The following is a 144,179-nucleotide window of genomic DNA, read 5'->3' as shown; positions in this document are numbered from 1 at the left end:
CAAGGGCTGGCCCGCCAGAGCGGTTAGGTGACACACGGAGAAACCTCCACCACAGCTGCCCCATTCCTTGAATCTGGGCCACAAGAAGGAGATCAACAGCACACTTACCACAGACAGTGCCAGCGCTCCAGTCTCCCAGGGCCACGCCTGCCTCAGCACAGGCTGCGGCATAGGCCCCCAGGTCATTGCAGAGCTGCTCCGTGCTGCCACCCGTGGCACACTGGTCATAGACACAGCTCTCAAAGTACGTCTCGGGTGGCAGGACTGCCCGGCATGGCTGGAACGGGCCACCGGGTTGAGTGAGGATTGCACACTGCTTGTTAGCTGCCTCCTCCTCGGAGGGGGAGCAGGACGCGGGCGGGCTGATGGCTGGGTCACACCTGCAAAGCAGACAGCCAGCCCTGAGCTCACAGTGGACCCCAGCCACACCGTTTCCTGACCTCCTCCCCAGCCAAAACCTCAGCCTCTGGAGTCCAGATCCCTCGCTAAGACAAGGCACCCACGGCTGTCACCTGCACCTGCAGGGGTGGGCAACACGGCCCACAGTCACCATTGCCCTCCGTGGCATCAGGCGGACAGAAACAAATAGGCCGAGGCAGCTGCGATAGCAGCAGCTTGGGAAAAGGATCATGCCAAGGCCCCGGCCCGCTCCCTCTGGGGTCAGGAACAGTGAGATGCGGCGTGTGGACTGGGATGGCAGGGCCCTGCACAGAGGTCACCGAGGACCCCAGAGCAGAGCGCCTACGGGGAGAGAGCAACGTGCACCCTGAGCGCATGGAGCGGGGGCCTGGACGCTGGCACAAGCAAGCCAGCCTTGAGGCAAAAGGGGAACGGCCGCCCGTCTGGCACCCACTTGCAGACAGGACATGCCACTGGTGGGTGGAGCAGAGAGGTGAGACGCAAGGACCGTATGTCTGCTGCTGCCGAGCCTCTACGTGCTCTCACACGCGTTCCCACAACGGCCTGCCTCCTCTCCCTTGCCCCATGCCTGCCATTACCAACCCTCCCTCCTTGTGCCCCTCGCAGCTCCCCTCCCCCACGCTCCCTTTTCTCCATCGTCTACGCGACGGAACAAGGACTCACGGCCACTCATCGTCCGGCACCATCCAGCTGGCTCCAAAGGCACTGAAGTCGGGCACGACAACCCCGTCGGGTCGCATGAAGTCGTCCTGCGGGCTCCCAGTGTACGTCCCACACAGCCCACACAGCTTGCCCTTGTGCTTCTCGGACACCTTCACTAGGAGCTCATGGTCCCCATTGAACTGCAGCTGCAGGCCCAGCTTGGTAGAAACCCGCACGTAGGAGCCACTCAGGGAAATGGTCACTCCGGGGGCAGGAGAAGCAGGCAGGGAGGCCAGAGCACCGTTGACCTGAATGAGGGGGAGAGAGGGAGGCAGAAGCATAAAGAGATGCCCTCCACTGAGAGGTCACTGCTCTTCACTGCGATGGTGCCAGGGCCCAGTGAGTCGGAAGCGCTGATGGCACGAGCAACCCTGCCCAGGCCTACGAGAACAGCAGCGACTCTGCGCACGGCGCACCAAAAGCTCGGGAAAACAAGCCAAAAATATGTTGCTGCGCGAGCAGCCATAGCTGGCCCGCTCAGCGCCCCGCCGTGCTCTTCTGTGAGCACGCCGGCAGGCTCAGGGACCGTCAAGCTCTTCTTGCGGACAGAGTGGTACTTAGTGGTGCCTAGGGCACCTGCTGTTCCCAGGTGTAAAACTGAGGGGCTTACGTAGACGGCCTTGTTCTCGCGCAGTGCAATGTGGAGGCCTTCCATGGACAGTGCCACAGAGTTCAGAGCCGTCCAGCTCCGGCTGCCGCGATGTTTGTTGCGGGTGGTGACACTGAACCCAACGGAAGAGTTGTCACAGCCCGTCACCACCGTGTAGTTGCAGGAGCCCTGGAAGTGGTGAAGCTTCCCATCGAAGGTGCTGTAATGCGGGTCGCCGTAGATGTGGCAGAGAGCAGTGCTGGCTGGGTAACAGCCCCTAAGGCCGTTCTGGATCTTGCAGACCTCGTCCTCACCACAGGACAACGCAGAGCAAACCATCTGGCCGTTGGCTTCACAGCGGCACTGGCGAGTGCAGTTCTCGCTCACAGAGTGCTCGCCTTCCTGCAGGCAGAGAAACACCGAGCGTCAGCGTATCAGGCAGGGAAGTAGAGGCAAGGGAGTGCCCTGGGAGGGGTGCAAGCCAGGGCAGGGGTTTCACTCACGCTGTAGTAGTTGCCCTCAAAGAAGCAGCCACAGCGGGCCTCAGGCACACAGGTGTCTCCGCTGAGGAGGAAGCCAGAGGTACATGCACAGCCCTCCACGCAGGGCTTGGAGCAGTTCTGCGGGGCTTGCCGGTCAACACAGGTGGCAGGACAGCCGGTCATGCAAGGGTCATAGTAGCTGTTGGCGGGGCACAGCAGGGCTGCAATGGGAAGGGGACAATTAGGACCAGCAAGCCTTCAAGGAAGGACGGCCTTCTGGGCAGGGGACGACCAAAGACTTGCTTTGGCCAGAGGTTCTGGGCACGGGGAGCGGCACGTTTCCCTCCTGGCAACTGCAAGGCAGGTACTCACGGCAGAAGGTGGCGTTCCTCCAGGGAAGAAGAGTCACGCCGGCTGCCTGGCATGCGTCAGCGTAGGCCTCCAGAGCAGCACACAGGACCTCCTGGCCACCACTCAGGGCACACAGGTCATAGAAGCAGGTCTCAAAGTAGCTCTGGGGGTCGATCACGCCGTGGCACCTCTCAAAAGAGCCAGGCCTGGCGGTCAGCGTGCCACAGAACTGGTCCGATCGGTAGAGCTTCTCCTCTTCCGCACTGCAGGGTGGGGAGGGGACGGGGACACCGCAAGAGGAGTCGTTGTCTGGGACCTGCCAGCTCTCCCCCAGCGCATTGGAGTCTGCGGCTTGCTGCCCGTTGGGCATCATGTAATCATCCTCTCTCCGGTTGTTGAAGTTCCCGCACATGCCACAGGTCAGGTTGAAGTAGGTGGTGGGCACCTTCACCTCCACCGAGTGGTCAGTGTCGTAGGACACTCTGAGGCTGAAGTCTGTCTCCAGGACGATGTAGCGGCCGCTCCTGCTCACCGTGACGGCACCTCCCGCTGCGCTCACCGGCAAGGTCCGGCGCAAATTGTTCACCTAGGGCAGACACACCGCGATGGGCCCTGGACTTGTCCCTGGCCTCCCTGGGGTCTCCCGCCCCAGGGAAACCAGCTGCCAGGCCGGGCACGGCAAAACGGTGCCCACGGTGCCCTCACGCCCAGGCGCCCCTGTGGCTTGCAGAGCCATGTCTGTGTTCTGCACTCTGCAGGGGCCTCTGTTCAACACGGGCCACGCTCCCCGTTTGCGTCTTCCTCCTCCAACCCCTCCGGAAAGGAAAAGCAAAGCAACGCAACCCGGTGCCTTCAGGGGAACCCACCCGGGCCTGGGACAATGGAGATGTCTGCTACACGCCAGGCCCTGCCAAGGAAAGCCAGCCCTGCCTTGCAGCCGCGCCACGCTCGTGCCAGCCCCGCTGCCTACCAGCACTTGGCTCTTCTCCTTCTTGACAATGGCAACGCGCTCTCCGTACACCTCAACCAGGACTTCGCGCACGTAGGACACTCTGGTGTTCCCGCGATGCTCGTTCTTGGCCTCAACATTGAAGTAGGGCAGGGAAGTGGTGCTGGAGCACACTTTGGCCAGGGTGTAGGTGCAGCTGCCCATGAAGCTGTGCGTCACCTTGTCAAAAGTGTTGTAGTGAGGGTCACTGTGGACGTGGCAGATGCCGTAGGAGTGTTTGAGGCACTCAGGTTTCCCATCCTGCACCCCGCAGTACTGGCCCGCAGGGCACGAGGCATTGGAGCACTGGACTTTGCTTCCCCGCGCGGGACACGTGCACTTTGAGGAGCAGGTGCTGTCCGTCCAGAACTCCGAGCCCACGGGGTAGTGCTGCCCCTTGTGCCAGCACCCGCACTGCTGGCTGGGCACGCATCGGTCGTTGTAGAGCAGGTACCCGCTGTCGCACACGCAGCCCTCCACGCACGGCAGGCTGCAGGTAGCAGGAGCCATTGGGTCAACACAGGTGGCAGGGCAGGCTGCAGCACAGGGCTCGTAGTGACTGTTGGCCGGACAGGTGACAGCTGCCGAGACAGAAGACATGGCCATTACTTGGAGAACATAACACTTCTTTGTGCTGTATCTTCCCCTTTGAAAAATTAAGAGTCTATATTGTCTCTGCGGTCTGCTTGGCTCCACGGGTATTCTAAGTCACACCTGATCACACGAAACAGAGAATGCTGCCTCTACTGCTGCCAACTACCTGTAAATCCCCACGGCACGTAATAAAAATACTTCTTATTCCCCACCCCACTCTTTAATTCCTATTCTGTGTTTTCCTGAGAGTAACGATCCGTGGTACCGTGTGTGGACTTACGGCAGAAGGTTGCGTTCCTCCACACAGGTATCTTGACACCAAGCGACTGGCAGGCATCCGCGTAGGACTGCAAGCTCTTGCACAGGGCCTCGCGGTCCAGCCCCAGCTCACACAGGTCATAAAGGCAGGTGTCAAAGTAACCGCTGGGGCTCAGCACAGCGTGGCACATCTGAAACGGGCTGCTGGTGTCAGTGAGGAGCCCGCAGAAGTGGCTGCTGGCAATGACTTGCTTGTCCGTCTCATTGCAGGCTGGGGTGGGGAGTGGCCCGGCTGAGCAGCTGTGGAAAGACAGGGAGAAGGGCCCCTGGGTCATCTGCGGGCTTCTCCTGGTGCCTCCCCCTCCCGTTGCCCAACATGTCCCCGGACCTGCTGGGAGGCCACACACACCTGCTGTCGTTGGACACCTGCCAGCTGTTGCCCAGGCTGGTGGAGTCTGGCTCCAGCGTCCCTGCCGGGTTCTGGAAGTCATCTGCTGCCATCCCGTTGTAGTTCCCACACATGCCACAAACCTTCTGCCCAAAGGTGCTCGGAAGCGTCACCTCCACCCGATGGTTCCCATCAAACTTCACTCTCAAGCCAAAGTCTGTCGTGACCACAGCGTAGAACCCGCTGGACGAGACCTGCACGCCCGCGGATGGGGTGCAGGGCAGGACCTCTGCCACTCCGTTGACCTGGAAGGACAGGAGCCAAGACAGGGTTGGAGCAACCCATTCGGCGCAGCTCGCTCCTCTCGCACAGCCCCACCGCCTCTCCCCCTTGTGCTTACCGTCACCACTCCACCCTTCCCCAGCCTTATCCGCTGGCCAGCCACATCGACATCCACGTATCGGACATAGGACACGCGAGTGTTGCCTCCCCTGTGCTCATTGGCCGCTTCCACGTTGAAGTAGGGCAGTGAGCTGTTGCTCTTGCACAGCTTGGAGAGGGTGTAGGTGCAGGTGCCCATGAAGTGGTGTAGCTGCTTGTCAAACGTGTGGTAGTGAGGGTCCCCTTCCACCACACAGGTCCCTGACAGGGGAACAAACAGAGGAAACGTTCAGTTAAGCACCTCCTGCTGCCTCTTCTCCCCAGCCCACCTTGCGCACACAACATCAGCCCCATGACTGGTCTCTCTACTCACCTGAGCCTTGCACGGGTGCTGGCGTAGTTTCCTCTTCTGAAGGTGTGGTGATGACGGTGCCTGGTTTTGTTGGAGTCACATCGCCTATGAAAGAGGCAATGGTACAAGCAAATCAATCCTCCTTGACCAACTCTTGTTCAAGACAGAAACTACACTGACTGCCACAAGAAGCATAACGTTTCTCAAGCTGCCCTTCCCCAAGCCAAGCCTTGTACCTGCACAGGATCCTTTTTCAATAGACAGATCATCCAATGCTACGTCACTCCGGAAATCTTCACCTATCATGCCCTCCAGGACAATCTATTGGAAGGGATAGTTCCCAGCATTAGTTCCAGCCACATCTGTGAAGTGCCACTACAGAGCATGGTTCATCTCAGGTGGCACTGAGAGCCTCTGTCCTTACCTGCATGTTTCCTGCACTGTGCACTGTGACCTCTGCCAGGTTCCACCTGTCCCCTTTGTTTCCAGCATCTTTCCATTCCAGTGTTGATGTTCCATTGTGAACTACATACACGTGCAGCGCCATTGCTTCAGCCACTCCATACATGTGATACCAGAAGCGGAAGCAGTGCGGTCCTTCTGAACTGCACACTGGACTGACCAAGGAGGCTACATCACCTTGCCCTTGCTTACTTCCTTGCAGGTAGATATAATAGCCCTCTGGAAACAGCAGAGTGTCAATTTTTCACATTAATGGGCCAGGACAAGACAAAGTTACGTCATTTACTCATCGCGTACAGTACAACATTTCTTCACCTAGCACCTGCATTAAACTTCCAGTCCCCAAATGGATTTCCAGCATTGGTCTCCTACTTAGGGAAAGGAAAGCCTCCTAAAGAAAAGGCCGAGTGCTACAGTGATCCAGTCTCAGCCTGGATATACCTTTGCTGAAGCCTCTTTACGGGAACTTATGCTAACAGGCCACATGTCCTCATCAGTGTCTTGCACTGTTCATCCACCCCACAACAGATTCCCGACTGCTGTAGAAGGCTCTGGACTGAGCCTAGGAAACATGTGGCCTGGATTTGCTGTTAAAAGACGGTCCTTGCCCGCTTCCAAGAGAAGCACAGCCAGATACTGTTTGCTGTTCCTACCTCCAGTGGTGTGGTCAGAGGAAGGGCCGGTATTTGGTGTGGGTGTTGGCCCCTTGTGCCTTATCCAGTCAAAGTTATCACTCGTTGCCTGTTTCCATTCACAGAAGTCAACATCAAATGTGCAGGACATATTGCAGGCTGTTGGTGCAGCTGTATATGGTGCAGAAAAAAAACAGAGTTTCCACAATGAGTTCTGGAATCTTCCCTCTGTTGTGACAATGCCCTTCTAGGTCTCATGCACCCGTGTTCATGAAAAATTTGAGGATGTTATAATACAATGAGTAGAAGTGACGAGTACTGAAAACTGACTATAAAATATGACAATTTAAGTGTCTGAGAATGTGTGTTATTTTACAAGTCCTTCCTCAATTGTCATCACAATGCACAAATACCCTATATTTTTACACTGTGCCACAGTCATAACTCTTGGTCATTGCAAATTGCTCAAAGCTGTCCCATTTGGCACAGTAGTATTCAGCTGGCTCTCAAAGTCCTGCTTAGGTAGAAACCTAGACATCATAATGAGAATGGGTCCCTGACAGGGGAACAAACAGAGGAAACGTTCAGTTAAGCACCTCCTGCTGCCTCTTCTCCCCAGCCCACCTTGCGCACACAACATCAGCCCCATGACTGGTCTACTGCTTTTGCCAAGAGACAGAGTTAGTGGAGATCTAATGTCAAGGCAGGATTATTCTTTCCAGGTACCCGGTTCAAACCTCCTCAAACACCTACATGTGAGAAGCACAGGCACCCCACCCAAACGCTGAGAAAGGGAATAGCACTCAGTGTGTGTCTCAATGTGTCGGGAGAGTGACACAGAGCAAACAACAGCCCTCCAATGCAAATGCACCATGTGCACCCACTATGGGTTTTGAAGATGACTCAAAACGCTGCCAAGAATAGCAGTACCTGTGGGCGTCCCAGGTGATGGTGTTGCTGGTGGGTGTGGTGGCTGTGTGATGGTGCCCGGCAATGGGGTCGAGGGTGTAGAAGGGAGCGGACCTATGGAGAGACAGAGGTACAAGAGGTCAGTGTCAACATGGGAGTTTTGTTTCAGGCAGCTGGCCCACCCTTCCCAAACACCCCAACACCGTGAGCAGAGAGGCCCAGGGCAGGGGTCGCACAGTGACTCCTCAGCAAAAACTCCAGCACTCAAGTGCTCTCCAAACAGCATGGCTGGGTGATAGAAGGAGACACGTGGCTCCTGCACTACAGACACTCCATCCCTTGGCCATGAGACTCGAAGAAAGCTAACCGAACACTTGCCCCACGCAGCAGAAGATGGGAACGGGACACAGCAGTACCTGAGCTTGGCGTGGGTCTTGGTGGTGATGGCGTGCGTGGAGGCTGCGTTGTAGTGCCTGGCGAGGGGATCGTGGGCTTTGGTGTCGATGGACCTAGCACAAGAGAGAGTTAGCGGAGATCCCTGTCACAAGGAGTCTCTTCACCCAAGGGCTGGCCCGCCAGAGCGGTTAGGTGACACACGGAGAAACCTCCACCACAGCTGCCCCATTCCTTGAATCTGGGCCACAAGAAGGAGATCAACAGCACACTTACCACAGACAGTGCCAGCGCTCCAGTCTCCCAGGGCCACGCCTGCCTCAGCACAGGCTGCGGCATAGGCCCCCAGGTCATTGCAGAGCTGCTCCGTGCTGCCACCCGTGGCACACTGGTCATAGACACAGCTCTCAAAGTACGTCTCGGGTGGCAGGACTGCCCGGCATGGCTGGAACGGGCCACCGGGTTGAGTGAGGATTGCACACTGCTTGTTAGCTGCCTCCTCCTCGGAGGGGGAGCAGGACGCGGGCGGGCTGATGGCTGGGTCACACCTGCAAAGCAGACAGCCAGCCCTGAGCTCACAGTGGACCCCAGCCACACCGTTTCCTGACCTCCTCCCCAGCCAAAACCTCAGCCTCTGGAGTCCAGATCCCTCGCTAAGACAAGGCACCCACGGCTGTCACCTGCACCTGCAGGGGTGGGCAACACGGCCCACAGTCACCATTGCCCTCCGTGGCATCAGGCGGACAGAAACAAATAGGCCGAGGCAGCTGCGATAGCAGCAGCTTGGGAAAAGGATCATGCCAAGGCCCCGGCCCGCTCCCTCTGGGGTCAGGAACAGTGAGATGCGGCGTGTGGACTGGGATGGCAGGGCCCTGCACAGAGGTCACCGAGGACCCCAGAGCAGAGCGCCTACGGGGAGAGAGCAACGTGCACCCTGAGCGCATGGAGCGGGGGCCTGGACGCTGGCACAAGCAAGCCAGCCTTGAGGCAAAAGGGGAACGGCCGCCCGTCTGGCACCCACTTGCAGACAGGACATGCCACTGGTGGGTGGAGCAGAGAGGTGAGACGCAAGGACCGTATGTCTGCTGCTGCCGAGCCTCTACGTGCTCTCACACGCGTTCCCACAACGGCCTGCCTCCTCTCCCTTGCCCCATGCCTGCCATTACCAACCCTCCCTCCTTGTGCCCCTCGCAGCTCCCCTCCCCCACGCTCCCTTTTCTCCATCGTCTACGCGACGGAACAAGGACTCACGGCCACTCATCGTCCGGCACCATCCAGCTGGCTCCAAAGGCACTGAAGTCGGGCACGACAACCCCGTCGGGTCGCATGAAGTCGTCCTGCGGGCTCCCAGTGTACGTCCCACACAGCCCACACAGCTTGCCCTTGTGCTTCTCGGACACCTTCACTAGGAGCTCATGGTCCCCATTGAACTGCAGCTGCAGGCCCAGCTTGGTAGAAACCCGCACGTAGGAGCCACTCAGGGAAATGGTCACTCCGGGGGCAGGAGAAGCAGGCAGGGAGGCCAGAGCACCGTTGACCTGAATGAGGGGGAGAGAGGGAGACAGAAGCATAAAGAGATGCCCTCCACTGAGAGGTCACTGCTCTTCACTGCGATGGTGCCAGGGCCCAGTGAGTCGGAAGCGCTGATGGCACGAGCAACCCTGCCCAGGCCTACGAGAGCAGCAGCGACTCTGCGCACGGCGCACCAAAAGCTCGGGAAAACAAGCCAAAAATATGTTGCTGCGCGAGCAGCCATAGCTGGCCCGCTCAGCGCCCCGCCGTGCTCTTCTGTGAGCACGCCGGCAGGCTCAGGGACCGTCAAGCTCTTCTTGCGGACAGAGTGGTACTTAGTGGTGCCTAGGGCACCTGCTGTTCCCAGGTGTAAAACTGAGGGGCTTACGTAGACGGCCTTGTTCTCGCGCAGTGCAATGTGGAGGCCTTCCATGGACAGTGCCACAGAGTTCAGAGCCGTCCAGCTCCGGCTGCCGCGATGTTTGTTGCGGGTGGTGACACTGAACCCAACGGAAGAGTTGTCACAGCCCGTCACCACCGTGTAGTTGCAGGAGCCCTGGAAGTGGTGAAGCTTCCCATCGAAGGTGCTGTAATGCGGGTCGCCGTAGATGTGGCAGAGAGCAGTGCTGGCTGGGTAACAGCCCCTAAGGCCGTTCTGGATCTTGCAGACCTCGTCCTCACCACAGGACAACGCAGAGCAAACCATCTGGCCGTTGGCTTCACAGCGGCACTGGCGAGTGCAGTTCTCGCTCACAGAGTGCTCGCCTTCCTGCAGGCAGAGAAACACCGAGCGTCAGCGTATCAGGCAGGGAAGTAGAGGCAAGGGAGTGCCCTGGGAGGGGTGCAAGCCAGGGCAGGGGTTTCACTCACGCTGTAGTAGTTGCCCTCAAAGAAGCAGCCACAGCGGGCCTCAGGCACACAGGTGTCTCCGCTGAGGAGGAAGCCAGAGGTACATGCACAGCCCTCCACGCAGGGCTTGGAGCAGTTCTGCGGGGCTTGCCGGTCAACACAGGTGGCAGGACAGCCGGTCATGCAAGGGTCATAGTAGCTGTTGGCGGGGCACAGCAGGGCTGCAATGGGAAGGGGACAATTAGGACCAGCAAGCCTTCAAGGAAGGACGGCCTTCTGGGCAGGGGACGACCAAAGACTTGCTTTGGCCAGAGGTTCTGGGCACGGGGAGCGGCACGTTTCCCTCCTGGCAACTGCAAGGCAGGTACTCACGGCAGAAGGTGGCGTTCCTCCAGGGAAGAAGAGTCACGCCGGCTGCCTGGCATGCGTCAGCGTAGGCCTCCAGAGCAGCACACAGGACCTCCTGGCCACCACTCAGGGCACACAGGTCATAGAAGCAGGTCTCAAAGTAGCTCTGGGGGTCGATCACGCCGTGGCACCTCTCAAAAGAGCCAGGCCTGGCGGTCAGCGTGCCACAGAACTGGTCCGATCGGTAGAGCTTCTCCTCTTCCGCACTGCAGGGTGGGGAGGGGACGGGGACACCGCAAGAGGAGTCGTTGTCTGGGACCTGCCAGCTCTCCCCCAGCGCATTGGAGTCTGCGGCTTGCTGCCCGTTGGGCATCATGTAATCATCCTCTCTCCGGTTGTTGAAGTTCCCGCACATGCCACAGGTCAGGTTGAAGTAGGTGGTGGGCACCTTCACCTCCACCGAGTGGTCAGTGTCGTAGGACACTCTGAGGCTGAAGTCTGTCTCCAGGACGATGTAGCGGCCGCTCCTGCTCACCGTGACGGCACCTCCCGCTGCGCTCACCGGCAAGGTCCGGCGCAAATTGTTCACCTAGGGCAGACACACCGCGATGGGCCCTGGACTTGTCCCTGGCCTCCCTGGGGTCTCCCGCCCCAGGGAAACCAGCTGCCAGGCCGGGCACGGCAAAACGGTGCCCACGGTGCCCTCACGCCCAGGCGCCCCTGTGGCTTGCAGAGCCATGTCTGTGTTCTGCACTCTGCAGGGGCCTCTGTTCAACACGGGCCACGCTCCCCGTTTGCGTCTTCCTCCTCCAACCCCTCCGGAAAGGAAAAGCAAAGCAACGCAACCCGGTGCCTTCAGGGGAACCCACCCGGGCCTGGGACAATGGAGATGTCTGCTACACGCCAGGCCCTGCCAAGGAAAGCCAGCCCTGCCTTGCAGCCGCGCCACGCTCGTGCCAGCCCCGCTGCCTACCAGCACTTGGCTCTTCTCCTTCTTGACAATGGCAACGCGCTCTCCGTACACCTCAACCAGGACTTCGCGCACGTAGGACACTCTGGTGTTCCCGCGATGCTCGTTCTTGGCCTCAACATTGAAGTAGGGCAGGGAAGTGGTGCTGGAGCACACTTTGGCCAGGGTGTAGGTGCAGCTGCCCATGAAGCTGTGCGTCACCTTGTCAAAAGTGTTGTAGTGAGGGTCACTGTGGACGTGGCAGATGCCGTAGGAGTGTTTGAGGCACTCAGGTTTCCCATCCTGCACCCCGCAGTACTGGCCCGCAGGGCACGAGGCATTGGAGCACTGGACTTTGCTTCCCCGCGCGGGACACGTGCACTTTGAGGAGCAGGTGCTGTCCGTCCAGAACTCCGAGCCCACGGGGTAGTGCTGCCCCTTGTGCCAGCACCCGCACTGCTGGCTGGGCACGCATCGGTCGTTGTAGAGCAGGTACCCGCTGTCGCACACGCAGCCCTCCACGCACGGCAGGCTGCAGGTAGCAGGAGCCATTGGGTCAACACAGGTGGCAGGGCAGGCTGCAGCACAGGGCTCGTAGTGACTGTTGGCCGGACAGGTGACAGCTGCCGAGACAGAAGACATGGCCATTACTTGGAGAACATAACACTTCTTTGTGCTGTATCTTCCCCTTTGAAAAATTAAGAGTCTATATTGTCTCTGCGGTCTGCTTGGCTCCACGGGTATTCTAAGTCACACCTGATCACACGAAACAGAGAATGCTGCCTCTACTGCTGCCAACTACCTGTAAATCCCCACGGCACGTAATAAAAATACTTCTTATTCCCCACCCCACTCTTTAATTCCTATTCTGTGTTTTCCTGAGAGTAACGATCCGTGGTACCGTGTGTGGACTTACGGCAGAAGGTTGCGTTCCTCCACACAGGTATCTTGACACCAAGCGACTGGCAGGCATCCGCGTAGGACTGCAAGCTCTTGCACAGGGCCTCGCGGTCCAGCCCCAGCTCACACAGGTCATAAAGGCAGGTGTCAAAGTAACCGCTGGGGCTCAGCACAGCGTGGCACATCTGAAACGGGCTGCTGGTGTCAGTGAGGAGCCCGCAGAAGTGGCTGCTGGCAATGACTTGCTTGTCCGTCTCATTGCAGGCTGGGGTGGGGAGTGGCCCGGCTGAGCAGCTGTGGAAAGACAGGGAGAAGGGCCCCTGGGTCATCTGCGGGCTTCTCCTGGTGCCTCCCCCTCCCGTTGCCCAACATGTCCCCGGACCTGCTGGGAGGCCACACACACCTGCTGTCGTTGGACACCTGCCAGCTGTTGCCCAGGCTGGTGGAGTCTGGCTCCAGCGTCCCTGCCGGGTTCTGGAAGTCATCTGCTGCCATCCCGTTGTAGTTCCCACACATGCCACAAACCTTCTGCCCAAAGGTGCTCGGAAGCGTCACCTCCACCCGATGGTTCCCATCAAACTTCACTCTCAAGCCAAAGTCTGTCGTGACCACAGCGTAGAACCCGCTGGACGAGACCTGCACGCCCGCGGATGGGGTGCAGGGCAGGACCTCTGCCACTCCGTTGACCTGGAAGGACAGGAGCCAAGACAGGGTTGGAGCAACCCATTCGGCGCAGCTCGCTCCTCTCGCACAGCCCCACCGCCTCTCCCCCTTGTGCTTACCGTCACCACTCCACCCTTCCCCAGCCTTATCCGCTGGCCAGCCACATCGACATCCACGTATCGGACATAGGACACGCGAGTGTTGCCTCCCCTGTGCTCATTGGCCGCTTCCACGTTGAAGTAGGGCAGTGAGCTGTTGCTCTTGCACAGCTTGGAGAGGGTGTAGGTGCAGGTGCCCATGAAGTGGTGTAGCTGCTTGTCAAACGTGTGGTAGTGAGGGTCCCCTTCCACCACACAGGTCCCTGACAGGGGAACAAACAGAGGAAACGTTCAGTTAAGCACCTCCTGCTGCCTCTTCTCCCCAGCCCACCTTGCGCACACAACATCAGCCCCATGACTGGTCTCTCTACTCACCTGAGCCTTGCACGGGTGCTGGCGTAGTTTCCTCTTCTGAAGGTGTGGTGATGACGGTGCCTGGTTTTGTTGGAGTCACATCGCCTATGAAAGAGGCAATGGTACAAGCAAATCAATCCTCCTTGACCAACTCTTGTTCAAGACAGAAACTACACTGACTGCCACAAGAAGCATAACGTTTCTCAAGCTGCCCTTCCCCAAGCCAAGCCTTGTACCTGCACAGGATCCTTTTTCAATAGACAGATCATCCAATGCTACGTCACTCCGGAAATCTTCACCTATCATGCCCTCCAGGACAATCTATTGGAAGGGATAGTTCCCAGCATTAGTTCCAGCCACATCTGTGAAGTGCCACTACAGAGCATGGTTCATCTCAGGTGGCACTGAGAGCCTCTGTCCTTACCTGCATGTTTCCTGCACTGTGCACTGTGACCTCTGCCAGGTTCCACCTGTCCCCTTTGTTTCCAGCATCTTTCCATTCCAGTGTTGATGTTCCATTGTGAACTACATACACGTGCAGCGCCATTGCTTCAGCCACTCCATACATGTGATACCAGAAGCGGAAGCAGTGCGGTCCTTCTGAACTGCACACTGGACTGACCAAGGAGGCTACATCACCTTGCCCTTGCTTACTTCCTTGCAGGTAGATATAATAGCCCTCTGGAAACAGCAGAGTGTCAATTTTTCACATTAATGGGCCAGGACAAGACAAAGTTACGTCATTTACTCATCGCGTACAGTACAACATTTCTTCACCTAGCACCTGCATTAAACTTCCAGTCCCCAAATGGATTTCCAGCATTGGTCTCCTACTTAGGGAAAGGAAAGCCTCCTAAAGAAAAGGCCGAGTGCTACAGTGATCCAGTCTCAGCCTGGATATACCTTTGCTGAAGCCTCTTTACGGGAACTTATGCTAACAGGCCACATGTCCTCATCAGTGTCTTGCACTGTTCATCCACCCCACAACAGATTCCCGACTGCTGTAGAAGGCTCTGGACTGAGCCTAGGAAACATGTGGCCTGGATTTGCTGTTAAAAGACGGTCCTTGCCCGCTTCCAAGAGAAGCACAGCCAGATACTGTTTGCTGTTCCTACCTCCAGTGGTGTGGTCAGAGGAAGGGCCGGTATTTGGTGTGGGTGTTGGCCCCTTGTGCCTTATCCAGTCAAAGTTATCACTCGTTGCCTGTTTCCATTCACAGAAGTCAACATCAAATGTGCAGGACATATTGCAGGCTGTTGGTGCAGCTGTATATGGTGCAGAAAAAAAACAGAGTTTCCACAATGAGTTCTGGAATCTTCCCTCTGTTGTGACAATGCCCTTCTAGGTCTCATGCACCCGTGTTCATGAAAAATTTGAGGATGTTATAATACAATGAGTAGAAGTGACGAGTACTGAAAACTGACTATAAAATATGACAATTTAAGTGTCTGAGAATGTGTGTTATTTTACAAGTCCTTCCTCAATTGTCATCACAATGCACAAATACCCTATATTTTTACACTGTGCCACAGTCATAACTCTTGGTCATTGCAAATTGCTCAAAGCTGTCCCATTTGGCACAGTAGTATTCAGCTGGCTCTCAAAGTCCTGCTTAGGTAGAAACCTAGACATCATAATGAGAATGGGTCCCTGACAGGGGAACAAACAGAGGAAACGTTCAGTTAAGCACCTCCTGCTGCCTCTTCTCCCCAGCCCACCTTGCGCACACAACATCAGCCCCATGACTGGTCTACTGCTTTTGCCAAGAGACAGAGTTAGTGGAGATCTAATGTCAAGGCAGGATTATTCTTTCCAGGTACCCGGTTCAAACCTCCTCAAACACCTACATGTGAGAAGCACAGGCACCCCACCCAAACGCTGAGAAAGGGAATAGCACTCAGTGTGTGTCTCAATGTGTCGGGAGAGTGACACAGAGCAAACAACAGCCCTCCAATGCAAATGCACCATGTGCACCCACTATGGGTTTTGAAGATGACTCAAAACGCTGCCAAGAATAGCAGTACCTGTGGGCGTCCCAGGTGATGGTGTTGCTGGTGGGTGTGGTGGCTGTGTGATGGTGCCCGGCAATGGGGTCGAGGGTGTAGAAGGGAGCGGACCTATGGAGAGACAGAGGTACAAGAGGTCAGTGTCAACATGGGAGTTTTGTTTCAGGCAGCTGGCCCACCCTTCCCAAACACCCCAACACCGTGAGCAGAGAGGCCCAGGGCAGGGGTCGCACAGTGACTCCTCAGCAAAAACTCCAGCACTCAAGTGCTCTCCAAACAGCATGGCTGGGTGATAGAAGGAGACACGTGGCTCCTGCACTACAGACACTCCATCCCTTGGCCATGAGACTCGAAGAAAGCTAACCGAACACTTGCCCCACGCAGCAGAAGATGGGAACGGGACACAGCAGTACCTGAGCTTGGCGTGGGTCTTGGTGGTGATGGCGTGCGTGGAGGCTGCGTTGTAGTGCCTGGCGAGGGGATCGTGGGCTTTGGTGTCGATGGACCTAGCACAAGAGAGAGTTAGCGGAGATCCCTGTCACAAGGAGTCTCTTCACCCAAGGGCTGGCCCGCCAGAGCGGTTAGGTGACACACGGAGAAACCTCCACCACAGCTGCCCCATTCCTTGAATCTGGGCCACAAGAAGGAGATCAACAGCACACTTACCACAGACAGTGCCAGCGCTCCAGTCTCCCAGGGCCACGCCTGCCTCAGCACAGGCTGCGGCATAGGCCCCCAGGTCATTGCAGAGCTGCTCCGTGCTGCCACCCGTGGCACACTGGTCATAGACACAGCTCTCAAAGTACGTCTTGGGTGGCAGGACTGCCCGGCATGGCTGGAACGGGCCACCGGGTTGAGTGAGGATTGCACACTGCTTGTTAGCTGCCTCCTCCTCGGAGGGGGAGCAGGACGCGGGCGGGCTGATGGCTGGGTCACACCTGCAAAGCAGACAGCCAGCCCTGAGCTCACAGTGGACCCCAGCCACACCGTTTCCTGACCTCCTCCCCAGCCAAAACCTCAGCCTCTGGAGTCCAGATCCCTCGCTAAGACAAGGCACCCACGGCTGTCACCTGCACCTGCAGGGGTGGGCAACACGGCCCACAGTCACCATTGCCCTCCGTGGCATCAGGCGGACAGAAACAAATAGGCCGAGGCAGCTGCGATAGCAGCAGCTTGGGAAAAGGATCATGCCAAGGCCCCGGCCCGCTCCCTCTGGGGTCAGGAACAGTGAGATGCGGCGTGTGGACTGGGATGGCAGGGCCCTGCACAGAGGTCACCGAGGACCCCAGAGCAGAGCGCCTACGGGGAGAGAGCAACGTGCACCCTGAGCGCATGGAGCGGGGGCCTGGACGCTGGCACAAGCAAGCCAGCCTTGAGGCAAAAGGGGAACGGCCGCCCGTCTGGCACCCACTTGCAGACAGGACATGCCACTGGTGGGTGGAGCAGAGAGGTGAGACGCAAGGACCGTATGTCTGCTGCTGCCGAGCCTCTACGTGCTCTCACACGCGTTCCCACAACGGCCTGCCTCCTCTCCCTTGCCCCATGCCTGCCATTACCAACCCTCCCTCCTTGTGCCCCTCGCAGCTCCCCTCCCCCACGCTCCCTTTTCTCCATCGTCTACGCGACGGAACAAGGACTCACGGCCACTCATCGTCCGGCACCATCCAGCTGGCTCCAAAGGCACTGAAGTCGGGCACGACAACCCCGTCGGGTCGCATGAAGTCGTCCTGCGGGCTCCCAGTGTACGTCCCACACAGCCCACACAGCTTGCCCTTGTGCTTCTCGGACACCTTCACTAGGAGCTCATGGTCCCCATTGAACTGCAGCTGCAGGCCCAGCTTGGTAGAAACCCGCACGTAGGAGCCACTCAGGGAAATGGTCACTCCGGGGGCAGGAGAAGCAGGCAGGGAGGCCAGAGCACCGTTGACCTGAATGAGGGGGAGAGAGGGAGACAGAAGCATAAAGAGATGCCCTCCACTGAGAGGTCACTGCTCTTCACTGCGATGGTGCCAGGGCCCAGTGAGTCGGAAGCGCTGATGGCACGAGCAACCCTGCCCAGGCCTACGAGAACAGCAGCGACTCTGCGCACGGCGCACCAAAAGCTCGGGAAAACAAGCCAAAAATATGTTGCTGCGCGAGCAGCCATAGCTGGCCCGCTCAGCGCCCCGCCGTGCTCTTCTGTGAGCACGCCGGCAGGCTCAGGGACCGTCAAGCTCTTCTTGCGGACAGAGTGGTACTTAGTGGTGCCTAGGGCACCTGCTGTTCCCAGGTGTAAAACTGAGGGGCTTACGTAGACGGCCTTGTTCTCGCGCAGTGCAATGTGGAGGCCTTCCATGGACAGTGCCACAGAGTTCAGAGCCGTCCAGCTCCGGCTGCCGCGATGTTTGTTGCGGGTGGTGACACTGAACCCAACGGAAGAGTTGTCACAGCCCGTCACCACCGTGTAGTTGCAGGAGCCCTGGAAGTGGTGAAGCTTCCCATCGAAGGTGCTGTAATGCGGGTCGCCGTAGATGTGGCAGAGAGCAGTGCTGGCTGGGTAACAGCCCCTAAGGCCGTTCTGGATCTTGCAGACCTCGTCCTCACCACAGGACAACGCAGAGCAAACCATCTGGCCGTTGGCTTCACAGCGGCACTGGCGAGTGCAGTTCTCGCTCACAGAGTGCTCGCCTTCCTGCAGGCAGAGAAACACCGAGCGTCAGCGTATCAGGCAGGGAAGTAGAGGCAAGGGAGTGCCCTGGGAGGGGTGCAAGCCAGGGCAGGGGTTTCACTCACGCTGTAGTAGTTGCCCTCAAAGAAGCAGCCACAGCGGGCCTCAGGCACACAGGTGTCTCCGCTGAGGAGGAAGCCAGAGGTACATGCACAGCCCTCCACGCAGGGCTTGGAGCAGTTCTGCGGGGCTTGCCGGTCAACACAGGTGGCAGGACAGCCGGTCATGCAAGGGTCATAGTAGCTGTTGGCGGGGCACAGCAGGGCTGCAATGGGAAGGGGACAATTAGGACCAGCAAGCCTTCAAGGAAGGACGGCCTTCTGGGCAGGGGACGACCAAAGACTTGCTTTGGCCAGAGGTTCTGGGCACGGGGAGCGGCACGTTTCCCTCCTGGCAACTGCAAGGCAGGTACTCACGGCAGAAGGTGGCGTTCCTCCAGGGAAGAAGAGTCACGCCGGCTGCCTGGCATGCGTCAGCGTAGGCCTCCAGAGCAGCACACAGGACCTCCTGGCCACCACTCAGGGCACACAGGTCATAGAAGCAGGTCTCAAAGTAGCTCTGGGGGTCGATCACGCCGTGGCACCTCTCAAAAGAGCCAGGCCTGGCGGTCAGCGTGCCACAGAACTGGTCCGATCGGTAGAGCTTCTCCTCTTCCGCACTGCAGGGTGGGGAGGGGACGGGGACACCGCAAGAGGAGTCGTTGTCTGGGACCTGCCAGCTCTCCCCCAGCGCATTGGAGTCTGCGGCTTGCTGCCCGTTGGGCATCATGTAATCGTCCTCTCTCCGGTTGTTGAAGTTCCCGCACATGCCACAGGTCAGGTTGAAGTAGGTGGTGGGCACCTTCACCTCCACCGAGTGGTCAGTGTCGTAGGACACTCTGAGGCTGAAGTCTGTCTCCAGGACGATGTAGCGGCCGCTCCTGCTCACCGTGACGGCACCTCCCGCTGCGCTCACCGGCAAGGTCCGGCGCAAATTGTTCACCTAGGGCAGACACACCGCGATGGGCCCTGGACTTGTCCCTGGCCTCCCTGGGGTCTCCCGCCCCAGGGAAACCAGCTGCCAGGCCGGGCACGGCAAAACGGTGCCCACGGTGCCCTCACGCCCAGGCGCCCCTGTGGCTTGCAGAGCCATGTCTGTGTTCTGCACTCTGCAGGGGCCTCTGTTCAACACGGGCCACGCTCCCCGTTTGCGTCTTCCTCCTCCAACCCCTCCGGAAAGGAAAAGCAAAGCAACGCAACCCGGTGCCTTCAGGGGAACCCACCCGGGCCTGGGACAATGGAGATGTCTGCTACACGCCAGGCCCTGCCAAGGAAAGCCAGCCCTGCCTTGCAGCCGCGCCACGCTCGTGCCAGCCCCGCTGCCTACCAGCACTTGGCTCTTCTCCTTCTTGACAATGGCAACGCGCTCTCCGTACACCTCAACCAGGACTTCGCGCACGTAGGACACTCTGGTGTTCCCGCGATGCTCGTTCTTGGCCTCAACATTGAAGTAGGGCAGGGAAGTGGTGCTGGAGCACACTTTGGCCAGGGTGTAGGTGCAGCTGCCCATGAAGCTGTGCGTCACCTTGTCAAAAGTGTTGTAGTGAGGGTCACTGTGGACGTGGCAGATGCCGTAGGAGTGTTTGAGGCACTCAGGTTTCCCATCCTGCACCCCGCAGTACTGGCCCGCAGGGCACGAGGCATTGGAGCACTGGACTTTGCTTCCCCGCGCGGGACACGTGCACTTTGAGGAGCAGGTGCTGTCCGTCCAGAACTCCGAGCCCACGGGGTAGTGCTGCCCCTTGTGCCAGCACCCGCACTGCTGGCTGGGCACGCATCGGTCGTTGTAGAGCAGGTACCCGCTGTCGCACACGCAGCCCTCCACGCACGGCAGGCTGCAGGTAGCAGGAGCCATTGGGTCAACACAGGTGGCAGGGCAGGCTGCAGCACAGGGCTCGTAGTGACTGTTGGCAGAGCAGTCTAGTGCTGTGTAAGAAAACATACAGCTATTTATTAATCTTTTTTAACTACCGTGGCATCATTTTTTGTTTAATATCATATTTTGTTATGTTTTGAAATATTTGGGGACTCCTTGGAGGTCTGAGGCAGTTTGATGCATGTCTTTGCTGTCTTATCACCCTTTAATTTCTTTTGTGGTTTGGGATATTTAAAATTTCACTCATGGAGAGAATTTCCTCGGAGACCTCTTATTCCTGAAGATGATTGCTTTGAATTCTTGCATTGGGTTGAGGATATCGGTGTCATGTTAGTTATTTGTCCTAGACATGTGTCATATTTAGCCAATAGTCCTGATATTTAATTCTAATAATATTGTAGCTTCTTAATTCATATTTTTTCACTTCACCAAGGTTTTTAATATTTGTTAAATTATCAGGTTGTACAAGTGCTCTGTCCTGGTTTTAGATCTTGTTATATACACAACATGTATATACTCAAGCTAATTAGTGGCTTTAAACACTGACATTTTCACGTGAGAAGATGCCAGAACTGAAGTTTCCTGAACAATCTTTTTTCAGCTTATATATATTTATGTGATGCGATTCAGTTTTTAGTGACATATTTTCTCACTCTATTTTTAGCTTGCTTTTCTAAGGAGACAGGGATCACACAATTACTTCGTACCTTTCTCTGCTCATCCTCCCACTTACTAAATTTGACCTAGCTGACTTATTGGAAATAAGTTGGTGAGGCTGGCAGAGGATAAAAACATATTCAGGTCCATTAAATGAAAGAGGCACAAGGGAAAGAGGAGACATCCTGCAAGGTCCTTCAGCAGAAAGAACAGCTACAGAGAGGGTTCACTCCTGCTTGGAAACCATAGAATCTATGTGAGAGAACACCTCAGTAATGTCCCCAGCAGAGAAAATGCTCCACCTAGAGACTGCAGTCAAATGTGCAAGAAAAGTCAGAAAGAAATCAGGCTTCGGTAGTTCCAATATTTACAGACAAGTCTCTTTCTTTAGTCTCCCCATCTCCTTCAGCGCAGAAGGCACACAGGGCACTGGATCACTATTTCATGTTCCTTGCATTGCTTCTGGTGGGAACAGATCTGTTCAGCACTTTCAGACAGTATTTAAATGCTGTTCTAAAGGTAACATTTTTTTTTTCTATAATATATGCCTGAATGCTTGAGAAATATTCTTTATTTAGTCTTTACCAACATTCACAGAAGAAAGGTCCTTATTCCCATTTAATATCCAGCACAGACTTCTGTCTATTACTTCAATACTTGACACCTTTCATCTTGTGCCTCTGTGTTTCTGTCTCTTCCCCACCCTCACTACCTTCTCCACTTCCATTAGCGTAGTTACAATCTCCATTGCACAGGCTTCTTACTTCAGTCATGGTCTTTAATTCCAGGCTGCCTACCTGTGTTGCCTCCTTTCCCATCTGAAACCATGAATCACTATGCCTGTACAGGACAGTCTGATGGTTTCCTCCACATCCATAGGGACGAATGGCCGCCACTCTCTCCTCTTTTATATATGTGGGAGTTTGTGCCCCTGATAGTGCTCCAGTACTCTCCTTCTCCCTTTATCCCAGATCTCCTGCTTAGCTTGTCAAATGTGTTCCTCCTTCATCCTGCTCTCTTTGCACTGCTACAAACTATGAGTTTCAGATATCGTCTCTGTTCAGTCTCAGGTTTATTCTGAACAAAAATATAGGGACACTAAAGGAATTCAAAGGAAAAGCCTTCAATTCTATTTTAAGATGGACTAGACAATATTTTCTCCTTTCATCCGAAGCAGCTTAACTATTTTCACTATCTTCCCAAAGGAATCAAGCTGAGGCCTATATGTAACTCTGAAATCTTTAGCCCAATCAGTCAAGATTCACAATGTTGTATGAATTCAAAACAGTGTCTTGTAATGCTCTGTCTTCAGGAAGTCCTAATTATATCCTCCTGACAAGTGGTAATTTCCAGTAATCTTTGATACATACGGCAGAAAGTTGCATTTCTCCACGGTGTCAGCTGGACTCCTGCAGATTGGCACACATCTGCGTAAGCCTGCAAGTTTTGACAGAGGGCTGCGTTGTTCAAATGAAGTTCACAGAGATCATACTGGCAGGCTTCAGAATAACTTTGTGGATCAACTACTGAGTGGCAATTCTGGAATGGACCATTTGGATCTGTGATCAGACCACAGTATTCATTGCTTTGGATTATATGTTTTTCATCAGCAGTGCAGTTTGGAGTATGGCCATCATCTGGCAAGCACCTAGTGTGGAAAAAAAAAAAGATGTGGAAAAATTCACCAATGAACTTTGGATGCACTAGCACCTAAGATGCTTTTCAAATCACATCTAACAAAACTACAGGACTGTCCCCAGGCTAAGCACGACATATTTTAAAGATCTAAATTTCAAACACTTAGGATAGAAATTCAGATTTTAATATGATCTCAACCTTATAACTTTTGAGAGGCCTGGAAGACACAAATGTTTATTTTGGCTTTCTTTTAAGTCAAGCTTTGTACATGGAAGATACCTAGGAAGGGCAACCAAAAAGTAAAAGTGTTTGAAGTTAAACCTCTACTATCATTAAATAATATATTGTGAAATTATAAAATAAATAGTAAAGTATCTCAGAAGAGTTCAAACATGATCTTCAAGTATTACCACTAATATAACAATAACTGAAATCTTTGAGGGCATCTGCAGTGTTTTAGTCAAATTTTCCCTTTCTAAGCACAGTTAAATTTGCTGTGAAACTTTACCCAGATAGAAAAAGTAAGTACACTGACAAGAATATGTTTTATCCCATGTGCCTGACATTTTTGGCCCACATACAACAGTTGGTTAAAATACTGGTCATTGCATAACCAAGAGCTAAGGCCTAACATCCCAGTTGGAGTCCTACCTGGAGTCATTGTAAACCTGCCAACTGTTGCCAAGGCTGGCCGAGTTTGTTTCCATCTCTCCATCTGGGTTAAGAAAGTCATCTGCTTTGTGCCCATTATAATTTCCACATATTCCACAGACTTTAGACATATAGGTACTGGGAAGAGTGATTTCTGCTCTGTGATTTCCATCAAACTTGACATTCAGCCCAAAGTTGGTAGTAACCACCACATACTGCCCACTGAAGGAAATACTGACACTCTGTGCTAAGGTCAAAGGGAGCACCTGGCTGACACCATCAACCTGCAGACAGAGAGAAGGACAATCATAATCACTTTAAAAGAAGTATTTTTAACGGTGACCCTCTTAGATCACATCCCTATATTGAGCATAGGACTTGCACAGTAAGCTCTAAGAACTCACATTGTCTTAAGTATTATTTAACATGAATGTTGTATATGGGCACATAATCTAGGTCCTTGAGGCCATAATAAAGTAGCTGCATAGCTTCCAAGTGCGGTCAAAGTGAGCTTGGTGAATCAGACCCAGCTGGCAAAAGTCCAAGACTTAGCATGGTCTGTCAGCAGTAACTGCTTACAGACCTATTTTTATTTTGGATCAAATAAGATTAAAAAAATGTAGTTAGAATGGATAGTCGGAAATTTTTCAGGATTGGACAAATCTTGAAAAAGCCTCTTTTTGTTTCTTTCTCTTTTAATTTTCACATTTGAAATGCCAGACAATAGAAAGTAAGTGTCCAAGGAAAATATTCAATTTATTTAAAATTTACTAAAATTAGTATCTACTTTGAGCATTTGTTCTTATTACATATGTAAGAAAGTTTGGCTTACTTAGAAACATATATATAATAAAAGCAGTAAATACAGGGGAAAGGTATAAAAGAGCAGCTGTTGGACAAATGTGGATATATGAGTTCACTATGTTTCTAAGATCAGATGGGGTCTCAGTGTACATTTAAACCTTTATCTTCTGCCACATAAATCACTGTACTATTTTCTTATCAGAAGGCTGGCAATGAAGTAAGGTGACCTATTCATTTATTGGGGGTTTGAATCAAACATGCCTGCTGTCTTGGCCCTTTCTGGAAAGGAGACATAAGGAAGACTTAAAATACAATAGCTGGCCAAGTGATGCAATCAGTGTGAGGACTCTCTCATCTGGCCCTGCTTTATGGCAGATGCCAGGTGTTAAGTGAAGTTAGTGGTGATGTGGAATAATGAGAAATCAGGGATGAGCATGCAGCTTTACAGGCTAGCAGACAGGATGGGGAAATAACCACCAGCATGGACTCAGTTAATGCAGGGCCTTTTTGTTCCCTGATGCAGACCAAGCTTGAGCATGGGGAGCAAGCTAGAAAGGTAGGCTAGCCCACCAGCCCCACCTGGAGTGTCAGCTCTAATCCCACCTTTTAGCAACACAACAAAAAATTTTAGCCTATGTTTTCAGTCCTGAAATTCCAATGTTTAAGAACTCCACACTACTCCTACTCCTAAATATCTGACTGCCCTCTAAATATTCCTGTATGAATGCTGGAAATTTGTAGTCATTGTACAACAATGTCTTCATTCACACTATGAGTTACTGATGATAGATAGTGGGCTCAACCTTACCTTAACAACTCTGTTTTTACCCAGATTGATCCTGTAGCCATACACGTCGACATCCACGTATCGGACATAGGACACGCGAGTGTTGCCTCCCCTGTGCTCATTGGCCGCTTCCACGTTGAAATAGGGCAGCGAGCTGTTGCTCTCGCACAGCTTGGAGAGGGTGTAGGTACAGGTGCCCATGAAGTCATGACGCTGCTTGTCGAATGTGTAATAGTGAGGATCCCCGTGTATACTGCAAATTGCTTCTGGAGACAGGAAAAAGGAGTATGTTCTCATTAACATATGGATACATCCAGAAAAGCCACCTTATTGTGCAGTGGGAAAACAAATCATCCTCACTTTATAGATTACATATGGAAGAACTGAAACAGAAAAGGCAGATTTATAAGGCATAAGGCAATGCCATAGAGAGATACTCAAAGAAATTAACTGAAGTAAATAAGTAGCCCTGGTAGTAGAAAATGTAGGTGCCCTTCTACAGCCCATTGACTAGCATATGTAACTGGCTAAAATTACCTGTCAATGGAGGTGGTGTAGATTCTGTTGGTGTAGGTGTTGGTGGTACAGGGGTAGGGACACCTTCTGTTAGTAGAAAAGACAAGGCAATACAATGAGTTATTACATGGTGAACACTGCTTACACACCAACATACATGAATTTCCACTTATTCTTCACCAGCATAAAGTTAGAAGTTTTTCATTGAATCAGGTGGAACTGCCTGTATTTAAAAATGAAGATGTGTGGGTCTTTTGAGTGATTAGGAAAGCTCAAGTGATTGTTAGCTTGGTGACAATGACTGAGCTTGTGCCGGCATGCTTCTCTGGAGCTGGAAGTGTATTTACAAGTGGATATGTGACTCCCTCTGGTGTGTATGTTAAGGCATGAAGATCATACTGTCTGCAAGTGTTCGCAGGTCTGGGAGTGAGTAGCCTGCCAGCACATGCCGTATAGCAGAAACAAATAACTCTCAGGGCACCGGTGGTTTCTACTTAGAGAGTTTTGTTGTTTCTTCAAAATGATATTTATTTCTTAGGAATGTGACAGCTATAAGAGCTTTCTACTGACACACACAACAAACAGTCATGTTGTGGAGTCTTCTCTCCTGCCTGCTTCTGCTTGCTAACAAACATTAGCATCTTCTCCACTTATTCTTTATCCATCACAAAGATATCTTCTAAAAGAAGTGGTCCTCTTGGTGTACTTGTATGTGTGAGCTAGCAACACCAGGGTGAGTATTCTCTTGATGTCATGTTCAATCACCTGGTGACATGCAAATGAGTGATGGATCTGTATCTCTGGAAGTACAACAGATTGACTAAAACCTTCAGAGCATGCACACATTCACTCCTGCCCCTTTGCAGAACAAAGAACAACTCTCCTCATTCAGGTACTCTCCTATTGCACCCTTGTGAGCCCTCCACTGTGCACCGAGTGTGTGATAACAGTCAGTGTACAAGGAGATAACCAAGCGATGAATTGATTCATGGAGAACACTTTCCAACCTACTTACAGATGCACTATAGGTATATAATCATCCAAATGAATCCACAAGTTAAGGCAGATGGTCTTCTGTATTACTGACACTGCTAATGGCATTATTTATAGGGATTAAGTTGTAATATAGAAAGCAAGTCATACAAGGACAAGTTAGAGATTTTTGAATAATGATGCAGTAACTACATACTATGATGGTACTACTTTTGTGCCAGCCAAGTGATTCAAACTCAGCTGGATGTGGGGGTTTTGCAAGATAGTTATGATTATAATCTAGAAGAAGCCAATACACTTCACATAACTTGAAGTCTAGTGTATACTGATAAATCTCTGCACAAAATGATCCCATTCACTTCATGAGCTCTAACTTCAAAGGTATTTTGTAACAACCTGCCTGCAAAATGGGATCAGCTCCATGCACTGGTTTCTTATATGTCCATTTCTTCACATCCAGCTCCCTACTCCAATGTAAATGCAGTTTTTGCATACCTAGCCCAGAATTGCTCTTTTTGCTCTTTCAACATTGGTGAAAAATTAAAGGAATCCTGATAATGGCTGTATTCCCACAATGGGTACTTCCCAACAAGCTTTAAGTTAACTTTGCTGTAGAGCTGAGGAAAAAAACAGAAGAAAACCTCTTCCTAAGATTATTGTCCTTTGAGATCTAAGGTGAAGAAGTTTTGCAAATGAAAATATGAATATCAAACATTATAACCTAAAGACTGCTTGCTAAAGGTGCCTTGGAAGCTAATTTTTCATGTGACAAATGGACATATATTTAGGTTTTCATGAGTTTGATTAAAACATCTATTCAATCAAACATTCTTGTAGAAACAAAAAGGTTGGGAGGACTTTGACTTTTACCAGACCTAATAATCCACTAAACTTTCATCATATTAGTAGCCATACAGTTAAACAGAGAGAAGAGCACTTTTCTCTTGTCTCTTGGAGTTACGTTAGTGCACCATCCAGTGGTTGAATTATGTGCTAATATGCCTGCAATAAATGAAGAACTGACTCTCCCTAGCGCTCAAAAAAAAAGGGCCCTAAATATTTTTCACAGAATTTTAAACAAAATTATATGTTCTCAGGGTGTGGACCTGAATGGAAATCTTTGTCCTGGCTAGGGTAAATGTGAAACATTTTATTGTCATTATATGAGTAGTATTTCACAGAGAGCAAGGCCTATTAAGACCTAATGACCTTTCTATATAGTTTTCAGCAAGTTTCTTGTTCAATTCACATTTTGTAAGTATTGCATGCTTGTCAGTAAAGATGGGATGAAACTGTAAATCACTTCCAGATCCTAGTCATCCACAGTTTGTGCCAGTCTTGGCTGAGGGTCAGGGATCAAGCTCAAATTGCTGATTCATAGTCAGAGCTGGTAGTGCAACTCAGCTTTATTGACTCACTGTTCTTTCTTTTTGAGTCATATGGCAGTGGTGTGTATTTTCTGAACTTGTGTGAACTGAAATTTGCTGTAAAATGCTGGTTAGAACATTTAATCTGGAATCCAAGACCAATGTGCATAGCCTTGGCTGGGTTTAGAGATGCACTTCAGACTTAAAGTGAAGGTAAAGTTTGCTGAACCTTGTGAAAATGGTCACATTTGCAAAGGAGGGGATAGCTTATTCTGAACATTTGAGGTGGTGATGAAAGATTTAGGAAGAAACTACAACAAAACAGGTAACACTCAAATGAAGTGAACTGTAAAGCTTTTGCATTTCTCTTTCGTGGCTTGAAGCTGTGAGAAGCTTCTATATTGTATAAGAATTTAATAATGGTCAACAGCTTAAACAGAGATGAGGAAGGAGTATACACTAAGGTGCAAACACAGACTTACCACAGGATCCGTCCCTTACTCTCACATTGTCCAGTGCTGTATCCCCGTACTCTGTCAGTCCTCGGACAGCCTCAAAAATTACCTAGGCAGGACACAAAGTGAATCAGAGTGCATCAGAGTTGTTTAGGCAAATTTCCTTAGCATGTTCTCAAAATATTCTTTCTGGTCTATCTCTAAAGGCATCAAGTAAGCTGTGGCTGTAACACTTTTCCTCGCTTCCCTCAGAAGCCTAAAATATATATTCTGTAATAAGGTAAGGAGTTCAAGAAACATTGTCCTCTATTTTGCTGACTGATAAATGATTTATGAGAATTAGTTGTCTGCATTCTACAGAGGAGTCCAATGTAGGCAGCATCCCAAAGTTCAAACCTTAACTCACAGCAGACAAACTTTCATTTAATTAAGGCACCTAAAGTCCTTGACTTCATGATAAAATGGAGGAAAGGAAGGAAAAATAGAGAAAACTAAATATAATTTATCCCCTAACTAACAACACCAGTAAATCTCAGGGGGTTATTTGTTCTCTTAGTTCATTGGCACAAAGCCTGAGGCTGTTATATTTACAAAGTATAAACGAAGCAAATCTTGGTTATACTTTCTAGCTTACATGCACAACCTTTTGCAGCCTGCAAGGGGAGGACAAATGCTGACACTGTACAAAGAAATCTATTCTGAAGATGTATTACCTTCATCTTTCTCTGTGTTGGAGAAGTATGAGTGATGGCACCATATGTCCACAAGGAACTCTGGTTTCCCTTCCGACTCCACACCACAGACACCCCTGTGCTGTCTTGGATAAGCACTCTCAGCTCATTCATGTCTTCTGACCCAAACATATAGTACCAGAAGTCTATGCATATTTTTTCAGAAGCTACAATATCTGGGCTCTCAAGCCTGTTAGTGTCGAATGGGATCAGATTACTTGCTTCTTGGTAGATGAAATAGCCTTCTGCAGAGTGGGGAAAAAAAAAAAAAGGTTGAATCTTTGTAACTTGTTAGGTGTAATTTAAAACTGAAGTACAGCCTAACCCTGGAAGAAATCAAGGGCATCATTAGCAGTGCAAAGAAGCAAAGTAGAGGGTGTTTGGACTTTACATTGCAATGGTTAGCACCATGTAGTTATCCAAACTAGAATGTGAGCTGGAGAGCAAAGCAAATATATCCCATCTCACATGAACAGTTATTTTGGGATCACAAAGAAAGATGTAGGCCTCTTTCAAGAGACAGCACCTTCAGACACAGTGCCCCACTGATCCATGTTCAGTTTCCTCTTTCCTCAAAGGAAATGAAATCTGCTATATACCTTTTCTTGTGGGATATATTTTTTCCTAAAGATTTTGGTCTCAAGGTGAGCAAATCCCTAGTATTTGTTTTTGTCTCAAAATAGAAGGGATATAAAACAATGCAGATATTTCCATCAAAATATTTAGGTCTGACATTACAAAAAGGAAGGAAACTTTTCAAAATTCAGAAACTCACAGTTTCTTTTGGGACTTGAAAGGCTTTAGTCTGAATTGGTTCAATATGAGATCACATTTTGCTTTATTAGGGCTGAAGTTTTTTGGTTCCCATAGGCTAAGATCAAAGCTACATTTCTCAGTGCAGTTAAAGTCAAGTCTCTCCCATCTGACGATGGAAAGGAATCAAAAAGAAATCAATGACCATTTCTATATGGTAAAGTATGGCTCCACTCATAGCATCTAACATTCAGTCATATGTTTTAGTTGGCAAGAAAATGTAAGTCACATTTAAAGCTATATGGTCTGTGTCAGTTCAAAAGCAAAACATTATTATTTGTGTGAATCCAAATTTAAAATGTTTCATTTCTTCTTTCAACAGGCAATTTTAATTGTTATTACCTAAATACTAAAAAGGCAGAAAATTATTTAGCAGAAATCCCAACTAATACTGTTCTAATCCGCTTACTGAGTCTGACAGTAGCTGACCTTTCAGTCTCGGGATAATTACAGAAAGCAATATGACTGCAGACTGATCCCTCATAAATGGATCTGCTAGTGCAAGGATAGTGGTTCAAACAGATAGAGATGGAGCCATACTAAGCACTCATTTGATGATATGACCACGTTAGACCCCAGTTTTTCAATCACATGTAGCTGAGGACAAGCTTTTTAAAGATATTCTTTAATTTCAGACTTGATCTTGTAACACTTTGCTAGCGTGAACGTTATCTAGTGTCAGTACAGTGATCATTACATTTATTGCCACTAAGTGATACCAGTGTAATTTGGCCACAAGACCTCTCTTGAATAATGATCTGTTGCACATCACTGCATTCTCTATGAGGCCTTAACCATCACATAATTAGCTTTCTTCTAATTCCATGCATTGATAAATTTTTCCAACCCATGATGGGGCAACCCAGTTTAATTTACTCGTAACTAACATGGTGAAAAGTCAAAAAGACAGGTGTCAGCGTGAAACGAAACTGACACATTTCAAAGGGCTTCATGAATCTCTTTTCTCTTTCAAAGAAAGACAAATAAAGGTAGTCAAGCTGTCTTCAAAAGGAAATCAACAATGCCACAACCGACCACTTACTTCCATCAGGATAGTCTCCGCCAGGACCCGTTCCAGTAGTTGGAGTGTCATGCTTAGTTCGTATCCACACTCCGCCGTTGACATTGTAAGGTTGGGTCCAGTCACAAAATGGTCTTGAGTTGTTGTTAAAATCACATCTGGTGAGGTAAGCTGAAATACAACACATTAAATTAAGAAAGAGGAGCTAGTATGTTCAAAATCTGCCTTGGATATTAACAGCACTAATGACATGCAATTACCTGTTTCAGGTTCCCATGTTCTCAGGCCACCAGTTGGTCTTTGCTTGATCCTGCCAACAAAAACAACACAGTGAAGCCCTTGTGGAATTAGTGACTCAAAAACTGTTTGAGAAAGAATGTTGGGACCTCAACACATATCTTTGGGTGTTTCACTGAATAGACTGAGATTTTCATCCATGTCTGACTCATTCTCATCCCATATGTACTTAATCCTTCATGATAAAGCTCTGAGGGTAAGTCAAAGGTGGGATATGTTCACTTCATGTAATGCGGAAGGATCCTCTGCTCTGTATTCCACTGAACTGAACGTAGACCAGCTCTCCTAGGTACAGGGAGCTATGGAAGGCATGGATGGATGCCACTCAACTCAGACAATACCAGGATAATAGCGAAGACTTGCTATTAACTTGCTCAAGGCATTGCCATCCATTGCAAAGCAAAGTGTGTAAATGCCAGTAAACTAGTATACCATGCAACTCTGTTATTTGTTGGAAGGCTATATATTTCCTTTAATCTCAGCAAATCTCTCATGACACAAAACTGTCATCTCATTCAGTGATTCTAATTTACCCTAAAAATGCTGCAGAACAAAAGCAGTTACAAATGTGTAGTCCTTGAAGTGCTATGATGTCCTGCAGAGACGAGTTGACACAAGGCCCAGATCCCACTGCAGATCACAGCATAAATGGCTCTGCTCTTTGGGTGTTTTGCATAGGGAAGGGATTTCCAGGACTGCAAAGCTACCACAGTAGTTCTTGACATACTCTGATGGTGGTCCACAGTTTCAGGAGGCAGGGTTCAGTTCCAACCTCTATGGTGCCCCCTCCTTAATTATCCTTATTAGTACTTGACACAGCATAGAAAATCTGTCCTTAAGTGAATGCATTGCAGTGAATGTCCCCACTGTCCCTCAAAATCGCAATGACATTCAGAGAAACTAGGGAGATTGGGAGCAAATATCACACAATCAATTAATCAATGAAATGTAGCAAGCAACTGGAAAACATACTGAGCTAAAGCTAAGGAGGAAAGAGAATATGTGAAGACAGATAAAGTAAGAAAATTTTCTTTGCTGTTCCTCCTGGATTTCTTCTTCCATGAGAAAGGGAAAGCTGTGACAAGCTGCCACTTGGTCTCTGTTGGGTGCTATCTTTAAACTGTTACACATCAGGCAAGTACTAGGGCAAAGGCTACTGTAGGCATATTCAGAGTCAAAAGTGGTTTATAACTACTGTGGTTATTTGTCAAGACCTCTCCTCTTCAGATGTGCCATTAGAAATCCACATTACAGGTTTCTCTCACAGACAGGAACCAGTGCAGAATTAGGCAACAATAAAATTATTTCTTCTTATTAAAAATTACATGGTTCCACTGTACAACATTCCACATTTAAAAAGTGAAGAAACATTCTACATTTAAAAAGTGAAGGAAGGATATTTATCATTAACAGCTAAGCTTCCTGAATTAAGCTACATTCAGTACCGGGCTACTTACCCTGTGGTATTCAGCACTGAAATACAGAATAAAATTAAAGTGTATTGTAAGTGCCAGAGGGTCCCCATGCTAGAAGACAGAGTTAAGTCTTCTGTGTGGTACAGTTTGCATAGTAATCCACCAGCTGCACTCAACAAGGAGGAAATGAGGACAACCTACAGTGAAACAGAAGAATATATTGACCAGAGGGTGGAGGCGATTATAAAAATCTGTCCAATCATATATCAGTTATGTTCCCTGGGTTATCTGCCTCGAGAAAAGCACATATGAACCAAAAGATCATATTCTATGTCACTTGCTTTGACACACTTAGTTGTTTGCTGGAGAAATTGATTTGATTTTGGCAATTTTTGTTGCTGCTGGTGTATATTAAAAAAAGTCTGCAATTTTAAAGGTATTTTTTCTCACATTGATAGCAAGACAACTTTCTTCATTTTAAAACTCCTGCCCAGCTTTCACTGCTAGTATAAGTGAGATTTCTCATATTGACTGAATTTTCTCCCTTTCTGAAATTAGCATTCAGCAGAGCAAATAACAAGCTTTCAATTTACTCACAACAGTCACGTTGTCGTGGTCATAATTCAGGAACTTGCTGAAATATTATTGCTACTATATTGCCCCTGCTTAAAAATAAAAGAATCATTTTCGGGGCTGCAATAAAGTCTCTGTTGGTTGCTGGCACAGAAAAAGCAGGCGGATCATTCCCACTGCCACTTGGGCCTTTGCTGTTCTGTTCTTTTGCAGCATTCCTTGCATTGGGGTCTGCAAAGAAATGGCTCAAAGGCAGCCAAATTCCCTACTTCACCTGGATTTCATGAGTGATGAGAACAAAGGATTATCAGGAAGCGTACAGTGTTTCCTTGCATTGCCTGGAAACCCCAGACCATGGCTCTTTTTCTGTCTAAAAGGAGGATGTGTCTGGGAGTGGGGATTTCTGGAAAAGTGGCCTCTTAGTTACAACCACTTTCCCTTTGTGATTATATTCCAATCATTAAGGTCATTAAGGCTTCATAATTTAAGTCTGGGATTTCTTCAACTCCCTTTCCCCCTGCTTAGCACAAAATATTTTCACTTGCCATTAACAAGTAACTGAGGACGCTGCTTACAGAAACAAGAGAAATAAGGAAGGATCAAGGGAGTCTAAGCAGAAACACAAACCTATTTCAGATTAGATGTTAAGTGATGTTTTGACAATGAGCCTGGGGCTGCATTCTGCCACAAGCTCATGCCCCACATAAGCCCTTCCAAAGCCAGAGGGTGGATGTTCACTTGGCTGGTAATCATCCCTCTCCAATGAAAACCCTTTCCTGGGAAAATGTGTCTATTTTTGCCAATCAGTAAACTGGGAAGAGGATTTCTGTGATTTAGAGCCAAAAGAGACTCATTCCCTTCACAAAACTATTGACTACACTTTTCCAGTTCAGTTGAGGAGAGATCAGTGTGAGGGGGAGAATAGAAGTGACCTTCAGATAAAAGTTGCATTGAGCACACTGCATTTCCAGCAGGGCTGCTGAGATGCTGGTGCAGCAAGCAGTAATCTGAGCAATAGCTGTCCTTAGCACTGTAATGGGTAGGAAGGGGCCCTCCATGTACGCACATGCTTTCCTTGTGCAGACAATTTAGGGATTCCTCATGAATCTGATGGTGCTCTGTATGATTCTGACAAGAGGATGTGAGTCCATCTTGGAAAGAAAGCAACCCTCTGGTAAATCCATCCATCCATATGATGCACTGCCTTTGACCCCTCCTCACCCACGGCAAATACGAGGCACTGCAGCACCATGAACATCCCTGTCAATAGAACATGGCATGCTTTCCACCCATGCTGTATGACATTTTCTGCCACTCTGTCACTCCTGTTTAAGGCCAGCTCAGGTGAACTGGAGTACCGATTAGGGCTTTTCAGTGAGGGGCAAATATTAATAACCTCTTTTACCTATAGGAAGGATGACAAGGAAATGACTTGCCATTTGATTCCAGTGGGATGTGACAGTATCCTGCATTCCTGACAGTCAAAAGGATCACCTTGCAGGCCTACTATTTCTCTTCTCCATCTGCATGCTTTGTATCTCTGAAAGGCACCTGGGAGACACTGCCATTTGTATAAAAATACTGGTCTGGACTGCACAGCAACCTGAGGAAGAAGAACAGCAGTTCTTCCTTTCTAATACAATGAAGGTAAAATTCTTTCCAAGAAAGGGCATTTGCAGACAATCTTACAAACAAGTTATGTTTTACTTCTGCCTTAAACCAAGGATGCAAGTGATGCACACATGGCAGCTAATCCCTATGACTGGCTTCCTAGTGCTCTGCACTGCTGTGTTTCTTTTTGAAGTCAGACACCAGATTTTGCCCCACCTGCAGCCAGCATTAGAAATTCTCACCTGCTGCCTGTTGACAAGGCACACTGGGGCTACTTATGGCAACTAATTGCCTTTAGGTGACACAAACAGATTTCCCACATAAAATCTGCAGAAGATGCCAATAGTAGGGCTTGTCAATGAACAGTGTGACATGCAACATCCTCAAAAGGACAGAGATAATACTGCATACAACTTCATTTCTGGCCAGTGGTCAGAAAGAGGGTCTTAAAGAGACTCTCTTAATTTTTTGCAGGATGAAGTTGTCTTTCCCAGGAGACAGAATCAGCCTGATACCCCTGCAAAGGGACAGCGCAATGAAGACACAACCAAAAAAATTGTCCCAACAAGACAAATCAAACAGTAAAAGAAGCAAACTCAGCAGCTCATCCATTCTAGTGAGTGCTGTCTAGTGAAGCTTTTGCTACACAGTTATTCTAACACATGTAATTGTCCTCAAGTATCTAAATCTGGTTACTCCATTTTCTTGAATCCAAGTGTTCTCTGATGAATAGCAATTGCACTTCACTGTGTTGCTAATGCTCAGTCTGTGGTGTTGTAATCAGTAGGAAGCTTGGCAAGCTTAAAGAATGGGGAAAATTATACAAAACCTCTTTCTCCTAAGCCGTAGGTTTGGGGCTAGTTGAGCCTCATAGTGACACTACAGGAGACTGCTACGCTGCTGCCTAGCACAAAGCAGAGAGGTCACTGGCTGATATGAAATGCTAATGTCTTGTTGGGATGCACTTGCAGTACATGTGTATCCCAGGGCCTATTCCGTCTGAGGCTATATCTAGAAGAAATTTTAATTGGATTAACTAAATGGCTGTTCTTAAATGGCAGAATTCTGTGCAGATTCTCTTAATCTGGAATACATCAGGTTCAGTAAATTTTCACATAAAAACTAAACATCTTTATCTGCTTTTCAGACAATATGAATGTATCTCATTGGGCTTTGCACAGATTTAACTGCATTGGGGTTTTGCATCAATTTGAGTTAAATTGATACAATTTGTGTGAGTAAAAGGATCCCTCTGTTGTTTCTATTCAGGTAATAAAGTCCTAACAAATGACTGAGTCACTTTTTGCAGCATATAATACCTCTGTCACTGTTTCTGGAACTCCCAGTGCCCTCTGGGCTCCACTCTGCCTTTACTGATGTTGCGTATGAGAAGGCACTGCCAGGTCTCTGGTTCCTTCAGAGATCTGTCTATGCTGGACTCTCGTTGGAGCTACCTCCAAGTCACTGCTGTGGTAAACCTTCAATAAGGAGTTATAAAATGAACAATCAGCACCCATAAATACATAATCAGATAAATGTAGATTATACGGAAGTGCAACTAGTCCCACCTTTGCTCTGTTGGGTAATATGCTTTGATAGGCTGAGGAGGAAGTGCACAAAAAAAATCTCTGTTGCTAGAAAATAAACAGATGTTTCTTTGATGAGTAAAGTGTACTTGTGTTCTGTTGAGCACAAGCTGAGGTTGTTTTTCTAACTGCTGGCTCTCCAAACTGAAGCTTAGATTTGAAATTCAAGCTGTCTTTTTCCTCGTCTGAGAGTTGTAATGATTTTGAAAACAGAATGTAGCATCCTTATTAGAGTGCAGGTGCCAGATTAAAATTTCATTCTCTTTCTTACGCTTTGAACAGTGTAGAGCTAACAGAAATAAAAAGATAGCAGCTTTTCAGTCAGTATTCTCAGTTGTCAATTGCCTATGGACAAAATTCCTGCGTGCAAATGGTACTCATACTGTGACCTAAAAGAAATGCGTTTTCAAGGTAATGTTCATGAGTTTATTAGGTGGTTACAAATATGTACTATATGGATAATGTATTACTAAAATTGTAACTATTAAGGCCTTTCTTATCTTTGAGTTGAAATACACTCACACTGCATTTCATTTCCAGCATACCAAGATAAAAAAACATAACGTTACCCCTAATTAGTGTAATAAGGAGTTTTTGCTGTCATTCCAATGGATATTTGAATAAAGAAAAGACTGTCATAGGTAAAACTACTTTATTCTTAATTTGGGGGTGCTACACTGGCAATTGTGAGATTAGTAAACCAGTTCGTAAAAGCCCAGAAATTTTTCCAATTCTGTCTATTAATAATAGATGAGATATAAAAGACAACTTTGAATATGTATTTTGGGAGCAGATCTCTGGCAGGAGGAAACTGCTGATATTTATCTCTCTAACTGCCTTCTTTATATAGGGCTATTTTTTTTATTCAGTAATAATCTAATCAGCCACTTCTGGCTTACTGGAGTTCAGCAATTTCATATCTGCACCTTGATGTGTTTTATGTTTATTTGCTTGGATCCAAAATACACAACAAACCTGTGGTTTACCAAGACCGTTCTCTAAGAGTAGTTTCTTTCAGAGGCAGAGTAGTGCTTTCTATTTCCGTCAAGGGGTTTGTAAAGCTAAGCTACCTACAGAGATAAAGAATTTAGACTACTGAAAGGTCTGATTCTGCTTTTGCACGGTTTCAGTTCCAATATTCTACTGCAAAAGTTGGTGGTGCTGGTCCTAGTTCATTCTAGCGTAAACGAATGGGACTCCTGGCTCATTCTCTATAATATAACTGGTATTACAGATGCAGCTGTGTCTAAAATCAGAAATCTCTGGCTTGGCTTAATGAATGCTGAAGTTCGTTTGAGTCTTCAGCTCACAATTTCAGCTCCTTTGACGTTGATGAAGCCTGCATTGTCCCTCCTATCCTCAGCACTCTGATATTAGCAAGCCTTTCACTTACTTGAACCACTTTTTAAACAGCTGTTTTTGCCTGGTTGATTTTTTCTACAGATCCCAAACGAATTGGTGCAGTTCTTTGTCTTCCAACCCAATTACTCATGTCCTAAGTAATCCTACAAACCTCTTACCTCTTCCTGGTCATTTCAGGAAGGGTGACTTCTCCCATCTATTACCTCCTGGATAAGGCTGCTTCCTCTCAAGGTATAGTCCTAAGGTGTAGTTACTTCTTACGGCAAGAGAGCCTTCTGGATATCCAATGGCTCCTGCAATGAAGCCATTAAACCTTGTTATTACAGTTGCTTCACAAAAATTCCTAGTACAATTTCCTTTTTATGTAAATATATAGAGCTATACAATTATAAATTACTTAAAAATGAAGAAACTTGTCCACATCTATTCATATGGCCTTTACTGATCTAAATCCTACACTTCCCATGACTACTTGAACTATGTACTGTTCTCCATTACCTAGATCACAGACACCTCCCTACAAGACCAACCTACAAGAAACCCCACTGAAGTGTGACTGAGTTGAGCTAAAAAAAGTCTCAGCCTGGCAGCTCCTGCCACTTTTACAAGTGGAGAGAGACAGGAAAGTTAACCTGTTGCTCAGTCTGTCCCCAGATCACAAACTAAATCCACTCCAGACCCTAGCAAGGTATGAAGCTTGTGAAATGCATTGCTATTAGTGCTTTGTTCTACAAGCTCTACATCTGAAATTAACTGAACTGAAATGGAGATCACTTGTGTCATTGATGGGTTCAGAGTAAGTGATCAGAATTCTGCTGTTTGCTTTAGAGTGAACTGGATTTATGAAAGGGTACTTGAGTTTTGAGCTATGCAGGTAAACAAGGCTTACGTCTCAGGAGGTAAGTGGGGTTCCTTATCAGCAAAGTGTTTAGGACTCTAGATGACACCTGGGTGTGCCTGCATACTTATATATACATAAAAATTAGTGTGAACAAAGTTAGGAAAGACAGCTGACCACAGGAGATTTTTTTTTTTTTTTTTTTTTTTTTTTTAAATGTATGATTGCCCTAAGAGCCTCCAGGTCACCATCAGGTCATGTTTTCAGGTTTTCAAAGTAGAATGCTTGTCTCCCTTGTTTGTTTTTAAGCAAAACATCATCTGTGAGTCAAAAATATCCACTTAACTCCACAAGTGTAAGTTTATGAAAACAACTTCTTAAGACTAGGATCAAAATGGGAGAATTAGCAATGATAGAGAAATATCTGAGTAAAGCTGGGAAACAGAAGCAGAGGCAATTCCCTTCACACTGTTAATGTAAGTATAGGGCTTCCAAGAGAGGCAAACCTATAAATCTTCCTTGTATTTCTGAGTAAGCCTTTTAAAGATGAAGCGTGTGACACCCCAAGTCCTCGCAAATTCTCTTTATTCCAGGCCTGCTATACAAGGAGTAGAGCAGAGGATAATCTGTGAGAAAAACTTTATTAAAAAAACCCTAAATAAAATTAAGTATACTAATCAGTTAAGATTTTACTATGGAAAATAGCTTTCATTTTATCCAACAGTCCTTCTATTGCCTTGTGTTAACATACAAATGCAGAAGAGGAATAAAATGAAGAAAATAATACAATAATATACTTAGAAAAATGTTTTAAGCAACCATAGGCTGTAAAGCATTGCTCTAAGCTCTCTTTGCATGCCGACATCTAAAAGCAGGTTTCCAGACTGCTGTGCTCAAAGGACCAGGTGCAATAAATTACTCTAGTTGCATTCACTCAGTGAAGCCACATGGGTTTGCTCCTTATTTCTGAACATTTTCCCTAGGCTCAGGTTTCAGAGCTGCTGGTTTGTTCCCATTTCCCAGGGTGGAAGAGTATGAGATGACAGGATGTGCCAGAGGTTACAGAGTGAAAATGAAACGCAGCTTTCGCTTTATCTCGAACGTCTGTTCTGTGGAATGATGAGCTCTTATACCTTGGTTTCCCACAGCCCATGTGAGTCAGCCTTTTTCTGGCCCAGGGGGTATTTAATTTTTCACAGAAAATGAGCAGGTCCAAAGAAGAAAAATGTGAGTGAAATTACCTGGTTAGCTCAGCAACTAGAGCACTCACCTGATTTCTAAAACACCAAAGTGAAACAGTGGCAGTGATGGAGGCTATGGGTACACGAGCAGATGAGCAGCCCTTAAGACATGAAGGTGGTCGAATTGCATCGTGTCAGGCATCTAGGAAAGAAAAAACTGTGCATTGGAACGTGCAGTGAAGGGTGAGGGTTCTCCCTGGAAGGCAAGTAGCTGAGACACTGCCAAACTTCACCTGGCTTTTGTAAATGCAAACGTGCTTTTGGTGAGATGATGGTAAATCACTTTTGGGAGTCGCCATGGTGAACCCCTGGGACAGCTGGGCTTGTTAGAGATACTCCCCTGCGCCTGTCAGCCGGCTGAGACGTGTGCCAGAAATGTGGGTAACAGAAGCTGGGGGTAGGTAGCGAGTTAAGTTTTGGTACTTAAAACCTGTACTAAAAAGCAAGACAATTGTGTTGAGCATAACCTCAGGGCCCTGAGTTCACTAAGAGATCCTACCGGCCCTGACCAGCCTCACCTGGGGCCTCGCCCCACAAACTCTGCCCATGGGCCCAGCAGCCCCATTTCAGTTCAGCGTGGGGCTGCTCTCTGGCCTTGCCATAGCCCTGCCCGGCTGTGGGCCGACATCCTGGCCTGCCTCCATAGCCCCAGCTGTCCCAGGTTGTGTCTGACCCGGGTTCCCCTCGCTGGGCATCATCCTGCCCCATGCGTAGGCTCACGCCCCAGCCTGGGGGGTCAGGAACTGCCCTGGGATGGTCGCAGCTGGTTCCAGCTGGCTCAGGAGCTGGTGCATGAGGGCCCCATGCTGCAGTTGGTCGGGGGGCTGGTGGTGCGGTGCCCCTGCTGATGGGGAAGAGGAAGAGAGTGGTACACAGATGGAAGCCATGGCAGGCAGGACCCCAATGCCTCACACCGCCTGTCTCCTCACAGGAGGAGATTCTCCAGGTTGAGATTGTTTTACCTGTTATACGGTCCCCTGTGGGGCTTATGCAATCAGGGGGTTGTGCGGTAATGCCACAGTAATCTTTCATTTGTGCTGGAGTTGCTCTTCAATTTTGTTTCTGGAGTCTGGACTGATTTTGGTCTGTGGGGAAGTCAGTTGTTGAGCAAGCACCATGGCAGTGATTTCTTCCTTGAGTCCAAACTCCATCTTCACCATGCCTGGTGTTTAAAAGAGTGAACTTTGATAGGCACTGTGACAGCATGGCCCAGCATGTAGTGGGCTGCAGTCTGGTATCTGCTCCTGTCTGTTTGACCCACTGAATTAGCTCTTCATTGCAAGCCGCTTCATCTTGACATTTGTTCAAAGTTGTCAACTGCTTTGATATCTGCAGATAAAATGAGTAAAACAAGAAAAGAATTACCGTTTCAGTTATCCTGTTAGATTTTAATGTCAGTATTAGGTTTGGGTAGGCCTGAAAAGCATGGGTAGTTTTGAAAGGTTAAGTGAAGCAGCCAGCTATCATGACCTTTGCCTTTGGATTAATTTCCCGAGATTGGGTAAGATTGCATCCAATCTTTTGCCTTTCAGACGTGGTTCAATGAGGTGTTTAAGAACACTTTCTGGCAGGCCTGTGTTTTGCCCTGTTGATCTCAGTGAGCCTAGCCAAGGCCTCAAGTGCTTTTGAGCTTTCCTGGACATTTTGCAGACTCCAGCCCTGAGATGCTATGAAACTGAGGATAAACCTCCTTAATGTTTGGTAAACATTTTTGTTTCCACATTCCTGCCTATCTTCAGGCACAGTCCTCTCTTCCCTCCAAACTTCAGGGCTGAATTTCACAAATAACTTTCTCTCATTAATAGACTGAAGCAAAATCCATGGAGTCAAATGGCCTGCACCATAACTGCGGACAGTAATGGAGGAAAGACAATAATTTCTCTAGTCTACTTGTTTGATGCTGTTCCTGCTCATTTATGTCACCTCTGCTATCTCCAGAGACCACCAGACACTGAGGAGTCTGCCTGAAATGAAACAAGGGTAAGATCATGGGGAGGGGCCGTCCATTAGGGCCAGTCTGCACTGATGCCTGGATAATCTCAGCACTGCAGATGATGGCCACTGTTGAACTGTGTTGCGGTCCTTCTAAAGACTTGCTGATGCCTTAGGCTGTAGAAGAGATGTCTAAGGATGTCTCCAAAGAGACACCCTGTTTCTGTATGTCTGACGTCTAATATTTCTTTGTATGATCAATAACACACTGTGAATACCTGAATAAACATTGTAAGTCTAGATAGTTTTACATGATCCCTGCCTGGCAGCCAGTAGAGTTTGAAGCTAATGCAATCCTTTAGCAAAGCCGCATTCTATGCGCTATCCAAAATGTTTTTGTGAGAACAAGTTTTAATTTTTGAGGAGTTCCTTTTCCAGCTCTATTATTTGCTAAACCCCAGAGGGTAACTACAAACAAGGGTTTATCACAGTCTAGGTGTGTTTCCCTATACAGTCTGGGTGCATACCTTAGGCTCAGTTCTTGGGCATATGCTGTTTAATATTCTGAGCAATGATGTGAAAGACACCATAAAATCATAACTGATGAGGTGTGCAGGTGACACAGATTTGTGGATATATTAGATAAGGAATCCTATAGAACAGTGGTACAGAGATCTGTAGTGCTTGTAATACTGTCCTGGTTTCGGCTGGGATAGAGTTAATTTTCTTCCTAGCAGCAGGCATAGTGCTGTGTTTTGGATTTAGTAGGAGAAGAATGTTGATAACATGCTGATGTTTTTAGTTGTTGCTAAGTACTGCTTATGCTAGTCAAGGACTTTTCACCTTCCCATGCTCTGCCAGGCGCACAAGAAACTGGGAGGGGGCACAGCCAGAATAGTTGATCCAAACTGACCAAAGGGCTATTCCATACCATATGACACCATGCTCAGTATAGAAACTGGGGGGGGGGGGGTGGCCAGGGAGCAGCGATCGCTGCTCGGGAACTGTCTGGGTATCGGTCGGCGGGTGGTGAGCAATTGCATTGTGCATCACTTGCTTCGTGTATCATTATTATTATTATCATTATTATACTGTTACTATTATCATTACTATTTTACTTTATTTCAATTATTAAACTGTTCTTATCTCAACCCAGGAGTGTTTCTCACTCTTACTCCTCCAATTCTCTCCCCCATCCCATCAGGGTAGGGGGAGTGAGCGAGCCGCTGCGTGGTGCTTAGCTGCTGGCTGGGGCTAAACCACGACATACGCACGCATATTCACTTAACGCAAATACACAGTTGTATTTCTGTTACCAAAATACAGGCTATACTTAAAGGAACGTGATAGGGCAAAAAAAGTTTTCCAAAAACTTGGGTGTTCACAGTATACAATCGGCAGAATTCAGTATCGTAAACAGGAGGGCTGATCTGATCTGGGGGGAATTTTGAGTCAGCTATGAGAGCTATAGTCAGCTACGTATTTTTGCTCATTTGGTGTATATTATCTTAGTCTGGAGTTAAAGGTTCAAGAAACCTGCTGAAAATACCGAATTGATAATGGAAGAGAACAGGTAGAATAAGCTTAGAATATTGAAAAACATTATATTGTTGGATAAATAATATGTGAACACGCACTTAAATGTCATAATGCCTACAGAGAATGAGGCCAAAGTGAAGGAAGTATAAAAGGTAGTTTTGAATTCTGTCACTATGAAATTATTGAGTCTTGGATTCTATAAATTGTATAAAAGTATGAGGTTTCTTTGGTGGTTTTTTTTTTAAACACAGTTCTACATGTGGTGAAATAATTTTGTGTCATAATTTCCTCTCTTGTTAAAGCATGCTAAAAAGAGAAGTGCTCCCTCATGTTTGTAATGATACCTTAAAGTTACCAGTGAGGTGGGGCTCGTTAGCTCTGCTGCCTCATGGCATTACCAGTGGCTTTTGTTAGTTCCTCACACTTCAGCTGTGTCAGTACTTGCAGATGATTCACTCTGCCGTTGGTTTTGCTGCTGCTTTCTAAGAGCAGAGCACAGCACTTTCTTCTGCCTTCTGTGTGCCTGAGCCATCCTGCCCTTCCCTGACTCTGCCCCAGGCTGCTCCTTCCTATCATCTTACGGGTTCCAGACTCCTCCCCAGATCCTGTCCTCACTTCTTGGACTTCTACCCCCACATGCATTTTTCTTGCTCTCTCTCCAGGATCCACCTACCTCACCTGGTTCTGTCTTTGCAGTTTCTCCACAATCATATTTGCAACTCCTGCTGCCTGCAACTTGGTTTCCTTTCCTACTGCCACAGTGGTCCCTGTTCCGCTATGCCTTTCACGTGGCTCTGTGTCCAGATCTGAACTGGACACTCATTCTCCTACCTGTCTGTGCCCAGTGGTATTGTGGCAGCAGCTTGACAGTGAAGAGGAAGCAGAATGGACAGATCTGGTTCCTCATAATTTACCTGTTTAAACTCTAGCAACACTTTGGTGCTGGACAAATGTGGCTTTACTCACATACGGTTGGTCTGGAGCTTGATGCATGCACTTAATGCAGCCAGAATAAGAAATTTGGTTACAGGGATCTGGCCAAACTGTATTCTGGCCAGAAGTCTTATTCTTTATGAAGTTGGACAGACATGGTGTCAAAAAGCACAGTTTTGATAAATCATATAATCATAGAATCGTTTAGGTTGGAAAAGACCTTTAAGATCATCCAGTCCAACCATTAACCTAACACTACCAAGTCCACCACTAAACCAGTTAAGGGTAGAGTAATAATTTCATGTTTCCTGGCTTGGTGGCTGGATTATTTTTTAATGAAAGTAAAAACTAGGAATCATTATGGTTGGAAAGGATCTCCAAGACCATCAGTCCAATCATCAACCCAACACCACCATGCCCACTAAACCATGTCCCAGTTTTTGGGACCATTTACCCAAACCATGTACCCATTTTTTGAACACTTCCAGGGATGGTGACTCCACCACCTCTCTGGGCAGCCTGTTCCAATGCTTGACTACCCTTTCCGTGAAGACATTTTTCCTAATATCCAATCTAAACCTCCCCTGGCACAGCTTGAAGCCATTTCCTCTCGTCCTATCACTAGCTACTTGGGAGAAGAGACCAACACCCACCTCGCTACAACCTCCTTTCAGGTAGTTGTAGAGAGCAATAAGGTCTCCCCTCAGCCTCCTCTTCTCCAGGCTAAAGAATCCCAGTTCCCTCAGCTGTTCCTCATAAGACCTGTGCTCCAGACCCTTCACCAGCTTTGCTGACCTTCTCTGGACACACTCCAGCACCTCAGTGTCCTTCTTGTATTGAGGGGCCCAAAACTGGACACAGTATTCCAGGTGGGGCCTCACCAGTGCTGAGTACAGTGGGACAATCACTTCCCTGCTCCTGCTGGCCACACTATTCCTGATACAAGCCAGGATGCTGTTGGCCTTCTTGGCCACCTGGGCACACTGCTGGCTCATGTTCAGCCGGTTGTCAACCATCACCTCCAAGTCCTTTTCAGCCAGACAGCTTTCCAGCCACTCTTCCCCAAGCCTGTAGCGTTGCATGCGGTTGTTGTGACTGAAGTGCAGGACCTGGCACTTGGCCTTGTTAAACCTCATACAATTGGCCTCGGCCCATCGGTCCAGCCTGTCCAGGTCCCTCTGCAGGGCCTTCCTGCCCTCGAGCAGATTGACACTCCCACCCAGTTTGGTGTCATCTGCAAACTTACTGAGGGCGCACTCAATCCCCTCATCCAGATTGTTGATAAAGATATTATATAAGACTGGCCCCAGTACTGAGCCCTGGGGAACACCGCTCGTGACCGGCCGCCAACTGGACTTAACTCCATTCACCACTACTCTCTGAGCTCAGCCACCCAACCAGTTTTTTACCCAGCGAAGAGTATGCCCATCCAAGCCATGAGCCACCATCTTCCTTAGGAGAATTCTGTGGGAGACTGTGTCAAAGGCTTTGATGAAGTCCAGGTAGATGACATCCACAGCCTTTCCTTCATCCACCAGGCAGGTCACCAGGTCATAAAAGGAGATCAGGTTGGTCAAGCAGGACCTGCCTTCAATGAACCCAAATGCACTTCCCCAGAAGCAAATTATAATCCCCCTTTTTAAAAGGGAGAGAGTACTAACCTCTAATGAGGAAAAGGTCACTAGAATTTTAAAATACAGACCAAACAGAACTTTTGTCTCATTTTGGGGGAGTTTCTTTTAAGTGACCAGTGTTCTGGTTGGAGTACACCAGGAAAACTAAACCTGAGGCTCATAATCCTATGGAAAATGTTATCCCAAACTGTTCAGTTTGGCTATATCATTAGTAACTGAAGACAGTAGCAGAGTTCTACTTTTAATTGCTCAAATTCTCAAAAGTAGTTATTCTGACTGTCTCCATTTCAAGACATTCAAGTGCTGAGCTCCTGATGGCCTCTGAAAACCAAGCTTCTTCAGGGTAGTTTTAAGCTGGGCAGAAGGGAAGTGTCCTGATCACCTGACACTTTAAAGTGGAAGGCTTTCAATTTTTACCTGGTATCTGTTGGTCTTTCCATCAGCCTTTGACTAGGAACTACAAAAGGATGCCTTTTAAATGTTTCTCCATGCGTAAAAATATTTTAACTCTTCCCAGTTGGCTAACATAATCTCTGGTACTTTGAAGGCACTGAAAGATCCAAAATATTGACACTGAAGTCTCAGCTCTGGAAGCTGTTCGTAATCTCATTTTTTGTAATGACTCCTGTGAGTCGGGGTCACTTCCACTATGGGAAGAATCAGTGGTAGACTGAAAATCTCTGTATTGCGCTGCATTGTGTAGACATGTCCTGAGTCATGTTCTTTAATTGCCTGATACTGTGGTTGTAGAAAGGACAAAGATGAAAGGAATCCTCCACAGTAGCATGACTATCTTAAGTGGTGCCCTTTGACATCGCATGACTGAGAGCATAGTGTAAATGAAAGCTTAGGAGTTGCCTGGTTCTCAGGTTAACGGAGGAGAGTAGGGGCTGAACAGCGGTCCTGCAGTCATTCAAATTTGAAAGTGATGGATGATGCAGTTTAGGCAGTTTAAATATTTTTTCAACATTTCCAGGTATGTCAAGGCAGGGTCTTTAGCATGGGAGCATCCCAAATCATTAGCCCTTCCTGAAACCTGTGGGTAAACTAGTCTCAATATGGAAGAGACATACTCTGGGGTATATATGGATGAAAGATGGTGTATAAAAGATTCTTTAGGAATATAAAAAGAAATCTGTAAAGGACCATCTAGGAAATTCCCACAAATTTCTGAAAGGGTTTTAATCTTCAAGGAAAATTAGCTTTTTATTTGAGCTTGTTTCTTCATCTCTTTATATCAAGATTCATGATTTATGTGTTGATGGATGATGCTGAGCAACGAAATCTATTTATCTAACATTATTGCAGTGATTGCTAAAGAAGCATCACAGTTTTATCATCCTGCTATTGCCAGCAGGAAACTTTGATCTCCCTCAGACTAAAACAAGTTGATGGTGAAATGACTGCAATTAGGTATTTCCTTATGTCAGCTCTTCAACTTGGAAATATGTGCCCCTTTACTGGAGGCCAACTTGAAAGTTTACTTTCAGTTAGATACCAGACAGAAGACACAGGGTTAAATCCTCATTCTCACAGGCTATTCACATAGTGATGGGTGGATGTTCTAGTGTACATCCAGATGTTGACTTGGCCATGCTAACTCTGATGCAAAGAAATTTAAAGAAACTGGGGGTGGAGAGCCAGACTGGCTGTGTAATCACCAATTTCACTCTAGCCATATGTCCTGGTTTCAGCTGGGCTAGAGTTAATTTTCTTCCTAGTAGCTGGCACAGTGCTGTGTTTTGGATTTAGAATGAGAATAATGCTGATAACACACTGATGTTTTAGTTGTTGCTAAGTACTGCTTATGCTAGTCAAGGACTTTCACCTTCCCATGCTCTGCCAGGTGCACCAGAAACTGGGAGGGGGCACAGCCAGAATAGTTGATCCAAACTGACCAAAGGACTATTCCATACCATATGACATCATGCTCAGTATAGAAACTGGGGGGGGGGGGGGGGGGGTGTTTGGCCAGGGAGCAGCGATCGCTGCTCGGGAACTGTCTGGGTATCAATCAGTGGGTGGTGAGCAATTGCATTGTGCATCACTTGCTTCGAATATTATTATTATTATATTGTTGTTGTTATCATTACTATTTTACTTTATTTCAATTATTAAACTGTTCTTATCTCAACTCAGGAGTTTTTCTCACTCTTACTCCTCCGATTCTCTCCCCCATCCCATTGGGGTAGGGGGAGTGAGCGAGTGGCTGCGTGGTGCTTAGTTGTTGGCTGGGCTAAACCACAACACCATACTTGCAGAGCACGGATCTGGTAAGTTAGGATGAGAGGTGTGCTAGCTCAAGGCAATGTCGTAGGGTGCTGCCCTTGCCTGTCCAAATGGTGATTTTTAGCAACACCAAGCACTATCAGTTGTTTCAGGGCCCTGAGTGGCAGTGTGCAGTTTGGAGGTACACCTGCTCCGTTGTCTGTCTATAGCACAGAGACAAAAATCCTTTCTTTCTCTCATCTTCATCTGTTAAGACTGTAAGGTCTTTCACACACTGCCCATCTGTCAAAGTACTTTTGTACTACACCTTTTCTGATGTGAAGCCTGATCTCAGCAGATACACAGTCTGTGGGTGGCAATAAAGCCTTGTCTGACGCATGTAATTTTGCTGTAGCCTGTCAAGACTCAATAAAATGCACTGGTTTCCAGTTTGCTCATGGTTTACTCACTGACTTTGACCTAAGAAACCTTTAGGACCTGACCCATTCTGCCTTACAGAGCCCCTCTCTGCCAATGTGTCATCACAGCAGAGATCAAGCAGTGTCTCCACTAGACCTGCCCATTGGGGAACCAAAAGAATTACTGAGCGCCCTGCTTCTGACCATCAAATCTTCCCTCAGTCCAACAAGACTGTGTAGATTGGCAGGACAATGAACACGAAATATCTGGGTGAGGCTTCTGTCTGAGGGTGGGGAAAAGCACAGGTCATGGGGTGTGGAGAGCTTATTTCTGCAGCCAGATAAATGTTCATATATAAGTTGGGTTTATCTTGTTCCATGAACATGAAAATGTTCAACCCACAAGATGACTCAATAAATAGTTTTACTGCCTATCAAGAAATGATGCCAACAGGGAAGGAAGAGATGACAAAACTCATTGCCTAAAGATGAGGAAGTTACTCAGTGTTTGCACCTGAAGGTGCAGTTTCTGCAAATTCCTCTCTGCCCTGGAGATGACCCAAACCAGGAAGCAGGAATGCACAGCAAAAAGAGCATCTCTTTCCTAAAGGAAGTGATGCCAGATGAGGCAGGCAGGAACTGGTCGCTACTGTGGGGCAGAGAGCTGCAGCTCTGGTATGGGTATATTTCCATTCTGATGGCAGCACGTGTGGTAAGGCAGCTCTTGGCCGCCTGTCTCTGCTGTAAGGATTCCTCATGGATTTCCTGCATGGCAACTTCTGAGAGAATTCTGCTATCTATTCAGAAACTACAAACCTTGCCATATGGCTGCTATACAATAAATCAAGGCACATATTGATGTTATTTCTGTTGTCTGATGCTCACCACCCCACAGCAGTTTTGCTTTTGCTTCACCCACAACATAATAAAAAGATCTAAAAGCCTTACATCTTTGGGCTTCATTAAGTTGGTCTCTGTTCAGACAGACTGGACAGAAGATGCATGTTAAACAAATCGGAAGGAATGTCTGAGTGCACCCAACTGAAACAGATTTGTTTTGCAAGTATAAAAGAGTTTTTTTATCACTCCTGGCACATACATTTCAAAAGCGTTATACTGCAGGAACTCTTATTCTAAGGCTTCTTTGTAGCAGTAGTTGAAGGATTAAGGGCTGCTTGTTAGAATACATTTTTCTCTCAAAGAAAGTTGTAATCATAAGAAAGTGCTGGCTGTATAAACCTTTGGCAGAGGATGCACATGTGTAGTCAGGAAATCTTCTATCTCTTGGATCCCTAGTGAGAGACGTCAGCTCTCTCAAACAACCTCTGTTCTACAGCCTTGCAATTAATGACTCTTATGTAATAATGAGATAGTAAAAGCAAGTCACTATTTAAATATGACATGTGACCATCCCAACCTCAGAAGGCCTGCTGATGCTGCAGTACAGATATATGGTGGTGGATAGCTTCCTCTGTATCGCTGTGGAGGATAAAAGGCCAGAGGGATTCATTCACTCACAGCAGAGAAATGAGGATGCACCGAACCAGCAATCTCCTCTGCATCAGTAGGTGAAGTCTCATAGCAACAATGATGTGAAAGGGATTAATGAACTCAGCCAACTTCCAACTAGGCTGTGGTCTCCCCACATCCCCTGACTGGCCCAATGGGAATCTCTCTTGAAAATGCCAATGGAGGGATGGTAAAAGAAAGGATTCCAAACTGTTTCCAGTCTGTAGCAGGCTAGCATGTTTTCCAACAGCTCAAACCTGCATGAATGCTCAGGGACCATTTGTGGGAGACCATTCACCAGACAGATGAAGCCATCATTACTATTTGCCTCAGACTGCAACAAAGCACATTTGTTAAGCCTGAAAAGCCTGTTGCCATTTCTCCTTCTGATTGTAATTTTAGACAAATGAAAGATTTTTCCTTTCCACTGGAGCTCATTTAGCCCCATTGCTTGTAATGTTCTCGTGCAGACTTGTTTGCTTTTACTATCTATGATTTTAATTTAAGAAGGACTGGTGAAGTCTTTCCCCCAGGACTTCCAGTAGCAATCAAATCGCTGACCTTGCTCAGTTGCACCGGGAAGAGGCAGTGTGTAATCCTTGCTAACTGGGCTGGGACTAGCCAGATGGCAATCGGCAGGGGCTGCGGGACTGCCACGAGAAATAGCCAGCCCTAGAGTTCATATCCTCTGAAAGGCCACTCCAGAACAACAACAAAAATAAAACCACAATCTTTTTTGATTTTAACATATCTCCATTCTTTCTGGTCCGTAGGATGCAGAGGGAAACAATTTTTTTCTCCTCCAGACAGAAACCTTTGTTGTATCTCTGGATGTTACTACTTGTATCAGCCAGTAGTGCTTTCACCGGTCAGTACCCTTGCTGGCAGTGGTGTCTGTGGTATTTGTTAGGCAGGTTTTTGGGTTGGTGTCTGCCCAGAAAGCTGCATGTTTCCATTCAGGCTAAGACCCTACCTGTAGGGATTACTTCTGCCTTCACACATTTCCAGATTTGTGATCCTACTAGTCTGATCAGTTCTTAGTTCCTCCACACATTTCCAGATTCATTACTTTACTTGTCTGACCAGTTCTTAGTAGTACCATAGTCCCATAGTGAAATAACACATGCTTTGTCTGAGGTGTTATCATTACTATTTCTTCCCACTGTTCACCATTTAAGTTATAAAAAGGACTCACCTTTGACGTAGCTTGTGATCATCTGCTTCTTGCCCTCCTTCACTGGCCCTTACCTCTAACATTTCACAGTTAGCTTGTTATGCTGAGAACTTTCAAGTACTAACCTGTAAATCACAACTGTGTTTATCTAGAAGCACAGACTTATTACTAAGCTACTATAAAACTTCATCTTTGTACCTGCAATAAGGGGGAATGACATTTCTACCAGCTATAAAGTTAGTCTATTCAACCACAGCTAAATTTAATTTTAAATAATAAAAAAATGAAAATACACAAAAATTTAAGGACCCTTTAATAGAGCAAAACACATCTGAGCTCAGCCCAGTGATCAAATGGTATTTTACTGGCTTTTTCTAAATCACAGGCTCCAAGATACAGCTTCCAGTACACCACCCTGGGATGCACACCGACTACTCTGGTGCATTCACAAGAAACAAACCGAGCACAGCAAGTCTGAATGCGAGTCAGACATAGCAGAGCAGATCGAATGGTATCTCAGTCAATACTTGTGGTTCATGCAAGGTAGAGTATCTGTAGAATGCTGTCAAGAATTCAGGAACAGGTTTTAGACACCCACTGCTAAAATTTGGGAAGTCTGGGCTTAGTTTCCCAAATCTCATTATTTCTCAGCAACAGAAAAAGGAACACAGACCTGGAGGGAGCCCCAAAGTGACCAAATTATGTCCCTCTGCAATCACAGCAACTACGCAACCATTGAGATACGCAGTCTCTGAATCTGTCCCTGTTAGGAAACAGAGAAGACAAGGAATCACTCCTTCAACAAAGAGAAACCTCACTTGACCAAGTCTGTCTCCTCTGACTTGGGCACCAGCTGGGCTGTTAAGAGAATGTTATTCTTCTGTGTTGCTAATTTTGCCATTGATACTAACTGAGAGGGAGGAGGGAGAAGCAATAGGGGAGGGCTTGTTCCTTGCCATGGGGAAGGTACAAGTTCCCCCAAGTATCTTCAGTGTATGGAAGTGCTTATCTTCTGGTGAAAAATATTCCTTTTTTTCATCAGAAGTCCACAAGTATGTGAAGTCCAGTATTTTGTACTTTGGCAATGGCCAGTTTCCCTGTCTTAAGGGTAAGGAGAGAGCTGGTCACAATTTTTCAGATGAAAGGAAGAACCTTATTCATGGGAAATTCTGAAAGGAATTTCTGCGGGAAAGTGAATGGAATTGGTCTTATTCCTCAGCTCTAACAAATCACAGTGAGGTGATTTCTTCCAGCATTGTACAAGAAATAGGGAAATTCATACCAGGCCTACAGTAGATTCATGCCGGTCTGTTCCCAAGCCTTTCTACACAGAATCTCCTGTCACAAGGCATAACATCATGCAGTATACATTTCTTTCTTCCCAGCAATATCGCAGGAATTTGAGGTACAAATGGCTAATGATTCTAGTCACTGCTCTGGGAAATAAGTGTGCTTATCCCGGAAGGGCTTATGTTCATTTTATTTCCTCTTGCCGGAATTTTCTAGAGAAGTAAATGACTTTACATCTCTTACTTGGCATCTGCTTGACAAACTGGAACAGACTCTGCTTGTCCTTCCCGTGTTGCTGAGACAGGAACTGCCACATTCAGGACCAGGAACATAGTCTTGCCGTGCAGAGGGGACCACTAGTGCCTCCCAAAGCCACTGGTGCAAATAGCACCCGGAGAGGAGCCAGCACAAACTCCTTCACAGCAGTCATGGTGCTGGTTGTGACCACAGCAGACGCTGCAGGGGACTGACTGTTGAGCTCCATGGATGGTGATCTGACTGTTAAATCAGAAGCCACCCTAGCTTTGAACACTGGTGAGGTAGCCCCAAACAGCAGAAATTCAAAATTCAGAATAAATTTGTCAGCACCAGTATAACCAAATAATAAGGAAGAATATAGTTCTGCAGGAGATGGCTTTGACATGCTGCCCCTCTCCTTGCTCCAAACCTGTGGCAGCAGGCTGGCTGGGTTACTTGAAGTGGGATTTGATTATGGCCTGCCAGCTGGAGCCTCTGCTGCTCTGCTTGACTGCACAATGTGAGTGTGTCAGGACAAGTTCACTGCAAGGGAAACTCCACGGAAGTCAAGAAAGTTGACTAAGAACAAATCTAGCCCATCATTTGGGTTTTTTTTCAGGGTGAATTAAGTGCTGACACAAGCAGGGGCAGGTCCCACTGTGGTTGGCAGGAGTCTTTTAAGAGACTCAAGCCTGCCTATTCTGTGCTTCCCTGCTCTAGGACCAGCCAAATCGTTTGGTGGTTCTTGCCACATGACATTCCTCTGCAGGGGGAGATATCATTAAGGATGAGTATCGCAAGTGCTTATAGCTGTGGAGAAAACTTCAGAAATCTAAGAGGAATATATGTCACTGATAAAATACTATTTTCCTGGTACTGCAAACAGTGTGGGAAATTAGTTTTGAGACATCCACATGCAGTTATCACAACCAAGTTACTGCTGTTACTACCATAGCAGTGCATTTGTCCGCTCTGTTTTGCCACTGATCATATTACAGAAGCATCCAGCTAATTTACTTACCTCATCATCCCAAATTGCCTTCTGTGGCAGTCTGGCTAGCACTCATTGCCTTCCCTTCCCACTGTTCCCACTGTCTCCAACTGGGACAGCTTCTGCAGCCCCATGCTGAGCTATCAGCATGGAGATCAGAACACATGAAGCTGAATATGTGGGGTAGAGTCTAGTGAAATCTGATTTTAAATAAATAAGTTTTTAAAAATAGCACAGACACTTCTCTGAACATTGCATCATTTGTGGTAGCCATTTATAGATGAGAAACCTCCAGTTTTCAAAGATAACTGCTACTAAGTTTTCAGGCTGCTGCACTGATCAGATATAGAAATCGGAGGGCCTGGCTGCAAAATAGATGCTCAAAGTACTCTGTGAGGTCCTCAGCAGTATCCCACGTTTTTGGAGATTGTCTTCCAGGATGATTTTGTAAGACTTTTCCCTGATTTTATTCTCTTGCAAAACACTGGCTGAGGCCAAATGTTCAGAAGAACCAGCCTCACTGCAGGGTCTCTGTCACCTAACAAACACTGGCACAAGTGCATCGCCTCCCCTGAGGCAGCAGAAACCAGCTCCAGGCAAATGTCTGGACAGGTGTGGTAGAAATGGAAATACCACTGGAATGGCATTTTTTCAGACTCGAGCAATAAATTTGGTATTAGTGTTTTTAGTGGTGGTGGCCATGCATGACATTTTGCTGAAGATTAGTAATGCAAGGGGAGGTTTCTGTCCTTTGGTAATAATAAACCTGAAATATGGGTCACAAAACACAGAAAAAAGCCCTTCCATTACCTGCTTTACAAAACCCAAGGGACTTCTCAATCAAACACTGGCTAGAAACCATGCCCATGGGCTGTACAAACCTCTTGTTTACAGGCAGGCTCACCCCTTGGTAGTAGTATCTCTGGAATAGAACCTCTGCAGTTATGCAGGGCTGTCACTGCAGTCACACTATGCTACAGTTTTTTAAAGGGCAGAAATATATGTAAGTATTAATTTGCAAACAGCATTGACATATCAGAGAGAAAAAATCACTGATCTGTGCGTGTGAATGGCTGAGATTGTACATGCTGATGTGCACTCTCTGGCGTTTGGGATTTCTGAGAGAACGTTGTTGAAAAGGGATCTTATTATTCAAACTAACTGTTCCTTCAGAGAGCAGGGCAGGAGGGGGTGGGAGTGTTCTCTGAATGCAGGGAAATTCAGATGGTAAGTAACGTGTGATGGAGAGACTGCAAGGGGAACCCAGCCAGGTTTTGATTATGCCAGTTCAGATCAACACAAAAGAATCAGTGACCTGCTGGATTTAAATGGTCAGCTTTAGTGGCCTGATTCCACCTTTTATGTTAAACCCCATCAATGCTTCTTTTACGCCACTTTACAAGCCCTTTGCCTGATTGAGGCTATAGAGAGTGAGCCAAGCATGCACTGTGGCTCAGGAGACGCAACACTGCTGATGTCAGGGAAACCCTGTCCACTCCTCCCAGAGCAGGATCTGGCCCTGGATATCCACATCTGTAGGACAGTCCTGGGAGATGGCAGCTTTCAAAGATGTACTGATTCATATGTAAGCATCTCTCTTACCCATCTGCAGCCCTGGTCAGCTGTTATGCTAGGAGACACGTGGAGGTGGGCAGCAGAGCAAATAAATGACAGAAATACATTTGCTTATACATGTGAGCATACAGTACCCAGTATAGGTGGAGTGCATGCAGCTTCACCTACAGGGACTAATAGAACAGGCTTGAGAGACACTGAGACCTGTTCTGCATTGTCACAGACATGTTGTATGATCACAGATTGCTTCACTTTGCTTTTTCATATTTTTACCCACCTGTAAAATGGAATGTCTGTGATACAGTTGTGGGAAATTAGGGCTAGGAGCATGCCCTGAGTCACTGAGTACAACTCCCTGGCAGAGCAAGCAGCATCAGCTTCATACTGACTTTAACTCATCTTCCAGTTCAGACGAATAAAAAGGCCTTCAGCTTCCAGTAACCTAGCCATCGCTCCACACACTTCCCTTGCCCTGGCTGTGCATGGATATGGGATTTGGAGTTTGCATTATACCCTGGCTTCTCCTTTATTTTATTAACTTATATGAAACTCTTTTCCATGTTTGTACATGTGTTGATGTAAGTGAGGAACAAGAAGTCTAGTGGGATAAAATAGTAATTTCAAAGGACTGTTCATTTAAATAAAGACAAGACAGCTCGTCTCAGTGCCATAGAAACAAAACTGAGACTCGGGAAGCTTAGGCCGAGTTCCTAATTCTGATGGGCTCTATACAGAGGCTGTGTTTTAACAATTTCCCTCTTATTGTCTGACCCTGAACAAGGCAGCATTTCTGAGGCTGCTTTTATAAAATGAGATAAATGTATTAATTCACCCACTTTGCTAAGCCCAGACTGATTAATTCCCAACGAGATAGAGGAACCAAGTTAGAGGTAAGTTGTTTTACTAGCTAAGAGGGTTAGAGGGGCATGAATTTACATGCAGATTTGTACATATGCATAAATACACACATATACAATTTCTGCTCACAGCACAGAAGGGAAGGATGTGGCATATGTGTATTTCCACAAATAAGGATGAAGACTTTTTTTTAAGCTTTCCATAAATAAACTATAACTGGGAGAAAAAAAAAAAAAAGTAGAATTTCATTATAAAAAGGACTAATGTTCTAAATCTCTGAGGAGAATAAATGGAATTGTTCTAGACATGGAAATGAATTTTTTTTACTATTATACTTGCTATATTAAGTGTGGTTGGATCAATATGATAGGCTGGTTTGTAAATATATGCAGTTCTTGACTGTGCTTTTCTATATCTAGTTATTTTGTGCTGTGTGGTGTTTTGAATGCAAATATATGGCCAGATATGTAGCTAATGGTGTTTAGTGATTGGTCTAAAAAGCACTAGGAACTGTCTCTCCTGTATCTGAGTTATGGCTGAGTAGATTAGAAGGATCCCCAGCTTATGAATGTCCCCTAAGTCCAGCAGGTCTCCCAGCAGCCTTGCTGTTCATGAAATCTGTCTTTGTCACAAATAGCAAATCTTGGGCTATGGAATATCACAATCTCATTATGGGATGTCATCCCACAGCACAAATACATTATTCTCAGTGGATTTACAAACAGCATAGCCAGCATTGCCACCCAGACGTGACAGATGTACTGGGTCCACATTTTCACCGAAACATGATTTACACTTGTCAGGACAGTGGCAAGAACAGGCTGCAGAGAAGACTAGAAATACTGTCGAGAGAGTTTCTCCTTCATGGTTCCTTAGACACCATAATCCCTGTCCTGAAGCATGGGGAGGGGGAGGGAGCAGCTCTCCCTTGCTCTTTCAGTTACAGCTGGATGTAGGGAATAATATTCTGCTCGGTATTTCTGTCTGCAGGGCCTGAGCTGTGCCTTCCACCTGTGGGAGCAAAGCGTGTTACCCACCATCAGTAAATAGGTCTTGTAATGTCCTTGTCAGCCCAGTCCATGGATCCTAGACATGTATCTTAGAGGGTGAGGGATAGTGCAACTGTCCAAGTTCCATTGACTTCACTGCCAATGGAGTAAGGATTGAAGATATACCCTCTGATGGCTCTGTAGCAGCCCTAGAAGCATGTTTGTGTCTCCCATTTGATCTACCATTCCTTGCACCCACATCCAGTGAACTTCTGCCCAAAGGGCTCAGGCCATGCATGGAGAGCAGGGAGAGAAGGTTGTGCTGGTCTGTGTTGACTGCCTACCCCTGGGCAGTTCCACCCTCACAAGCACATGCCCTTCTCCAAGGCTTTGCAGCAGTATGCAGTTCCCATTACCCAGTTGCTACCAGCAGCAAAGCACTTCCAGTGCCATGTAGGGAATGACAGGCCTTTAGGGCAAAAGGCTAGGAGCCAAGCTCTCCAAAGGAGAAACCTTATGGGTTTCTGCTCCTGTGGGGCTATGGGAGCAGTCTGAAAATTCACTAAACTAGTTGCTACGTTGGGTTGTCAAAGGAACCAGATTAGGCAGGAGACAGAGAGGGTTTTTTTCACCCAGGAGGGGTGTGGAGTACTGCGTGTGGAGTGTGTCTCAGTACCATCCTGCACTCCCAGGGGAATCACCCTCAGTGGCTTTCCAGGTGCTCCTTGTGTCCCAGGGCAAACATCCCTTGGCCACACTGTCTGCTCCCTGCTTGAAGGCAGAGCTGTTGGCTTTGCTGATGCTTGAAATCCATCCTCCAGCTCAAGCTCTGTAGGAGCCTACAATCCAGATCTGAGCTGCACAGGGAGCTGTCCTCACAGCATGTATGTCTGCATAGTCAGGGTACCCCTTCAGTCGGTTGTCAGTTTACTGATGGAGGTGGGCTATCCAGCAACCCAGTGAATGAGGAGTAAAATGCTAATAACAAAAATAATACCAGTAAGAACAGGTTGGTTTTATTTAATCCAAGAACTGTCCTCCCTGAGAAGGAGAAACATAATTGTCTGGGAATGAAGGTAAATCAAACTGAAACAGGGAAATCAGCTGCACCAGAGTCTAAAATAAATGTGAGCAGACCTCCAGGGTTCTGTGAGATGAGACAAGTGAGAGAGGAAATGATCCACTTAGAGCTAGAGGAGTCCAGATATCATATTAGCATAGAGGGGACAGCAGGAAAGGCCTTAGGGGATGTCTGCAGAGCTCTGTCACCCACAGAGCCAGCAGGACTGATGGTAACTCAGTATCATGGCAGACTGTAAGGCCAGCAGGGATTCGGTGTTTCTAGAGCACAGGGAGGAGACTTCCACTGTTTCTTAATGAAGGAGGCAATCTGAACATCCTTGCACATGCATATGGGGCAGGAGTGTGGGGTGCTGCTGGGAAGAGGATGTACTCTGCTTTCTGGAAGTAGGAAAAGCAGTGAGGGCTACCCTAAGGGAGTAGGGAAGGAAAGGAGCTTTGCTGGGAGGTAAGCAGATTTTGAAGAGAGGAGTGCAAGTCATGGAGCTCCCCCTGCCATCCCAAATGGGACCTGGTCCCCTAAAAGGGTGTATTCTTCAACCTTTGCCTAAGATTTGGACTACTATGCATCACTAAAACACAGTACACTTTCACATGAGCAGCAGGCTGCAGCAAAGTGCTGAAGTGAGCTCTCGATCCAAATTCAAGGCCACCCTTGGTCAATGATCCTCTAGCCCAGCAAAATGGAAGCAGAGCAGAACAGCCAGCATATCTCCAACCAGCAACTTACAAACTAATTTCCATGTCTCAACTATGGGCATTTTAAGCCCAAAGCCTTTCTGAGTAAAGTGTCTGTGAAAATCAGGGCCTTTCCAATCCAGCGAGTTTGTTTATAGCTCAGGTCTGCATGAGTTTAGTGCTTGAATTTCCCATCTGTGAAATTTTAATGGGTGAGTTGTAGAAAGAAGAGAGTTCTGCATGGTTTTACAGTAAAATCACAGATTTATGTTTTAAATATGAGATATCCACTGTGCACAATCACAGACAAGTACAAGGTGAGTAAATGAAAAAGTGAAAAGAAAATGAAAATTAAATGAAAAAAATACCTGCATGAAAGTGAAAATCTGTTGACAGATTACAGTTATGTTCCTGTCGTTAGCAGTGCAACTAGTCTGTCTCCTTGGATAGAAGTTAGTAAGATAGATGATCACTTATCTCTTCCTTTCTACTGGGGATACCTTTTTTGGCAAAGTTCATGCTAGCACTGATTCATTCTGTGCTCTAAGTATTAAAAAAAAAATGGAAGTGACTCTTGAAGTGCTGAAGGAAAAATTCATACAGAGGAGAAATTGATAGTGTTGCCTATGCAATGGCAATGGGATGTCCATTTATGAATTATGCTTATCAGACACTGCCTCTCCCTAAAACAGAGCAGGTTTTAATTCAGTGTATAACTACATTGTTTTTCTAACCCAGAGAAATGGGAAATCACATGCCCACCTGGGAAATGAGTACCTCTAATGACAAGGCAGCCGCAGAAGCAGCACGCAGACATTGCTATATCTCATTAGGTCAAACTTGGGGGGGGGGGGGGGGGGGGGGGGGGAAATTCCCCAAATTAAATCTCTACAGCCAGTGTTGCAACATGATTGATATGTGTCCTGGTGCAGAGAACAAAGTGGGGCTGCTGTCCAGCCAGTCCCCAGTACTCATCTCTCGATTTGCCATCTTCTTAGGCCAGTACCTAGGCTGCTGCACTGTAGGTTTTGTTGCTGTGTGCTTCATGGCTGCATCCTCCCACACAGCTTTGAAATTTTTCTGGACCTGTTTCTCTTGACAGATGAATAAAATTGCTTCTGAATGCAAAGATACACAAGATATAGCTGTGAATAACAGCTGCCCTTGAGCCCAGTATTTCACCTCATTGCCTAATCAGTTGGAAAGAGAAGCAGGAGCCTTCTTGATAGTTGAGGGACTGAAGTATCAATGCTTCTGTGCTGAATTCATGCTTCACCATAGCCTGTCTCTGAGCCTAGGCATTTCTGCTCACCCAAGATGTGCTGACATTCACCTTCTTAAATCCACTACTTAAATCCATTACTCAAATCCATTACTCTTTGGCTGTCCATGGGAGCAGCACCTCTTGAATTTCAGGTGATTTAAGTAGGTATCCAAGTATGAACTTCCTTTGATTTGGCTTCATAAAATGGTTCAGGGTTGCCCAGAGGGAGACATTCTGCTTTTGGGTTACCAGCACTTCCACCTGGAATGAATCAAGAATGGCTTTTCCACTTTCACTCTGCAACTTACTATCTTGCAGCCTGCCTTTCAAAATCTCATTGACTAGCAGTCCCTTAGGTCATACACTATGTCATTACCAGAACAAGGGCCAAAGACCCAGAGCAGGGGAAGAATCCTGTGAAACTGCTTGGCCACAGGGCTGTAGGAAATGGCTTTTACGTGGCTCAAGGCTATTGGTTAGAGCCCAGTTTTCATCTCCAAGCAACTCCAGTCTCATCTACATCCTGCCTGCAGTGCTTGGCCTGGAGCCCCATGTATGCCCTTCTGTTACGCTCTCTCGATCATAACAATACTCTATCACTTCATCCTAGGTTCTGCCTCACGAGAACCCATCCATGGCACAGCGCAGTCAATAAATGGATTTATCTTGAGGTCTGCATTGAGTGTTAGATCAGCTCCAAAGTGTACTGGTGGCTCTTCCTAAATAACATGTGTCTTAACTTTTCCAGGGAACCTTTCCAAGTGTCTCTGCTTAAAGTTAGTCTTCTAAACCCTCATTTCAGCATCTGGCTGAAGCACCAGATCCTTCTGAGGGCTTTAGCTGACTAACATTAGTGACACTGCAGCCATGTCTCCAAGATGTCAAAATACACATTTCGTTTGGAGCAGGAAACTGTTGGGCTGAATTTGTTTGCAGCAGGAGCAGAGTTTTGCTATGAAGTTTGTTGTCTATAGTACAAAGAAAGGCTATATTTTACTTACGGGTGATAGGCCTGTGAATAAATACATCATTAGTGCCCATAATCCCAACACTTACTTCTGTTCTGCAATAGAAGTGAAGCATTTCACGACAGTTAGAAATATGGCAAGACAAATATCAGCCTTCTGAGACTCTGGAAAACTTCCTAGGTCTTCCACGCTGTGTGTGTGTGTGTTTTCAGTGGCTGTGGCCAAAGCCTGGCTTTGTTTCTGTAGCTTTCAGTATTTGGCTTTGAGAAGAGATGAGAAAAATGTCTATAGGTATCCAGCTTGGCCAAAGGTAATCAGACACAAATACAATGAGACTGCAGGACGATGTCTACCATGTTCCTGATGCCTTGAGTCTCACAACAAAAGGTTTAGATAGGTTGAAGGGTCCACTGAAATCATGCCAGTCACCCTGTGACAGATGATATAAATCTGAGATTGCTACAGGCCTTCCACATGAAGGGAGAAAAATAAAATAAACTTGCGATTTTAACTTCTTTGGAAGTCTCCTTTTCCCGCAACACCAACAGGAATGTGATGCTGGGTGAATGTGGGTGCAGGACTCTTCATCTGTCATGCTGGCCAATATTGTCTTGTTTCTGTGTTTCTTCACAGACTTATGCTTGTGTGAGAGCTCTCTGAGGCAGAGATTCTCTTTTTTTTTTTGGCACAGTATCTGACACAGTAAGGTTCAAATTCATAACCAGCTCTTGTGTGCTAGCATAAAACATTTCTGACAGGAGCACTGTTTAAGAACAAATCAGACTTTTAAAACTGAATGTTGCTCTTGCGCTAGGCTTCTGTGTACAGGTGCACTCCATCCTTTGAGATCTTATTATGGGGCAGGGTTTCATGCTCTGAAGATGTGGCAAAGGCAATGACTTAGGGAATTCTATGCCCTACATCTCACCTCACCCACCCACTCGGTTATATCGGTGTAACTGTTTCTGAGGCCCATGCTAAGAACCAGAATAGGGAACTGATCTGGCCTTATGAAGAAGAAAATGGCTAAAGAATGAAACTGTATATTCACAGATGGACCACTAAGAAAAGTCTCAGACACTTGTACAACCAAGGGAGTTCATTACAGCAAACAAATAGGAACCAGTAGTATTACTGGGCTGATTGTGGGAATCAGTATTGCTGCTAAATGCTTGATATGCTGAAATGCAGTCTGGAAGTGATGCTTTGAAGTCTTGTCTTCCTTCCAGTTTCTTTTTCACCCCATTAAAGTAATAAAACCTCCTACCCACTTATTAAGAGCCAGCTGTCTCTGCTGTTAGGGGAGATGCTGGTTGGGAGAGAGTAGGAACACTGAAGTGATACTCATTACCTGAATTGGCAGAGGTGCAAATCTGGGTCAACGGGGACTGGTCAGGTCAGGTCAGGCCAGGGGTGTTGCAAGACTCTGTTTCAGTGTTATACTTAGCTGCTCTGCTTTACACGCACTGATCTACTTGCTTTTTCTTTCATCTCATGCAGAGCACAGAGTGCAAGGGGACAGGTGCTCTGATTCCTGTGATGAGCTGAAGTTGATGACTCCTAGTTTGCTCATCTGTGCAGCAGAGAAATCAGTCAGTTGAAGTAACATGCTGACATGCATTTTGCCCCAAAGCCTCTCCAGCTAGAGCTGTGAGAATGGCTTTTGTTCTGCCACAATGGAGAGGAGAATTCTCATGTGTATTTTAAACAGCATGCTGAAAGCAAGGACTGATCTTCCTTGCTAAATCCAGAGAAATTCTATTGAACTCAGTGAAAATTGCGTCTGAAATCTCTGAGAATGATAACAGAATCAGGTCTTGCAAGCTCTCTGTTATGCCTATAGGGTTAATTTCCATTAGCAAATTAATCTTCATTTGCTTCTGTCTAAATGAGCCATGAGAATCCAGCCATCATTACAAATAAGTGTACTAACACCGGTAGTATTGTCCTTTCCTGTCTACTGCTTCTCTCCTGTCCTGAGTTGATTTGGACACAAGTGACATCAGTCTCTTCCGGAGCAATTGCAGCCAGGGTAAGTGGATGTGGCAGAGAAAAGAAATTGCAGGAGGACCTGACCCAGCAGAGAAGCAGGGGGATGCTGCCATGAATCAGTCCAGGACAGGACTGTGTGCATCTGCAAATCTAATGGAAGAAAGGATGTGATTTTATGGCATCACTTTTAATGCAAGAGGCTGTAAATTCATCTATAATCCAAAGTCGACTAAAAATTTCAGCAGACTGTTGACGGAGGATGTGTCCACTTACCTCATACTCTTACCTCACATGTAACTACAGAACGTCTGATGGCTCCTGGGTATGAATAAAATTGGCAGGTGCTTTTGTGTTGTCGTTGTCTGCCTCATCATTATAGCTACAGTTCCATCCCATCCTTTATTTTGGTAACTGTGCAGGTACAAATTCTTGCATCTGCAAGGATTTGCACACACAAAATTGTATTTTAAATTTGGAGGCCTCTTTTCACCCTCTGTTTTCACTGGAGAGTGCATAGTTGCTGACTATGTTCCCTTCTGGAGCGGGGGACCCTCAAGCAGACAGATAAACAAGACTGAAAATTCTTTACTCTGGCAGGCTCCCACAGATCTGCTTGAGGCAGCCACACTGCAGTGGAATGTCCCAACACAACATGGCCTGGTTGGAAAAGACAAGCTGATGTAGTTAGAGAAACCTGCCAGCAAGAAAATGAGGTTTAACTTACCCCTGACATCTTCATTGTAGGGGGCTATATGGGGAGAACAGGTGACAGCTACCCAAATTTTACAATAAATCATGGTGGTGTTAGGGAGATGGACAGACAACTGACTGGTTGACCAACCTTTTGGCTTTAATACACACATATCAGCATCAACTCCCCAACATGCTGTGAGGCACAGTTACTATTACAGTTTTCCTGCTGAAAATTGAGTAAATATACTTAAAACAAAGCAAACTAAAAAGTCACAGTCCATTAACAATAACTGAGCAGAACTGAGAAAGGAATAACAGGATAGCTCAAGGAGTCAGGAGCTAAATTAACTGCAGAGAGCATAGATAAATAGGGATACACAGATCAGACAGTACCATAGTCACCAGCCACTGCCTATTACAGCCAAAATGTTGGTCAGCAGCCATCTATCCATCTCCAAAACACTTCTGCATTATGGATCTGCTCAACTCTGCTTGCCTGTTACACACAGTGCAGTGGGTGTCAATGACTCATTAAATTTTGCTTGTAATATACCTGGGCTGGCCTGGCTGAAGGCATGATTTATTGTAGTTTTATCCATAACATTTTGCAAACTGTTCCTGTGTCTCTGTTTTACTCTTCCATGAGCAGCTGTTAGAGTCTTTCTTCTGCATACTTAAAGTCTTCATTTTCTTCTCCTCTAGCGGCATGTTATTTACATGGCCTGACTGGAGTAATCAAAAGAACTTGAGAGATGGCCGGTTCATTCAGTTTGATTTTCTGCAGAAAGGTAGGCTCTTTCTCTCAACCTTGGAGTAAAGTTATACAGGCTTCCTCAAATCTCCCTTTTCCAACAAAATGAAGAAGCCAGTTTTGCCCAGCTGTTTGAAGTCAGATTGTAGTTGTCTACACATCAGTGGAAAACACAAACATCTGCACTGAATTGCTATCACAGTGGTCTCACAGCCACTGTCTAGTTTCATCCACCTGCTTCATCTACTTCAGTTCAGAGCTCTGTGGATGAAGAACTCCTTTTATTTCCTGCATACATAGGGTCTAGCTGCCATACATTAATCTAATACAAACCATAAAAACACAGTACAATTTACAGCTAAGTTGCTGAGGTATCTAAACTTGTACCAGTGGATTTCCTGATGCTGAAGCTGATGTTTTAGCAGAGCTTTTGTTATAGCTGTATAAAAGCAACTCTGCACTATGACAAAGACAGTTCTAAGTGTGAGACAGTTTCCCTGTGTCGTGGTTTAGCCCCAGCCAGTGACTAAGCACCATGCAGCCGCTCGCTCACTCCCCCTACCCCGGTGGGATGGGGGAGAGAATCGGAGGAGTGAGAGTGAGAAACACTCCTGGGGTGAGATAAGAACAGTTTAATAATTGAAATAAAGTAAAATAGTAATGATAATAGTAACAATTAAAAAAAAAAAATATACAAAGCAAGTGATGCACAATGCAATTGCTCACCACCCACTGATTGATACCCAGACAGTTCCCGAGCAGCAATCGCTGCTCCCTGGCCAACCCCCCCCCCCCAGTTTCTATACTGAGCATGACGTCATATGGTATGGAATAGCCCTTTGGTTAGTTTGGATCAACTATTCTGGCTGTGCCCCCTCCCAGTTTCTGGTGCACCTGGCAGAGCATGGGAAGCTGCAAAGTCCTTGACTAGCATAAGCAGTACTTAGCAACAACTAAAACATCAGTGTGTTATCAGCATTCTTCTCCTACTAAATCCAAAACACAGCACTGTGCCAGCTACTAGGAAGAAAATTAACTCCATCCCAGCTGAAACCAGGACACCCTGCCATGCCCTTGTTTCAGGCTACAACCACTTGAAAAGTACATGGTGGAAGGAGGGAATGTGTTGGTGACATCTGGTCACACAACATAGTGCCCACATTTAGGACATGCTGTTGTGTGCATCTAGTTTCATAATGGAGATAGGCAAGCACGCCTATCGTGTGTAATCAGACGTGCATGCATACTATTGTTTTAGTCACAGGTGGGCCAAGATGAAACCGTGGGGACCTTCCAAAGGTCCTTACAAAGCAGTAGCATTCCTCCTTGGCAAATAGATTGGGAAGCAGTCCTGTGGACATCTTTCCTCATCATTTTCTCAGGTGAAAGGAGGCGATTTCTCAGCTCTGGGATGCCTTCTGGAATATATCAGCTAGCCATTGCTCTGTAGTTACTTCTGATGCACTTTCAGGACTCAGGTCCCTCTCTGGATTTCCTCCAAGCTGCATATAGTGAAGCAATGCAGGAGAATGAATGAATGAATGCTGTAGGAAGGTCCCATGGGTCCTGAAATTTATGAAACTCAGGCTGGTGAGTGGGCTGGGCTGCTGGCCTGGATCAGGATTGAAATCTTGGCATTTAGCTATATCTCTATGAGCTAGCAGCTAGGACTGACAGATTAAATTAGTTGCTATTTCTCAGGCAACAGCTCCCAGCCTCCAGTGTGCATTCTCCTGTACCAGAGAGTTTTGTGATGTTCTGTATCCATTTATTCATGTTTATTTTCTGTCATCTAGTCTGTGTGCAAGACACAGTACAGTGGACCTGTTTCTCGTGGCTTTCTCCTACTCTGACCATGTATGCTAAAACAAATCTTTGGAAATACCTCCTTCATAGGCACCTCCACCCCTCCCCATCTGCCACATAAACACCTACCTGGGCTTCTCAGCTCTAGAGCAGAGCACAATGGGGAAAAAGGGCACACAGAGGTGCTGTTAGACACGTCGTTCTTCCCCACACTCCTGGCCTGAATACCAGCTAAAGCAACAGAGAACCAGGCTATGAGAGGGACAAAATCACACTGGAGAGGAGGCGTGTGCAACCATATGCAGGCAAGGAACATGGACAAGGTATCAGGCTTGGTGTCAGGCTTGGTGTCTTGCATGAATGGGATAGGAAATTTCCTTCTTAGTTTGCAACTTCTTTCCTACCCTTACTGCTAGCATTGCCTGCTGCCTTACTCTGCTTCACTGGTGGACAGGGTTATCCCTTCCCCTCCAAACCACATCATATGACTTGAGCTGCCACTGAAGGAGGACAGACATGGACCAACCCACTGCAGACCTGCATGGCATCTGTGACAAGCAGTGGAAGGCTTTCCCATGCTAATGCCCTGTATTGTCAGCTGAGGGCTTCATCTAACAAGGGATTCTTTACGTTCTAGTGCCAGGAAGTAATGTGAAAAAACACAATTAAAATGAATACTTCTCTGAGATTTGTTGTGCAAGCCAACCTGGAGAGGACAACACTGTAATCTTCTTGCTGTTATTGTAACATATTGCCTATAAGGAATAACAAATATCAACTTCAAATTAACTGTGATACACACACTGAAAGCTAAGTGGAGTGAATGAGGAGAGACCAGAGATAAAACAGGCTGCTCTCCAGATATTATTCTGAAAATTAAAGCGAGTGGATGGAAGATATACATCACAAAAATAATCTATTATGCTCAGTGTACTAGAGCAGAACTTTCACCCTTTTAAACTCTCATTAAAATGCAGCCATTTTTGTTTCAAAGGATTAATATGTTGGCTCTAAAGAGAGAAGAAAAATGTGATTCATGGTGTGCTTGGAATTAGATACTGTTAATTGAAAATAACCCTAGGCACTTACACAGTGCTTTTCAGCTCAAAATCTTGAAACTAGTTTTTTTTGTGGATGAGATTCATTCACGTAAAGGCACTGGTGAAAGACTGGTGTGCAGCAAAAATCTCACCAAAAAGTACTGTGGGAACTCTTGTATGCTTACACTGTGCACTAAGGCAAACATCACCTTTGAGCAGAAGGGTTTTAAAAAAAAGGGACTCACTGTCACATAGAACAAAAATACCTGTCCATAAAAATAGTGGAAAATTATTTATGATGGTTTGGCTACAGCTGAATGGATATTTGTACAGCTAGCTAAAACAAGCCCCCTGGAAACTCTGGAAAAAACACACTGGTGCAGTCTGACTCCTGACACTCTGAACATGGAAAAATATTCGTTGTGAAATGAGGACTTTGTAGCCATGTGCAAACTCCTAATCAAAATGAACATAGAGGAGAAACTACTAGAGGTGGTTGTTGGCCACAGCAGACTTTATGATGCTCTGAATCCTCCAGTTTAGTAGGGGGGCTCAGAGCATCATAAAGTCCACTGTGTCAACAGCCATGTCCTAGGTTCCCCAGAGGACTTCGACAAGAGCTCAAAGGTAGGCAGACTGTGAAGGGACTTGATTTATTAGGGTCAGCAGCACCCAACTCACCTGCATAGCAAATAATATTTCTGCTTGGCAAGTGGGGAAACAGGCACACACAAGTATGGTGGGTTGCCTAAGGTCACAGAACAATTTAGTCTGGAGTAAAATGAAAAATCCTTGAGTCATGTCCTTTCTCCCACCCTCGCAGTGTCAAATGAAAAAGGAGCACCATTCAAGAGTTATGGTAATTTCATAAAGCATCAAGCAAAAGCCATTAAAATTAATAAAAGCAGAAACAGCTAACTCAGAGAGTGTTCTGTTCTTTGGTCTCTGGAGTGTTACAATGACATTCTGTAGTGGTGCTGTAAGGATTTACAGTTTACTTGCTTGTACAGTACTGGCATTGACGTGCTGGAGTGAAGATTTAGCTTTGTAAGCCATTTGTTTCTGAACTCATTGTGACCTACTTTAAGTTTGCTGCTAAGTGGCTGGGATTTAGAGTGGCTGGGACAGTGATGTAATCAAAGTCACACTTTGATACATGGAGGCAAAATAGGTCATTGGTATCAATGCTAGGCCAGGAAATTTTGCAATGCACCACTAGATGAAATAAATCACTCTGGAATAAAGATGAAGAGGGCACCATGCACTGAGAAGAAGGATCTGGTTGAAGTGGAGAGACCAGGAAGATGTTTCTCATGTGGCTAATTGATGCAATAATTCCAGCAGGAAGTCTTGTTACTGATGAGTGTATCCAACACCTCCAAAAGCCCCCTGGGAAGCAGTGGTGATGAACATCTTTGGTAACCCATTTTATGCAGGCTTCCATAGCCCTCCTAACCCCTAATGACCTTCTTGTACCATCAGCTGGGGTCTGCCATCTACAGCTCCTGGAAACAGGAATAGGTTCCTTTCACACTGTGTCTGGGAGGCAGATAATGACATAGGGAAAGATACAGATACAAGAACCAATGACGATGACTAAATCCAAAGTGCTGTGTTCTGCACCCAGCTTTGGTTCTGGCTTCTTGCTGGGTCCTGCACTTCAGTCACAACAACCACATGCAACGCTACAGGCTTGGGGAAGAGTGGCTGGAAAGCTGCCTGGCTGAAAAGGACCTGGGGGTGTTGGTTGACAGCCGGCTGAACATGAGCCAGCAGTGTGCCCAGGTGCCCAAGAAGGCCAACAGCATCCTGGCTTGTATCAGGAATAGTGTGGCCATCAGGAGCAAGGAGGTGATTGTCCCACTGTACTCAGCACTGGTGAGGCCCCACCTGGAATACTGTGTCCAGTTTTGGGCCCCTCAATACAAGAAGGACACTGAGGTGCTGGAGTGTGTCCAGAGAAGGTCAGCGAAGCTGGTGAAGGGTCTGGAGCACAGGTCTTATGAGGAGCGGCTGAGGGAACTGGGGTTGTTTAGCCTGGAGAAGAGGAGGCTGAGGGGAGACCTTATTGCTCTCTACAACTACCTGAAAGGAGGTTGTAGCGAGGTGGGTGTTGGTCTCTTCTCCCAAGTAGCTAATGATAGGACGAGAGGAAATGGCTTCAAGCTGCACCAGGGGAGGTTTAGATTGGATATTAGGAAAAATGTCTTCACGGAAAGGGTAGTCAAGCATTGGAACAGGCTGCCCAGAGAGGTGGTGGAGTCACCATCCCTGGAAGAGTTCAAAAAATGGGTAGATGTGGCACTTTGGGACATGGTTTAGTGGGCATGGTGGTGTTGGGTTGATGATTGGACTGATGATCTTAAAGGACCTTTCCAACCATAATGATTCCTAGTTTTTACTTTCATTAAAAAATAATCCAGCCACCAAACCAGGAAACATGAAATTATTACTCTACCCTTAACTGGTTTAGTGGTGGACTTGGTAGTGTTAGGTTAATGGTTGGACTGGATGATCTTAAAGGTCTTTTCCAACCTAAACAATTCTATGATTCTATGATTCTTTGCACTGGAACAGGTTGCCCGGAGAGGTAGTGAAGGCCCCATCCCTAGAAACCTTCAAGGTCAGGTTGGATGGGGCTCTGAGCAACCTGATCTAGTTAAAGATGTCCCTGCTCACTGCAGGGGCGTTGGGCTTGATGACCTCTAATGGTCCCTTCCAACCCAAAGCATTCTACGATTCTATGATTCTCCAGGAAAGAGCTAGCTGTAAGCTGCATATAAAAGGTCAGTGATATTAAAACACTTGGCTCTGAAGAGGCCTGGGAATGAGGAATGCCACACAGAAGAAGCAATTATTGTTGTCATTTTACTTGTTTACTTGTTGTGGGCAGTTCCCTGTCAGCCTCAAAGAGTGGTGGAGGAGAAGGATGGAATGGAGGAGGCTGGAGGAAAAACCATTAGGATGGGCAGAGAGGGCACTACCCAGAGTGGGCTAATGATAGCTCTATGGACGAATCTCTCATTCCAGAAACCCAGGGAAGTCAATGAAAAAGCACTTATTGTTGTCAGCAAGGTCAGGATTTCACAGAGGCCTGACCCTCTGCTTTACATAGTCCAAAGTATAGGTCACAGCCTCACAAGGGGAGCTCCAACAAAGCATGGCACAGGAGTAATTTTTGCCTTTAAGCTCTTCGACATGTCACCATGGCTTTTATGAACCCTTCTTCTCTCATATGTGTGACCCCTTCCCAAGGTTCTGCAGTGAGTTCCCTGCAGAGGTCGTTAGTGCCTCTCCTGAGGCAGCAAATGTGGAGACAAGGGGCAAAGAAACATTTGGGTTTCACAGGAGCTCAGCACAACATTCTAGAAACATGGTCTCTTCTTCCCGGATAAGATATAGGTAGGCACAGAGCTGAGTTGGTCCTCAGATGGCTTTCCAAGCACATGATGGGAAAAACACTAGCGGTGTTTCAATTAGCACTCTGCAGCTCTCCAAACATGCCACAGTCCTCAGAGCTCTGAGTTCACCACAACACTGAGCCTCCACGTGTTAATGGAGTGGGACCTGCTGCTGTGTGCAATGCCTCCACAAAGCACATGTTCCCTGCCAGCCCAGAGGGAAGAAGCGGCAAAATCACTGGAATTGTTTGGCTCTAGCAGAAGGTGAAGTTTGGTGTTCTGTCATAAAAATCACAAACAGGGAGCCTAATCCTTGGCCCTCACTGTCTCCCGAAATTAAGCAAATTTCCCACAGAAATGAAAGGAAATTTTATCTGAATAAACCTCCAGAATTTACTGGCTTTACTTTGCTTAAGTAACCAAGGAGAATTTAAACTAGTAACCAAGGAGAATTTAAACTGATCATTTATTTTCCTGTGGAAAAATCCCATGAACTGTAATAGATGAGACCCTGAAAGGCTTTTATCTTAATTACTGCAGAAAATTACAGAGAATTAGATCCTTTCTAATGGTTTTCTGAATCATCCTTTGGGATTTGATAGCAGGAATATAATTTGCTATTGAATTGTATAGACTAGTGGAAAAACAATGCCTATAGAAAAGTGTTCACTATCTATTAATGTCTATAGGGCTTCCCTATAAAAGGTTTCTAAAAGCCTTTTATTTATAAATACTTCCAGGGGGTTCTATTATGCTGTACACCTCTTGTTTATCATGCATACTCATTAGAGTAAGAAAAGCAAAAATAGACAGCAGAGACCAGTGATCTGGTTTCTGGGAAAATGGACAGCATGAAATCACAGGAGACCATCCTCATAACCCCATGAAAATGCATCACATAGCCAAGAAAGGCAGAAAAAAGCTAAGGTTTTGATCCTGCATGGAGTTCCTGCTAGCAGACCCTTGTTCCCACATAAACTCTGCAGCTTTAGGGAGATGCAAAGAGCTTTACTTTGGATTACAGCTTCATAGACTAACACTGTAAATTGATAATGGAGTTTGATCATACCCTGGAAGCTTGCATGCAAGAAACCATGACTGCATCTGTGATGCAGCAATAACTGATCAATTCTTTGTTTACTTCCTTTAGCTGAGCAGCCTGGCCTTTCAACTGCAATTACAGACCCCTCCTGAGCAGACTCTGCTGTACGCAGTCTGTTTTTTTCCCCCCTAGCACTTGTCACTCTAACGTAACAGGACTCCCTGAACCCTGCTCTGCACCCTCACTCCCACCTCACAGACATCAATGCTGTCACATAACTATAAGAAGTGGGTCTTGGTTGTGCAATCATTTGCTACAGTCCCACAGTTAACATGCTTAAGCTTCTTAGGAATTCTTGCATTCAGAGCATGGTGGGGTGCTGTCATGCACTTGGGGTATTTAGGGGTGATGCTAAGCTCCTCTTCCAAGCTCTCTGGTCAACAGGCTTTAAGTAATGGCTACACAATATCTGCTTTGGGACTTTTCCATTTCTGATGGCCATTTCTGTTCCTTTTTCTGCTTATGCTAACTTCTTTTGCTCTGTTGTTATAGAACCTTGAAGGAAAAGACCTTGCTGAGTGTAGCTGTATGCTTTTCAACAGATTTGTTATTCCACCACCTGATGGGGGACATGCTGAACCAGTGCCTGACACTAGCACTCTCTGCCAGAGTTCCCCTGAGTTTAAGCAGTACAGCTAAGGCTGCCAGATGCAAGTGTTTGCAGAGCTGAGAACAACAGAAGTCATAGCAAATGTCTAGGCATCTATCCTTATTCACCTCTTGCAAGTTCACAGCAGGGAAAATGGAAGACAGCTGACAGCAGCAACATCAGGATTTGCCTGTGTCTGCAAAAGAGCTGAGGAGGGAAGAGGAAACACAGTGACTTTATGTGACTTTCTTCCCAGGTGACAACATGCCAAGCTTTCAGAATAGGAGTCACAGAGGGATTCTAGCATGAAAGGATATTGTGGCTTTTGAGAAGAATTAAATTAGGAAAATGTTACAAAGGTCCTTCTGTGGCAGGTATTCCAACATTACATACCTGTGCATTAGAAGTCCTACCAAAAAGTGTTTAATAATCTCAGACTAAAGGATGTGTTTCATTTCCCAGGGTCCCATTTATATTTCAGGTATTTGTATGCCAGCTGCTAGCACAAAACACTTAACAGTAAATACAGATCATTCCAGCAAGCAGAAAACAGCATGCCCAATACTGGAAGTAGAAAATAAATTGTTTTAGTTAGTAGATTTATAAGTTGAACTAAATCTAGAAAGACATATTCATGCATGTTGCAGTTGTGGCCAAGTCCTGGCTCACTAATATCTTTATTTTGTGAAAAACACAATTCCCTTGATTTTCCATAACTTTCCTTCCCCCCTGCCTCCCATTTTTACACTATTTTTCATCTGCAATTATCTGTCTTGGCAGACAGACAAGTCCTGTGTTCAGGACACAAATTCCTACTCCTTATTATAGACCACTGAAATGTTTTATCTGACACATTTGCAGCCTGTCACAAGCATTACAGGAGGGTTTTTTCATTATAGATTGTTGCTGCCTTTGTTTATCCATCTCAGGTTCTTCCCTTCCTCAGATATGAACCTATCTATGAGCCAGAGCTGTGCTGAATGCTGCTTCTCAGCAACCCAAAACCCAAGCTCTAAAAAATCTGTCTGCAGTGGCCAGGGGACATCCCTTTTGCCATGAGATGCAGAAAGGTTTTTAGTGAAGTAGGGCATTTAAATACAATACAGAGCTCAGGCCTCCTGGATTTCATTTTATGTTAATGTATTTGTACACAAAGACACTCAGAAAGCTCTTAGATCTTCAGCTAATGAAAGGGAAATTGATATAGAAGCCAGTGGTTTGACAGTCAGTTACAGATTAGGGTATTCTAACAGGAAGCACAATGTGGGGAAAGGCAGAGGAAAGGGACAATTGGCTTTCAACACATGACCAAGGGACTGTGTTTTCTCTTTGTGGGGCTGCTGCCACAGGGTAGCATTTCTTGCAAACCTCCTTTTTCCCACTGCTTTATGACAACTTGCAAGAAGTGTGTTCTCCAGGGACATAGGAAAGAGTCTGGTGGCTGGAGCCTTTCTTGTTTTCAAACTTGGAAAAATATCCATCTTTTACAGCTACAACCACTACCCAATGGTCTGGAGAACTGAGTCACCTGTAAACTCAATGTGGGATTTTAAATAACAAATGATGCTGGGATTGGAGGCTCCATGAGGCTCCAAAGAAGTAGCAGGTATGTCTAAATAGCAAGGACAGTTGCTATTTTGCAGAGTTTGCCTGAAAAGTGCCCTGTTGAAATCTGCTCAAGAGCTGCAGAATACAATGTGGGTGTTAAACTGCTGCTGGTAGCCACCTTGTGAGCAGAGGGTTGGCACAGGAGAATCGTGTGTAATAGTGTATAGATATATATAAAATAGAGAATAGTGTAATCGGTTCTTCTCAGCCTGTACCTGTACATCACTGCAGGCACAGGCCCGCTGGTAACTTTTCAAAGCTCCTGGGTAGGAAGAGAGTTGCTGAGTGAGGTCTCCGAGCATACAGTGAAACGAAAGAGAAGTGCTAATGACCAGTTCTTCATTATGTTTATATCTGGTTTCCAGTACAATAGGGCGCTGATTCTCATTTGTGGCTTTTGATATTACTGTAATACAAGTAATTAGCTACAAATGAACAATAGCAATGAGTGTAGTCAAATCATACCTAATGCATGTAGATGTGTAAAGGAGCGTGTTTTGCTGTTTCTATTCTCCAATCTGCCCCACCAGAATTTATTTATTATATATGGAACCAAACGCAAACACCAAAGCTGTATCCTCTCCATGGAGGGGGAATTTGCACATAGATGAGGGATTTCATGTTCTGGCCATATCCCTGTACCAGAGCATTAGCTCCAGTGCAGCACTACAACGCTCAGCACTGCTCAGATCTGAATCCAAATTTTACTACTTGAGATAATCCCAATTTAAAAATAAAACTAATGACAGAAAATTGACATAAGCCAGGGAAATGAACAGCAGAAATATTTCCAAACATTGCTTACAGAGGCCCTGAGCCAACCCACTTACAGACTATGAAGTTTATTAGATCAACTTCAAAGGTGTCTGTGTACAATCTAATTACACTTAACAACAATGAGATAAACAGCTCACCAGTATATTTTCAACAAAAAAAAAGGACACTGAGGCAAGAATAGTAGATGATCTGGCTGGGGTCTTTCAATAGTTAGTGTCTGAAGCTGGCTGAGAATCAGAAGTCTGCTTCAAAAGCCTTGGTGGATATACGAGCTAGATATATTTCTAGCTTGGGATATGCACTAAGCATCTGCTATTCTTTTAGAAAATGTTTTAAGCATCCTGAGTATGGGTATTTGTGGCTGGCTATGACAGATGCAATGCCATTGTTTCAAAAGATTTTAATGAGCACAGCTCCACTGCCATGTGGATGGCTCGATGCTGTGTTCTGCTGACAGGATGTAGGAGATCACAACTCTTCACCGGAGGAGGCATTTATTTTTTTTTTTAATCTGGAGGAAAAATTCAAGTCTGTCAAGGAGGCAACACAACCATTTTAAAAATTGTCTCAAGATTGTGGTGTGTGCTGGGTGCTATTGATCTGTCATAATCCTTTGCATATGGAAATTGTGCCTGTAAATCTCCCAGATTTTTATTTACAGACACTAACTTAGACAAAGTCTCTGGTGACTGGAGGGGAAAAAAGGGCAGCCAGCTTCTTATGGTCTCTGGGAAATATCTGGGACACACTAGGTGTTTGGAGAGGGACAGAGTTGAGTGTAATCCATGCTGCTTTGGCTGGCAAATTTTGCAGCTGGTACCACACATGTCCCCATGTGGAGACAGCTCCAGGTGGTGAAATTAATGGTCCATGGGCCAGAATGGGACTGGCTTTCCTCTATAACTGGGGGAAGACAAGGGGGAGCCCTGGGTACAGAGCAGCAGACAAATTGCTTGCCAGCTCCAGATCTCCAGAGTCTGGGAGTGCTCTGGTAGGGCTGTGTGACTTTATGTTCACTACAGTTCCTTCAAGTCTTGCCCCTTTAAAGCATGCAACTTGAATAGCAGAGCCAGGGAGAGATCATGAGTCCAAAATTCATCTGAAAGACTCTCTTTTCCCTGAGACTACACTAAACTCGTCCTTTGTTGATCCCAGCCTTGTGGAGTCTGATGACCGCTACCTGTAACTGCTGTTTTGAAGACATTTTTGGGGTGTGTGAAAGAGAAGCAAAGTTTCTGGCATCGGAATGAGGGCAAGTCCTGATGCAGAGAAGCACAAGGAGTGCTTTGGTGATGTCATGGCATGCTGTGACATTCCAATCCTGTCCAGGAGTCCTAAAATGCCTCGCTCCAGAACCAGACTAGGGACTGCTAGTGGAGGGAAAGACCTGAAGAGCAGCGAAGCAGCTGAAGTAAATAAGGATATCACCAGGGCAGCCTAATGAAAGTGAGGTTCTGAAAAATGTGAAACTAGATCTGGTGCTACTCTGGGCTCCTTCCTCCAGGAACTGTTGCAGATCTGGGAATTCAGGCCACACAGTGAAAGTGTGCAGGGAGGAGAAAAGTGAGATGGAATTCTTGTCCTGGGTTCAGCTATCAGTGGGAAGGGCAGAGTTGGGTGCAGCGCCAGTGAAGGAGAAGGAGGAGGATGGCACAGCAGGTTCCTTGGTCTGCTGCTGAGCAAATCCCTCACTGTGCATGGCTCACTTCCCTGCTCTGTGTCATTCTTCTTATCTGCACAGACAGCCTGTTCTATAGGCCAGGACCAGGTTTCTGCAACACAAGGCACAAAGGGCCCTTGAACAGCTTAGAAGGTACCGCAATAATATGAAGCAGAAATTGCAGCCACCAGATTGGAAAAATAGAGCACTTCCATTCAGTAATTTTGTTCCTGGTGAAGACCCTTGCCATACGAAACTTTGAGCTACAGCTGCTTCAGCGCTAAGTACAGAAAGGGAAGAGGTTTCTTGAGTCTACTTTTAGCCTCAGAAAATCTGGGTACAATTTCTATGAAATGAGGGATGACTCTAGCTCATTCTGCCTCATACTCTAATTACTAGCTGCAGTAAAATATCCTGAGATAATGTACCTGAAGCTGCATCTTATTTCTGGATCTTGTTCCAATTAATTCCCCCTACCAGTTTGCAGCACCTAAATGAGATGCACTGAGCATAAGGCCCTGGGTTACCTGGTCTTTCTCCCTTGGTATCCCGGGCCAATTGCTCTTCATGGCTACTGCAGACTTGTTTTGCCAGTCTTAGGGTGGTGGTATTAACACTCACTTGCTATCCAGCAGTTTTTTGAGACAGCCTATTCAAGTGTGAAAAGCATTTTGAGGTCTCAGGTCATGCTACAGAAGTGAGAACAGTTGATTCTTCTCTTTCGCTTCATTTCTCTGTGGCCTGTTCTATTTCTAAATGCTGGAAATGGTGCTGAGCAGAAAAGAGAGTATCTGTTCTGCAGGAGAAAAAGAAGAGCAAGCCTGTTTTGCATGAGAAAAAGAGGAAGATGTTTTGAAGGAAAGAGAAAACACATGGAAGAAAGGAAGAGTGCATGTGAGAGGGAGCGCACAGATTCCAGTGCAGGCAAGAAACACTTTAGTAGTCAGGGTGTTCAATCCCTATCCCACCTAAGGTGAATATCCTTATTGGTGAGTCTTGGGCCCAGTATGGCAGAGGCCATAGATTCCTCCTAGGCCCCAAATAATGCTCACAGGAGGAGTTTTGAGGATGCTGCAATGTTTCCGTAGAGAGTTCCATTTCAGAAAGAAAAAAACATTTAGTAGAAAACTCCTGGCCAACCATACTTGCAATCTCATTCTCATTTATTTGCTCAAGTAATCCCTAGTGCTTGATTTACGTAACACTTGAATTAACTGTGTATTTATTCAGAGATCTTAAATTGCACTGATGTGATGAGGTAAAATTGCAAGCTGATGCAGTTTCAAGGGTATTAACAAGCATATGACAGTGCAGCAGATCCCACTTGCCACTGAGGGACCCAAGCGCATTCAAAGTTTTCAAGAGAAGGTGGTAAAAAGGCTCCTTCTTTTGCAAGTACAACTGCTTTTCATGAAGGAGAATTTCTCTTAGCGCTGAGGTGGGGCAGAGAGGTACAGTACATGTCAGAGACTCTTGAAGAAAATTAAAACTGCTAGCTTGATGATGCTCTTGGTGAACAGTGTTGGTTTGAGCTCAGACACTAAATAAAGCCCATTCTTTGGTTCTGAGCAATTTCTGAATAATGCATGGTACCAGGAAAAAAACAAACTCCAGATGAGCAAGAAGCATGGAGCAGTTAACACCCTGATCTAATGGAAACTTTCTGCAAATATGAAGGTGACTACAACTTCAAGCAGAGGTGCCATTAAAAAAGGCAATCAAACTGAAATCTCCATTGCTTCTGGCATTAACTGTTTCTGAAGCACTTTATGTTTCCAGTAGGTGTTTAGTGAATTCAGGCAATCAAAGCTAGCTATGAAGCTGTTACTGAATGGGATTTAAACATTGTAAATGAAGAGGGGGAAAAATGATAATGTAAGTCTGTGATTGATGTGGGTGGAGAGTCAGTGTGACCATTTGGAGACCCACTGAAAGACAGAATCTGAGACAAAACACTCATGAAGAAACTACTGGAAGTCCCAGTATTGAAATATGTTGCAGCAAATAGGATACGGTTAGGAAAGAAAGCTACTCAGTCCATGAAGCCTGTGGAGAACATTGGCTTGAAAAAGATGAGGCAAGAGGGTTGGAGATGAAAAGCGTACCTTGTATCAAAACATCCAGCTGCTTTGCCAAGTGGTGCCAGCGATGCATACATCATAGCTGCTAGCAGTTTGCACCACACGAAAGTGAAGCAAGGATACCCACACAACTAGAAATTGTTATGGCAGGCACACAGGGGACTTACAGATGTTCAGAGATGGACAGGGCAAAACACAAGGTCTTGAAGTGGTTTGGGGTTCAGGAGCTACTGTGACTTCTGTGGGAGCTGTGTTATCACAAGAGGGAGCTGTCCGCCTGTATGAGATTGTCACCCCAAGACAAAAACACACAGCAGAGAAACAGGGTGCTCAAACCCTGGCAGGGGCTGGAGGCAAGAGGTCCTGAGTGCTCAGACAGGCAGTGACCACAGCAGGCTGGCATGGGAGGGCACGGGCTGAGCCGAGTTAGCAGAACTAATCCTGCAGGGCAGGCCACCAACGCTGAACGCTGCTAACTGCTCTTCTGCAAGTCAGATCCTGCATTATGTTAATACTGTCGGTGAATTGTTTTTATTTGTAGGCTTTGCTGGGGAGGGAGATGAAGGAAAGGTGCTTGGTCAAAGTCAAACATGGTGCCGGTCAGAGGTTCATGTGACAATGCAGCTGATCACCAAGGCTCAGAGAGTGAATAAGTCGATGTGTGTCAGTCTGCTCTGAGCAGTGTCTGCACACAATGGGGCCTGCGTACGCAGCAGAGGGCATGTGCGTGCACACACACGCACACTTCTACCCTTACCTGTGGGACACAGTTTCTTAGATAATGAGCATATCACTGCCCTCAGAAGCTGTGTAGCTGGTTACAGGACAAAGCCAGAGGCATCGCCCGTTCTCCTTTGAATAGGCTGTGGTTTCTGTTACAGGGTCCAAACCTACCCTTGATTTTGCATTTTTGTTTCAGATAAGGTCCCGCTGCAAGAGGTGCTGAACTCCCATTTCTGATTAAGATTAGTGGTCCAGAGGAACCAAGCCACATCCCTGAGCTTGGATCTAAACACTAGCATCTGTGTTTACCATGCATCAGGGAAAACAGCCTGTAACCTCTTCACACTGAGCTTAGTTCCACCTTCCTGTTTTTTCTCTGAATGCCTCATGCCTAATTTTGGTAGACACATTTTACTGTAGTCTGGGACTGAGCTGAAAGCTTTGTTTCCTGCCAAGAATCTTGAGAGGAGAATACATATCCAAGCAGTTTTCATCAGTGCCACAGCATCTGAAATGCCCTGTAGAAGGCTAACACAATATATTCGTACGCTCCCTGGGCAGGAAGACAGACAGTTTTTCCAGTGGATGCACTAAGGTAAATAACGGATTGCGCTATATATGTTCAATGATGGGAAAAGCCACAGAAGATCAAGCTAAAGGGAGAAAACCACTCCAGGTTGCAAAGTTAGAAGGCATTAAAAATACATACAGAAGAAAAGCATGTAGTCTTGACGATGGGGGAGCGGATGGAGATCAGAGATCTGGGCTCCTTGCCACAGGCTGCTCGACCTCAGGCAAATCTTCTGAGATCCCATTTCCCCTCCTACCCTTTGTCTATGTAGCTCCCAGGAGCTTCTAGGCAGGGTTGGTCTCAAGTGCAGCAGTGAGGATACTTTATCTTGGTCATTGCTTCTCAGACATATGATAAAATTATCTCATATATTTTATATATATATATATAAAACAATCTTCAGGATGCCTTACGGAGCAAAAAAGGAATAAACGCAGAATGCCTCGGGAACATGTGGGAGGAGCAGAGTTCCCAGCCGGTTATTAATCCACTTGCAGGACAAGGCTTTTGCTGAAGTTTAAAATTAAATTTAAATTTAAAAAAAAAGGAATTTGATCCCGAGCCAGAGGTCTGGCTCCAGCCCCAGCACCCGCCCGCCGTGACGCCGGCAGAGGAGCCGGCCCCCCCGCGGCCCCCCGCGGCCCCGGCAGCAGCCGCCCCCGCCCCGTTGCGCCCCGCTCCGCTCCGCTCCGCTCCGCTCCGCTCCGGCCCGGCCCCCAGCGCGGCGGCGGGCGGGCGGCTCCGCGCTGCCGCGGGCGGGGGCTCAGCCCGCGCGGCCGCTTGTTGATCGCGGCGCGCGCCGCGGCCCCGGGCCCGCTCGGCGCCGCAGGGAGCCCCCGCGCCCGGGCCGGCCGCTGCGCTGCGGCGCCGCTTGCCTCCTTCCATCCCAACACCGCCAAACCCTCCTTTCTTTTTTTTTTTTTTTCCCCTTCCCCTCTCTCTCCCTTTCTTTCCTTTTTTTTTTTTTTTTTTTTTTTTTTTTTTGCGTGAAGATGGCGGCGCCTCTCGCCAGCAAGGCAGGGTCCGCCGGCACCAACAGCAAGCCTCCCTTCCCGGAGCTGGATTTCCGATCGGGAGCCAGGGTGGAAGAATTGAATAAACTCATCCAGGAATTCACCAAACACGACCAGAGGGAGTACGACGACCAGCGAGCCCTGGAGATCCACACGGCGAAGGACTTCATCTTCTCCATGCTGGGTAGGGCAGGGACTGTGCGGGGCGGGGGCGGCGGCCGGGGACCCCCGGCTGGGCTCCCCGAGGGTGCGGCACCGGCGGACCCTTTCCCCGCGCCGGGCTGCGGGCTCCCCGGCCGCAGGGCGGGTCTCACCCCCAGGAAACTCTTCTTTCCTGTCCTGTCCACCTCGCCTTGCCTTTACAGCGATGCATTTATAAACGCGGAGGAAAGGCTGGGTCGCAGAGCTGGCCGGTGCCGGAGAAACACGCCGAGGCAGCAGGGCTCCTGGAGGCCAGCGGGGCTCCCGACCCGTTATTGTTTTTCCTCCCAACTATCAGGGCTGTAGGAAACACAGATTTTTTTTTTTTTTTTTTTCTGGACCTTTTATTTTGGTTATTAGACCGGCTGATGCTTCTACAGGAGCATCCTCTGAACTGCGTTTCTTGCTTAGGTTGCAAAACTTAGAGCGAGTGGAGCAAGTCAGATTGTGGCGGGGGAGTCCTCATCTGCGTGAAACTTTGAATCGCGGGCGGGCATCCTTAAACCCGGGTGAAGCGTGTTGGCCCTTGCAGAAATCACCTGGGCTCTGGCATGACTAAGGCTTCTTAAGATTACCAGTGAATGACTAACAACTCTGATTCTCTAGGTAGTCAGTTCCTGATAAATATTTACCTTGTTTTGACTAAGAAATCACTCACACAAATGAGAGCCTTCAGGATACGAAAAGACACTCTTTAACATGCAGGCTGGACCTTGCAATCAGTCATCCAAGTTTGAATCAGTATCTCAAACATTGTTGCACATAAGAACATGGGTGAACAGCAGGTGTGGCCAGTGAATGGTTCTTTGTAGCTCAGAGGTGCACATATACGCCCTCGAAGCGTTTCTGGCACAAACCGAGTGTGTGGTCTACATGTACGCTGTGAATAACCTACATCACTTTTCTCATTCAACAGCACAGAGCTATCCTATTGCAATAATAATTATTTTCTGCATCGGGGGGTAATCACTATAATAGACGGCTGTGGCCATGAGCATACCTACACTCACTAAATGAGAATCTACCTGCCCATCTGGTTATCTTGTGAGGTACCTGGATAAGTATAATTGCCTGCTATGGGATTTGCGCAATTTTGAGTATGTATTGCTTTTCACCAGGGGCTGGACAGGATATAGCAGACTAAATTTAGCTTGAGAAAAAGGACAACAAGTTGAAAAGTCACTAGCATGTATATTTATAGTTGCTGTTATAAATATTTTTCCCTTCCTGTTTAAAAAAAAAAAAAAAGATGTGGTAAAGCCATGGTTGCCTTAAAGCCTGTAGGATTTTTGTTATTGAAAACCTGATCCTGTGGAAGTCATCCACTATTATGATCTGATACATTTTTCAATCAGGGCTTTAAATAACTGGCTGAGGAAGCAGGGCTGGATGGGATGAAGCAAAGAAAAGTGGAGAGAAAACAGCCAGAGCAGCAGTTCTGGGTGTGTGGCTAGCAAGTAGAGAAAGCTTTACATAGAATCATAGAATCGTAGAATACATAATCCTGTTTAAGCATTTGCAGGGGACAGGGGCCACAGCATTTCTTCCTCCCTCGTGTGGGAGAAAGCAATAGAAGAAAGAAGAGCGGGTTGGAGCGTGCCTTGTATTTCTGCAAATGCACCCTAATGCCTTGATGTTCATGAAAACAGGGAGCCTTAGGCTGTTTAGAAATAATGTAAATTAATGTGGCTGTCTTTGTTAATATAATGCCTGGGAGATGAGTGTTCTTCAGTTTTAAATGTATAGATTAAAAATGGGGTTTAAACAAAAGCTGTGTTTCTGTTTAACCTATGCCTGGCAATTTTCAATGAGACTTGTTTCTGAAAAAAAAAGAAGAGACTTAAGGACCAAGCCCAGGACAGAAATGGATATGGGGTGTCTCATTTGCCTTCATTAGACCCAGAAGTTGTGTTTGTGGATCAGACCCTTCTTAGCCAGAGAGGCTCGTAAATCTAAAAGGATTTAACTTATTAATAAATAGCTCTGTCCCCTGTGCCTGATCCCTCCCATACGTACTGCTCTTATCTCATCGGGTGATGATAGGAAAATTAAACGTAGCTTTCCTGATTTAATTACATTGGTGTGTAATTGGTGGATGAATGATAGACAAGGAGACTTTGTACGAATTCTCAGATGTTTGTACTCTGCATGGCTTGCCCTGTAGGTCAGATCTTTTGTTTCTATTTATATTAACTCTTTTTCATCTGTGTTGTCTTACCCTGGCTATTAGCGACTGAACTCTGAGAGATCTCAAGAGTTGGACTGTGATAAAATTAGGGAGAGGTACTGGTTGTTATGACTTTGTCCAAAATCATGTGCCCCAAAGCATTAGAATAGGACTGTAAATGACCTACCTATCTGGCAGGGGAAGTGAGTATTTTCTGAATGTGGGCAATTCCTGGGCATCCCGTTCATAGTCACCAAGACCATATAGTCTTGCTCACACCCTACACTGAAACAACAGGTGCCTTTTGGTGCTTTTGCTGGGTACCTTCCTGCACTCGCACTGAGCTGTGCCTGGTCATTACTTGTCTCTTTGACACAGGTATAACTGAGCCTCAAAGGAGGGGAAGGCTCTGTTAATCAAGAAAAAGAGTGGAGAAAAGAAGTCTTATGTTCTGGGCAGTGGGCTGGCTGGGAGTGACTGAGAGACCAAGTCTCTGCCTGCCAGCCGTGAAAGGAGCTAATTACTTACTCTCCCTGTGACTCAGTTTTGGGGGTTTTTTTGTGCTTAAAGAGTGATAAAGGAGTATTTTTATCGAGTGATGGTATTACAGTCAATGATATTTTGATTTTTAAAGCACTTGCTGCTATTGTGATGAGAGGTGCATAGCACTCATATTACAAAACCTTTTAGGCGTACCTGGCCTAGAGAGTATTGTTCCTGCAGTACAAATACTTCCAGGAAGCATCTTTAATACGCACTACCTGTCTCTTTCTGTTCAGCACCTACATAAAAAAGTGTTGTAATGCATAGATGTGCTATGCTTAAAAAAAGCCATATATTATGCTCTTGGGAACTAGAACATTGCATATTAAACAACCCCTTGAAGTTTCTAGTGCTATCGCTGCCTCAAACCAGATCATGTTATTAGGGATCCTGACCCTTGTGTTTCACTTCTTAACAAGAGAAGAAAATAAAAAAGCAAGGAGGTACGAATAAATACAGACAATACAGAGTTATTTCCTCCACTCCAGGCACACACTAGTGTTCAGTCATCTAGAGCAGTTTTTAAGCTCTTCAGGTTGGTATTTTGTTTCCCTTTCCTATCATGAGACTTTTTCTTCTCTGTAGATTCAGAAGGGGGATGCTCAGGACATTTCATAGAATCATAGAATCATAGAATCGTTTAGCTTCGAAAAGACCTTTAAGATCATCCAGTCCAACCATTAACCTACACTACCAAGTCCACCACTAAACCAGTTAAGGGTAGAGTAATAATTTCATGTTTCCTGGCTTGATGGCGGGATTATTTTTTAATGAAAGTAAAAACTAGGAATCATTAAGGTTGGAAAGGATCTCCAAGACCATCAGTCCAATCATCAACCCAACACCACCATGCCCACTAAACCATGTCCCAAAGTGCCACGTCTACATGTTTTTTGAACTCTTCCAGGGATGGTGACTCCACCACCTCTCTGGGCAGCCTGTTCCAATGCTTGACTACCCTTTCCGTGAAGACATTTTTCCTAATATCCAATCTAAACCTCCCCTGGTGCAGCTTGAAGCCATTTCCTCTCGTCCTATCACTAGCTGCTTGGGAGAAGAGACCAACACCCACCTCGCTACAAGCTCCTTTCAGGTAGTTGTAGAGAGTGATAAGGTCACCCCTCAGCCTCCTCTTCTCTAGGCTAAACAACCCCAGTTCCCTCAGCCGCTCCTCATAAGACTTGTTCTCTAGCCCCTTCACCAGCTTCGCTGACCTTCTCTGGACATGCTCCAGCACCTCAATGTCCTTCTTGTATTGAGGGGCCCAAAACTGGACACAGTATTCCAGGTGGGGCCTCACCAGTGCTGAGTACAGGGGGACGATCACCTCCCTCCTCCTGCTGGCCACACTATTCCTGATACAAGCCAGGCTGCTGTTGGCCTTCTTGGCCACCTGGGCACACTGCTGGCTCATGTTCAGCCGGCTGTCAACCAACACCCCCAGGTCCTTTTTGGCCAGGCAGCTCTCCAGCCACTCTTCCCCAAGCCTGTAGCATTGCATGGGGTTGTTGTGATCAAAGTGCGGGACCCGGCACTTGGCCTTGTTGAACCGCATACAATTGGACTCAGCCCATCAATCCAGTGTGTCCAGATCTCTCTGCAGGGCCATCCTACCCTCCAGCAGATCGACACTCCCACCCAGTTTGATGTCATCTGCAAACTTACTGAGGGCGCACTCAATCCCTTCATCCAGATCGTTGATAAAGATATTAAACAAGACTGGCCCCAAAACGGAGCCCTGGAGAAACACTGCTTGTGACCGGCTGCCAACTGGATTTAACTCCATTTACCACAACTCTCTGGGCTCGGCCACCCAACCAGTTTTTTATCCAGCAAAGAGTACGCCCGTCCAAGCCATGAGCCACCATCTTCCTTAGGAGAATTCTGTGGGAGACTGTGTCAAAGGCTTTGATGAAGTCCAGGTAGATGACGTCTACAGCCTTTCCTTCATCTACCAGGCGGGTCACCAGGTCATAGAAGGAGATCAGGTTGGTCAAGCAGGACCTGCCTTTCATGAACCCATGCTGGCTGGGCCTGATCCCCTGGTTGACCTGCACATGCCTGTTGAGCGCACTCAGTATGAACCGCTCCATAATCATTCCCGGCACTGAGGTCAGGCTGAGAGGCCTGTAGTTCCCCGGATCCTTCTTCCGGCTCTTCTTGTAGATGGGTGTCACATTGGCAAGCCTCCAGTCATCAGGGACGTCCCCTGTTAACCAGGACTGCTGATAGATGATGGAAAGTGGCTTGGCGAGCTCCTCTGCCAGCTCCCTCAGTACTCTCGGGTGGATCCCATCCGGCCCCATAGACTTGTGAGCGTCCAGGTGGCGTAGCAGGTCATTAACTGCTTCCTCCTGGATTATGGGGGCTCCATTCTGCTCCCCATCCCTGTCTTCCAGTTCAGGGGGCTGAGTACCCTGGGGATGACTGGTCTGGCTATTAAAGACTGAGGCAAAGGCATTAAGTACGTCAGCCTTTTCCTCATCCTTGGTGACAATGTTCCCCCCACCCGCCCCCCGCCCCCGCATCCAGCAAAGGATGGAGATTCTCCTTGGCTGTCATTTTGTTGTTAATGTATTTGTAAAACCATGTTTTATTGTCTGTTACAACAGTGGCCAGATTGAGTTCTAGCTGGTCTTTTGCCTTTCTAATTTCCTCTCTGCCATTCTCTTTCCTCTCATTGCCCTCTCCCCCCCAAATCAGGGAAAGGACTGGTTTAAATTGGTGGTAAAGTGGCATTTTTTTTTTAAGGCCTCTGGTGTATCTTTTTGTCAATTCAGTGGTTGCATCTCACTTCTGCGGGAGAGGACTAGAGCTGCCCACCAGGACAGGCCACACTTTGAGGATTTGCAGCCAGCTGCAACTTCGAGCTGTTGACAAGACCTCTAGAGAGCTTGTATCAGCACCTGATACAGGAGAGGTGGTGAGCCTATTCTGAGAGCATTTCCCTTTTCTGTGGTGCCAGCCTGGTGCTGAGCTGGGTGTGCTAACAAGTGTTTGTGATAGAGGCAAGTCGCACAGTGGAGGCAGAGCTGGCATCAGCAAGATTTCTGCTGCCAATACCAGCTTCCCAAATGGAAGTGAGTTACCCTGCTGGGCCCCTGCATCTGTAGCAAGGCTTCCAGCTGTTTCTTGGACTGATGGGCCCCTAAAATATGTGCAGCAGAGGTGCAGATTGCTGTGCTGAGAACACAGGTGTCCTGACAACAGCTTGCTTTTATTAGCATCCTCTACAAGAGAAGCATTTTGCGGTCCTGCCCTGTACCCGAGGTCTGTATAGCAGAACAACATTGGTAGTGTGACTCTGTTGTGTGGGTTTTGTGGCACTTTTTCTCCCTTTCCCTGCCTGGCATAACTTGCTGATGAAACCTTCTATTGTAGATGAGATTTCAGGCATTGTTGGAGGTATTACCTGTTTGTCTATGATATATCACGGAAATTCTCTGGTTTCTGTTGTGGTGTCGAGCTGATGAAATAGCAACAGGATTGGAGTGATCTCTCTAGGGTTAAGTCTTTTGTGTGTGTGTGCCTTTTCTCAAGAGAGGCAAATCATGATAGGAGCACACTGTACTCTGAGGCCTATGTTAATAAAGGCTCCCTGCTGGCATTCCCTGTGCTGCTGAATGCATAATGCACAGCTGTTAAAAACAACCTTACTGTATTGCAGATTTCATTTCTGGCTTCTGTTGGGTCTCCTCTCCCTGCAGGCCACAAGTTTCTGCATTTCCATTTGAGGTTGTGGGGGTTTTGTGTTGTTTTTTTCTTAAGGGACAGGGCGATATGCTGGTAAAGTAACCCTCGCAAGGCATTGGTAGCTGCTCTTTGGTTGTATCTACCAGAAGTCAACCAATTTCATCTAACTGGGGATTCTTTCTGTGTAACTAGTTAAAAAGGATCGGTAGCCTCCTCTGTCTCCTTGTTCAAAGCAATTGCTGCTCCATGTGTGCAGTGAAAATAGCTTGAAAATCTTTCAATTGGTTTTAAGACACTAGTACTTCACTTGCTCAACTGTTGTTTTGAAACATTAGGCTGTGATGCAAAGTATTTAGTGTAATAGCTAGGAACATGTCCTAAGGGCACAAATTCTCATGGCAGGCTTGTCAGACTGCCCACCGCCTGTTCCTTCAGTCTGTGGAAATATTTGTAGAAGATTTGGGTGAATACTTGCCAAGCCCAATTATGCAATTATGTTTTAAGGGCAATTTTATAATTATAGTGGAGGATGGTAACCAGGATACGTGAGTTGTTGGGTTTTTGACTTTTCCTTTTTTCTTCCACATGACTTTGCATGAATGCTAAAACATTTGGAGCAATTCTAGTCAGAAACCAGTTGTTCAACTTTCTTTTAGTTCAGCTGGCTATTTTTATAGGTGAAGCTAAATTAAAGGCAAATACGACATTGCTCAGGAAGGCTGGAGGACATGTTTTATTATAGCCTTGGTAATTTATAAGACAGATGTGTACTTGGAGACCCAGAACAGCCCATAGGAAGAGTCCAGTCTAGAGGAGACTCAGGATTTAATAGTCCTACCTGGACTTTTCAAAGGGAATCTCCAAGCTGTGCAAGTTTTTTGGATACTTGCGATTGTCATTCTTAATTTTTTATTTGACAAATTCCAGGTTCCTGCTGGCTTTAAGCATCTCCTGTACAGCTAAAACTTTTGCATCTTTTTGTGGGCGTTTACATGTATACTCTTGCCCCTGTGCATGTCCCAGTCCTTTTGCTGCAAAGATGATTTTCCCAGGCACATCTCTGAAACCATTCCCTGTGTTCCCTTCTCTGTCCTGGTTAGACCCTCCCTGTTTGTACTCTGCAAGATCGGTTAGGTGAGAAGGTGCTAGGAAGAAATGTGGTTAAGGCCAAGAGATTAGTTCTCACCTTAAGTCAAGGGGACTTCAGTTGCCAGGGCTGCTTCAGCATGATGCTGTGTACAGTGACTGAGATGACAACTGCACTTCAGGCATGTCTGTGTGAGACCCTGTGGTGGCAGCTGCAGGTAGAGACTCTGGCATAGACCTCTCAACTCTCTTTTAAGCAAAATGACCCACCGCTGAGTCCATTAACTGTGGCTGGGTGATGCTAGTGTAGGAAACTCACTTGAGAAGCAAGAGCTGTAGCTCATTTCCTATGAAAAGAGAGGCTGAAGAACTGAATGCATTATGTAGGGTGATACACCTCCTGAGCCAGGTTTTCCTTTAGCAGCTTACAGCTGGGATGGGTTAAGTTCCATATCCTAAAAGAAAGCCATTAATTCTGCTCATTGATAGCCTTCCCTGCTATCTTCAAGGAGGATAAACAAGGAGATAAAATTCCCTGAGAGTAACAGTCCATTCATCTGCATGACATACTATATTACATTTAGACTTTCTTTAATTTGCCTGTCTTTGGGGTATGAAACAAGCAGTAGAGTAGATGGAGTTCTGGGGAAGCAAAGAAGGGTGTCTGCCCTGCTTTTTTCCTCAGAAAAGCAGAGGGCCTATCATGGGAGCTAAAGCAGAAGGCAGCTTTGGATGTTGTACTCACAGAACTTTCCCTTATTGAGAAGAGAGGAGTGTGCCTGCATGGGAGCAAGGGCGAGAGAGCTGAAAAATGACCTTTAGGTGGATGTCTCAAGTTATTTTCTCAAGTCTTGTTCTGATCACTAGTAGTGTGGTGTAAGTTCAGGAGACTGAACTGTAGCTTTATTGGAACTTGCAACCATACTTCATAGGTTCCCCATCCTAACTATGGATTTTATATCCAGTGAATGTTTATGACTCCTGTTAGCACAAACCTGTCTTACTGTCTTACTAACCAAAATATGAGGGTTGGCTTCTTTTTTTGCTAATGCAACTGGAAGACAGCTTGTGAGACATTCAAAATAGATCTTTCAGCAGCAGCTGATGTTCCAGTTGACAGATGTGCTGTGGATTTTGCCTTCTTTATTAAAGAGAACTCCACTCTTTGCTTTCATTTCTAGCACTCTGTTGCATTCCTTTTTACTGCAAATAGCAATTGTCCTGGACTGAGTGGCTTGATCTGCACCTTAGTACTTCAGCCAACCTGACAGGTCCCCGAATCATGTACTTCCGCATTAGATAAACTTTCTGCAGTTCTTTCAAAGCACCATTTCAGTGACTTTCTGGTTGTAAGAGAATCAATGTGCTGTAGATTCAGTTTGAGGAAGATAGATTCCCTTCTCCCCAACATATTTGATTTTTGAGCTTCTAATAAACACCTGATGCTAAGGAAGTTACAACAATCTTATTAATGCACTATACTTCATCTGTCAGACAGTATGATTTTAATTTAATTTAAAGCATTTAATTAGAAGGTTGTTAATGCATTTTGTTATGAGCACGCTGGTGTCGAAAGTACAATTTGCATGCCACTGAGTGGGGGTGATTAATTACTTTAAGGCTCATAATATCCATGTCTTTGGAAAGCGGTGGTAGCTACTATAACCCACTCATGTTTAGGGCTGTGGGCAAGAGTTTGCACAACACTGGGTGGCTTCAGCTTTTGGAACAGGAGGTGGGTGGCATCCATTTCACCCTGAGAAAATCACTCTGTAGGTAAAATACTGAATCAGGACACCCTAGACCTATGTTCCATTCGGAGCTGCCCCCAAATTTACACAGAGCTGCACAAGTTTCTGAATATAATGGTACATAGTGGGACCTTGGTACTACCAGAAGCCTTCCTCGTCTCCTGTGCTTCAGCTGTCTGTGAAAGGTGGGGTGGTACCAGAATAATGCAACATTGTGGTGTTGCTGTTCTTCATGATAGGGTGGTTTAACCATGCAACCCTCTGAAACTGAAGCTGGAAGTCTGTTTTTGACAGTCTAGCCTCAGAAAGTATTAAATAGTGAAGGCAAATAGTTGATCTGTCATTGGGTGTTGATCTAGTGGCATCGAGATCAAGTACAGTTCAGCCTCTGAGAGACAGATTACAACCTGACCAAGTTAGGCAGTTCTAGCAAGTAATCTTATTTTATACTGAAGGGATCCCAAAGCAAAAATGGGACAAATTAGTTTAAAGAATGCACCCTGGCCACAGTCTGCATGCTCATGTAATTTGGCAGAGTCAGGTGATGCCAAGCAGTAGAAAGCAGCAGTTTGGGACAGAAAGCAAGGGAAAATACAAGACATGGCCAAAGCTAGAAATCCTGCTGGGATAGCCATAATGAATTGGCAGAGAATAATTTTTTTTTTTTTGTCCAGTGACACCTTTCTAAGGACATGATTTAGATGAAAAGTAGAGGTTTATGCGTGGGATGTTGTTGGTCTGCTTAGATCTTCTCTACTGTGGTTTGCAGTCAGACCATGCAGAATTTCTTCCACCCACCTACAGAGTAAGAGTTCATAAAAGATTTGGTCCAGAACTGCTGAGCAGCTAGGGAACACTTGCAGCTGAATCTAGAAATAACAAACTCGGTTATGCTTTACTGCATAGTCTATTAGGCCATGCGCTTTTTCTGTTCTAAAATGTCTTATCTCAACTCTCCTGTTCATGTTGTAGGATCTTTTGACGCTGCTCCACACCTCTCTCAAGGAAGGATGTTTTTATTCAGTGGCGCATATATGACCTTGTTTAGAAAACCAGGTGCTGAGGTTGTGAGGAAGGAGTTGTATTAAACAGCTATCAAAAATGCTAAGGCAAACACTGCAATTAGCTTGTGTGCTTTTCCCTTCAGCACTTCTACTCTGCATTTTAATGGATCTCTTGAAGAGCTGGTGATGCTTTGGGTGACTCCTCTTGGAAATGAATCCTGTGCTAATAGATCTGGCTGGGCCTGATCCACAGGCAGATGCTTGGAGATATTTCATGTTTGTTTTGTACTTCACTAATTAATGTATAACTTAGTGGTAGAACAGCAGGAAAGCTGCGTTTGCTGACACTTCATGATACAATGATTTAATCCTTTGTGACACATTCCTGCTGAGTGTCAAAGCTGATAACTCTAATCTCTGTCCCTAGCTCAGTGCGACAGGAACCTGTTCTAGAGGGCATTTTGCAGGAGCTTGCAAGCTCTTGTAGGTACTTTACGACCAATTCGTGTAGACTTTTTTTGTACATTGCCACTCTTGAATGCGATTGTACAGCATTGCCTGGTGCACTGAGGAATCTGGAGTTGAGCACAAACAAAGGAGCTAACTGACTGCATTCAAATGAACTAAGGCTTGTCCTGGGAGGAGGGGGGAAATACCCTAATCTCCTTCCAAATACACTTCTTCCTTGCCAATATTAAGAGTGGTGTGGTTATATTGATTCAGCAGTGTCTAAACCCACTGCTCTTTGTTGTGTATTATTCTGAAGCCTGGGTATGGATGCAGTTCTGTACACAGGGGTAGCTGCATAGCTACTCTCCGGTGGTTATTCCTTGTGATAGAACCAGCAGAGCTTGCTTCTGTTCCAGCATGGACAGTGAGTTGCTGTTTATTTTAAACTTTTGGTTGAATGGTATTCATAAAACAATTTGCAGCTCTGCAAATAGAGGAGGGAATGTCACTGTAACAACACTTCAGGGGCTCTGTTGCCTTCTGTCTCTGAAATTTGCCTTTTGAAAGTTGCATACAGTGTGCTGAATGGTAGATCAGGTATTGATATTGGCCCCTTGATATTAGGCCCTCAAAGCTTGAGTTGCTGAAATGACTGTATTTCATAGACAGCAGGGTAGCCATGTGCTAAACAATCACTAACCTGTGGAAAATAAGAGGAATGCAAGTCTCTGCAAGTGTGGCATGTCTCAGAACAAGCTGCACCTTCTGAATTAAATGTCTGGGTTTTTTCCAATGTGGAAGCTGTAATGCACATCAAAGTGTGGTATTGAGAAAAAAGGAGCTATTACAATTTGACTGAGCATGTCAGAGGCTTGTTTTATGTGCTAAGTTGTCTGTAAAAGCTTGACCCTGTACCCCCAACTTTTCCCAGTATCCTGTGAATTTTGTGAATGTGCAAAGCATGCAGTCGAGGCAGCAATGTTATACTGAAAATAACTACTTTGGCACAGGCTTGTAATATCAAAGAATGACTATGTCTGCGCAGTTATTTTAATTATCTTGGGGAGGGATTCATATGTTCTATATAAGCACACAGGAAAACTATTTGCACATTACCAAAGCTGCAGAGTTAAGTTACAGGTTAGTCTGGAAAATCAAAGTTTTAAAAAAAATGGTTTTGATCTTCTTAAACCTAAATTCTGGTTCTGGAAACATAAGGCACTCCTGAGTTACTTTAAAAACTAATCCCTCTCACTCCTTCACCCAAGCTGCAGACAGGAGGTTTAGAATCATATTTTTGTCTAAGTTGCTTCTTAACAATACAGGTAAAGAAATTGGTGTCCAAAAATCTGCTCTGATGCGGAGACCAGTCTTGTAAGACATCGCTTGTGTGTATGAATCACTCTATTGTGCTAGTGTATGTCACTCTAAGTTCTCAACTTTTTTTAACTAACCCTTTCTTTACCTTGAAACACGTATGTGCCTTTATTTTATTCTATTTTCTGTCTTTCTTTGCCTCAAACAAATAATTTAGGTGGAAAATACTTGCTGCTCAAGGGCAGTGATGACAGTGCTTTGGAGTATAGGAGAGTGCTGTTGAGAAGTGATACAACCTAGGTTTGCAGGTGGAGGTCTCATCTCCTCCCAGCAGAGCTGTTGCACCGTGACAGGCTTCACTGAGCCAAGGCCAGCCCTGCTCGGCGAGGATTGTAGGAGTCCTATGGAAGAGATTTCTGTCTGAGGGAGACAGGAGTGGGGGAGACAAATGAACAAAATCCCCAGACCCACAGCATGTCGATAGACCTCCTGTTGTTCTTAATTCATGTCTGTAAATGGCACTAGTTTCCGCTGTTGTGCACCAAGACAATAATAAGTAACAATCCTTAGCGTTTATATACCACTTCACAATTTTCAGAGTGTTCAACACACATTAACTAATTCAGCTGAGATGCAAATATTCTGTGAGCAAAGCTACTCTTCTTGCTGCCCAGGGGAACCTTTCATTACAGCTGGGACAAGGCTTTTCTTTTTCCCCTTAACTGGAGCTGTTGGCAGGAATGTTCTCTAAAGGGGCAGTGTCTTTCTTCCTGAAGTTTTTCAACCTTTGCATGTACCCCTGTTTGCACGGGAACTGGTCTACTCCCAAGTCATATGTGGTACTATTAAGAAAATTACACAGGAGACTTGCCTGTATGTTCTGTGCTGCAAATATGCAGACCCACAGTTAACAAATTTGTGGTTTCAGAAGCTATTGAGTTAGCAAAGATGTTGATGCATTAAGTGCATCTTTCTGTGCTTGCATAAGGCCTTGGGGGAATACCATCTCCAGTGGACCTCAAGGCTCAGGAGGGGAATAAACATCTGTCAGTTCTAACTATGCTGGATCATCAGACCATGTGCTGAAGAGAATTGAGGATGCTTGGTGGATGGCTTTCACCCATGTTTCACTAGATCCAGCACCTGCTAGAGCACCAATCTGTCTTTTGGGGCAGGAGAAAGCCCAACAGAAGGCCTATTGCCAGGTAAGAGATGTGTTTTGAGGGCAGTTAGAGACATTATGTCCTATTGTTCACAATCCTGAATCCCAAACATGGAGTAATACATGCATTGACATGAATCTAATTTGTCTGGCCTTTCACTCACTTTCTGCCTTGGCATTTTGTGTATGTGCGTAGAGCTGGTGAGGGGAAGTTTGATGCATGTCTATGGATCTTTGAGTTGGGCAGGATTGGTTCTGCTTTTTATTTGCAAGAATAGCATCTCTTTTTAAACTTCCATTAGGGTGACTAGAAAATAAGCATCTTTTTTTTATCAGGTCACATAATAACTTGAGTTAGGGGTTTACCTTGGAAATAACTGTTTGGTAGTCTTTGTAAACTGATGCCCGGTGCTGTAGAACTACCCACATGCTTTGTAGTTACAGCCCTCTTTCTGATCTGTGGGGTTTAGTTATAACTAGGTAGTGGCACTTCCAGATTGCCTCTTTGTCTAACCTTTTGGTATCTTTCTTTTTTAGACGTGATGCCTGCAGGTTTGACCTGAAACTGATTCTGAAAGAACAGCGTAGATTATAATTTTCCTATAAATGGTTGTATGAACCGGAACACTATTAGGCTCGGTGACCTAATTACGCAGGGAGGTAGCAGTGCATTTTGAGATCAAAACTCTCATCTTGCTACAGCTTTCCCTTCAGCTAGCAGTGCATGGGAGAAGAACAGCATGTTTCTTGCAGGTGATGATTTCTCTTTCAGTGGCTTTGATATCCTAATTTTCTGTTTGAAGTTAATGTGCAGATTGCTAGGTGGCATCACTCAAAGTGACTGACTGAGCTGCTGTTGTATGTGAAGATGTCTCCAAGACAACTAATTTCCTGGTCAAACAGCACATTGGCTTCTGCCACAAGACATTTTAAGGGAGTTGGTCAGCTGAAGGAGCAAGATATTTTAACAGCTTATTATTAGCACTGTAGCTGCCAAATACGGCTCAGAGTCTAAGGCCGAAAACGTTCCTGTTAAACACTACAAATTAATAGCTTAAAGAAAAGGATTGTGTGATTTGACTAGCAAACTGATTTGTCAGAGAACTTCTACCACATAATAGGAATTAAATCTCTACCTTCACAGTTCATTTTCTCCAGTTGCTATATGTGTTCCTATGCTGGAAGCACAGGGAATTCAGGGACCTTCTTTCACTCTTATATTTTGTTGTTTTATGTCCAGACTTCCCTGCTACATTTCAGCTCCGCTTTTTTAGTGTCAGTGTGCCATATTTTTTCTAAAATATACCCCAAAATCAAATGCTTGTTTCCATTTCTCTTCTGCTCTAAAACACAGAAAGGTTTAGTGACTCCTTCCTATTCTGAAGTTAGGGTAAAATAAGCTTGAAGCATTGGATTTTTTTTTTCCTGTTTTGTCCTGTCCTCCCAGTCCCCTTTGTCTCCAGAGGAGCAGTGTTACTGGACAGGTATAGAGCATTTACATGTATTTTTCTTCTGCATTTCCAATTTTTTACTTTTCTTTATAAAATACTCCTATGGCCATCCTGTTTCAAGGGATTCGGCCCAAACCAGAATCAAAACCACCCACATTTTTTCCTGCCTTCCTTCCAAGGCTTGGCTGTACTGTCTAGCTGAACAAACCCCACCTTTGTCTTCGCTTTGGAATAAGAAACAAGCAGGCTTGTTGATTCCTGCTGCATTAACACTATTCTCCTTCCTCATGCTTATGTAGTGGTTATCAGGGCGGTAGGGTGGAAGCTGCTTGCTGCTGCTTTCATGAGACCTCCCAGGAGGCTGCTGCAGTGTGGATCTCCTGCACTCTGGCCCCAGAGACCTTAGAGCACTTACTCAGGCTCTGATGACTGGAGGAACGCAAGCAAAAACCGCTTTGTGCAATAGTGGGTGGAGAGAGGACATTGAGGGTGCTACTCTGAGAACACTTGAAGATTTTCAAATGAAAGCCCAGGAGCTGCATCCATGCCCTGACCTCAGTCCCATGGCGCATCTGAACCTGAACTCTCAGCTAGTAACCCCTGAGCCACTAAGCTGCCTTCTCTGAGCATGCCTGCATGCGCTGGGGAATTCCAGGAATGTGGACTTCAGCACGCTGTGGGATTGCTGCTGCTCACCCTCTCTTCAACTGAGAGCTTTAGAAGCTGCAGTGGGGTTGGTATTGCCACGATAAAGCCCCGTTGTGGTTGTTTGCAGCGTTCTTTAACTAAAGATTTATTTTCCCGGGTAAGGTTCCATTAGAACAGCAGGAGCCAACATCAGAGAGCTGAAGAGAGGCCTCTTCCCTTCCCTGGCACAGCACAGCTTCACCCCTGTCCCTTCACCATCCCCTCTCCCAATCCCTTTGTTTTTAAGGCACTAAAACTTTAGTGACTGGGATGTCGAAGAAGCTGTAGTTAGTAGTGTATTGCCCCAAATTACAGGGGCAATTGGTGTAAGGAGGTAAGAGGGGAAAGTCTGTGGGAGGATGGAGCTGGTATCACTGATGCAAACCTCTCTCTTTTGATGTCCCCTTCATGCTAAAGCAACCCTGTCTTCAGCCTCCAGCTAACTTGAATTGTTCCTGTTGGAGGCTGTGGGAGGTCTGCTCTTGGCCCGTATGGGAGGAAGATAGGAACTAAGCTGGTCATACTGGCCCCACCGCCTGCTTGGCTTTGTCCACAGCTCTGTGTCCTCTGTGTCTTTGCTCTGTGTGTGTCTCACACAGCAAGGCAGCCTGAGTCTGTGGGTTTGTTTTCTAGCAGGTGTGGTAACAAGGGGTGAAGGAATGCACTCCTTAGTCAGTCCCTGTCTCTGCTTCTGGTGGATGGTAAAAGGTCCTCCTGTTTGCTGTGAAAACCTACTGACAAAGGAAGGCAATGCAACTTGTGTCCTCAGTATGGCAGAACAACCATGTGACCAGCATCTTTGAAAGATCCCCACAGTTCATCTTGGACTTCCATCCAAACTCTGTTAGCACCGAGTTCCTACACATGCAGGTGTTCAGTGCCACACTTGATAACTAGGCAGTGATTCAAGCTATTTGAGATGCTAAGTGCAGTATAAGAAGCAACCTGGACCCAGATGAGAACCCAGTGTGATTCTGGGGGAAAATGTAGGGTTATTTTTACGGTTGTTGCTATTCTGTTCTGCACCAAGGAGGATAATGCTCCAGTTTTGCACTGCAGTTCAGCATTGTTCTGCCTTATTCCTCATTTCTTGCTCCCATCTATTTTAACTGGCAAACATTGGTTGCTTGAGTACTTCCTTTCCTGACCCTGTGTCTTCTCATCTAGGTGCTGGACAAAGCTATGGTTTGAGACAATCCAGGGCTTGTGTTCTCTACAAAAGACCCTTAAAATCGTTCCTGGTCGCCTTGCAGCAAATCTGTTTCTGCCTTGCTGATGGCCTGGCTTGCAAGCTGAAAATGTCTGGATAGGATTTATTATGCTCTGACCATTAAATTTTAAACTGCTTTTAATGGTAGATGTTAAATCACTGCTGTCCCAGTTCCAACCTCTGTGCAAAATTTCTGAGTTCTTAGGAAGACATTTTCCCTGCCAGCAGCCTGTGACAATTTTTTGTTTCTGAGAAAGACAACAACAAGTTACAGGGCTGTTCACAGGACAAGCGAGCAGTAGTTTGGTGAGGGACCCGTATGCTGGCCAACATCCAGGCATCTGTCTGGCTCTAGAAAGCAGAGCCAGGCAGACCTGGTACGGCTGTGATGTGAACGCGAGATGTTTGTATTGGTGTCTGGGTGCAGGCACTCTACTGGGACATAGTGATTGAGTGGCTCTGCTCTTGGCTTTGTTCCTCCCCGACTGAAGCATCTTTGAAGCAGCAAGAAAAATGAAATTCAGTGTTTCAGCACTGAGCTGCTTACAGCAAGCTATTTTATTTTTGTACTTGTCTAATAAATACTGAACTGTTCAGTGTTGTCACTCAATGTGGCTTTGTCCCTCGCTGCTAGGAGCCTCTGTACAAATTTCCCTTGAGACTTGCAAAACATAGCCATAAAGTCCTGTGACTCAGTGTACAACGCAGGCTGCTTCCTTGAGTATGACATGAGATGTGCACTCTTCTAGCTGAGGCTGTTGTCTGTCACCTTTGCCTGGAGAGCACTAAAAGCACTAAGACAGAATCTAATGTCTCTGAAAGCACCTAGGAGTCTTAAAGCCCTTTTCAGCTACTTGCAAAGGCAGCTGTCGCAGGTGGGCAGGAGATGACTTCCTTGCCAAGGAGAGGGAGATGCCTTCTTCTGTGTTGCATGTGTTTGCAGGGGAAGCAGAGAGCCACCCAGGGCTTCCCACCCTCAGGCCCATGCATGCATTTCACATGGTTCCATCTTCCTGTCGTGGTTTAGCCCCAGCCAGCAACTAAGCACCACGCAGCCGCTCGCTCACTCCCCCTACCCCGATGGGATCGGGGAGAGAATCGGAGGAGTAAGAGTGAGAAACTCTTGGGTTGAGATAAGAACAGTTCAATAATTGAAATAAAATAAAGTAAAATGATAATAACAATATAATAATAATAGTAATAATAATATACAAAGCAAGTGATGCACAATGCAATTGCTCACCACCCGCCGACCGATACCCAGACAGTTTCCGAGCAGCAATCGCTGCTCCCCGGCCAACCCCCCCCCCCAGTTTATATACTGAACATGACATCATATGGTATGGAATAGCCCTTTGGTCAGTTTGGATCAACTATTCTGGCTGTGCTCTCTCCCAGTTTCTTGTGCACCTTGCAGAGCATGGGATGGTGAAAAGTCCTTGACTAGCATAAGCAGTACTTAGCAACAACTAAAAACATCAGTGTGTTATCAGCATTCTTCTCCTACTAAATCCAAAACACAGCACTGTGTCTGCTACTAGGAAGAAAATTAACTCTATCCCAGCCGACACCAGGACACTTCCTCACAGTAGCCTAGCACAGGGCTTTCCTTTCTTTCCATCAACAGGAGTACTGTTTAGTGTGTTTTGCTTTCTTTAACCCAAAGTTGACATCATACAAAACACTCATTCAACACTAGGCTAGTGGGAAATGTTTGAGATCAGCATATCAAAAAAGGCTGCAAAATTTTACAGTATGCTGTGGCAGAGTTTTCCAGAGCTTGTGTTTGACCGGAGCAGGATAACCCCAGTCCTCAACACGGTGTTTAAAACCAGCGTTCATAGCAGTGTTTGCAGTGATGGCAGCTAGAAGCAAAGCTCTGGACCAGAGTAGCCAGAAGCTTAAAACTGTCTTGCATTTGATAATTTTCCTCTTCTGGAAGATCTGTGCTCTCTAATTCTGGGGTTATTTCACTTTGCTTACAGTGGGAGAGGCAGGCTATCATCAGTAGAGACTGGTGATACTGAACCAGGGATTTAAGCCAACCCACTTCCAGCAAGAATGCTTTCCCCGAGTGAGTCTGCCTGTCTCAAGATACACAGAGAATCTGGCTTTTTCTCTGCTTATTCTCACACCTGTAAAGTTTGAACAGACCATTTTAACGGCACTGCCGTATGGCTTCTTCCCATATTAGAAAGGAAGGTGCTGAATATGGACATCCCAGTGTGCATGCATCTGTCTGTCTGGACCTGTCCCATCAATTAAACAGGAGCTGACGTCATATTTGAAGGTCAGCTGTTTTATAACCTAATATTACCATTTTTTTTTCCTCTGGGTGTATTATCTCCCTCCAACCTGCAGCTCGGCACCATCTGGTGCAGGCACACAAGGGAGAAAGATTAGAGGAAAGTAAAGCAGCTTTGTTAGCTTCCCCCATCACTTCCGATGTACAGAGGAGTCGGCAGTCTCTTACAGTATTGAATTTTAAGTGGTGGGAAGGGCTGGATCCTGTTAGCTGTCTAAGGGAGGGAGAAATAGTCTGTGCTTGCCAGTGAGCTGTCAGGAAGTGTCTCATGATTCCTAAGGGACTTACTGTGGCCGCAGAGTTCTCTTTGCTGCATTTTATTTTATATTTAGATAGTCTTGGTTTTTTATGACCTTTTTTCCCAGCACCCATATTTTCCTTACCTGTAAATTGCCAGAAGCACTCCTAAATGAGGTGTACACACAGTGCTAATGCAGATTATGGTCTGCTTTGGTGGTGAAGTGCTGCAGACCCCTGAAGTGCATTTATACTTGACAGAGCCACCAGACTGGCTCACAGGGAGAGCTTCTGCCACACAGGGAGAGCTTCATCTTCCCTGGTGGCATCTGTCTGCACAGACCAAGGAGGTGCATATTTACTTGTCCAGCCTCAGTCCACGGTGAAAATGCACCAGTTGTTTCCATTTCATAAGCAGGATTGGGTTTTCACTCAAGCTTCACCCTCTCTCCCATCCTCCCTCCCTCTTTTTCTCCATCCATCTGGAGGTGTGATTGCTCTCTGTCCAAACTTCATAGTGATCATTTTCTGTAAAAGCAAAGCTCTTTTCTTTCCAATAATAAAATGATAATAATTCTGGAATGCTGATCTCCTAGGCCATCAGGATTACTTGCAAACTAGTATCTTGTTTTTTCGCTTCCATGTTGCAAATTTTGCATTGGGCTATTTTGAAATAAAATGTCTCTAGCCATAAATAAATATTGTATTTAGCTATTTGGAAAGGATGGCTAATTGCTGCACACTGGTTGGGTATGAATATAAAAGCTGAGCAATGAAAACATTTGGCTGACTGTGATTCATGGTACGTACGTGGTGCTGTATCATAAGGCATGTAATGTGCATATAGACTCTTTTTTGCCCACCTTTTCTTTGCTGCTATGTAACATTCTTCTAAACTGTGATTTTGTCAGGTCAAGGATGCCTTGTACAAATTCCTAATTCCTGGAGAGAGGGTAAGCCTGGAGTCTTTTGGGGAGGTTTATTTTTATTTTTACTTTTTTAAGAAACAATAAAGTTAAGTTTCTAGCCCCTCTTGTTACATAAAGAATCTTGAACTAACAACAGTAGACGTTCAAAAGAGGAAGATTTATTTGGAAACAAGGAGGGAGTTCAGATTTTTCCAGTGCTTTATGTTTAGCTCCAATTTGCAGCAGAAAAGCTGTTGATCACTCTGTCCACAGCAGTTTACAGCACATTTTGTTTCCTGTCTATGCTGGCTCAGTTTTCTCTATACCTTAGCACTATATAAGTAAAAAACCCCAACTTCTTTGTGTTACCTTGCCACAAGGGAAGACTAGATCTAGGAGATACTGAGATGGTGGTTGAGGAGGGAGAAGGAAAGCAAATGGAAGGTTTGACTCTTTTTTGCAAGCTTGCTTAGTTGTTTTTAGTGCCCAAGAGAAAAGGAAGGAGGAATTTTTTATTATTCAGGTCATAATGTGGCCTTTGCAACCTAAAATGCTCCTAGACTTATAACTTTCGTACTTCAGTGCTCTCTCTGAAAAGATCTCTCACTTCCCTTTTCAAGGGCAGCATAAGACAGCAGTGCTTGGCTTGGATCATTGCAAAATCCCCTTATCTGCCTGTTCTCACTTTATTTTTCTTCTAACTCTTGTCTTCATTGGTATTGAAAGCATGCAGCCAAGGTTGATGAGGACAAAACTTAAGCTATGGTCAGTCTCTACTTAACTCTTGGCAGCTTTTCTTTAAGGAGGAGTATGAGTGAGCAAAGCTATTAAATTTCTCTTTTTTTCTTTGTTTTTCTTTCTGTCCCAATGCAACAAGGAGTTTTAATCTGTCTTTTGAAGAGCTGAGAGCTCAGTCATGGATCTGAAATGGTGTACTGTGCCTGGTGGTACTGAGCACTCTGCAAGGAGCTCGGGTTCCTCCATCTCCCTAGTCTTTTCTTCTGGATGTCAGGAGATGCATACACCTCATGACTGCTGCAGGCAAGGTTGTACATGCCAGATTTCCAAATGTCAGGCTTCAAGAAAGTGGCAACATGGTAGCTGGCTTTGCTACCCAAGATTTCTGCCCCAGAAGATGTCTGTTCTGCTGACGGACATCTTCATGTAGCTCCTAGTGCAGAGAGGCACCCACACTATCTGGTGAGGTCTTGGCAGGGAATGAACCAGCAATACTGTTTCATCTCATACACATCCCGCAAAGCTATCCCACAAGTGTCAGGTTAACGGTTGGCAGTAATACTTAAACTAGCATTTCATGTTGGAACAGAGGCTTTTGGTTTATATTGCTGGTACCTCCAGGAGTTCTTGGTTGGGGACAGCCCTGTAGTACTCAAGTCTGTGCAAAGATTAATGGAAAACTGCGATCTTTGCTTTGAAGATGTCTTTAGGATATAAGTAGCAGAAGCATTTTAAATAGTCCAGGGCCTTCTGCTGCTTTGTTAACTTTCACTTTCATTGGGTTGTTTTAACAATTGGCTGGGCTGTTTGCAGTTGCTTGGTTTTTGATTGTTCCTCTTTGCATCTCAGGAAAAATCCCTGCTGATTGTCTTTCAGGGTTTGTCTTACTTGGTTTGGAAGTTCCCCTGTTGAGGAGCTTGACAGGGGTTTGCTCATTGTCTCTAGCAATATTGAGCTGGTTTGGTGAGTTATGGAGAATAAACTGGATTGATTTCCCTTTTGCAGTCTGGACTAGAAAAACTGATTCCCGTGGTCTGTTGTGTGCTCAAGGCCACAAGCCAAGCTGCTATCAATTTTACCTTCTCCTCCTGTGAAATTGCTAAAGAAAAGGTACTTTCCAGATCACGTGTGTGGAACAGATGTGGCTTATATTACTAGATGATTCAGCTACAACTGGTGCCAAAACATCTTCCAGAACTCTCAGCTGGCTGTTGAGTTGAGAAAAGGAGTAACTTGATAGAAATGCTGGGCTGGCTCTGCCATCTGCGTAACTGCAGCCATGTCAGGTACAGTTCCCTTTGATTTAGCAAAGGTCTAACAGAGCGACGGGATGAGGGGTGTACACAGAGGTCTTGTGCCATGAGGCCAGGGAGGCACTGGAGATGTGTGTCCAGAACTGGGTGCTGCCAGCTTGGGAGCATGAAAGGAATACAGAAATGCAATTGCAGTAGGCTTAGTTAATATGTGGAGGTGCTTACACACAGACTGTGCCCAAATTACATGCTGCTTCTCCCACTCCAAATATTCCTTTATTCTCAAATACCGTCAGCGTAGAGATCACTGGGGTCTTCTTGGCCAAATGTATCTCCTTCCACCTTCTGCTGAGATGGAGGAAATTCTCTTTTCATACATAGGAATGTGATTAGCTCACCTATTTTTCCCTTTGCAGTCACACTTGGCAGTCTCCCAGAAAGCCACTGGAATAAGCTTTTTTGAGGCTACATGTATACATAGACACATGCCAGAGATGGGACTGGGCAGCTCTCTGAAAGTCTAGCACTGTAAGTGCACATTTGTTTGTTTAAAACTTGCTTGTATGTAGACTGAGAAGTGCAGAGAATGAGCAAGAAGTGCCTGATCAAATTCAGTCATTATGTCTTAACAGCACGGCTCCTTGGACTTTACTGCTGATGTTGTAAACCGGAGCACTTTAACCCTAAATCAGGTTAAACTTTTATACATGGATGAAGTCCAAGTGAAGTGTGCTGCTGTTGGTGCCTGGGGAATCCAGCCCAAAGAGCAGAAACTGGCTGTTTTGTAACTCGTAATAGGGAAGTATTAATCTTGACTGATGAACAGCTGAACCAGACGTGGTTTTTAGTGCACAGAGGGCATTTATGGTGAATACAGAATAGCAAGTCTTGGCACTGGAGAATGTGGAGTCTACAGTGTGGTGTCTGTGACTGTCAGAAATCACATTTATGCAAAATGATTGCAGGGTACCAGCTGCCTCCAGCAGCCAGAACACGGGGTGCTTTTAGCCTCACTCATAGGTGCATCAAAGGGAAGAAACATCTACAGGTGGTGCTGGGGATTGTCTCCCCTCCCTGTTCCCAGAAAAAACTTAAGCTCTGTCAGAGTCTTCTGCTGAAATCTAAACTACATTCTGCCTTAATAAAGAGAACTAACTATAGGAAGAGCTGCGGTTTGTTTCTGCGACTGCTGAGTCAGTAGGGGATGGAGATGAGAAACGCAGGGCTGTCATTCTGTTCCCATGGGAAAGTGTTCGCACCTTGGCACAATAGTTCCTCTCAGTACCTGTCCTCTGGGAGCTACCTCTGTGGTTCAGTAGCCCTACCTGCATTAGAAATCAGGATACCTCCCTATTGTTGCTTGGTTCTGGACTGTAGTCTGCAAACCAGATCTCCTGCGCCAGTGAGCAGAGCCGCCGAAAAAGCAGTCTCTACTCAATGCTCCTGGTACATCTCTTGGTAATTTGGGAGAGGTCAAGTGTGGCATGCTTGGCTGCTGCATACTATTAGGTGTAACCCTGGTGTTCTGTGGGAGATGGTGGTGCTCCCCATGCTCTGTGCCTGGAAAGTCCAGCTGCTTGGGGAGGAGGCAGTGTTTGCACTGTCTGGCTTGCCTCTTTCTATGTAATTATTAAATAAGGTGACTGGGGTCCCAGCTGTGCCTCTCTGGTATTTTGGTTTTTTGGGTTTTTTTTTTGTGTGTGTGTTTGATGTTGTGTCTTCTCTGCCCAGCCACTGAAGATTTTCGTGCAGCTCAAAGTGCAGGGGCTGGTGCTTTCAGAGCAGGAGGCTTGATGTCCTTTCAGGTTAGTAAGGGCAGGCTCTGTCAGCAAAATCTTGCCAAGATGCTTGTAGTTTTTGGCAGGAGGGCCCTTTCCTACCTTTGTCTGTGTCTGAGCAAAAGGCGGCACCAAGTGGCAAATAGACTGGGCTTATACTGCAGGGGTAACACTTTGCTAATCATGAATTGCATCTCTTGTACTTTTTAGCAGTGCTGACAGAAGACCTTGCATTAGAGGCTGGGTTAAAAGTGCTTTTGTGTTGCTACCATATTCTCTTTAATGAGAGAGTACTTTGTGGGACCTTGAATTTCACTCAGAACATGCATGCTTTGGTGCTAAACAGTAAAATGCTGCATATTGCAGACTGAGGTGTGCCTTGGTAGGTTAAAAACCACGCAGTAAACACAAACCCAAGCCCAGGTGAATGCAAAGATGAAGTAAAATGTATTTACCAAGCTTTTATTTACTTTTATGACAAAGACTTTAAACGGAAGTGTGGGTGCTAATCAGACAAAGAGGCTGTTTTGTGTATTCAGAGTGTGAAAGTTTTTAGTCACTTGCACTCATTGAGTAAGTTGCTGCAGTATCAGAAGTTTGCAGTTCCTTCCCTAGCACTGTGACTATAGAATAGTGGAGAGGATAAAACCAGTAGGCTAAAAACATAATTTGGAGGAAATTAATTTCTCTCTGCCCCACCTCTTCCTGTGAGCAAAAGGAGGGGGAAGGCACAATGAAGACATCTGTTCCTTTGAACCCACTCACAGACTCGCTGGGTAATAAAACTGGGGGAGAGGAGGAGAACCTATTGCTGCTGTTCAAGTGGTTGCTAATCGCTGATTGTTGAGTACGGAGGGATGAGCTTTTATCATGTTGACCTTCTTAGGGGATATTGAAAAGAAGCTGGCACTGACCTCTGCCAGGATTTAAATCCAGGAGACCCAGAATCCCTTTTTGCCCCTTTCAAAGAGGAGGCGAATCTCCGTGGTAGCCATGCTCTCCCCTCTGCTTCAGGGTAAGTGCCTCTGCTGTTCTGCCCCAGATGCTGCACTCTCCTCTCCAGGATGAGCCCTTCACTGCCAGTATAAGACCACAGTCTGGGCTGTGGCAAACTAAACAGGAGTTCTGCAGAAAAAGCAAAATTGTCTTTTCCCCCTGGATTCAAAGCATGCCCTATCTCCCATCCACATTTTGCTCTTGTTATGTGTAGTGCTTAAAATCTTGTGGCTGTAAGCACAGGGTTGCAGGGTCCTCCCCATCCCCCCGCTCCTCCTGCCTAATCTCATTGTGCTGCTTAGTCACAGCAAAGACCACTCTAATGGGTTTATGTGGCCCTGCTCCTGGCTGGGTGTGGTGTGCTTTATGTTCAGCCTGGGATGGTTGATATAAGTAAGAGATCAGGTTGCACACATCTACTGCTTCAGAGTCCTCCTGTTTTGTCAGCAGGTGCATGCATGAATATTAGGTTTCCCTCAAAATATCGTATCTGGAAACAAAAGCTGGGTAGTAACCAGCATGTTAAAAAATGCCAAGGGGGTGATACATTGATCTCAAACCAGGCAAATGTGGCCGACAACCCTTTTATGAGCTCAGCCGCAGGATGCAGGGGCAGATGGTCCCTTAAGAGTTTTCCCAGGCCCTTAGAAGTGACCTAAGGCATAAACCAATGGTTGTGGCACCCAGTGGCACCCATAAGGTTGATGGGGGGCATTCTTAAGTTGTGGATTTTGAGTCTCCTGTGTATTCTTCCATGACGTTCTCTCCTTAGCTAGCGAGGAGCTGTCGGAGAAATGGCCATCTGGGAGACGATATAAAGTCTGTAAACCCGGGATGTTTGTTTAGAGTGGGAATGGTTCTGCCTTAACCAAAGGTAACAAGCAGGCAGCTACTAGAGAGAAGAAAGATGGCTTTGTGCAAGGATGTGAAAACTGTGAGCCAGGAGCCTTGCTGGTAGGTATTTGCAGAGCTGACTGGGTTGGACTGGAAAAGTCTCTAAGGGGAGTGATGGACACAGAGGTATCTCTGTATTAGTAAACGGGATGGAAATCAAGGCTGAGCTGAGCAGAGGCATTCAAGATGAGAGGTAAGTTCCAGGGCACTGACTGAAATGGCTGATGTCTTCTTTGTGAATACATGCCTAGTGACTATGGCTCTCAGAACAGCTGAGAGCTGCAGACACACAGTCCCTGAAAAAATTCTCCTACAGGCTTATGGGAACAGCAATCTCTCTGGCCTTTCAGTTTTTCTCCAAGATGCAAGTCTGATGAACCCACACAGTCGAGGGGAAATAGGGACTTTGTTATTGTAGGTGGCACTGGAGCATGATGATGTGATTTAAAGTGATAGGATTCTCTAATTTGTGGCTATAAACCATAGGGACAGGCATACTATGTTATAGACGTGAGAAAGGAGTATAAGAGCTGCCAAACACCTCCCTAGACTGTAATGGCTAACGTAATGTGAAGAGACAGCCCCACAATAGGGTGTGGCCGGTGAAGGTGAGCCAGCTAGCAGGGCTAAGCTGCTGCAGTGGCCTGGAAGGAGAACGTGAGTGCCAAACACTGACAGAAGAGAGGCAAGTGAGGCTGGTAACACAAGAGGAGAGGCTGGTACTGAATTAATCTTATGAGCTAAATAGCAGTTTGTTCCAGAATTAATCACTTGAAATATTAAGCAGTGGAGACTGCTAAGGTGTTATAGGCAGTGTCCCTAGTAGGCACAATTGTCCCACACCTCAAGAACCCTCTGAGGGCAGGAATAAAAAAAAAAAAAAGATCACCAGAAAGAACTCTGTGTTTCTCCACCCAATGTTTTTATCCCCTTTCTCTCTCTTATGGCATGGAGCATCTTGAGGTACTGGGAAGAGCCTTTGGAGACAGACTGACCCTTAGCAAGAGGAATAGGAGGTAAACCCCAGCGTTCATACATAACTAAGCTCCAGAGGAGGCAACAAGTGTCTCTAAACAACAGAAGACTGCTTGATGCCAGCACAAAGGGTGTCATACGTGCAAGAACTCATCAAGGGAGAGGAACACAAAGCCAAGGGTGTAATTGATGGGAGGCAGCCCTCAAAAATGGCATGTGTGTACTAGTCTGTGGGTGAAGTGAGCAGCTGAGTGAGAGAATGATGCTGCAAGGAAACCTTGTGAGGTCGAGGATGGAGCTGCTCTGTCATTAAATATGTGATAGGACCACAAGCTGATCTGATTACGCAGATGGCTACTCCAGCAGTATGTTTGCCTAGTTTCAGTGCAAAGCTATAAGCGAAGACAAGCAGGAAGGAAGGAAATGAAGGTCAAAGTAAGTTCCTTTATAATAAATGCATTAAGGTGGTCAAAGGGGAGTGGCAGATCTCTCAGTAATAGGTTATAGCACATTCCCTAGGCTGGGTTAGTTTTAGTTTTAACAGAGATGGAAAATAGCGCAGAGCAAAGAACACAGGTTAGATAAAAAGGGATACTCTGTGTACCGAATGAGTAGGAATTGAGGCTGATAGACTTTAATGGGGTGTCTGGGAAAGGTTTGATCCTATGTGCTAACATCAGGAGCTCTCCTCGTCCTTGAAACACATTGCTTCTCTGGATTAAATGTGAGCACGAAAATGGAAAACTTATCCAATTTTATTCATCTGTCAGGGCACTAGATGGGAGCAGACCTTACAACCGTATTTAGAGGAGGTTACAACACTGCCTAGCAGAGGTTATAATACTGCCCAATCACCTTATGGAAAAGAGGTTTTTACACTGTAAGGTAGCTTGAATAAAAGATTTGATTTCCTTCACTAAAGCAGCTTTTCTAGCAACACAAACATTGTGCAACATGGTTCTACAGCATACTATATTCTATCCTAGAGGCAGAGGAAGAGGCACCATGGATTTGGTTAGCAGATCATGTGGGGGTCTTATAAGTTGACCGGGAACACCAGGAATGCAGTCTGTACTGGAAGCTTGTCTTGGAACAAGCCAGGCTTGTTCTCTCTTTTCTCTATCAATCCCTAGCCAGTACTGAGTTGGTAGTTAAGATTTGTATGCAACACTAGTAAGTATGGACTCCGCTGTGTGCTGGGACTTAGAGGACACTTGAAAGGAAAGGCTGGAAGACAGAACCTGTGAATTATTGTTCTCCTTTGTCCTTTTCTTGAAGTGCTAGCCTTGGGCCTGAAATGTCCTGGATGGAAAAATTGCTTCTAATAACCCATGATGCTATTGGCTTAATGGAAATGAAATCTCTATGCAACACTGCTCTCTTTTCACCCTGCCTTTCAAGACAGAGTTTGGTGCAGACCCCTGTGGTACTAGGCTAGGTACTAGGCACTACTGCGCTAGGAAGAGCAAACAAAGGGTTGCAATAGTGTCCTGGGAGCCATTTCCTGGCCCTGCCATAGTCATAGAATCATAGAATTGTTTAGCAGTCCAACCATTAACTTAACACTACCAAGTCCACCACTAAACCAGTTAAGGGTAGAGTAATAATTAATTTCATGTTTCCTGGCTTGGTGGCTGGATTATTTTTTAATGAAGGTAAAACTAGGAATCATTAAGGTTGGAAAGGACCTCTAAGATCATCAGTCCAACCATCAACCCAACACCACCATGCCTACTAAACCATGTCCCAAAACCATGTCCCAAAACCATGTCCCAAAACCATGTCCCTTCAGCAGGCTGAAGGCAGGGATCTGAAACCATTCATTAAGGCTTGGTATGCTCTCAGGTGTGAGTTTTGCTGTTCACACTAGCCAGGGTGTGATGGGCAGAGGGACATCTCAGCACCCTGCTTGGGATTTGGCTAGCTCTGTGCACAGGATGGGTTATTTCTAATTTGAGAGTTGTGTTGATTCTAGAGTTGTTTCTGGAATTGCTTCCCTCTGCTTGGCCTGAGCTGTTCAAGGAAAGCACTACAGAACAGGTAGACTCGGTCAGGAGCCAGGGAAATGGGCGTTAAATGCATGATTCTGCTTCAACAAAGAACAACAAAAAAAAAGTTATGAGTGTCCTATTAGGGCGCAGATTATTGCCCACAGATTTCTCTCTAGTTGGGAGCAGAGCCCACCCTTGGGAGCTTGCACCCAGATTCCCAGTGAGACCCATGTCAGATGGTTCCTCAGGAATGTGAGTAGTTGCTGTCCTCCACAAAGCACAGAGTCCCAGCCGCTGTGTAGGGAACAACAGAGCTGTTGGGCCCTGCTTTGGATGGTGTTGATGCTCAGTGCTGCTGCCAGGCTGCCTGGGATCCAGGATGGAGGCAGGCTCCGGGGAATGTCACCCCACAGACTGCAAGGAATAACCCTTTGCTGCTGTCTTGGGGTAGTAGTTAGAAGAAACCTCGGGATCTTGCATCCTCTCCTGAAACAACCAGACAGCAGATTTTACAGGCAGGATGGTGGACTCAGTAGGCAGTTGCTTCTGCTCTGAGGTGGTCGTAGCTCTAGTCTGACTGATGTGCAGCTGTCTGCAGGGTGGGATGGACAGAGTGGTTTTTGCTAACAAATCTCAGTATCTTCCCTTTCATCCTGACAGCATTCTTCTATTATGGCTCTTCTTACTAATCTCCCATATATCAGCTTTAATTTAGCAGTGCACAAAACAGACAGACAAAGTTTGTCAGTTCATTCCTCTGGAGCAGGATTTATTAGCCAGCAGTGCTAGAAGGGATGTGTGCGCCCTGGTGCCTTCCTCTCTTTGCCCCATTCTCCGTTATGCACTGGGATTTGTCTGGACTGATAATACTGCTATCACTTACAGAAGCACTCTGCCCAGACCTGTCATTGGCTGGTAGAGAAGTTTTCTTTTTTTGATCATCAGGCCTGGGCCAGAATATAATCTCTCTTTCCCTTCTAAAGCAGCCATAGAGCGGCCCAAACTGTTGAGCTAATGCTCTAGGAAAGCAGCAGCTTAAAATAATGAACTCCTGACCTGTGGCATTTGACTGTGTTTTAAGAGGAGTCTCCTCTTTCTGCTAACCTCCTTTTTCCCCTGATGGGAATGGCAGTGAGTAGGGTGGAAAGGGTGATTATGATATGAATTCTGGTCGTCTTCCATGCTGCAGAAGAATTACAGGCACCACTAAACTTATGAGGTGGCCATTGAAATGCAGGCATTTCCCATGACCCATAGTGACAGCATGGAGCTTGTTGCCCCATGACACATGAAGGCCAAAATAAAATGGGTTTAAAAGGAGTTGTGCAAATTCACGGAGAATTTGTCTGTCGGTGGCTATTTAGCATTTACAAGTCCGCATGCCGAAACCTCTAAGCCGCACACTGCCGAAAGCTGTGTGGGAGGGGAAGGTGTATCAGAGGAGGTATTGCTGTAGGCTGCTCTGCCTTTTTACACTTTCCCCTGAAGTTTCCACCCCTTGTCGCTGTCAGACAGTCTGTGGTAGATGAGCTGACCCAGGATTGTTTTTCTACTGTTGTTGAACACTGACTGTTGCTTTGTCACGATCTCTCTCCCACCCCTGTCATTTTTGCCTTTTGCACAGAGACTTGTCACGCAGGCATCCCAGTCGGAGCCTGCTTGCGTGAGGCATTGTCCTAATGAGCGCTGGAGCTCAGAAGTTCCCTTTTCACACAAGTAGGGCAGCTGCTCCAGTGTGGGTGAGAGCGGAAAGGCAGACGCAAGTATCATGAGCGATGAGGGTGTTTAAAAATAAATGGCACTGCAGTTCAGTTGTGCAGACAGATCAGCTGTTTTGCTTTTTTCACCTGTGTGAGCTTCTCTGATGTGCCCGCCATTGTATTTTGCAGCTTGATACCTTCTCATTCTTCCTTCGTTTGCTGAGCCCTTGTCTCTGGCACTTTGACTACAAGGATCTCAAAGTATGTTGAAGAGATAAATGTTAAAGAGATAAATGCATCCCTTTTCTGGCATCTTATACTACCCTCACTCATAGCAGTGGAATATAAAGTATATTATCCAACTCCCTTTTCAGCCCCTCTTTTTCAAGGGGCCTGGATATGAAATTCAAGAGTTTTGCTACTGGGAAGCTGATGCTCCTTAGTGTTTGCCTAGCATCTGGATGGGTGGCTTGTACACCACAGGTCCTTCTCTCTGGGACCAGCCAGGGATGTGCTCTGTAGCAGACTGTGGGGCACAGGCTTTCTTAAGGATTGTAATCCCAAACCTGTAATTCACAAAGCTTGTCTTGCTGCAACAAATGTTATGACCAAATATGAACAGCTCTTAGTTTGTGGGCCTGATTGGCTGCGTGTTTTTCTACCTTCCCCTTCTCCACCTGCTATCCCCTCGGCTAATTGCTTTTCATGAAGTTTATCTGATATTTCTTAGTAGACAGGAATGTTGTCAGCCATTCATTAGGTGCTTTGGATCTCTGTTGAAATGGCTTCTTCCTAGCCTAGTTCAGGCTTTGGTGTCCATCCTGCAAAACTTCAGGGTGGAGAGCCACTTCCCGTGTTGGAAATGCTGGTCTGTGACCTGTTACCTGCTGCAGTTGGATACCTTTTGGCGTGGACTGCTAGGTGAAGGCATCCTGACAATGTTCAGTGCCGGCTTTTGTCCTACCAAACTCTTCAAACAGCACACTAATGTTGCTGGGTTTCTATTCCGGTTTTCTTTCTGATGCATGCACCTCTCTTTTCCCCAGCCCTCGCTCTGCTCCTATCACCTTAGCACCCACCATGCAGCTTTGGGTGAGACTTTCAAATAAATGCACATGGGGTCAGCCTCTTCACCTCCAACAGCAGGTGAGACAGAGACAGATGGCTGGGTTGATTTTTAAGGCCATACATATGTGTTAGGTTACCTTACTGTGTTTCTGTGGCTTTACGGAGCCTGTGTGCTCAGAGATAATACAGTGCTAGTCTATGTGCTACAAAAATTCGCAACTTAAAGCTCTTCCATTAAGAAGAGCTGTTGCATTCCTTTAGGACTACTTGTATGTTTCATCTAAACTCCCTTGTCAAAACATCACATTAAAATGTGACTCTGTTCTCAAAAGGTGCATGCATAGCCTTTCTGGCATATGCAAAAGAGGTGCTATTGTTTTACCTTAGCTTTATGCCCTGACTAGTCACAAGTTCATTTATTTATTCATATTTATTTATTATTTGTAATGCCCAGCTATGTAACCTCATTGCTGACCCCATTCTGTAATCAGTTCTTCCTGTCTAGTAGGAAAGAAAATAAGCACATACTGCAGTTTATGTTACAAATTGCTAGTGTGCTTGTGTATCTCAGCATGGACTGTGTAGCTGTTCTGCCCCTTCATGTCTCATGAAAGCTTGCAGAGTTACTGTTTTATAGGATCCAATCCAGTTCCCACTTAATGGAAAAAATCTTACTGGTTTCAGTGGTATATGGATCAGTCTTCTAATCCTGTGAAGGAATGTAGCTGTATTCTTCTGTGGATTTTAGCATGACTGTACGCTGAATGCTGTAATGACTGCTGCAATATTAGCCTGCATATTTTCCATCAGGGTGTGAAATCATCTTGATGTTTGGAACTGCTCAGATATTTTTCTAAACCATTGCTTATCTCTGCATGGGAGCACTGTGCTGTAATAGCCTTAGGACTGATTGAATATTGCATGCTGCTGGACTGTGAGTTCCCCCTTAATCCAGGGGATTCCTACAGTCTTTTTGAAAACTAGGATAGGGAAAGGGGAGGAGGATGTGAGAAAGATTTTAAAAGGAATTTGTAATGAGCCTTTGCAGACAAACTGTTAGGTATTACAGCTCTGTTAGTGTGGTTTTCTGTACAAACTGACCGATGTCTTTCTTTGAAGCCATTCTGTAGATTGCCATCATGTTTTTAATCTTTGTAGCATTATTGAAGCATATCTAAATTCTACCAAGAAGTTTTCACTGACTTACAGATATGTGGGATCTCTGACAATGTTTCAATATAATATTTAAATACTCTTGGCAGGTGTTATGGAGTGCTGCATATACACAGAGATTTAGAAAGGAGTTCAAAAATAATTTTCGTGTGTTACTAACACCTGCTATATCGAGACACAAAGTAGAATCCTGTACAGTGGGTTTTCTTTCTTCATGCTGTCAGGATTAACTTGATGCACTGGATTCATCCTGAAGAGTTCAGCAGAAGCCTGCTACTTTCTCTGCTTCTGCACTGAGCCTGTTGCCTTCATGCAGTGCCGAAATAGTGGCTGCAGATACTAATGTCATGTTTTCTGTAAAGAACAATCTTCTTAATAAAACCAAGACTACACAACTTCCCCTTCCCTTTCCTCTGGATATAGCTTTTCTTTTTCTGTCTGTAAAAGAAGGTTAACTTTTAACCTCATTTAGTTTTCCTTGGAACTGACAGCTCCCACTAGTGATGTGTCATTTGTCTGAAACAATTTTGCAAATTATTTCCTTTACATGGCAGAGTGGATGCATGTCCCTTCAGGGTGGTCGAGGGCACAAGCTACAGTATGCTGTCTGCCTTGTTTGGGTTCCTGTTTCAGGGGTACTTTTTGCTGTAGTGTTGCATTTCTGCAGACCGTGCCAACCTTCTGTATCCTTTTGCATGGCAGTGGGAAAGCCAAAAGCCACCGAGTCAGAGGGTTAAACAGATTGTGAGGATCAGCTGCCATGGCTGAATGGGGCAGCTGAAGCCCTTGCCTGAAAATTTGGTACCCTGAAGTCTTAGTGACCTTGTGCAGCACTACAAATGTTTTTCAGAGGGGGACCTACCTTTTTCCTATGGTGAAATAGAGCTCCTTTCATGGGCTCATCCTGATATGCTGATAGCATCAACACAAGATGTGTCAGTAGTGACTTCCCAGGCCTTGCTGGCAGATGAGAGCAGACCTTCCTTATGCAATTCCTGTTTTTTCTGGCCTTTGTTGCTCTGAGAAACCCATCTACCCAGTAATGGCAATGAGCTGTAGAGCCCTGCTATCCATCCTGTGTGTGGACGTGGAAGTAGCAGCTTCCAGGCCACCGATGGTGACAGCTTGGGGAGAATTGTCTTGGCACAAGGAGTGCAGAAGTGCTTCACTGGCATTTGGTGCCAGATGTCTGCTTATTTTTGGCTACTGGAGTAATGCCATCTCTGGGGTGGGTGTGGAAAAAGGGATTAAAAGCAGGATGGAGAAGAGGGGTCAGGCCTGGCTGCTCCTCAGTGCCTTACAGGATCTTCTTGCAGCAGAAGCCTTCAGGGGCTGGGTGTCCTGGTGCAACACCCATGGGCAGCCCTGTGATCTGTCCCCAGTCTCACTCCTAACTACTCTCCTTTTTTAACATCCATGTGAAATACTGGGGGTCTGGCCTCACATGTGCTTGGCACAAACAGAGCCAGAAGCATGCCTCTGAGCATGGGAAACACGCTCTTCCTGGGAAGTCTGGCCAGGAGCATAATTGGAACAAGTCAGATATGGATCACAGGGTCAGGATAATGATTAGTCCTACCCTTCCCCCTAGTTGTAATTAGCTGTGGTGATGTCAGCCTCTGTTCTGACTTCTTGCTGCCATTAATTACAGAGCTGCAAATTTCCTGCCTTTCCCTTTTAATCACTCTCTGGGAAACTCAGAGTTTACACCCTCTTTTTAATATCTGCCAGCAAACTTCCTCATCACATGCTACAGGGCCTAACTTCTGGCTTGTAGCGCTGCCTGGAAATAGGCTTGATCGGGGTGCTTGCTCAGGTGCCTTTCTGAATGTAAACATGGCTGGGTCAGGAATGCTCCCTCTGCTTCTCTTGAGCCTGTGTCCTTCCAACCCATTTCATTTTGGATTCAGTCCTGAGGAGCAAGAGATGTTTAAAACCCACAGTGACGTTACCCCTCCCTTTAAGGGAATTCTGACCGTTCTAGGAAATGCAATTTCTCCAACTAAGCTGAGCTATAGCCTTAATACTAGTAGCTGAGGAATTGGTGTGGGAACCGCTAGATGAGCCTGTTTTTATTGGAAATATCCTCTCAGCTGGTGGGACAGGATTCAGGAAGTCTGAACTGGAGCAGTTCTGCATAGCTTGAGGGGCCTGGGATCTGTCCAAGCCCTCCGAGAACCCTACAGCCCTACAGCCCTCTGCTTGGACTGCACCACTGATGAACTCTGCCTGTGCAGCTTAAACCTTGCTTTGAGGGCTGTGGCTTGAACCCAACCAGTAGTGGCTTGTAGGACATCTCTGTCACCCATGGGCCCTCATGAGCTCTCTGCAGCCTCTAATCATTGGGTCAAATGGGAAGGGTAGGAAAGTACTGCTAGAGGCATGCAGGAAGGAGATAACAGTGATTGCACTAAGAGTTGTCAGGGGAGAGGAGGACTCGGACTGTTGGGGGCAAGTGAGATCCTGGGGGCCAGGAATGTCAGCATGAGCTAGCTGGATTTATAACCAGTTCAGAGTGGGCAATCCTAGTTAAGTGTTGAGGCTCCAGATCTGGTCCATCAACCCCTGAGCCGGGCTGGTCCTGAGAGAAGGAAAGGAGCCTGTCTCCTATGTTGGGGTGCTCCTCTTAGCATGTGGGTTGCCTCTATCCCTGAGCAGGCTACCCTAGGCAGCTTCTGTGCTATACATAGAAGCTGATGCGGGATGTGAGGAACCAAGAATCTGCACTAGTACTCCTCCATTTAGAGGAGATCATAAAAATATGGTTCAGATCCTGTTCTGAGGAAGCTAAATCCAGAGCATCTGTAGTGGCATTTGAACGGTTTATTTTGGTATTGCTGGATGATATGTGCCCCTGATCTTCATACTTGTTTTGCAGCCATTTATTTTCCTGGATGACTTCTCAGCCTTGTGCATTTTGCTCTGTACAGATCTCAGCAAGGTGGCCTCGTGGCTCCTTCAGTCAAGCATCTCCCAGTCAATCCTCCTTTTGTTTTGGGTGTCTCTCCCCTTTCAAGTGGGGTGCGTCTATCACAATGGATCCGTCAGTAACATGAGGGGGAACATATCCCATAATCAGGAACGTTCTGTCTAGAGAGAAGTGTTTATTATACACAACTTGTTAGGGACTGTCAATCAAGGAGGCTCCCTTTGTTACTCCATAATGCATCATTAATGATGGCTGCTGCTGTGCATTTAATTTCATTGCACACAAGGGCCTTGTCTCTGTCTCCCCATCCCCTTCCCCCTCTTTATAATCACCAGCACAGAAGAAATTAATAAATCGATCCAGGGAAGGAGAGCTACAGGCTTGCTATAGGCTATGTTTGGTGTCCTTGCTCTCACTGAGTTGTGCCTTACTCTTGGAGAAATCTGTTGGATGTCAGTAGAGCTATTTTGGGATTACTGCTTGCTCTGCATCCTGAGGAAGGGGATTGGTATCTGCCCACACCCATACATGAGCATGGATAACTGGCCATGTAAAGAAAACCCAGAGGTATCTCATCAAGGTGATCTGTTGAGTGCCGAGGATGCATATGCCGCATCCTTTTCAGCTCTTCATTTCTGCCCCTGCCCCTCTGGATCTTTCAGCCCTGAGAACATGCTGATGCTTTGTTGATTGTCATTTTGCTCATTCAGCCCAACTCAATTAACTTAAAAGAAGAATATTCAACTCCTCCAGGGCTTGTGAAAGGTGGCTGGGAGAAACAAGCTTACTGGAGGCTATAAATTCACTAAGAAAGTCAGTGCCTCCCATGGAATTTTTTAGGAAACCACAAATAATTAAAAAAAACCAGCCCTGAAAATGCCCAGTTAAGACTGATAAGAGGAAAAGCTAGTTGTAGCGTGTTTTGTTTATTAAATAAACCTAACTATGTGGTTTGGGATTGGCCTGTTGGAAGCCTTGAAGCTGATTTTCCTATTGTCAAAAGTTTGCAGCCTTCATCTGCAGCTGAAATTCAGCACGCCAGTAGTGGCTAGGATAATTCTGCCTTCTGGCTGGAGTCTGCTAATTGGTTTTGGTTGGTCTCTCTGTCTCATTTCTTTCTGTTTGAGTATCTCTAGGGCTTTTTTTGAGCAGAGAGGGCCAAGCCCTGGTGTGAGCTATGGATACCAAACTCTGTTTTTGTTGGACTTTCCAGGATTAGAAATTACTTGCATTGCCTGGGTCCTTTCCTGCTCTGTGGAAAATCCAGTCCTGTTTTGTGGTCCTGAACTAGCTGCCTGGTGTCTGTCTCAGCACCAAATCTTGCATAAGTCCTTATGTGGTGCTGACTGCTCATATTATATGTCACTTAGGTGCACAAGGCACTGACATGTTTGTTCACCTGGAAACGGTGGTTTGTGTGGTCATTCCAGCATGAAAGCAAGGAGTGGCTTGCATTGAGGGTAAGACACCCACGCAAATATTTCTGCTCCATTCTTCTGGGTTCCATCATTGTCCCGATACCTGTTTCACAGAAAGACCTTTAGCTACTTCCCATCAGTCCTGAGGACACTGCATAGCAATTAGAGGAGAAGGAAATTCAGTCAACTTCAGATGGACTTTAATTCTCTCTCCCCACCCACATCCTTGGCTCCAGTCCATACTCTTTTGGGATTTCCCCCTGGCAAACAGCTTTGGCAGAGTCCCTCAGGCTGGGTTCCAGCTTGTTCGCCTTTGTCCCATGTGTGTTGGGGCAGCCAAGCCTGGCTGTGGGTTTCCGGTATTGCTGGATGGGATCCCACTCCTGTCCATCTGCATGGGCATGACTTCTCCCTTGTGTAAAAGCAGGGGAAGAGGAAGCTACGCACGTGTCTTCCACTGGTTTACAAGAGGGAAAAGCTTGCCTTTACTGCTCATGGCCAACAGTTTGGCCTTTCAGTCAAGAGAGCATCCTGTTCTGGAAGGCAAAGGCCATGAGTGGAGCTGTTTTAAACACCTGATAAGCAGAGCTGTTGCAAAAACCTTTGATCATTTTCCAACTGAAGGGAGTAACTCACAAAACTGCTTTGCCTCAATTTTCCATTGTAAAGGAAAAATAACAAGATTTGATGTTTCTTTTCTGGAACAGAGCGCTTGAGGTTTTTAAAAGTGTTTTGCATATTTGCTATTTGCTGTTCATGTACCCAACTATCTGAAATATTTTTCGATTTTTCCTCTTGTGAATAATTTCAGACATTTTATGGCCTTTGTTTCAACTCAAAAGGAAGTCAAATTTCAAAATGTTTAAATCCTGATCACAATGGATTTCTGTCTTCTGTACTGCTCTGTGGATTTGTTTGATATTTAACAAACACAGACTTCAACAGAGGGAAGGACAAATTTTACCTTCTGTTTCCAATTTTTTTCTCAGACCCACCATTTCACTGGAGTCACATTTCTAGAATTGCTTTCTCTAAGGTTGCTTTCTCCCTCCACTTGGCACTAATTCTGGGACCTCCAGTGGCCCACCAATGGAGCAAACAGTCTTTTGGTGCTGGGCTGTGAACCCATTTTCCCAGGATCAGAACATGCCACTTGGATTAAGGGAGTGACCATGCATTCCCCATGGTGCTGAGAGCATAAACTGGCTCTCAGTTGTAGAGTTTATAAAATTTGGCAGAGATCCTAAATGCACATTACTGGGAGGAAAGCGTGAAGATGTAGTGACCAGCCTTTCCTAAAAGAAAAAGAAATTGTTAGCTTAAAATACCATTCTACTCTTTGGTTTGATCCTGTAGGCTGAATTCAGCCCTTGGAATTCAATAAATATATCTAGTAAAAAGGATTTGCCAATTTACCTGCTAATACTTTCTTTTCCTTTAGTGGAAGGTTCTTCAGAGAAGACCTTGCTATGCAATAAACAGGTGCTGAGTTTCATCTACAAGACAAACTGTGTGAGAAGCTTAACTGTCTAGGTCTTTGTGATGGTAAGAGACTGAGCAAAAAGTTGGTATGAGAATGAAACTGTCAGCTTCACATGCTGCTTTCTTTGCTGAATTCTGTTCCTTTACATCCAGTGAATTTTCTTTATCTTGAGGGTGGAGCTATAAATCTTGGTACTTCCCCCCTCATTCATGGCTACTGTAGAGCAAATAATTAATTACGGAGTGTTAAATGACTGCTTGAAGCTGTAACATCACATCATCATTCCTTTTAAATGTCTCTGGCACAGGCTCACTATCTCTGATTTTCATGTCTCACCAGTTGCTATTTTTATGTGTTTTGTATGGAAGAGGCTGCACCAAATAAAGCTATGTGTTGTAGTAAGTGCTTGCAGACTTTAAAATGGCTCCCACTCTGTTATGTGCCTTATAACCTGAATTCCCAGCTCAGCTTTTTCCCCATGCCAGGAAATGTCTCCTACTTTTGAAACTCCTCTCAAGAGATGAAAGATTAGCTTTATGCTGTCAGGAGCTGTCATTTCAGGCAATTAGAAATAGATCAGCTGACGCCTGGTAGTTTTGCAAATCTTGCTTTCCTGCAACTGCTTCATTTCTGGCTGGTTTTGAAGATTACATGCAGGGTAACTCTTCCTGATTACCCACATGCACTTTTTGTTTCTGGCTGCTATTTTTTGGCTGCTTTTTCACTGTTGGCGAAGTTTTTGGTAGCTAGTAATCCCTCTGTGAGGTAGCTTTATTTGTAGTGTAAGAGGGGTTGAGGTGGCCAATTTCTCCCTCCTAGTTAACCCAGTCTCTGAAGAAGGAAGAACAGACAATAGAAGTTGTTACTGCTGAAGGCACAGGCAAACAAAAAAGCAGCTTTTGTTGCCCTAGAGATCGGTCCTCTACTAGGACTGGGAGGGAACATGCAGCAGGAGCTAGAGAATTGCATCAATAGAGTGAAACTCTTTGCATGCCCTTCGGCTACATCTTTCATTAGGAAGTGCCTGCCAGCCCTCTCCTGAGCACCGATCCTGACTCACCTGTCTGGTCTTGTGCTCTCTCCATATACATGATTGTGCTTTCATCTGTTTCTAGGTTAAATATTGCCACCTGAAATATGCAGTTCCCAGAGGAGACGCAGTCAATGTTAGTGAAAGGCTAGGATCTGTTTCTTTGCGTTTTAGATTGAATTTGGATTATAAAATCAGCGTGGGAGAGTGAGGAGGAGGCTGAGCTGTGGTACTAGGAGGAGCACAGCCCTTTTTGGTGACCTCTGCATTGCCTCCAAAGCATGCTGTATGTGTGTGAAATTACGAACGCCAGGGCTCGGTTATGCTGCCAACTCCATTTTGGCTTTCTCCTCTGTCTCTGAGCCTGTATTTTAACTGAAGTAGAGCTAGCAGGCAGTTAACCTGAGTGCTCTACCTTGGAGATGTGCTACCCTAGATAATAACATAGTTTATACCAAACTGTTGTTTGAAAGAGGTCTCCTTGACAACTAAGTTTCTTGGCAGGGATCTGTTATCACTGGATGGAAGCTAAACAGAGAGCCTGGAAGGTAACCAAATGCCAGGAGCTGGCCTGTCTGCTATGTCAGCCATCTTCAATGGCAAAGGCAGAGGAGGGTCTGCCCACATCCAGAAATAGCGAGGCAGCGAGGCTCTGGGCTCCCTGTGTGCACATAGATGGGGGGGGGGGGGGGGGGGGGGGGGGAAGGAAAAATGAGCGGTCTCAAGGAGCATTGTGTTCAAAACTTGGTTTTGTCACAGGCTCTGAGCCCCTGGGGAAGCCTTTTGTGAGAGGATCTGAAGGGTGGAGGACGCTGGGCTCTGGGCCTGAGCGACTGTGGCCCTGATGCATCAGCTGAGTGCTGAAAAAGGCCAGGACTTGGACAGATGGAGTAAGGGGGATTGGAGGCGGCGGAGCCTGGCCTTGCGCCAGCCTGTGGAGTGGGGTGGGCAGATCACAGGGAGGAGCTGGAGAGGGGTCAGAGGAGGATAATCCTCAAGCGGCGATGAAGGCTGCAGCTGCTGGTGTTAGAGCATGGCATTGCAGAGGTTTTCTGCTGCTGTGCTGTGGGTATCAGCAGAAGTCTGCCAGCCCTGAGGGCTGGGTGAAGTGGGGTGCTGGCAGGCTTGTCCCCTTCCTTTGGTCAGTGTCCCAGGGGATGTTCTGGGACATTCAGCTGAAGGTGGAGGAGCCTGGAGATGTGCAGAGTCTTGGACAGAGCCTTGTTCGGCACAGAGTGGGGTTGTAAGACCTATGATAGTAGCTGGAAGGGAAGGCAGTGTGCTGCTGGAGCTGGCATTTGGATCTGCTGGTGTGTGTTGCCTTAGAATAAGTGCTGCACTCGACTTGCCTTTTTGTCCTCCTTTGCACCAAGTCACAGCACTCTGTCCTGTCTGAATGCTTCTTCCCAGATGCCCAAGTGGGGCACTCAGGTGGCAATGATCGACTCATGCTGAGCAGGGAAGCAAACAAAAGCCCAGCAGTAAAGCCGGTGAGCAAGTGAGGGCTCTCCAGGCCCCTGGAAGCCACTTGCCACTGTCCCTGGCAGAGGCACCCAAATTGTGCTGCACTGCAGGACTCGGCAGGCAGGCAGTGGTCCCTGTAATGGAGCCTTTTGCTCCTGCTCTCTGTGGCATTTCTGTCTCCTCCAGTAGAAGTGTATGTTGCTGCTCTGTTGCTTTAAGCCTGCAGAGTTTGGCTGTGTGGAAGATGTGTGAAGGGATATTACAAACCTAGCAGAGTTCCTGGTGTGAAAGTGGGCACCTAGAAGATCACAGCAAGGCAGGGACCATTAGGTGCTGGGAAAAGATGTACTGCATCATTGCCCTCTAGAAAAGGGAGCTCTCTGCCCTGGGAAGAATCTGCCCTGCCCTGGCCATCCCTAGAGCTGCAGACAGATCCCATTTTGGAGTGTTTTCCCAGGACGTCACTGTCCCAGGGAACAATACATGGGATCCTTCTATCCCTTTCCTAGCAGAGTGGTGCCACCTCTCCACGTCTCTATATGAGGCCCAGTGGGTTTTACTTTGCTATTATTTTACCCTGCAAATTTGTGGAGAGACCTGATGCCAGCCACCCAAGGGGAACCTCAGAGGGAGGAGGTTTGCTAAACCTGAGGCACTCAGAAGCTATGACTTGGACTCTAAAAATAAAAGCTCTTGGTGTATTTTTATTTCTGTTCTGTTTTGTTCAGCTTGTTAAGTCTTTCTGAGCCTCATCTCCTTTGGAGTATTTTTGGTTATTTGCAGCTGTGATGGATAGGAATTGCTCATGTTTTTTCCATAAATTTAAGCTGAGACTTTTGCCTCGTCTTAGGATTCCAGAAACCGGGATCTTCAGCAAAAAGACAGATGCAAAAGACAGGTAAGAATTGGCAATATGGCCAAATGCTGAGTATCAAAAACTTATCAAGCACCTCCAGCACGTCTTTGTTTAGTGCCAGGACCTGAGTGCAATACAGACACTTGTCTATGGCTTAGGATTTAGAGGCATTGGGAGGCACAGTTCTGTAGGTGTCTATTAGGTTGGTACGTGGAGGTGATGGATGAGAATGGATCTTCTTTTGTGTCATAGCCAAAAATGGTTTGTAACAAAACATAGCAGTCATTACTGTCCAGCTGACAGGGGTTGTTCGTAGCTACTATCTCAAAAGGCCAGACAGGTCTCTGTTTTCCTCTGTCTGTTTACTGGGAAGTTTGAGATCTGGCTCTAACTCTGCAAGCAAGAGCTGTCGAAGAGCAGCCCCAGCCCTGCTTGTTCTCATTCTGCAAGTTGGGATGCGCTGGAGCAGGCACATCAAATAGTTACGAAGGGTGTGAATAAGCCCTGGGAAAGAGCAAGCAGGCAGCTTGTTTTATGTTTGTTTCTCTGTGTTTGTGTGAGTCACAGAGCTGGCGGTGGTCCTGCTTTCACCTCGCAGAGAGCAGAAGTAAGTGTGTAAAAGCCCCACGCTAATTTGCTGAAAATAGCTGAAAGCCAGGCTCTTAAGATACTCACAAGAGATTGCAACTCCTCTATCTATTGATTCTTTTTCTTCCCCCTTCCACTTAACAGCTTTTAAAAGACAGTAAAACAGGGGAAGAGCACGCATGCAGCCCGCAGTGTGTGGCTGGCTGTCCCAGCTCTCACCTGGATGGCATGCGTGTGTGACCTTACAGGGTGTGCACAAGTGACCGTAGGGCAGTCAGTGGGATGGTGTGTGGAGACAGACATTTGCAACAACAGAGAAGAGGTAAAAAACATCTTCCCCTGTTACCCTGGAGGCTGCTGGCATGCCACGCCGCTGTCACGGCAGCGGAGGGGCTGGCTCTCCACCGTCACACACCAACTGTGCCCTGAGCAGTCAGGGGCAAAGGTGGTTTACACCTGAGGTGGTGCAAGTCTCTAGTGGTTGTGGCATGCCCTTACCATTCTCCGGTGCAGGGGGCAAAATACCAGTTGAGTGCCTTGCAATGGTGCCAGCTCACAACTGCATTTTTTGGTTCTGTTTCTGATCAAGAGTGGTGTTAAATTTTATGCTTTCATTAAAGCTCCAGCTTCTGGAGCCAGTAGATGATGCTGTGAGAATCCCAGCAGGGGAAGGAAGTCTAGAAGGGCCGTCTGGCAGCTTGTAGCCTGGGGGCAAAGGTAGCAACGTACCCAGTGTTCCTTCCATGTTCCCATGGGCCAAGTCCATACATGAGCTCCTGTTAAAGGTTTTGAACACAAGGGTTGGCAGAGCAGCCTCTGATCCAGCTGGCGTGCTGGGAAAAGCAGGAAGAGTTCTTCGAGTTGCAAGGGATACAGGGCTTGTGTGATGGCCACGTATTCAGGTCAGCTCAGCTGAGCAGAAGGGGAAGTAAGTGAGAGAGGCTGCTGGCACTTAAGCCGTCGGTGTGGGGAATGCAGCTGTGGTTTGGGGGCTCACTGAACCAGGGCTGTTTACGTGCTGAGCATCTCAAGCAGGCAAGAGAGCCAGCCATCTCCCAGCATTCGTCCTTCATGCAATCAAGCGATTGCTCTTTAGCAACACAGGCTCCCCTGAAGCCCAATTCCTACATTTCCTCCCTGCCTTAAGCAGTCTTTGCTTCACTTGTTTCCACATTTGTTTCTTCTGTTACACAAACTCTGGTCTCAGGCCTCTGAGCTGAACGAAATACTCTGGGCTTTCAAAAGCATGACTCTGAATTGCAGAATCTCTGGCTCCTCTCTGCTGCGTGCCCAGCTCATCTTACCCTTGGCAGAGTGAGCAACAGTCAGAGAGCTAGTGAGTGCTGCTGTTCAATGCTTAAAACCCATGTGTGTCTTCTGAACTGCCGCAATTTTGCTTTAAACCCAGACCACTCTCCATTGGATTCAACGATTATTCCTCCGGGAATCTGCAAGCTTTGTGGCCATGTGAGGGCTCTGTTTGCCACTTAATTCACTTTGTCTGATTCCCCTGCTATTTTGTGGATGTGTGCCTGTCCTCAGGACCTTTATCGTCCCTGCTACCCTAACTTCCCCAAAGCAGAGGATTTCCTCCTGTGGTCTGTAAACTACCCCTCCACCCAGCCCCCTTGCAACAAGTGATCTGCCCCTCATGCTGTCTGACTGCTGGGGCTGGGCAGACATGCCCTACACACCACCCCTTTCCTTTTAACTGGGGTGGAATGGGAAAATGGGTATCGAGATTCAGAGTTATCCATCCACCTTCCTGTTTTCCAGACTCCTGACTGAGGATGGGTTGGGGGGGAACAAGAACATGACAGGACAACCTGCATCCTCCCCTGGAGCATCAGTGAACCTATGCCATATGGCGTGCTGTCCAGGGGTTATGTTCCAATACCTGGAAACCAGTTCTGGAGCTTGATATGGGCTCACTGGTGGGTTGCTTCTGGATATGTTTGTCTTGAGCCAGCAAGAGACATATCCTAGCAGTATCTCCCATGAGAGCCTCTGAGCAGTGTTTCCAGGATGGGGAGCGTTCTGGGGCATGTCTGCTAATGAGAAATATGTGTTTGTGTCATCCATTAAGGTTTCTGCTGGCTTACAGCTAAGGTGTGGGTGTGACAATAGCTATTTAAATGCAGCTTCAGAAGTGTTTGTAGGAGATACCCAGCATCCCCTGAGAGCTGATGGCTGTTGCTTGGCACGGTGCTGTAGTGCGTGCGGTGGCAGCGTTACTAACACATTGCTTGCAGTAGCTAGTTTGCTATTTCTGTAAACTCAAGGGATACTTGGTTTTGTTCCTTTGATGCTCCCTCATCCCAGATGTGCTACTCATTGCCAGATGTTCACAACTGTCTGTGTTAGAACACACACATCTAAGGCTGCATTAAGTGCACCCACTAACCACTCTGGACTGGTTCCTTCACTTGCCCATAACTCAGCTGACACACTGACAGTTTGATGGATCTCGGTACTACCGGTGGAGTCATGCTGTAACCTCCTACCTGTTCTACAGCACATTGCTCACAGCAGAGGGTCTGTATCTTTGATCTCTGAGGAGTCACACTGACAAAATAGGAATAAAATTTCTTTGAGCAAGAAGCTAGTTTTGGCTTCCAAATGTCTCTGCTGTTTAGGGCCATTTTAAATTTATTTAGTTCAGAAATTTTATACACTCGATTAAAACATGCAAATACCACTCAACAAGAGCACTGGTTGTATTTTCTTTAAAGCTTTCTTCCCCTCCCCCATCTCTGGGTAGACTCTCCATCTATTGCCCTGAAAGAGCTCCAAAATCCCAGTCCGGCTCTTCAAATATATAGCATAGATGTATGTGCATTGCTAGATGACCCCCTTTGCATTTAATTTTAAAGCTCCTAGATTACTTTTGTTGTATTCACTCTGTTCTGAGGATGAAAATAAATAAGGGAAACTGGTTAGTTAGGCATTGATTTCACCTTCACCTTCAGTCTGAATCACTGGAGGGCTCTGTCCTTAGACTGAAGTACCTGCTTCCACTGAACATAGGAACTGCTCCTTTGCCTGTGAGCATGTGTGTGCTTGCTGTGAGTTTGCTTGCTTTTCAGTGAAGAAATAGAAAATCTAAATTCTGAACTAAATATACCTGCAATGTTTCATTCAGAGCACTGCTTCTTTCATAACTTATTAAAATGCATTAGCAATAAATTCTTAACAGTGCTTCTATAAACAGCAATTGTTGTACTTTGAAGCCATGATGCACACTGCCTGCGCAGTTACGCTGCTGTGTAAAGTGGCATAAATACTCAAAGAGAAATGACACAAAAGGAGCCCTGTACAGATGGCTTGGACAAAATGCTGCCCTTGCCCTTCAGTTGTCACAAGCTGGAAATCTGGCATTAAATAGGATTTGTAGACAGGTTTGGTGTCTATCTTTTGGCTTATCCCCTCTTAAACTTGCATCTCACTCCCACCCCATACATTGTATACTATCAGAAGACTTCTGACGTACACTAGATAAAAATTATGTACCAAATCTGGTTTGACAGAAGATAGCCTGGTGCTGGAGGTCTCTTTCTTCTCGTAGCAATGCTTGTGTCAGAGCTGGTTTCCTCTTCACTGTAAACCCTAGCAGGTGGTGGGGAAAGATGTTTGTATGCCTGCATGTGGCTTCTTCCCTTGCCCATACTGTCGTGTGAAAACTATCACCTTTTGTTTTGAACGGTTCTTTTTCCTCTGCTCACAAATCCCATAGGCCTGCTGAGCTGTGCAGCCCAGACACACTGATGCATTCGTGCCATCTGCTGACAGAAGAGGTGATTGCATGTGCCAGTTTTGCTGGAGGTTTTTCACAACTTCTGTGGGGATCTCATACACGGGAGGACAATGAACATGCCCATAGGAAGGGGGAATGTTTCCTATCTTCTTGTTAAGGTGGCTGGGTATCTGGCAGTAAAGTCTGAAATAAGATTTGAAGCTCACTATTGTGCTCTAAAGAACCAGAAGCAAAGTAGAATGTCCTAAGCTCGGGAAAGCAAAGAGGTGTTTTAGTAGCATCGTGATTTCATAAGCCATCTTTCTGGGAAGGAGTAAAATGGTGCTTCTTCCTCAAACCCAAAGTTCTGTGGAATATTTCTTGCTTAATTTCTGAGTACTCAGAATATAATTTGGGCCAGGGAGTTGTGGTTTAGCAACCAATTCTACTCTACAGGGTCCTCCTAGTGGTGCCTCTATCTATAAACGGAGAATACCAATGACACGTCTGAGCACAAGCGAATGTTGCCTCTTTGGGAATCGGCACACTTTTTGCCTTCCTCTGGGCTATGCCTGTGAATAAGGGCTGGCTGATGCCTGACTTCGCTTGGAAGCGCCTGTCGTGGTTTAACCCCAGCCAGCAGCTAAGCACCACGCAGCCGCTCGCTCACTCCCCCTGCCCCGATGGGATGGGGACGAGAATTGGAGGAGTAAGAGTGAGAAACACTCCTGGGTTGAGATAAGAACAGTTTAATAATTGAAATAAAGTAGAATAGTAATGGTAATAAGAACAATATAATAATGATAATAACAATAATAATATACAAAGCAAGTGATGCACAATGCAATTGCTCACCACCCGCCGACCGATACCCAGACAGTTCCTGAGCAGCGATCGCTGCTCCCTGGCCAACCCCCCCCCCCAGTTTCTATACTGAGCATGACGTCATATGGTATGGAATAGCCCTTTGGTCAGTTTGGATCAACTATTCTGGCTGTGCCCCCTCCCAGTTTCTTGTGCACCTGGTAGAGCATGGGAAGCTGCAAAGTCCTTGACTAGCATAAGCAGTACTTAGCAACAACTAAAACATCAGTGTGTTATCAGCATTCTTCTCCTACTAAATCCAAAACACAGCACTATGCCCGCTACTAGGAAGAAAATTATCTCTATCCCAGCCGAAACCAGGACAGCGCCCCATTCAGCATGACACCTTCCACCCCTGGTGGGAAGCAGATCTGAGAGGTCTTTTTGCCTGACGGCAACACTCCTTCTGGTGAGTCGTTTTGTGAGCCAGGGGGAGCAGAGCAGCACGTATTTGGGTAGAAGAGCTCACTGGGGCCTCAGGTCCGGGCCCAGCCAGTCATACAAGGTAGGTCAACATGGGCACGAGCAGAACAACCCCAGGCAGAAAGGCAGTGCAGCTCAGTATACGACTTGTGTTTTGTTGCTGATTGGCTTCAGCTACAAATCAGTATTTCTCTGTGTCCGCCTCTGCCAGCCCCTTCCCCAAGTGCAGCCAGGAACAAATAAGTAGGATTGTGCTCAGATGTCTTCTGGGCATGGGCTGTACATCAGCTATGTCTGACTTCAGGGACAACTGTCCTTGTTAAAGGGCCAGCTCACACCCTCATATTCCCGCTTCTTCCTTGTGGAATTAATTCTATAGACTGTGTTAGCAAATTTAGGAGGTCTGTAATCTTCTTTGTCCCTTAATCACAGGGTGGGGGACCAGCAGTCAGTGGGAAACTAGTGAGGACAGTGTTAGTCGTTGCTTTCTGTGTAGCAGGACCATATTCAAGCAATATCCATTCCTGTTGTGCTTCCCAGTGTTTTCTTGCAAGGGATAGTGAGCTTAGGAGCTGACCATCCACTGGGAAATTTTACAAAGTGTTTTTGCAACAACCTCTATAACATATAGGTGAGATTTCTAATTTCTGAATTCCTTTGAAGGGTCTGTATTCTCCATGTACCTGCCTCTTCTAAGCCTAACTTCTTTATCAGCACTTGTGAACAAATCTTTTTAGCATTTTTCATTATTGCTACAGATATATTAGGGAATTTGTAGGATTAAAATTCAAGATTATGCACTGTGTAAGACAATAAAGAAGGTAGTTTAATTTTTGAGAGAAACTTAAAATGCAACAGACCTGCTAGGACAAAATCTACCAGTATACTGTGGTTTTCTTTAAGGCTTATTACTGGAGTGATGTGAGGTTCTCTATTAAATAAAACAGAGTGTAAACAGAGAGCATTTCTAGTTCTCATGTTTTCAGAGGAAAGCTAAGTGAACTAACTGAACTTACTATGTTATTGGGTTTGACTTTTCAAAGGTAGCTGCCTTTCCTCTGTCCTCCTTACAAAAATGCCTGGAGAAAATGAAACTTGAAGATACTGCTATGATTTCATGGCCTGTCTCTTACTTTATGGATGTTTGGGTTGGGGACACTGCCTCCTAAAACTTGGGGGGAATTGGTGAATGGGATCCTGCTCCCCTGAGCTTTTCAGTCACCCAGGTGAAGCAGCCCTTCTAGGAGATGAGATTTGAAGAATGAGTTTTGATTGTCATCAGCTTTCTATTAGAAAAAGACTTTGAGATCCTACTCCATGAGGTCTTTTGCATAAGTGTGTAACAGTTCTCTGGACCCAGATCTTGCTTATGTTCATATTCCACTAGGATTTTAGATGAGAAAGGACTTTGGGACTAGGCTATTGGAGAAAATGGCTTCCTGGAACACTGAATTTTATATTTGATCAGCAACAATTTTGCTTTCTCTTCTCTCCTTCATCTCACAAAGTAACTATCACCCTGATGAGCCGAGGGCCTGCTCTAAATAAATGTGGGTGTGAGGCTCTGTTTCATGCCAGGTAAGCACAAAAAGGTTTTGCAACAGATATGGGGCTGGTCTCCTGGAATTTCTCTTGAGTGAGCAGCAGGCAAAATGGGATGAGAGTCCTGTGCAAAGGGCCGTGAGTGCTTCATGGCCTGAGCTGTTACTAGCATTTCAAGCCTTGTTCCTGGTAACAAAGAACTGCTTCAAAAATACAGCCCTCATCTCACTGCAAATGCTTACAGGGCATCAGCTAGCTGTGAGCACTGCCAGCCCCTGCCTCAGAGCTCCACCAGCTCCTTCCCACCAGGCAATTCATGCCTTACGCACGAAGGAGGGCAGGGCCACCTGGCCACATGACTTCTTACAGTTGCTTTCTTAAGATCACGGTGCATTTCACCTTTGGAGTCCTGTGCCAGAGTGACAGTGGCATTTTACTGCATGCCTTCACGCAAGGCGCTGCAGGTTCTACTCTGCTCTAGCAGTGGTTGCTTTTCCCTTTCTCTTAATTGTTCCAGCTCCTGTGCTTCCTGTCCACTGCCTGTGCTGCAGGGATAAGAGATCCTTGACAGCTGCTGGGGCCATGGGCTTGGTACTTGATGGAGATTGAATCTTCACAGTGCTTCGTGCTATGCTCTTTAACAGATGACAGTGCTCAGCTGCACATAAATGACTACAAAATCTGAGAATTTAGGGACTGACGGTCCCTGTTAGAAAGTTTTGCTGCCTTTTCTGTGCTGTCAAATATGACCTCTGTAAGATGAAGCTGGGGCAGCAGGGTAGAAGCAATGGGACATGGGCAGGCAGGTTTGGAGGGCTTAGGTTTTCCTCTGTCCGGCTCCCATAGAAAGGGAGGAGGAATGCCTTTGAAATTTCTACCAAGTGTTCCCACTCACTTCAGGGGAGCTGCCCTGTTTTCTGCTAGCAGGAAGTCTGGCCTGTAACTTCTTCCCTTGGCGATGTGTACAAAGGGGAATTCTGCATGAATGCCAAAGCCACCTAGCACTTTTCATACAGCAGATGCTGTACATGGGGCCTTAACAAATATATTTCATGTAGGTGACTTGATCTGGCTCCACATGACTTTGGCAATGTTCTTGGTGGTGGGTGGGAAATTGGTTAGTACTGCAGGAAAACTTGCTCTTAGCTTCATGGTCTCAGACACAGTTGTATTGTTTAAGCCTTTTTGATTTTAGCACTTTCTGACCAAGGATCTGCATTGTCTGCTTCATCTTGCTAGTCCAATCCATGCTTATCTGCAAGGACAGAGAATTATATTGTCATTCTGGCATTGGGTGTCTCAGGTGTATTTGGCCTGTCTTGGCTTCCGCCAGTGTTTGGATATAGAATCTGTCAAATGGGCCAGGCCAGGGCTGTATGGATGGAGTCCAATGAAGTCTCGGGGCTGGAGAGAGGATTCGCCTCATGTCTTCTCCACCAGATGCCTCAGAAAGGCTTCTGAAGACACCTGCTTTCCTTCTGCACTCAGAGAACAGACTTCCTCTGTGTCCAGCACTCTTTTGGGGCTTGGCTGGTTTCCTGGAATCATCCTTCATTCCCCCTTTTTCTGACCTGTCCCAAGCTAAATAGATTTAGTCATTGGTAGATAAAGAGAATGAAAGTGATTGAAGGGGATGCCATTCTGATTATGTCATTGACCCCAGGAGCCAAGTTTGATGAATTTAAGGGAAAATCAAGAACGTTAGATTGAATTACAGCTGTGGTTATCCATCAGCCATCTGACGGCTGTTTGTTGCCACGTATACTCCACATGTAAGTTTTAGCTTTGCTGGATGATTTAGTGGAGAATTTTTGAGTCAAGGATAAAACTGCTCTGCAGCAAGGTAGAGCTGTTACTACAGAATAGGCAGGCACTGAGGATGGGCAGTGTTGGTTCAGGCCGAGTTCATAAGGAATAGTACTGTGCTTCGCTCTGGCTGTGAACTGCCTTTGTAGGAAACAACTCTGCTCCAGGAACAGAAAACAAGCTGGTGGTTCAGCAGCTGGCGAGAGAATTTCCAGCATGTTGGATAACTGTAAGCAGGAGGCTTGACAGAACAACTGAAAGTGCATTTACAATGGAGGCTCTTGTGTTATAGGCAGGATGTGAGGGTGTGGTGGCATCCTCTGGGCATTGCCCTCTGGCTGGCACCTGAACATAAAGTGGTGTAGCAACTGAACCCTTTCAGGACAGGCAAACAGATACTAGACAGTAACTAGGAACAGAAAACCATCCCAGAGGAGCCCAAAGTGCTTTTGCAGCCTTGGAGTCAAGTTCTGCCTGACATGTACACGTGCCTCTCTGGCTGACTTGGAGCGAGAGGAGAATGTGTTCCCAGGTCTGGAAGGGAACGGCTTTGCTCATCACTGGAGAGCTGCCACTGGTCTTCTGCAAGAGGCACCTGGTGCTGACTAGTCAGATCGGGATGAGTGCTTGAGGGAGACTGGGGACTTTTTTCTCTTCTGCAGCCTCCAAAACCTTCCCCTGTCCTATTTCCGATGTTCTTTTCCAGTGTCATCAACACCCTTTGTAAAGTGGTGGGATTGGTGTTGGCTTCTTCGGGGATTATATCCTAAAGGTAAAATTAAATTTGGGGGAGGAGGACTCCATTACACTGAGAAAACCTGCAGTGGAGTGGGGCTAATTTAGCAAGCAGGGCTGCTGACGTATTTTCAAGAGTACTGTGAAGATAACCACACAGAAGTCACCTTTTCATGCAACATGCAGCCTTGACCACCTCATTTCACCTAGAGTGTAGCAACACGAGGGCCCACACAAGTGCTGAGAAGGACAATCGGGTATGCAAGTTTAAATAAGTTGTTCTTTTCAATGTGGAAGAAAGATGACTGACTAAGCCGTGTAAAATCTTGAGTGATCTGTGGAAGGTGCCTTGGTTAGGTGAGTTTCCTCATTTCCTAGCAAGCCAGCAAAAGGAAATACTTTTTGACACAACATGTACTCTGTGAAACATGGTGCTGCAAGGCACTGACTATACCAAAAGTATAAATGATTTAGAAAGCAATGAGAGACATTCCCAGCAATAAGTCCATCAGTGCTGTTAAAGAGAAAGCTGCAAATACTGCCTCCGGTCTGGGAAATCCCAAAGCCAGAGACTGCTTGGAGGTTGCAGAGAGAAAGTTATTATGCTGTACTTTCCTTGCTCTTATGCTCTTGCCCTGCAAGCAGTCAGTAGCAGTTGCCTGAGACAGGATGCTAGGATAGGTGGGCATGTCACGTACCTCACTGAGGTTGTTACGCTCTTGTAAAGGGCACAATAACAGTGAAGGGACTAGGAAAACAAGGGCAGAACAGCCTCTCCTGCATGGAGCTGCATGTTTGCACTCAAGAAGTTCAACCTGGTTTGTGCAGATCCATGAGAGGAGTCCTGGTGAGTCTCCCTCAATGTAACATCTTGCTGAATACTTAGAAGTGCTCCTTAAGGGTGTGAGCAGAAATGGCCCACCTAGACCCCACGCAGCCCTTGCCACATGTGTGTTCTCAGTCCCAGAGGGTGGAACTGATAAAGCAGTCTGTTCCCAGGCAGATTTTATCTCTGGGGTTGCAGTTCCAGGACAAATGGCATCTTGTGCCATTTCTAAAGGGAATTTTATGTGTTATGCATGCTTAAAAATACGGGCACCGTATGGACACAGTGTATACTGTTAAGCAGGGTGTAGCAGCAAGCTGTTCTTACAAGCACACTTTCTGCCCCTTCTTCCTTCTGTTCGGCTTGTCAGCTGCTCTCAGACCTCATCACACATATTCTTCAGACCCTAAAGCACCTCCTTGACTTGCATTTCATATTCTTTGTAGGCTTCCAGCTTTCAGACACTCTTATCTTAGTTTGGCTAATATGACTCTGGAATAAGTCCATTGGAAAAGCAGACTGGCAGGCTGGAAACCCGACATCAGTTTGGAGAGTGACTCTTAAACTCTTCATTATCCAAAGCAGAGTGGCACGGTGACGTAGGGCCTCCCTCTCAAAGTGCCGGTTCCAGCTCTGGAAGCAGTCTAGCCCTGATATTGTGGTCTCTGAGACTTGAGTATTTTAGCCAAGCAGGTCACTACAGTAACACCACTGCTGGTTTTGGTGCCAGGGTGGGTTTGGGTGTTTGTGACAGCACTGCCTTTTGCTGTACAGGCACACCCTTTGAATCTGGGCTTTTTCTTTCTTTTTTTTTCTTTTTTTCCCCTTGCACCATGAAATAGCCCTCTGCACTCGCATACAGGTTTTCAGCTAGCTGGGTGCCTTCCACCAGGGCACATGGGAACTGGCAAAAAAACCTGGGACACTACTTTTAAGGTTGTTTTTAAAGAAGACTTTGGAGAAAGAAGCTTATTTCTTTTACGAGAAAGAAATCCTGCAGTGTGTTCTGTCACTGTATCACAAGATTTCTAAAAGGAGCAGAATCGGTAGGACACTGGTGTATCAGTCTGCAAAGAGCAGCTTCCTTCATTCGCCTCCCATAGTTGACTAAACTGGTATCACACGGTTCAGTCTCCCCACTCCCCTCCCACCCCCTGCCTGCTGCCACCAACAGCCCTCTCCAAATGTGCTTTAACTAAAGACTCCCCTAAAGAACTGACTCTTTCAGTTCTTCTGCAAAACAAAAACTTGTACTGCTCATAAATACATTTGCAATTACCAAGGGAAACAGAAGAATCAGTGCAACCCAGCTGCGTCAGAGCTGACCTCCCATCCTGTCTTAAAGAAGCCCCTGAAACTCAACACACATCACCTGGGCTTAGCTGGGAGACCTCTGCAGGGATCTTTCTTTGAACAACATTCCTCTTCTGCAGGATCTGCTGTTTGCAGCAGATTGTCAAGGAACCGCGGAGTGCCTGTCTAGTGGCTTTACGAAAAATGACAAAAGCTTTTTGTTTTTTGACTAGCCTGGGGTTTCATGTATTTCTTTAGGCAGTCAAGGGGAAGAATTGCCTGGCCAAAGCAGAGGATCCTAAGTTTTATCATGAGCTTACAAAGTGGTTCTCTGCTAATAATATCTGGTGTGTGGCTAGTGCCATCTGAGCAATTCCAAGCACTGAGCATCCAGGCGGTCAAACTTCCATAGCTTTTGGGGCTTATAGGAGGCTAATGATTTTATACAGAAGAAAAAAAGGCATGCCCAAGGTTATGCATTAAGCTGTGTAGAACTGGGAGGAAAACTGAAGAGCCCTGACTATGCTGGGTCCTGTGGAAGGATTAAGCAGTAGAAAGGAAGGAGGCAGTGGTATATGTGGGTGATCCCTACCTAGCCTTCCCTATAGAACAGATCACCTATACAAGGAAGATCCCTTCTATATGTGATCTCCCTAGGCTGCCAGGGGCATGAGGGGGCATACACCTAGCGTAGTGTTTTTTGACTACCCTGGTGGGATGAATGGGCACTAACCCTGCTTTCGACAGCAGGTATGTCAGCTCCCTCCAAACCTGGGTGGGCTCAGCTTGTCTTAGATCCTAGGCTCAGGCTCTGCATCTCCGCAAAGTGCAGTTAGTTTCCCAGTGACACATTTCCGCATATGCTAGAAAACATGCCTGGAGCTGGGGCATGCAGTGCCACAGGGCAAGCTTCCCTACAAGGGCTCTGTGCTGCTTCTTGCTAGAAGTGCTGAACCAATGAGGGCAAATCAGCTCTCTTGAGTCAAAAGCATTCGTAGCATTTCTGGTCTCCTCAGAGACGTGATTGCTTCCTGGAACACCTCTGGAGAGCTTCCCTGCGTGGGAGTTTACTTGCCCCAGGGTCTTGGATGGGTCTATGGAGGAATTTAAACATACAGCCCTATTGATGTCAGTGGGGACTTCCTGATTTCTTTTATGAGGGGTATGTACCTATGTTTCTTCCCAGGTGCTGGGGGTGCAATAGCAGCAGCATGATGCTCACTTTCTTTCAATATGATTGCTAAAAAATGTTGCTTAAGACAATAGTCAGATCTGTGCAAGACTGACTGCAAGTAACAGGAGACTTCTGCTAGAGCACAAGCTAATGGTTTGGAGAGGGCACACTTTAAATGCAAGGTCAGCCGATGATCAGTGCCAGAGCACCACATCACTGCTATTGATTGAGGAAATGAGCATCCAAACGTCTTGTTTTGTGGAGATTAAGTTACCTGCAAAGTAAGAAGGAACAGGGGGAAGAAGATATCAATGAGAATCCAGCTCAGGTGTTGGATTTCTCTAGAGAAAATCTCAATTTTAATTCTGTAGGCTTTCTCCTGGTGTGTGAGGGAGAGAGGGGCGGGAGAAGGACCCTTCTAATTTTGTCCAGTTCTCCTTTCTCTCCCTTCTGTCCATGTGCACATGTTGAAGTGTGTGAAGCATCCGAGTGTCCCAGTTCTTCTGATCATTCACAGACAGCACTCTGTCTCTAGGCTGAACCCACAGTGCTTTGGGTCTCAAAGCAGGGTTGGAGAGGGTACTCTCGCATCTTCTGAACTCCAGTGTGGGGCTGAAGGGCAGGAACCAGGCATGTTTATTCTGTGCTGCAGCTGTTTTTAACAGCTGATGTTCCACAGACTTGTGCTGCTTCTCAAATCAGATTAGATGGCAAAGTCAAGAGGTGAGCAGAGAAGCTCGGTGATGCAGCTAACGTCACTTTTACTTGCTGAATTGCACTGCACAGCTGCCTGCAGGCTGCAGCCAGCCCCTTGCCGTTAACCTGGGGTCTTTTCCTTCTGGAGAGAAGGGGCAAGCTCCTGGCTGTATACCCCACAGATGACCTTGTGGGCATTGTTTACATGCGTCTGGGGATCACCATGCCTCTAAAAGTCTTCAGCAGCCTGGCCATGGTACCTTTATGGTTTAGTAGCCTCTTGCTTGCTTCCTGTGCTGGTGATGCGTAGAATACATTTGTGATGTTAAGAAGTTGAAGATGGTCTGTGAGGGACCACATTAACTTTCTGAGCCAGCTTGCAAACCCTTCTTGGCACAGAAAGTCTGCAAGGACAGGGGTGTTACAGTAACTCAAGGTCCCAGCAGCTTACAGGGAGCCTTGCAGGCTGTGCAGGAGGGGTGGGTGATGCAGGGGTCAAGGAAGAAAATCAAGGCTGCGCACCGTGTGGACTGTATCCTCTCCAGCAGGCTGGTGTGGAACGTGAGCAAGGTGTTTGCTATTGCAGACACTGGGGTCTAAGATGGAGAACAGGATCAGTGCAGAGCTAATGCCTTGGTCTGGCTTGGCTTCCAGAAGAACTCCTGTGATATGCTTCTGCATGCAAATCCTCCTTTGTGGAGCCTTTCTGAGCACCCTACTGCTCTTTTGACCTCTCTCTAGTTCCCATGCAGCAGAAGTGTCTCTTAATTCAGTGGCTGGCCTGAACATCACCCCATTCAGTTTGATGAGACCAGGTTAGACTAACAGAATGGCATCTTTCTTTGCTCACATTTTCTTTTGGTGGCAATGGTTGCGTAGCTAAGGCATCAGGAAGGAAGCCTTCAAGAAGGAACCCGAAATTAGGAAATGCATGTGTCAGAAATAAGTTTTTGTGTAATTTTTTCTTGTGGTCAGGGTTCCTCCTTATTTACAGCTGGTCATGAAACAGCAGCAGATCCCAGCACACACTGCAATGGTCGTGAAATCAGTTCATCTGAAATTCTGTAATGGATGGACAGAATCTTTGCATTGCTTGTTTTTTTAATGGCAGAATTAATTAAAGAATAGTCTCTGTGTCATGTGCATTCAAAGAAGTATCCCAAATGTAGGTGTTACGTAGAACTAAAATGTCTTTTCTCTGTCTTTATTCTCCTTGTATCACAGTGCTTGGAGTAGAAATAAATCCTATTTTCCTGCCACTGAAGGAACAACAATGGAATGAAATTCTGTCTGTAGAACTCATTTGCTCACCTGTGTTACTCTGAACTGACTGTTTAGTAAACTAACCAGCAAACTTGGGCTACAGGTACTGCTCATAATTCTCACATTCCCTGCTTTTTCTCATGCTTATAAGCATACTTACCTATTACGATGTCAAGTTTTATAGCGTGGGAAGGTCTTAAACTAGTTACACAGCTAGGAAAACAGCACTTCTTTAAGGTGCTTTAGACAGGAGTGGTAACTGAACACCAATCTCTTACTTAGCAAAATACCAGCTTTGCCAAACAGCCTTTTCAAAAGACCATGTCACACAAGATATGACTGCAAATTATGTGTTTTGCCTGGTAGCAGCAAGAGACTTCTTAAATATCAATGAACCTACTTTGATGCCACGAGAGCTGGTTCTTCAGCTAAAATATATTTTCTTTGTGTTTGACCCTGCAAGTTCTGGGTTTGGTTTTTACAGACAACTCCGCAGGACTACTACAAATTTCACAAGGTTATCTGTAACCCCTGTTTCCTCCTCCTCCCAGATGGTCCTGGTACTGAGATGGAAAGAAGAGAACTCAAATGGCCCACTGGTGCTATTATTTTAAGTACTTAGGTCAAGTATCAATCTTAATATTTTTCTTCTTTGTATTTGCACTTACATGATTGCTGAGCTGGAGTGCCTGCTTCTGTTGTATGTACGTGTGGTTCTCTCAGCTTGTGTTTGGGCTGTGGAAACTTGGGATGAAAGCTCTGTGCCAGGGTACTGTATGCCATACAATGTTGGCTAATGGGGTTCCTTGAAATCCCTTCACATTTCAAATAGATTTATGAATAAGGGGGGCAGTTTGAACACATTGCAAACCTCTAAAGCCTTAGTGAATCCTGAATTTGGCCATCTCAACTATTTATAGAACACTCTATGGCTATTCTAAATATATTTTCCTCAAGGGGACCTCATCTCAACACCCTGTTCCACAGCTTAAATTGGATCAGCAATGCTGCTATGACCTGTTAGCAAAAGTTCCTTCTCTAGCTCTGTGGCAGAGCTGCAGATGTTGCTGGTCCAGGCCTTGAAGGGGAAATTCTGTGCAAGGCAGAGCTCAAGGGTTTGGATTTAAACTGCAGCCAGCCAGGTAGAGCGATATTGATGATATATTGGATCATTTCCTCTAGCCATTGCCAATATTGTTTTATATTCCTCCTCTGCTGGTAGGTCTAGAGTTCTGGAGGGGGAAAAACAAGTGACTTCTTGGCAGAGTATGGCACCTTTCCCTTTCAGGAGTCTTCAGCCTTGCAAACTAAGCTTAATGGTGAGCATGCAAAACATTTTCTTTCTAGAGGAAGTGTAAAGAGTGTTCTGTGGGCAGAAAGCATTTCCTATTGCAAGGATGCTTGAAATTGGTGTTCTCTTTTTCTTTCTCTGCTATAGGGAAGAGAAGTGCCTCTTGTGTGGGAGTACCTACATGACAGTGCTTGGAGAGCTATGCCTCTGACTCTATGGGATGGTTCTTCCTGAAATGTTTTCCATGCAGATGCCTCCTCTTTGCTAGCTGGCATTTTTTAACCCCTCTGGCAGCAGAGCAGGCTGTGCAGTCTTTGTCCAGTGCAAGCTTTGCTTTGTGTTAGTCAAGGCAGAAGTGCTGTAAGATGGTGTAGAACTAACATTACAGGAGTGGCTCCTGCTTTCTTCTGGCTTTGGAGGTTGTTCACTGTTATTTTCCAGGCAGATGAGCATGGGGCATTTAGAAAGCAGTGCTTGAGTCCCACCTGCTGTTGACTGAATGGGATCAGACTGTCAACTCTATTGCTCCCACATAAGGACAGAGGATCAATTCAGGCCAAGGAAAGCAACTCATCCCGCAATAGATTCTGTAGTAGAAAATCTCTACCTTTTAGAAAAATGGTATGATTTTCTTTTTCAGTCAAAGGCTCTGGCTGTACCATAGGATAGAGGTTTTTGGTGCAAAGGGTACACTGCAGAACTTCACAGGACATTTTTCATCCTTCAAGTTTAAAAATCTTTAGAAAAATACATCCTTTATTGAATGCCATAGGTTTGAACAGTTTCTTCTGTAGGATGGTTACATTTTGTCTGCCTCTCTCAGGAACATCTGCAGATCTGTGTGGCAGATGCTGCAGATCACAGTCCTGAATGGAAAATTTTGGGTCAGTGTAGAGGCAGGATGGGCCATCAGGACCCTACATATCCTGAATAGCTGTGCTGCCCCACAGTAAGGGTCGGTACTGACTTGTATGCTCGAAAAAAAGCAGCTGCTCCCTGTCCTTATGATGTGATTGACCCAGACTCTACTCCATGGGTCTTGGACTCAACTTACAACTGGGGTGTAAAGCACCAAGGCTACTTGCACGGGTTCAAGGACAGGATTTGGAAGCAGTGTGTCAGTACTGTCTAGAGAAGTCATGTCAGTTTAGGTACCCATTGGAAATCCCCTTCTTCTGGGTGTGGCGAAGTAGTGACTGCCACTTACTTGGCCTCAGGGATAGAGAAGCCTGTGTAAGGCTTTGCTACTCCATAGATCAGGGTAACATAGCTCACTGTTTATCTAAGCCTCGGAAAATGTCTTTGAGGTTGACAGAAGCTTTTCTTGGTTATTACCCTTTAAGGAGAATGGGGCAGCATGTGGCAAGATCTCAGAATGGGATTAGCTCAGGACTTAGCAGGAAGAGTTTCTTAGCACTCCTCTAGAGCTATTTCCTTCTCTTGCAGCCTCTGGAGCTGCATGAAATGGAAAGAGTTATGTCCTTGCCTGCCTGGCAGGAAAATCCCAGCTCAGTGCAGCAAAATGGACTGGGTCCAGTGCTCTTGGAAGCAATAAAACAGGTAAAGTGTATGTAACAAGGAGTTTCACATGGGGGGTTGCACAGTTACCCTGAATGTTGCCCCAGGATACATTCCCCTTCACACACAGGCCTCTTCCTACAGTCTCCTTGGCTCTTCCAGAGAATCAGTGTCAGCATAGCTTTAGATTTTGCTCCGGTCATGGCTTACCTGTGTGCATGCAGATAGCGTTTCCTTGCCCCTGTCCTAGCATGCAGAAAGGGACAGGTGAGTCTCTCCGAGAGCACGGCAGTGCAACTCAGGCTGGTGCAGCACTCAGTGCCTTGGGGTGCTGCTGCTGCTGCACTCTGCTAGGGAGACGCGTTCTCTTCAGACAGTATCTGTGATCCCATGGGGATACGTTAACTCAGGAAAGGCCCTGCAGTACCTGGGGCTATGCCAGAATGGGCACTCGGACTCTGGCGCTGATCATTTGTGTTAGCATTTTAGTAAAGAAGCACTCCTAATGTACCTGTCTGTGGTTCCTGGTCTGACAGTGTGATTGGAAGCTCTCTGGCTCGCCTCGTCATGCCTCTGGCTAGTTATTCCCACTGACGTCTCTCTAAGACTGGCTTCCTCGTAATGGAAGGTCTCCATTTGACCACTCTTGATATAAACAAACTATAGTGCCTTTCGAAAGGTAGAGAAAGTAATGCATGCCAACAAAAACTAGTACATTTGTGCTTGTAAGAAATGGTGATATATCCCCTTTGCAGTGCTTATAAGAGATGCAGCTTCTTTATTCAGTCACTGGCCTTAGTTCCCTTGTGGCCTGGGTGTGTTGTCTGAACTGAGGCTGGGAAGGAATCAAGAGCATTTAACCACAAGATGAACACCAGGAGTGAAACAGCCCAGACACCAGAAGCAGACTACAGAGCAGTCAAAGTGCAGGGCTCAATTTTAAGCCTAATTTGAACATTGAATGAGGTGCTAATATCTCAGCTACTGTGTGGAATCTCTCCTCAGTCTGCTGTTCGCGTTCTGTGAACAGAGTATATATAGCACACGCAGTGAAAAACTGGCTTTGCGCAACTGGTGCGGGCAGTGCAGGGTGAAGGGAAGTGTCTGGTTTTGGTGATGAAAATAGAAATCTGTCTTCGTGTCTGTGCTCTGGGGAGATGATCAGATACTTTATGGCATGATACTGTCATTATAGCTTGCAGAAGAAATTTCAGAGCTGGCTTCTGTAATTGCCTGATAGTTTAACCTGTCTCCATTGCCCCATAAGAGGAGGACGTATTGCCTTCATTCATGTTGCCTTGTTCGTTGGTAAATGTAAAGCAAATTGTAAAATCAGACCTGCTTGAACTAACATTTGTCGCTATTCATTCACTCACACACAAACCAGCTCCCTGATGCCGGTCCAGCTTTTTTCTTATACCAGAGGGAAAATAAGAACAGTGAGCCAATTAATACTCTCTTTTCTTTTTGAAGTGTCGGGGAAGCATTTGGATACCATGAGCGACAATATGGTTAAAAACCAGTTTAGAAGGTGTTTAAAGAAGTTAAATTTAGTCCTGGAAGTAGCTTTGCTGTGTTTTATCAGAGGCTTCTGCTTTTTCCCATTGCTCCCAGTATGATATTTAGGATGGACATCACCCATTCCCAGGAGTGCAGGAAAAGCCCTGCCTGGAGTCAGGTGGGACTAAAGGTTGGCTGAGTGCTGGGCTTGGTGTGCGTTTGTGTTACACGAACAGTGATGGATACCTCTGGTTGCTTTTTTTCCTGCTGGGCATGGGATGGGTTTTAATCCTGGTTAAATCCTGTATCCCAGATCTGTTTGCCTTCTCTTGAAATGACTTCCCTTTCTTTCTTTTGCAGGCATGGTTCAGAAACTTGACCAGAAGCTCCCTGTAGCCAACGAGTACCTGCTGCTTTCAGGCGGTGTGCGGGAAGGCGTGGTGGACATTGATCTCGATGAGCTGAATGTTTATGCACGAGGCACAGACTATGACATGGACTTCACCCTGCTTGTGCCCGCACTGAAGCTGCATGACCGCAACCAACCAGTGACACTGGACATGCGCCACTCGGCTTTGTGCCACTCCTGGCTGAGCCTGCGTCTGTTTGATGAAGGAACTATCAGCAAATGGAAGGACTGCTGCACGATTGTGGACCATATCAATGGATCTACCAATTATTTCTTCTCTCCGACAAAAGTTGCAGACTGGTTCTATGACTCCATTAGCATTGTCCTCTCCGAGATCCAGAAAAAGCCTCAGCGAGGGATGCCAAAGGTGGAGAAGGTAGAAAAGAATGGGACTATCATATCCATCATTTTGGGAGTGGGCAGCAGCCGCATGCTGTACGACATTGTCCCTGTGGTGTCCTTCAAAGGTTGGCCAGCTGTGGCCCAGAGCTGGCTGATGGAGAACCACTTCTGGGATGGGAAGATCACAGAGGAGGAAGTCATCAGTGGGTTTTACTTAGTGCCTGCATGTTCCTACAAGGGGAAGAAGGACAATGAATGGAGGCTGTCATTTGCCAGAAGTGAAGTGCAGCTGAAAAAGTGCATCTCCAGCAGCCTCATGCAAGCCTATCAGGCCTGCAAAGCTATCATCATCAAATTGCTGTCCCGCCCCAAAGCCATTAGTCCGTATCACTTGCGGAGCATGATGCTGTGGGCTTGCGACAGGCTACCAGCCAGCTACTTGGCCCAGGAGGATTACGCAGCCCATTTCCTCCTGGGTCTCATTGATGATCTCCAGCACTGCTTGGTCAACAAGATGTGCCCTAACTATTTCATCCCCCAGTGCAACATGCTGGAGCATCTCTCTGAAGAAACTGTCATGCTGCATGCGCGGAAGCTGTCCTCAGTCCGCTCAGACCCTGCCGAACACCTTCGAACTGCCATCGAACATGTCAAAGCAGCCAACCGGCTAACACTAGAGCTCCAACGGCGGGGCAGCACCACCAGCATCCCCTCCCCGCAGTCAGATGGAGGGGACACCAACCAGCCTGATGACCGATTAGCCAAAAAGTTGCAACAGCTAGTGACTGAGAACCCTGGGAAGTCCATCTCTGTCTTCATTAACCCAGATGATGTCACAAGGCCCCACTTCAGAATTGATGATAAATTTTTCTGAGCTTTTGTCAATGTTTCTTGGGATTTTTTTCTTTTGTTTCATTTTTAAAAACTCTTGCAGTGTGCAGGTTTTTTGTTTGGTTTTCCTTGATGACTTAGTCTCTTGGTTTTTACATATCCAGCGTAGATTGGATCTGTTGAGAACAATCTGAATAAATTATAATTCCTGGTTCTGCAGGACGGTGCAGATTTTGAAACAGTATATTACTATTTCATATGCTGCTTTGATTTTTTTCGCCCACCCAGCCCCACTGTCTGTGAGTAGTTTCTAAAGCAGAACATGCACTGTAAACACACATGCCACAGCATAATGTAGATTTTTTTTTTCAAGCTTCCATAATTTATGTACATTGTTGGGCCTGGGGAAGGGAGAACTCACCTTCTGTTGCTTCAGAAATTCACTTCTTTTTCCATGAGCTTCCATCACCCTAAAGAAAAGAGGAGAGACTCTGGGTCGGAAGGCAGTACTGGTAATTTGACGAGGCCAAATCTACTGGGCTGAAGCCCAGTTCATCTGTTCTTCACACTTCTCACACTAGGGGAGAAAGTTGACTTCAAAGATGATGGTGCAGCTTTTGGGGGAAAGAGTTGTTTCTGTTTTGATCTGCTTTTTGAATGTAATTGTTCATAATTGGACCTTGTACAGTCCAGAGGGTTGTTTCTGCTGCTTTTCCATGCGGAATAAGGTTATGGAATGTTAGTTTTAGTGTGTGTAATTATTCAAAGCCTTATTTAAATTCTAT

General features: G+C 46.2%; 1 protein-coding gene across 1 annotated transcript; it reads left to right on the top strand.

Annotated features, from left to right (window-relative positions):
- The first annotated feature begins 64,226 nt into the window (after positions 1–64,226).
- Positions 64,227–143,437, top strand: MB21D2 (Mab-21 domain containing 2). Its single transcript, XM_075716848.1, is given in 4 exon segments — positions 64,227–64,308; positions 79,583–79,653; positions 80,622–80,826; positions 142,173–143,437. Coding segments are annotated over 4 exon segments (1,623 nt in total).
- Positions 143,438–144,179: the final 742 nt, after the last annotated feature.

The sequence above is a fragment of the Pelecanus crispus genome, chromosome 9 (genome assembly GCF_030463565.1).
Source record: "Pelecanus crispus isolate bPelCri1 chromosome 9, bPelCri1.pri, whole genome shotgun sequence".
NCBI lineage: Eukaryota > Metazoa > Chordata > Aves > Pelecaniformes > Pelecanidae > Pelecanus > Pelecanus crispus.
Note: the sequence above shows the minus strand (reverse complement) of the source record. Positions and strands in the feature narration are given on the sequence as shown.